This window comes from Choloepus didactylus, chromosome 16 (assembly GCF_015220235.1).
Source record: "Choloepus didactylus isolate mChoDid1 chromosome 16, mChoDid1.pri, whole genome shotgun sequence".
In the NCBI taxonomy this organism is placed as follows: domain Eukaryota; kingdom Metazoa; phylum Chordata; class Mammalia; order Pilosa; family Megalonychidae; genus Choloepus; species Choloepus didactylus.
The window spans coordinates 7,709,230-7,853,408 of record NC_051322.1 but is presented as its reverse complement, the minus strand read 5'-3'; the positions used below and the strand labels follow the sequence as shown (position 1 = coordinate 7,853,408).

Here is a 144,179-nt window from a genome sequence, read left to right as displayed (position 1 = left end):
TTCTCTAGGACTTTAATAATCAAAACCCCTTTGATTAATCATTCACAACATCCCTCTGTATTCTACCTAAGTATTCTAATTTTCATTTTCCATATTGAGAACCTAGGTCTGTAATAAAGCTAAAGTCTATTGAGGAAGTTGTTTTCAAGCCTTGTTTAAACTTTAGGCTTACAAATTTCATGATAGTTTACTAGACTGGGAAATCCCAAATCATCAGTTGAAATAGATGGGAATCCTACATGACTTGTTACAAACAGGGACACTTAAAATGTTATAAGTCAAAGGGGCATAATTTCAACCACAGATACCCCTCTCAAGATTTTCTGATCACTCGGTTACATGTGGATTTAAGATAGAAAGGTCAGCCTCGACACAGGGAGAATTCCGTGGCAATGTCCCTACAAGCATGTGACTTTTGAACACAAAGTCAAGGTTGTAATCTCTGTTAGAATAACAATATTCAAATCAAGGGGAAGTACTTTAAAATGTCATACTTTTATCATATAAATTCCAGAAATCATTTTAAAAAGCATAAAGAACACCAGAAACACAATGACAAAAGTCTTGCATTAAAAAGAAGAAGAAAAGGAAATAGAACATTGGCGGGATATTATAGGAACACACCCATGATGTTAAAAATGTGAGCTTTAGAGTTGAACAACAGTGGTCGAATCACAGCTGTGTAATCTTTGACAAGATTCTAGAGCTTTCCATGCCTCAGATCATTTATTTTTAAAGTGGGCAGAATTATACTTACTTCATGGAGTTGTTGTGGATGTTAAATAAGATAATACCTATAATTTGTGGAGCCCAGTCCCAGGTATATCATAAGCCTTTAATGAAGAGTAGCTATTAGGCAAAAATTTCAATGATTCCCTATTCAGGACACTCAGGTAATAAAATTTATTGAACTAAATTGTAACCCTCTTTAAAATATGGTTATTTTTGAGAACTGTGATTAAAAGTCTACACCAAATTCTTTAAAGAGATCAATGAAATGAAATCTTTCAATGGAATTTCCTTTCATTTAGCATATCATATGGTATAAGTTTCTTATATTGTAAAATTTTTTTTTGGTAAAACTTTTTCCATGAGGATCCCTGGTAGAAAAGAGGTAGATTTCTTGATGCTGAAATATGTTTCCACCTAGCATTTTACCACAAAGTATACCTATTAAGAAATAAGGCATGAACTAATAAATGGTTAGGCTCTAAAAAGTTGTTTATTTTCTAGACATCATTTCAGCATATGTTACTGGGATGCAAAGAGATGTTCTATATGGTGAGAAGAATACTGATGCAACCACAGAGATATTTGTTATCAAGGACATTTTTAATCCAAAATTGTTCCCTAAACCAATATACTCCCCACAAATGTAGATCAACTCTGTATCTCATGCCAAAATCATTAGGCAGGAAAAGAAAGAAAACATTCACTTACCTAATCAGAAGAATGTATAAGAATTCAAGATGAAACTGGAGTTTTCTTTCTTGCTGAAGATAATAAGCATGAGAAACATTCATCTGTCTTTATTTTTTAATCTATTGATTTCCTTGTCCATTATTTCTGAGAAATGAACAGAATAAAGCAAACATATTTCTCTGTTTATAATTAAAAACAGAATCCTGACACTGATTCTGAAATACAAAAACTCAACTCTTCCAAAGGGATTAATGGATAGATATTCATACCGCATGGCTGCATGTACCCTGAATTCCAAATAAGAACCGCTCCCCTTTTATCCTGCTTGGTGCCTCTTAGGTTACAGTCGGGCAGCTGTATTCCTATCACTAACCACCTCCTTCTACTTCTTTCTCACTTTAACTCTCTACAGCTGATCCCACTTGCAGAGAAAGGGAATATTGAAACATGAGTCATCCTCGAGCCACTGCAGAGTGCGATGGTGGTGGTGGAGACAGTGCCTGATTTGGCCTTTAACACAACAGCAAACTCTCTTTCGGATGTGTGTTTGAGAGTATTCATTGCTTTTTGTGTTACATTCTTGCAGGAATGGCCAGGTAGTAACAGGCTACAGAAAAGGTGTAACTAACATTACCTGAGCTAGCAAATTTATTTTCTGAATACTCAGTAGAGTTTATGTTGAAATTGACATTTAAGGCAAACTACAAATGTATTATCAAAATTAAAACCCATTTAGGTTAAAAAATTAGAGTCCACAAATCTAAAACCTGAGATGTGTCATCTTTCTCAATAGAAAATCAGCGTCAACAACTCTCATTTACGGAATGTCTTGGCTGTGTCAGGCAGTCTGTATTTGTACTCATTAATCTTTGAGGACATGTAATGATCACAGTGTTATTATTTCCGTCTAATAGCAAGACACAGGTATATCTAGTGGCTATGCAACAAAAAAGTGGCATGACAGGTCTGTTTGAATTTTCTCACCACATAGAACTTTGCTACTTCTTCAAAATCTTCCAAGATTCTATTAATATTTTTAAGAGCCATTTCTAAAGAATGTAGCAGTCCTTTGACATAGAAATTTAATTACAAAGGCACATATAGATAGCTGCTGTTAGAAATACAAAATAAAATTGGGCATAAATCTCTATTTGTAATATGTATACATCAATTGCTCTTAACAAAGTGGAAACAATTCTTACGTGTTAATAACTAACATCAGCATTCCTTGTAGTAAAACAACAATAAAAAGATTTTTTTTTTTAAAATAATAAACAAATAATAACTTGACACACATTTGGGGTAGAAAAACTTCCTGTTAGTATCAGGACTTCACAACGAATGATGAAACTTCTTTTTATGGGACAAAGAGAGAGATTTGCTTTTAAGATCTTAAGGAGAAGTTAAAAAAGAAAATAAAAGTGAACCTTGAGAGAATGAAGAGCAGATCCAGGGGATCACATAATAATGTGGAAAATTGTCAAGAAAATCTCCAGTTTGTGGGGTCCATGAAGACATACACAGCATTAGAATCTCTAGTATGTGATTTTGAATGTGTGCTGGAGATTTGCCAGCATGAAGCATTTCCTGTGACCCTTCGCTGTCCAATATATAGTCTACTTTATGCACAAACGTTTTGTCTGAGTAGATTGGGGAAAGGATGAAGGGAAAGTGAGGGGCTGGATTTTTTTCACCTGTTTCTTCGTGACAAAGGTCAAACTCACCATCATGTGCCACCTAGGGTGACCAATGGGAATATAAGCCTTTCCGAAACTCAACAAAATATCCCAGGGAGGGCCTTTGTCACGCGCAGGATTCGGGGTATCGGTGAGGAGCTGCTCAGTCAAAGAGGGATTTGGGTTCTCAGTCCTGGTGAGCAGCCCAGTGTGGTGCCAAGGATAAGAGGCCGTCCTGCCCCGGGCCCCTCCATTTTTCTGCTCTGCCATCTAATTTTGTCATGGGATTCTCTTTGTGAAGTTAAAATGACTGCTCCAACTTCAGGCCTGATGTCTATAGTCCAAGTAGAAAGAAGAGAAGACAAAAGTTATGGACTAACCAAGTCCTATTTGTTTTGGTCAAATACAAAAAACAATTTAAAAACCTGACATTATCAAAATCACTATTCAGCAAAATGTCACTTATATATCATTCACTAGAACTGTTTTGCCCAGCCATGGCTACCTGAGGAGGTGAACATTTTTAAGGGGCACATTTATACTCTGAACAAAATCGGGATTCTGTGACAAAAGGAAAAAGGGTGACATTGTGGCACCACTCTTTAGGGGCTGGGGAACACCAAATGGTAACTGGAATCTCACTCTTCGCTGAGAAAACAATTATTAAATCCAAAGAGTACAACTGAAGAGATTTGAGAGCTCCTCATTCTCTCCTAAATTTTAACAATGCTTTAATGCTCCCCCTAGTCATAACACAGAGTTAATGTAAATGGTAGTTTCCGTGAAGAGACTCATTAGGTAAATCCCAAATGTATCTCAGGCTGCCAGTTAGGAATAAAAAGAAGTAGTCTTGTGTACAGCTCCTACATTAATTAGAGCCCATCTGGTTTCACGAAAGAACTCCAAAATCTTTACAAGCCAAAAGGACGTGTTTGATCTGCTCCTAACAATTGCAACACCCTAAGGCTCTGTGTCAACTGATTTGATAATTAGCATGCCAAAGTGACGGCAGCAAACATTTCTTCTGGGCATCCAAGGTTTTCCACCTCCACGATGTGTCAAGAAATCATTAAATTCCAAAACACTGTGGCTGAGGAGACACGAAATTATTTTTTCTTTTTTGAAGAGACAATGTTTTCACCTTTTAGATTTGTTAGTGTTGTATAAAATAGGGTCTCGGAGCTGAAAGCTGCTTTCCAATTGCCCTGGGATTGGTCTCATTTCTTCCCAACATGGGTAGCTTTATAGACTGTGCAGGGCGTTAGGAAAAGAGCATCAAACTAGCAATTAGAAGAATGACATTGTATTCTCTGATCTGTTGAAAGAAGGTAGGGAAGCAGCTTGGCGTCTCTGGTCCTCAATTTCTCATCTATAAATCCCATAGTTTGAGAAGCAGCAGATTACTCTCAGCTGACACAGTCTCTCCTCCATGTGGGAAGATCTGGACCATCCACTCTTCAGTGCAGAACAAGAAATGCCAATACTTACACTGTGTAAATCATCTGACTTAGTTTTCCTTTATTAGAAGGTAAAAATTGCTTCCCCTTTGATTCCAGCCAGTCCCAAAGAAGACAGAGAAGGCAGTAAGATTTCAGCAATGGCCTGAAGCAAAAGTAATGTAGAAATGTTAACTTACATATGAACTTGATCCTGAGTGACACCTTGGGGTAATTAGGACATTTATAAGCAGTTTTGTTAATCCCAATTGTGTATATAATTATGTAAGTAATTAAATATTTATTCCCAGTGAGGGATAAAAATACTTTCTATACAAAAAAATGCATTATCTACAAAATTTCTTTATACGTAAGATTCATAACGATCAATTTGGTAACCCTGATGAGCCACTGTGGTGTCTAGAGAGGGCAATGGGGAAGCAGTGATGGGGTAGAAATTAAAAGGTATGAAAATACAAGTGCACTGTGCTTAGCAATGGAAAATTAATTAAGACAGCAACTGTCTTTCTTTTTGAGAGACTTATGCTTTGAAATCTCTGATCCATATGCTTGATAAATAAATTATGAAAAAATAAAACTCAAAATGAATCATGTAAATAACCTAAGGTGTTGAAAAAATAGATGTTAATAAGGAAATAAGACATAAATAAATTAACCTCCAGACTAAAGTTTTTCCTATTTTGCTTCATCCTGTCCCTTTCAACCAGCATTCTCTAAACACCACTTATTTTTCATTACCACTGTTGAGATACTAATCTCCTTCACATAAAGGAATAATATAATTGACATTCCTTAACAATCTGTTTTTTGGGGGAAGCATGTTTAATTTCAATTCACTATGCTATTCCTGCCGAAGGGTTCTGCGTCAGCCCCTCGGTTCTGAAAGGGGAAGCAGACCCTCGTGACATCTTACTCCTGGAGAATTTCCAAGACAAGAAGACAAATAGAGCCAACCACCCTATCCCTCACAGTAAAGCAGTTTGGATGGGTTAATTGATTTAAAAGAAAAAGTGCCTAGTCATACACAGCTAATGTTAATCATCAATAAATGATGAGTCGTTTTTGAAGGAAAACTCAGGCAATCGTGACTAGGATGCTCACTAAAATTTTGATTTAAGGAAAGGGTGGAGGAAGTTTACTCTCTCCTGATGTATAATTGTTCCCTCGTAAATTCATCTCTTACCTGGCATACTCTACGTCTGGAAGTTGAAAAGTACTAGTGACAATATATGAATGGGGCAGCCCCTCCTCCTAAGGATTCGAACATAATGGGGAGAAACAGTTCAGGAAACCTGTGCTGTCTCTGAGCTGTGAAGCGAGTGGCAGGCATGTTCCTCAAGGACAGGGGAGCAGAAAACAGGGCAACTGGGCAAGACTGGCCAAGCCAGGGATGTTCCAGAAGGAAAGATGCTGACTCCCAAGGGGTCACCGTCTTAGCTGCCTGGGGCTGCTGTAAAATAACACCACACACCAGGGGACTCAAGCTACAGAAATTTTGTCTCACTGTTCTGGAGGACAGAAGTCTGAATCGAGGCGTCGGCTGGGCTGTGCCCCTTCTGAAGTCTGCGGGGTCTGGGCAGCAGTGTGCCAGCAAGCCACGGTGCCCTTCAGCTTGTGGAGAAGCTCATTCTCTGCCTCTGTCAATGGCTGTCTTTTCTCTCTGCCTTTCTGTGTCCAAACTTCCTCTCCTTTTAAGGACGCCAGTCATCTTACCCAGTAACATCTTCAAAGATCCTATTTCTTAACAGGATCTCATTCATGAGACACAGGGTTAGGCCCTGAATGTATCTTTGGGGGCATAATTCAGTTCATAACAGGATTACCAACAGTCAGTCCGGCAGAAGAAGGTAAGATGATACTGGGGAACTTAAGTTAAAATAGAAGCGATTGTGATGCAGACTGGATATCCAACATGCCAATTTGGCAGCAAGGAGACACTCTGACCAAAACATTCTTCATCTAAAGGAGGGTGAATAGATCCAGGATGTCAGGTTAGAAAACATGGATGTCTGGCTGTCAGAAATGGAGATTTATGAATAACAACGTACATGGTACCTCAGAAAGGAGTTGCTAGAGAAACTTCAAAGGTACTTAGAAAAAAGTGGAATTTATTATGTAGAAAGTTGATGAGCTTTCAGTGATGAACAATCAGTCTGGGCCAACTGAAGCAAAAGAAGCATTAGAAAACTTTGGATGGTGAGGAACAAGAGATGGGGAGAAGAATTCCTATTGATGGCAGATGGGTGATTTGAAAAGGGACACAGAAATCTGGGCCCAGCAAAATGGGCGAAATTGATATTTCCATATTCGGAGCCCAAGAGCAGAACTGACATTCAGCTGGTTCAGACTAATTAGAATTCTGCCTTCCGCTGTAACAGAGTAGTTTATTTTATACCAAATTCCCAAGAATAACTATACAAGCTGAATAAAAATATAAAGCTCCTCTGTTTTGAAAACATCAGAAAATCTATCCAACCAACAGTAGAGGACCCAAGACCCTGGAGAAAAGAGGGAAGTCAGATGTTGGCCACCCTCCCCTGATGGGAAGACAGGGCAGGCTTAGCGGCGAAGCAGAAAGTGATGATTTGAGGCTCTTAGAAATCCCCAGGTGCTGAGTGTAGAAACACTTGGGGTCCAGCCAAAGCTGATCCAGGGTCCTGGAGAAAGAGGAAGCACAGAGAAGAGTGCCCCACCTCAGCACAGCTTTCTCCTTTGAGTGAGGGATCATGCCTCCTTCCTAAATTATTGGGGGAAAGAGAGCAAAACACCAAACAGAAAGCAAAGGATGTGATGTTAAAATACTAATCTGACTTTAAGTCAGCCTCACAGTGCAGGAGGTGAGAGTCTCCCAGTAAAACCCTGGAATTTCAGCTGAGCCACACGAGGGCTTCATCCTAAGGGCAGACGGAAGTAGACCTTTAAGAAATCTGAAACTGATCCTAATTCCTCATCATATCAGGATGAACTGCCCAAACTCTACCTTCATGCTTAAGAAAAGTAAAGACAAAATCATCCATGAGTTTACACTTTTTGGTAAAAGAAAAAATAGGGTAATGTAATAAAAAAGCACCAGTCATCTGAGAATATAGAATGAAATAAATAACAAAAGAAAATTAAAAGGTGCGATAGGAACACAAACTCAAGTGATTCAAGTATTTTAGATATGAGGCATGGACAACCAAATCACTCTGATTAATATTTTTAGAAAAATACATGAAAATGGAGAATTAAACTTAAGAATAACATTAAGGAACCAAATGATATTCTAAAAAGAAAATTTTAATAACTGAAGTTAATAATTCAATATCTAACCTTCACTGCAGATTAAAACCTGCAAAAGAAGAAATTAGTACCTTAGAATACAGGTTAGAAAAAAAAACAAACAAGATGGAACACAGAAAACCAACAACAGGGAAACACAAAATATGGAGGAGAGAAAAATGGAAGTAATATAAAGAGACAATGGCCCAAATCATTCCAAACCTGACAAAAGAAATCAGACCACAGTATCAAGAAGTACTGTGAACACACAGTGGGATAAATGCAAAGAAAATCACACCGAGCACACTTTTTTAAGTACTGAAAACTAAATACAAAGTTCAAATCATAAAAACAAAGAAATGGGCAAGAAAGTGGTGCTTGAAAACAAGTTGGCATGAAAATAACACACAAGAATCATAAGCAAGATTGGCTTAGGGATTTGACAGAGATAAAGGGTGTTAAAATTCTTGTCCTGTTATAAAGGAGATAAAAGTTTTTAAATGAATTGAGATTACCTTATATAAATTCTGCATATGAAAAAAATTACGGGTAAAGATGAAGGGATGAAAGTAGAATATATAATGTCACAATATAAGAAAAAAATAGGGAATGAGTGAAACAATGAATTGAATGGATGGCTGAGAGAATACAAAGCAAAATTCTTGGACTCCATGTTCCTATGATGATATACCATAACATTTATCTGAGATTTCCATTCTTGGATTAATAGAGAGAAAATGGAATTTCAAATGTTTTTATGTGCCTAAGGCCCTGGGCCGTGCTGCATCAGCTTGACCTTGGGGAGGGTAGCTAAGGTCAGTCTCATGGGCTCTGCATGCCTACCTGACCTACCCCCAGCAAAACCCTGGACACCAGGTTTTCCTGGCTGGCTACAACCTGGTCAGCAATGCTTCGCGTATGTTGTCACACATTGAGGAGTCAGTGCTGTCTGGAAGTTTGCTCCCTGGTTTTCCTGAACTTCACCTTCTGTGCTTTTTCCCTTGCTCTCTCTAATCTGTATCCTCTTGCCGTAATGAACCACTGCCATGAATATAGCTCCTCTTTTCAAGTCCTGCAAGTCCTTCAAGTGAATCAGTGAAACTGAGGCTAGTCTTGGGGAGCCCCAACAGTTTGTGTATGAACTGAGATTTGCCCCACTGGTCCTGACTCCCAGAAACATGGCAAAAGCATTGTTTGGGAAAAGGAAGGATGAAGAGATGGGATATGACAAACCTTTGATGCTTGGATGTCTATGGAGTGACCCATGACAAGAGACAGCAGTGGGACTGGGTTCAGTTACTGCAGTTAGAAATTGCCAATGAAATTTGGAAATGATGGACTAACTCACTCCAGGGAACATACAGAGGAATGCAAAATCATGAGAAACTACCTAAATATGCCATCCCTTTGTCCTTGTCATCTATGACAACAAAAAGGAAAGAAGAATGTTTGGGTGGATCCTGACATTGCACCAAGCTCAAGCTGGTTCAACCCATGGCTGCTAGCCTCCAAGCCACCACCAAAGGGAAAATTGCTGCTGGAACAACATGGCTCTGGTCAGGAAGAAAGTAGTGTGGGGGTTGGGGAGGGGACAAAACCAATGAACTACCAAAAGCATGGGTGTGGTGTGAACAGGTTTTCTCATTTTTGTGGATAAATATTATCAGCTTCCTGGAGAGCATTTACTAACACAGGCTGTGAGAGTGAGTAACTAGCCTTGGTTTGAACATTGCAGGGTGGAGGAACATCTCACTGTTAAGCAATCGCCAATGGCTGTGCATTGTCTGGACCCAGTAGGGGGGCAGCTAGCCTGGTGGACTGGAGAAAAGCCACTGTAAAGTCCCTTTACTCTAAGAAGTGCAATTGTCCTTCCTTCAAATGTCAGTTGGAACTTTCCAGATGAAGCAGGTGATGTGCTGAGAGTACGAACCATGCTGGATTGGCTTTCTAATTATTGGGATATTCATCCACTCAATTTATCCTTTACCTGGGGTAAATGCTATGACTTAGGGGAGCCTTTTGAATGTGTACCCTACGTAACCTTAATCCTGAAAAACTGAGCAATGGTGTGAGTAGCTGTATTGGATTTGCTGTCTTGGCTTCCCCATGTGGGTCTTTCAGATGCTAAGAAAATTACAGTGATTCATTAGAGAATGGGGAAAGAAGAAAGGATAGTCAAGGGTCTGGTTCCCATGGGGAGGAAATCGTTAAACGGTGATTCAGACACAGGGTGAATAAAACAGACATTGATGGGATAGAAACAAGGGTGTTAGTGCAACAGGTCTGAAGGTTGGGTGGTCCAAAGGGAGGCCCTGCTAGCCCTGTGGCACTGAAGGGCCCCACCCAAAGCCTGCTCGACTTTAGCTTGGAGTCATTTTAAAACTGGAAGGCAATGATGACAATGAGAAACCTGAGCTGACAGTCCAGCAAATTAATCAGGACAAGGATTTGCGAAGCGGTCAAGTTCTTCTGGCTCGACTCCTGTCTGGTTACTCAAAGTTATATGCAAATATGTGGGTCAAATGGCCAGAGGATGGACAAGAAAAGTCTTTGGGACTCCTTGACATGGAAGTCCAATACACCGGTTTTCCAAAACCTGTTGGGAAAGGTTTATAGGGGATTATAGAGTGAGAGGATATGGGGATGGGATGGTTGATGGGATTAAGATGAAAGCTGGGATGAACAATTGGAAGGACTGAATAGACTTTATGTGAAGTGGTTGCATCTCCTGAACCTGAATGTATTCTTGTGGTGGATAATGTGTGTGACTGAGGAACATTTCCCTACCTAGTAGTGTAAAAGTGAAGGCATGCACATTGGCCAGTATTAATTAGACAGAATAATTAGAAAAGATAACCCTGTAGAATTGCCCAAGCCCACACAGGCTGTTAATTTGAAAGAGTGTAGAAAACCAGATGGATCAAAAGGTATTACCACTTTAATTAATGACATGTTAGAAGCTAGAGTGCAGGTAAAGACAAATTCTCTGTGTAATCACCTTTTGTGGCTCATAAATAAGGCAGATGGTCCATGGAAACTGACAGTAAACTATGAAGGCTTGCTTAAATAAAGTACTGCAACCCATAGACACACACTGATGCTTTTGGCCAAAGCCAGAGTGTCACCTGGCAGGACCACTGGGGTTTTGTAACAGAAAATTCTCAGATGGGAGGCATGATATAAATCATTTGAGAGACAATTACCAACTTATTGTCAGGCATGTTTTGAAACTGCCACTTTGACTAAAGAATATAAAATAATCTTAAATACCAAAATTGTCTTGGGTAATGTCAGAGAAACATTCCAATGAGGAAGGCAGTGGCCAGAAGAGTTCCACAATAAAATGGAAATGGTTTATAGAGGAACATGCTCCCAAAAGAACAAGGAGGTTTTCATCCTATGGAAGAACAGGTAGGCTCTTTCCCTCTTTGGTCGACTCTGGAGCCGCCTAAATCGCCTGAGAACTGCTGGACCCCACAGCCATGTGAGCAGGGCCTAAGAACAGCCCTCAGTTGACCAGCAAAATGTTGCTTCGTTTACAGATGGCAGTTCCAAAGCAGACAGAAGGCATCCTGTTTGGAAAACTGCTGCACTGTACTGACTGATGGAAAAACTTTGAAGGAGGGAAGGAAAAATCAGCTCAGGGTGTGAACCACACAGTGATGGAAGAATTGAGCCCTCGTGTTTGGGTGTTGATCAAATCATGAGCGGTAGCCATGGCCTGGCCCGTTAGCAGGCAGCTGAGCAGTGGAACAGTGGACTGTTACAGGAATGCCCCTGTGAGGCATGGCCCCGTGGAATCCCTTTGGGAATCTCAGGGGTGCATTGGAATACACAGGTTGATGCCTGGGGGGAGAACCCCTTCCAGGATGAGCAGGTGATGGGAACTGGCAGGTGGCTATCCTGCTGTGCTCGCTTCAGGTGGCCACTTGGTCCATGAAACGAGTGGGTACAGGGGAGCTGCAGCAATGCAGAAACATCCATCCGGCACCCTCAGGGGCACAAAAGGCCAACAGGAACCATCCTGTCTGCCAGCAAGAAAGAGCCTGCGGGTGGCTGCAATGCTTTGGCCCTGGATGAAGGCTCTGCACACAGCTGCCAAGTAGACTAGATAAGACCACTGTTGGTGGCCCCGGGAGCCTATAAAAGGGTCCTGGCAGGAGAAGACACTTACTCTGGACTGGGCTTCGCATATCCAAATGCTCAAAATACTGTCAGAGGACCGGAACAGATGATATACCAATTTGGACTGTGGAGTTACATAACTTCAGACCAGTTCAGTTCTTCAAACTTTACAGCCTCTAGTGTCCAACAATAGGCTAAGAAATAGCACAGCAAATGGACATGCCACGTTGCACAGCATCCTCAGAGTCATGGTGCAGTAGCAAATTGGAACAATTTAAACACTTGTTATCTAAGAACGGGGCAGACTTGGAGGCACACCTATGGGAATGATATGGCCCTCCAAGTCTGTGGAAGTTGTCTGGGGGCATCTGTAACTCACGTCGATGCACTCCGGCTGCCGTTGCCCCAAGAGCACATCAGAGTAGGACACATCCTGTTGTGCACTTAGAAGGGATACCGGCACCTATTCTGATTGACACCCCAGTTTTCCCAATGGGAGGGAGGTGAACCCTGTTATATCACAGCTCACATGGGACACCAATCTCAGTAAAAGCCTGAGAACTGACCAGGCCTGTGGGTTCACTCTCCTTCCTCAAGATTATTCAACTGAGTATAGAGTTTGGGGTTGATATCCATTTTCTCTGAGCTCTCTGAACATTTTATTTCAGTCTGCTGCTTTAATTGTGGCTGATAATCATCTAATGAGCATCATAGCAAAAACAACAGTGACAGCAAGAAAGAGTCTAAGCCTTTTATGCTTATTAACTCATTTAATATTCTCAACACTGTGAGGAATAAACAACGGCTACACGATTTTAATAGAAATTAGAGGGAAAATTGTCTCAGAAGTGACTGAGATGGGATGCCTGGCTCCAGGGTCCCTGGTTGTAGAAACTTCACTAGTGTCAATTTACTTGCTTATCTTTTGGAAATATTACGTATCTTCTCTCTGGCTCTTTTAAAGCTTCCCTTTGTGTTGATAATGGGGAGTTTTCCTAAAAGCATTTACTTTTATTTATCTTTTTCAGAATGTTGTTTCTTCAATTTAATCGTTCTTCAATTTCTTTTTCCCCATTATTTATTCTACCTTCACTTAAACGTATATGCATGTATGTATATTTGTATTTGGCAGTCTCATATGTCCTTTATTTCTTTTTACTTTTAAAATATTTTCTCTTATCTGTTTCCTTGACAGTGAATTCTGGCTAATTTCCTCAGATCTGTTTTTCAGCTTATACATTCACTTTTCAGAGGTACCTAATCTGTTATTTCACTCATCCAGCACACACACACACACACACACACACACACGCACACACCATTTATGCACACACATCCGTATTTCTTCAAGTTCTATTTAGGCTATAAAACTATTTGCCTTATCCTTATGCTTTCTGTTAATGATTTATACACACTCATTTTCTAGTTTTGTTCAAATTCCTTTCATCCCATGTCTTTTGAATACTTAGCCTCTTGTTTGTTGTGTTTCTTTATCAGACCTTATGTAATAGATATTTCACTGATTTTAATTTATAATTTCTTCTTTGGCTATTTTGCTGCAACTTGCAGTCCCACATCTTGTTTACCTTGAGTAACAGAAATCTTGGGGTTTCAAACTATGGAGCCAACGTAAATTTGTTTCTCCTATCGAAGAAGAGGCTAAGTTTGGCGTTTAGATTCTTCAAAGTGAATACTTTTTTGGGGTAAGTGGATTTTTTTTTTTTAACTGAACCCTGAAAATAGTGTGATAGTTAATTTTATGTGTCAACTCAGCTAGGCTGTGGTGTCTAGTTATTTGGTCAAAGATCATCTAACTGTTGCTGTGAAGGCGTTTTGTAAATGTGATTAGTTGACGTTAAGTAAAGGAGACTGCACCGGGTAAGGAGCGTGAGTCTCATCCTATCAGCTGATGGCATTGAAAAAAACACAGAGATTTTCTGGAGAAGAGGAGGTTCTGCCTCAGCCAACAGCATCAACTCTTGTTTGAGTTTCCAGCCTACCAGCCTGTCCTGTAAATTTCAGACTTGCCAGCCCCAACAAAGATGTGATCCAATTCCTTAAATCTCTTTTTACATGTATCTGGAGATGACAAATAGAAATGGTGTTATTCTGTCCATCCACAGTCTTAGTTTTACATAGGAACTTCAATTCCAGCTTCCCACCTTCTGCAGGTTTATGGCAACACATTTTGCTCCTGTGAAGACATTAAAATCAACAATTGGGGCCCAGTTTTGGGTGCAATATTCCCCTGGTCCTGAGCTCACACAGCATACCTCCCCATGTCAGGGTTTGCCCTTTATTTCTAGCACATATGAATTTGTTTCTTCTTTCATTAAGTGCTGCCTAAGACAATTTAAAATAATTTTTGGTTAAAGTTTATTGAATCTTTCATGTGTTTGTTTTAAAAGTGAGGACAATTTAACTCAGTCAGCTTAACACAGATCTCCCTGTAATTTTCCAAATTCATAAACAATTCTTTATAGAATCATCTTATGAATCATTATGGGACATTTAATTGGAGCCCATCGACACAGTATCCTTCATTTCAATTTTAACTTGAACCTCACCTGTACATGTCAGGTGTGTTCACATCCTCATACTGTTTGGGGCCAGAAGAAACGTGTTTATATATATTTGGGATGGGGGGAGCGTTATTTTGTTGTTTTTTGTCATTTGTTTATTTTTGCCTCCATGGTGAAACAAAAATCATACCATTATTAAATTTGGACTGTAGTACTAAGATCCTGCTACAACATCCCCACACAACCATTCCATTGCCTCAAGCCTACTGACTCGATGACCCCTGGACCTGCCCAATAGGACACTAAAATACAGCCAGAGGATAAACCCTAAGGAAATCCCCCTCCCTGGCTTAGGCTAAAGAATGGCTCCTAACCTTTGGCCTCCTTCTCTTCACTCCACGGTCTGTACCAAGCGAGGTCATTCACACCCTTCGATTCTGTGTTCACTTATGACTCACAAATTGCTATCTCCAGCTCAACTTTCTCCTAAGATCCAGAGATGTTCTAAGATCCATCTACCTCTTTTCATCTTTTCTTGAGTTTTTCAAAGACATCTCAAAACCACCCAGATCACACCCAAATATACCCCCAAACATGAAAATCTAAACTTGTTCTCCCCACAATCTTGCATTAGCTTGTGTGAATGCTAGATGACTTTCTTCTCCTTCAAAGTGACTAGACTATAAGGTTCTTGAAGTCAGAGAGCCATCTGCTTCTCTTTCTGACCTAGCAAGGGACTTAGGCATTTGAATTGAAGGTATGAATGGTGAGTTAATGTATTAATTTCTTTTATAGGAAGGTAAGCTGAGCAAGATCATCAAGATGGAAATGAAGATAGCCTGACTCCAGTTACTCTCTGCTTTCACCAATCAGTCACAGCATCTGGACCAGAGGGTCCCTTTTACAACCATTAGCAGCAGTGTCCTCCCTCCTCTCGGAAGGCCCTGGGCAGGTTTCTTCCCCTGAAAGCTCATGGCTTTTCCTTTGACCACCAGTTTTAAGGTCACTTAAGTGATACCAGCTTTGCAGCCAGACAAACAGCAATTGATACTTGGTGGTGCCACCTCTCCCACCCATACCATTTCCTTCCTGATGTTTCAGCTCTAAATGGAGAAGACAGTTGTCTTGGTGAGGCCAGAAGGAGAAAATGTATATAAAACATTTTATATATAAAACAAGCCCAATATCAGGCATGTAGCCACCTATCTTTGATTTTCTGCGGGAGAAGTAACAGCTTCCACAACACTCAATTTACACTTAGGTAATGTAAGTATAAATATAATTATATTTATGATTTTATGCAACTTGAATCTATGGTATTGCATTTATCTATTTACTGGTCTTCCTCATTAAACTTTGCATTTGCATTCCTATATCACAGTAGAGATATCTGTCATAGAGTGAACACATCATAAATATTTATTGAAGGAATAAGTGAAAACATTGTAAATCCTTTTTGAAATATCAAAACGAGAAAGCTTTCACATGAACACAGTCAATTCACTTTATTGCAAAACTTTGTATTATAAAACTTGAAATTTTACCATAAATATGGTTTTTTTTATTGTTTTTGCTGCTCACAAGTCAGAGTAACAAACATTCTTGAGTTTAACAAGAGCCAGAGAAGTAGTGAAGGAAAGTGTCCAGTTGTCATGAAGCGAAGTAAAATCTATGTATACGGTGTCACTTACATTTGTTAACTAAAGTTACTATTTTGATTTATGTTTAGATACACTTCAAAAGCAATCTCTCAGATTATTTCAGGTTGGGGAGGGGTAGGATAGTCACTTTAGGCTGAGATGCATTGAAAGGATGTGGGCAAGATGAGGAAAGTTTCTTCTTTAAGAATGAAGTTGAAATTTTGAGTTTTCTAGCTGCCAGTGACTATTTTTATAAGTTTCTCAAGACTTTTCTTACTGAGAAGGCCACAGGAAGAGCTGAAGGAATGACAGTGACCAGTAGACCTCTAGAATTAAAGTGGAAAAGCAAACCCATTCCTTTATTTATATCCAGGCTGGGGGACAATCTAGAAAGCAGCCTGAAGCCCTGGGGGCTGGTGGTGGAGAGCAAATCCTCAGCTTCCAACATCAAAGCAAGTTGGTGATGTCAGCTAAGGCGACAGGTTTCAGAAAGCCAAACCATCGCTGAGTAAAGCCCTGAAAGTAAGTGCTTCTTTTAGCAGAAATGTACTTTGGAGAAAGGAAGAGAGAGAGAGACTAAGACAGATAGGGAGAACTACTCTAAGCGGGGACTTCTCCTTAGAACTTTCTGCATGTTATTGTAATTGCACAAAAACTCTATAAAGCCAGTTAACCATAAAACTTACAAAGGTCACGAATATTTTAGTTGCAAAGCTCAAATTCAGTGTGTTGGATGCCAAAGACCCTTCTAATCTTTATAGTTTTAATTAAGCAATTTGCATAACAAATTCTGGTCCTTGAATTTCCTACTTAAAAGGGGATGCTTTCCAGTAATGAACAATTCCTGCCTTTCAGGTTGAATTCTATAGGGAGGAGAGGTGAATTGTATGCTTGTCTCCAACTATTTGCCCTCTCCCCTTCTTTGTAAGATGACTTCTCATCACTCCCCACTGATTCTAGGTTTGGTCACACCATATATTTGGCAAATGCAATGTGAGAAAATGTGGCAAATGAGCCAATACCAAGCAGAAGCTTCAGCTCTATCCCATTTCCTCCAACTTCCCTGCATTTTCCTCTCCCATCACAGAGGTGTGCTCCTAAGAAGGGCTCCCCTTTCAGACTAGATTCCAGAAGAGGTGACATGGGGGCAGAGTTGCAGAAGGCCCCGGTGTGTGAGGACAGTGAGACGTAAGTGTGAGCTGGTGTGAGCCCTGGGAACGAGGTGCATATCCTACAGCCTTGGAGAAAAATGCCCTGACTCTCAAAACCACCAGGCCAATGTTAACTGCTTCAGTGTCATTCTATGATATTTAAAATGCCCACTGGTCCCTTGAAATTAACAAAAGAAAAGCTAACCTTCAATTATGAAGTTTTCATCTATTATCTATATCATTCATATGGTTGATTGCCATATATATTCATCACCTTCTAGGTACCTGTGTATAGAGAGGTAATGAAGACATAAATCCTTAGCACATGCTTTATATGGAGTCTGGAGTAGAGGGATAATTGCTTTCTACAGTAATTGTTGGTATATTCAAGTAATGTGTATCTCAATAGAGAGGAGGCACCCAGGAGCGAGCACCCCAGCAGGAACCTGGGGGTGCAGCCGTTGTTACCCAGCATGACTGAGAGGTGACTGAAGAACAGAAACGGACAGTGATGGGGCCAAAATATAGGTAAGGAGCAAGGATGAACAGGACAGTGGGCATTCTAGAAACTACAAAACACTAACCAAGATGGAAGTCTTCCCAGAGTGTACAATGGCATTTTTTTTTTCCTGAGGCAAGTGTTTTATTTTTTTGATGAATAGATTAAAACTTCCCATTACCATGGGATGTACATATGTGAGGGCAAAGACCACTGGCAACTCCCCTTGGGAATTTGCAGAATTCATCCTCATTCATTGAGCTGATTACATGAGATTCAGTGTTTAAAGGGAAGAGGCAGAAACTGGATGCTCTGGTTGACCCTGCAGGTGATGTGGGGTCGGCTCTGGGCTCCTTCCTGATGACACCAGACAGGAAAGGTCACTAACCAGTTAGCATGTTGGAGAACTTGCTCCTTTTCATCCTATTCTTGGAACTATTATACTCAGAAAATCATATTTAAATTCACACATCAGTATCCACTCGTGTCTAAGAAAGTGTTTTTTATAACCTGTTTTTCACCTTGGTGACATGGTATATAACTGTTTTAATCAGAATGCTATGAGTTAAATAATAGATTTGTGTATACATTGATAGCCTTTCCATTCAATAAGTCCCCATCTGTGTTGTGGATAAAGATTCTCTTATCCTCTAGAGACCTGGGTGGAACGGCAATGAGGGCCACCAGTAAGAGGGAGAGAGCAGTTAATCTCTATTTAGTGGAAGCTGATGGATGGGACTGAATCTCATCATGGTAATTGTGTCGAGCACTTAATAGCAGGTTTTCTTTTCCAATGACTTCTGCATTAATCTTTATGATGGCATCAGTGACAGTACTATCATTTTATATGTTTAGGTTTGTAGACTCTGCACACAAGAAGCTGTTTGATTCTCCTTTTATAATGTAACATACAGCCACTTGGTCTATAGTAATACCTTATCTTTATGATCCACACCCAGGAAATCTGGGCATTTTAAATGCATCCTCACCTGAATGTGACATTTCCATAATTCTGCACGAAATTACCTATTATAAAAATATAATTTCTTATAAACTCAGGAGGCTCAGACTTTGTATGTACTCAAAAATGGCAGCCATGTTAACAGTAATACATGAAGAGGTTTCTCCAGGGTACACACTTTAAAAAATAATTTAGTCAATATTATCATCAACATATTTAAATCCTTAGTCTTTGTCCTGTATCTTCGTGAGAAAATTGTTTCTATTTCTGTTTCTATGATGGCAAGACTCTTGTGCACATGTGTAAAATCCTCTTCAATCAATGCCATGCAAGTAATTAGTCTTCTCCCCAAAGCGCTACTTGACCAGTGAACGCAATTAGAGTACTGCAACCACCTTATCATTTCCTCAGGGTTTTGTGCAATTAATTCTACCCAGTCAGTCGTGGAAAGAAAGAAAGAAGGCATCAAAGAAATAAGTGAACTTATTGCCATGAATTGTTTTCAATGACCATTTTCTTTCAGAAAGGAATCGATACATGATATTGGCAATTACACAATTTGGATTAGGCCACAGGATAAATATCCCATCTGTAATTGTCTGGATTCAGTCAGGAAGCATCTGCACCATTAGAACAATGAGGAATTTGATCCGGGAATCGGGGCTTCCACAGATGTGGGAGGGAGTGTGGGGAAGGCAGCAGCTGAAGGGTCGGACAAACAGCCACTGAAGACTCAGGAGGGGGAGACGGAGCTCAAGAGATGCTGGAGCACCCACTCTGGCCACCACAAGTGGGGACTGGGAATTTCTAGATGCTGCTGAGAATCTGCCGCACAAGATCTCCTAAAAGAACGCCTTCCATTCCTTTCCTCCTTCCAAATAACGTGAGTTCCTCCCTTTGGCAAGTTCTCACCCAGACAGAGAAGAAGGGGATTCTGTGAAACCCGCTTTCCAGTCCTAATGGAGGGTGTTTCGTTAAAAAACAGTCAATCTGGGAAACCAAAAACTTTAACTCACTGTTGACAGGAAAATAAATTTTTGTAGAGAAATGACTGAGGATGCGTGGAACATTATTATTTGTTCCCTCCAAATAGCTTAAATCCTTTACTTGAACATCAGTTCCCTTGGGAAAAGCATGGGGTCTCTTATACCCACCTTAGCATGTGGTTGTGAGTATTAAATTAGATAATGTATAAAAGCAATGGCACACATCAGACACTCAATACATGAACTTATCTTGGCATAAAATGGGTTCGTCCTTAGGAAACCTAGATTCAAGTCCAGATCCCTCCATTTGCTGGCTCTGTGAATCTGGGTAAATCAGGAAACTTCACTAAGCCTCAGTTTACTGAGCTGTACAATGAAGTGTAAAACTATTCTCTTTAGAATTATAGTCAGGTTACAATTAAATCAAATAATGTGTGCTCAAGAATCACCTTTACAGTCAACCTTGTCTTATTTTTGGAGCAACTTGTCAGTTTCACTTGTCTTGAATGGCTCCTCTAAGACATTAGAAAATTTGGGCAGCCATTGTGGAAAAACTGGAAGCTCCTATCAATTGCTTTCATCATGGCCGAGCCCCAGCCCCTGCTTGCTCCGTCCTACCTGGGACGGCCAGGTAAGCTGAAGGAGCTCCATGGAAATCAATAGCATCCACTCCGGTTCCGAAAGGGATTTGCTGTGATTGCATTATGGCATTTTAATAAGCACAATTCCCAAAATAATTTCTTGGAGAGTCTTTATCCTTTTAGAACTTGACAAGAAGATTGATCTGTCAATTTACAAAGTATTGTACTAGGAAATGTAAAGATAACTGAAAAAATACAAGCATAATGATTCATTTATACTTGGTAAACATTGAGAATATAAATCCTTAACCTTTTTTGCTTTCAGTCCATGATGGATAGTTGAACGAGTCCCCTGATAAAAAAAACTAATAGAAAAATAAAATATGTTCAACATTTTTTGCAGCTGTATTAAGGTGACTGTTCTCTGCACACAGTTTAATTTTTTTAATATTCCTGTTTCTTTGAAATATTTTTCTCTTCTTCCCCTCTGCCTTTTATGTCTAATTCTCCTTTACAAACTCACTCAAGTTCCAAACATCATGTAAGTTTCACGTGGCTAATTTCTGTCATTGTCAATCACTTTTGTGTACACCTCTTCCACTTGCTCGCCTTGATGATTCTCTTGGCACCTTAGCATTCAGTTTGTCCCATGATGATCTCCCCTATTGTGAAAAGTCTTTTAACCACCGTGAAATAGTTATTGTACATCTCATATATCCTGGCAATGGTACTAGATGCTGGGGCTACAAAAATGAAAAGGATATTCCTCCTTCCCCTCAAAGAGCTCATACTCCAGAGGGGAAGACAGGTGCAAAAACAAGTATGTGAGTAGGTCGGTAGGTCGATGGATGATAGAAGGATAGATAGGTAGAAAGATAGATGGAAAGATATTTATAGATAGATAGATAGATATAGATAGATAGATATAGACAGATGATAGATGGGTAGAGATATAACACCCTGGAATAGATTACTACTTCCAGAGGACAGAGTAAGTCCATAAATTTGTCTTGCCTCCTCACCAAATAATTAAATGATGAATGACAAACAAAAAGAAGATTGTATTAAAAGCAGGATTGGAAAACAGGTAGTGATGCTTTCAGTTTATCAGAATATTTGAGGAATTTTAGCAGGTCTGAAGTAATGGTATCCTAACGACTGAAAATCATCAAATCTGAGAAAGTCACAATGAAAGCGAGAGCATACGTGAGAAGCAGGTGACTGTTCTTCCCAGCAGTGCCGGGAAGACTGTAGGGTCAGACTCAGGAGAGGTGAGTGGGAGTGGCCAATGGGGCGCTTATGGGGGCTAATTAAATGAAATTAATCACGCACACTGCCAGATACACACGGAGCAAGGGCTCCAGGTGGGTGGGACAGGTGCCTGGGAAAAGTGGGTGCTTCTCACTACAGACTCATGTGGACATTAGGGATGAAGGGACAAGCACTGTGTTGGGCCAGCACAGCACCGATGGGGAAAAATGTCACAGCACTGCAGCGAGACCCTCCACAGGCCCCGCCTTCATTAGGGTTCCTTCCTTCAGGACCGACCGCAGCCAACCAGTCCATCCGACCCGTGCTCCAAGACGTGGCGTCCAGCCCTGGACCACACATTGCTGTGACCCTTGCAAAAGCAGCCATGGAGCCCACAGCCAGAATTTTAACTGAAAGGGTGAGATTGGAGAAATAGTGGCAACAACCACAACAAAGTTAATGAGGGTTCTCCCAAATCCTGAGGAAACTTCCAGGGGATTCACATTCTGATCAAACCACAAGTTGGGTATAGAATAACCTCCTGAAGGATGTCCAGGAACAGGGGCAACAGAGGCCTGAGAAGTGTTTGGTTCTTTCTGCACAATTTTTCTGTAAACCTAAAACAGCTCTAAAAATAAAGTCTATAAAAAAAAGTATTGGGGTGTCCCACTGAGAAACTGATGCAGGCCCAGAGTAATGTTTTCCCTTTAACTGTCACACCCACATCATTCTATATGGAGATGAGTAGACCATATAGGGATTTCGAATAATGCAATTAAGCATATAAAAATACAGTCTCTCTATCTATAAACATATATGTGCATACATGTGAATATCAGCAGAGCAGCTGTAATGCATAAAATATATATTATTTTTCAATCGTCTATCAAATATTTTGGAAATTGATCTTATCCTTGTGTAATAGATTATAAAACTTGAAATGAAACAAACCACAATTTCTGATCAGAAGCAGCAGGAGAAACAAATGCCACAGCACTGAACAGAATCCTTCAAACAGGTCCTTTTGGTGGGTAAAAGACCCACTAGGAAGTAGTAAAGTGATGTCTATGTAATTTATTGGGAATAAAAAGCTCCAACTTTATTAATTGGGTTAAAGAAAATCAACGGTGGAACTGAGAGCAGCTGTATGTCCCCTAAACTAGTGGGTCTTCACCCGGAGAACACAGGGCTCTACAGCCTGATTTAGTGCTGCCCCCAGGGACCGCGAGACCTTTGGAGCCAGCTTTCACCATCTCAGAAAATGAGAATGAGAGGGATTGGGGAAGTGGGGTCCCTGGGATCCTGTGGGTACTGAAGATTTCCAGGTTCTTCTCACCTGGTCAGGAGAGGGAGAAAATTCCATCAGGAGAGGGAGGGGTTGGAAACTTCTGTCTGCAAAGGACCAGAGAGGATATATTTTCAGTTTTGCAGGCCCTGCAGCTTCTGTCACAACTACCTACTCAACTCTGCTCTTGTGGCCTTAATGCCACCAAAGACAAAATATCGTGAATGACCGTGGCTCTGCTCCAATAAAACTTTATTTATAAAACAGGCAAATGGTGGGCTTTGGTCTGTGGACCATAGTTTGCAAACTCTCGCACTAGAACATTCTAGCATTCCCTGGGCAGAGAGTCATGGGTATTTCTTTAATAGGAGCAAACTGCGTATAATAATGGTTTGACATAATGCAATAGACCATTAGTCTTTTCATATTATTCTCTCGAGTAAGACATTCGGTGTTCAAACATGGCTTTCTACTTGTTAACTGTATAAACTTGAGCAAATGACTAACGTTCTTAAGTCTTGGTTCGTACATCTGTAAAATGAGAAAAAAAATGTTAATGGCTTGATATATAAATACTCAGAAGAGACACTGATATAAATTATATTCATTGAATCTTACTGTTATTACTTTGCTAAAAGTCAAACATATCCTTACATTTTTAGAATAGCACACAGTTTAATTGCTAATTACTGTAATACTATGAGGTTTCATCAGCCTGCTTTTAATCTATAGCTTATAGGTGTAAAGTAATTTCAGGATGACTCTGGTAACTAAAGAAGAGAGTTGATCATGAAGTGACATCTTGGAGGATCCTGATACTAACATAAGGATTGTCCTACAAACACACACACACAAACCCACACACTCATTCACTCTTATTCCTGGATATCTCTTCAGTTAAAGAGAAAAAAAAATATCAAAATTGGTATTACTGGCTTTAAAAATATTGCATATTAAACTTATGGAAGTCCAAAATGATATTCTAAAAATTAACCGCCTTAAATTTATTTTGGGGAAAGATGGGTATAAAAATAAATTGAGTGGTATCCAGAACACATAGAGAACTCTTACAACACAACAATAAGAAACACACAAATGGCCCAATTAAAAACTGGGCAAAGGATTTGAATAGATATGTCTCCAAATAAGATGTTCAATGATACTACTCATTAGAGAAATGCAAGTCATAATCACAATGAGATACCATTTCATACTCACTAAGATGGCTATAAGCAAAAATATGGACAATAACAAATGTTGCTGAAGAGAGAGAAACTGGAATCCCCAAATGTTGCTGATGGTATTGTAAAACGGTGCGGCTCCTTTAAAAAATCAGTTTGAAATTCTTAAAAAAAATAACAATAGATTTACCATATGACCCAGCAATTCCAATCCAGGTATATACCCAAGAGAAATGAAAAGTCCACTCAAAAACTTGTACACAAATGTTCATAGCAGCTTTATTCATAATAGTCAAAAAGTGGAAACCATCCAAAGAATCATTAATTCATAATGGATAAACAAAATGTGGTATATCCATACAACAGACTATTATTCTGTCATAAGAAAGAATGAAGTAATGACATGTACTGTAACATGTGTGAACCTGGAAAACACTATGCTATGTAAAATAAGCTAGACACAAAAGCCCATGTATCATATGATTCCCTTTATATGAAATGTCTAGTATAGGTAAACCCACAGAAACAGAGAATAGATTAGTGGTTGCCAGAGGCTGGGGGAAGGGAGAATGGGACGTGATTGCTAATGCATACAGGGTTTCCTTTGGGGGCTGATGAAAATGTTCTGGAATTAGATCATGGTGATGGTTGCGCAACTTTGTTATTCATTAGTGATCATGGTGTGGACTGACAGAGTGGCAAGATGTGAAAGACACTGAGGAGACAACCCCTCATGTTGAATGGTTACTTGTGCAGTGTGTGGAAGAAGGTCTGCAAATAAATCCAGGGTCATTCCACTATTGACATTAGAACACTAGAGAAGGAATGAATTTGAAGAGAAAGGGGATGCACCGAGCTCTGAGCTCTGGAATTTCAAGTCACCTGGGACATCCATGTAAGAGGCTATTGTATCGAGTTACATTTAGGTACCTGAAGTTCAGAAGAGAGTTATCGTCTGGATATGTAAATTGGCATAAAAATCAATGTTTTCCTAACTTAATATTATGATGTAGTCTAGAATTAGAAATACATTTTACAACACCATCCAGTAACAGAAACATAAGTTTTACCAGATAGGACTCATCCTCCCTCTATTGACTGCACTGTGATATTTTCCTTTGTGTATTTGATTTACATTCATATCCACAGGCAGAAGGAAACAATTTAATTGATTTAATTGAGAAACACTGACATAAATGATCACTGAAACTCACTTGTAGAGAGAATGCACAAGAAAGAAGAGGGGCCTTATATACAATCCAAGAAATCGCCTTGCAGAGCCTAATGATTAAATAAACAAACAGAAGTTTCAAAGGTGGAAAGAGAAGGTAAGTGTGGTAGAAGGAAAAACAAGAGAACATCGTATTTTGAAAGCCAAATATGTTAATTCTTACTTATTTAGTTAGTATCCATTTGGATGGAATAGTGATATGAAGTTGACAACATCTGATGTGCCCAATCATTATTTGGGATATATTTGAAATAAGTTAGACTAATATTTTAAAAATGTTATATTGATTAGTTGAGAATTAAGTATAGTTTCAAAACTAATTAAGGAAATTTTATTGTGCAATTTTTTTCTGAATAATTTAGAAGGCTGGCTTTCCATGGCTAAATAAATACATTTTTTCCTTCTATGTATCTTTCTATATTTATCTATCATCTATCTATCTATCTATCTATCTATCTATCTATCTATCTAATCTTTCTCTTAGTCTAATCAGGCTTTCAAATAAGGCACATGTTGAGATTGATTTGTAGACAGTGAACATCTGCTTTACAGAAACTGCTAGAGCAACAGAAAAACTTCAAAATTGATCAAAGCTTTGATCAATTATGATTATAAATTGAGATTAATTTAGTGATCAAATATTACTCAGACATTGTGATAAGTAATAACTATATAAATGTCAATCATCATAACATTTCACTAGTCCTTTCATTTAGTAGAAATCATGGGATTTTTATCAGCTTTGAGATCTGAGAATTATCACTTTCACAAACAACTTTATAATTTAAAGAAGTAAGAATGTCTTAGTGACCCATCATTTTATTCAATTTCAGCATCATCATGTTCTACATTTTATACATTATCATTTATAAATTATCATCAAAAGATGTCAAGTTCAATTAAAATACTTAAATTGTGAATATGAATGTAATAGTAAGAGAAATGTTGATAAAAATGTCACTTTGTATCCTCTAAGGCTTTTGATTTACCTTGTTCCCTTTTGAATATCATCTAAATAGGCGCATCTATTGAGAGAGATTTTTTCCATCACTGGGGAGGGCCCTGGGTTTAGAATCAGGTTTGTCTTTTCACTAATCTCATTGTTTTACAGTAGCAGAATGAGAGACACAGTTTCATTTACTCTTATATCACAGGAATTTGGTCAGGACAACTTGAACATTTTAATCAAAAGTTTCACAGTAAAAATGGCTTATCTAGAAATACTTGCAAGCTTGTATTTAGAAATAGCTTTGCTTTTCCCTTGAATACTTGCAAGTAGGTTCAAGCTTGTTTTTGGTGACTAAGAGCCAATGACCAAGAAGTGTCTTGAGACACCAGAGACCAGTCTGCTGACAATTCTAAGGACCTATGGCCTACATTTAAGGAATCCAGAGGCACTATTTCTCCTTTATTTGTCTCTTTTGAGAAATCTATAGGTCATTTTTCCCCTTACATTTAGTAAGAAAACAAATTGAATATCTCACCATCATTGATTGCTTTTTACTGCTTATTGAACACATTTATTTGGCTTTCTATGTAAATAATAACTAATATTCATTACAAGTGTTATTTCAAACAAGCATAAAAATAAAACACCGGTTACGAAAAAATATTTTTGGCAACGAATACAAAATTGACTAATCCTATCTGAATGAATAAGCTAGACACAATTAAAATTTTGATTTTTAGGACATTTAAAAATGATCGCTAGAGGAAGAAGTTAAAGGAAGAAAGGAAGTCCTTAATAGACAAAAGGATGAAACGAAGATGCTTACATTTTAGTCTCTCTGTCTTTCCCAATTTCCCTGTCATCCTACTCTGTTGGGGAGAAGAGATCAACATAAAACTCAAACTGGTACAATGTTTTATACAGAGACACTGGTGTAGGCAGAGAGAAAGTGAGCTTCTCCAGGTAAGGGGACAAGCCTTTTGGATATTTTTATCCACACTGACATCAGAATGACACCTCAGACAGGCACTCAAAGGGATTCCACACTTGGTTGAGTCATATGGCGACAACACCATGGTGTAAGCTGTGCCAGGAAAATGCACCAATATACTCTTTGGGGAAGATGCTAACCTTCACCCCCTACTCCTAACGGAATCAGCCATACAAGCTGTTACTGCCAGGGATTATTACATACAGTCAGGAATATGAGAAGTCATCAACATTTCTTAATATGAAAGGATGACATAACCACTCAAACTGAAGCCAAAAATGGGCAAATTTTATTTTAAAGGACTGAAAAAATAAGTGAAGAGGGAGAGGAAGGAAGGGAAGGAGGAGAAAGAGACAAAGAGATAGAGACAGAGGCAAGAGAGAGCAAGTGAGAAAGAGTTTGAGATTGATATTTTTATCTTAACTTTGAATATGATTATTGTAATCCAAATGCAACAAAGCCATTTACTGTCAGTTTAGTAGAATGCACCATCCAGTTGAAAATACAGATAAACAATAATCATTATTTTCCTCTTTATAAAATTAAAAATTGGTCTTGAAGACATAAATAATTTATATATCTAATGCTTATTTTTTCCCCACTGTGAAACACAACACACCTGCAAAAAGGCAACATCCCTCAAACCACGATAAAACAAGTAGCTACACAGAAAACTCCCAAAAATGCCATGAGTCACAGCACCACAGCTCCAGCCACTTCCCCACTGTGAAACTCAACATATAAACAAAAAGGCGATAACCTTCAAATCACAATCCAACTAGTAGTCCCAGAACAAACCTCAAAGGATGGCATGGGACACAGTTCCATACCCCAACTCTGCCCCTCCGGCCACTCCACAATATCTAGGTTGAAGATCTAGGTTGTTTTCAGTAGTATTTAAAATGAATAATAGGTTCATACAGGTAGTAGAATACAGAGCAACAGGGGTCTAGGTTAAATAAATCCAAAATATTTTTAGGCATGGTTTCTTAAAAATATCATCTATTTATTTTTAGGATAGAAATTAATTGAAGCCAGATTATTAGCCTGATAAGGAACGTAATGCATATAAATATTCTGTCATTCATTTTGAGTGAAAATGCAAAAGATAGGTTTGAAAATAGTAAATTCAAATTTTCTGTTGCATTTTCCTGGGATACCAGAATTTGCATATCACCAAGCAGAATTAGGTGCCTTAGTAATACAAGAAAGAGCTACTCAGTAGGGTTCTCAGATGCTTTCAAGCTATAATGATTTTCTTAGTCTATGGTTTGAAAACCTAGTGACTGAGAAAGCATCAGCTACACCATAAATAGAAATAATTACTTTATCTCTATATTAATTTGGAATATGGGAATAGGATTCTAGCTTAAGAAAGTTCAAATTGCAGATATTTTAAAGGAAATGTAACTATACAATTATTAAATGCATAGAGTAACCATATGGATAAAAAGAGAAACAACAATAACTGGTGAAAGCACCTTTTTAAGTAGTTAAACGAAGAGATAAAATTATAAATAGAACATCAATTGGTGATGAGTTAATAGTACAGATTTTGTTGAATTGATAGTTTGATGGATATCAAGCTGTTATCTATCATTGCTTAAGGGTCTTCTTTTCCATGCCCTTAATCATATAAAGAAAATGCAAAAATAAGCCTAGCTAGTCTACATTTTCAGACATTCTCCAGAAAGCAGAATTTAATTTATTGTGCCTTATTACCAATAATAATAATGACTTAATTTTTGTGTCACTAATAATGTCACAAAAAATTATTTTGTGTCGATAATAATGAGTTGTGTAAATCCATTGGTATCAGAGAGATGGAGAGCTCAATTTTGATCAGGAATGCTTGGTTCACAGTTACATACAAGAAATGACATATAAGAGACACTTGTCCCACTCTGGCAAACGGGCAAAACACAAATGGAACAACCATAGCTGCCATGTACATGTCACGTAGTTCATATTGTTTGTTTACACACACCACCTCCAATTCCCACAGCAAACCACTTTGTTGGCTACAGAAGCTCAGAGGATTTGAATAACTTCCCTAGGGGCACATATGTAGTAAGAAGTGAAACAAGAATGTGAACTCATACTTGTTCTAGTGAAAAGCTGTTCTCACTGTCTCATATCACATTTTGATAACAGAATTATGGCTACCAGACTGCATTTATCCAGACACAACCTACTCGTTTGCTAATAGCGTGCAAGCATGTGAATTCACATCAAATGACCGCCTGGGATTGAAAACACAGGATTTACTTTCAAGTGTTGCCATTTCTGTGTATAACTGCTAATCAAGCTTTTGAGGTCATATAAGCTCTGACATCCAACATTGTTCATAAGGCGATGCAGGTGATGGAGAAAATGTCATTCAGACGAAATGAGTCCACAGGTACTGGAAATCATACATTTCACTGTGTTTGCAGAAGAGCAGGCTGGAAGTTATTCCTTGTTGCTGATTTTTGTAGATGATGTGTTTGCTCTATGTTGATTATATGATAAAGTTTATGTGATTTAGGAAAAAATTATTTATATTTATCATGCTCGATAGGTTATTAAAGAATCTTCCAAAGCGTTGTCATTTGATCCTAACACTGTGTAAGGTGGAGAGAAGTTACTAAAATACACATTGTTAAAGATGAGTAAACACAAATTTACGGGGATAAGGTGGGGGATTATCATCTTCTTTCAGTGAAACTTAACAAATTGAACACTAAAAGAGATGGATCGCACAGCTGTCAAGATTCCAAGTAGACTCAAGGGTTAGTCAACAGGGTTTGAAGTTGGATTCACCACTTCCTATTGTGCAAACTTAGAAAGGTTACTAAAACTCTCTTTAACTTCCTCATCTGTAAAACGGAATAACACCGACAACTAAAATTGTAATTATTATTTTTATTTTTGTTTTTATTCATAGAATTGCCAAAATGACCAAGGAAATGCTTACATGTGAAACACCAAGAATAGTGTTCAGCATACAGCACTCAATAAATGTTTCCTAGTTACCCAACCACAACCCTGAAATGATAAAATTAGATTGGAAATAAATAGAAAAGCAACAGCGATATTTCTGAATATGTAATGATCCATCAGTTACTTTTCAAATTTCCTATTCCTGTCCTGTTTTGATTTTCCCTATTATATATAAGTCCCATTCAATTCTAGCATGCACATTGCTGTCAGAGAATGTGACTTAAACCACAGCTCTTAAGTCACGCTTTGCTAAGAAATACTAAAATATTCTCCTTTAAATAAAATATACACTCCTTTCAGAGGCATTGCATGAGCTCAGAAATCACAATGTGAACTCCAACCTACTCATCCAACTATATCTACTATGACTCCTCCTCTATGTACTTCTGCTCCAGCCAACTCATAAATGGTCTTTCGAGACTATTCTCTGCTGGAATCTCTATGTGGATTTTTCTCCCCTAACCTCTGTTTGAGTTCCATCCATCAAGACTTGCTTCAAAGGTTAAGTATTCATAAAGCTTCCCTTGATCCCTTTAAAATATTTTTTATCTCCAGCTTTATTCTACTAACTTCTCAGTTATAAAACACATACTTTATCTTTCATACGAGATTATTAAGGAGGTAATCAGTGTTGTGTCATTAATTACTTTTAATGGGGAGTCAGCTTAGCAAATAATTTTCAGCCTTATTTTCCTTATCTAGCTCCCCCAAGAATCCTTTCTTCTACAAGGCTTTATGATGATGCTCACCATTAGATTCCCTTTTTCTTTTTCATCCCCCAAGTTCTTAGGAGAGAGCCTGGCATACATTATGTAGACTCAAAATAGGCCGGCTATGTTGATGTTGACCTTAACTCATGAGAAAACGGATACGGAGTATATATTTTACAATGTGATATAAAAGGAAAATTTTATTTTAAAAATATGTATCTTTATATATTAGGTTTTCTGGTCACTTTTAAATTTTGCATCTGTCTCTGTGACTGTAAAGAGGACAGCACATGGAACAATTTTATTTTTCAAAGAATCAACCACTATACAATGGCATGACTTGGAGGTTCAGGAGGTGGTAGAAATTGAGGACAAACAAGGATATGTCGACTGCATAGTCATCAGGGCTATAAAGGCATATTTAACTACACCATCATGCCAGCACAGGAATGAGAACCTTACGGAAACCAAAAGCTAGAAGTCTGAGGCTGGTTTAGTTTACTATTCTTACTCTGAGAAACAAAAGGCATTTACGAGGGCTCTTGCTTCTTTAAAAACACACAAGACAGTACAGAACCAGAGGCTCCAAGTAAAAATAATGAGATATGAGCATCTGCCATTAGTCACCTATATTTGTTGTTGTTGTTTTTATTAACTTTATCAAAAAAAAAAAAATTCCAGACAAAGCAAAGAGAGACATTGTATGTTACCACTAATGTGAACTCTATGAAAAATGCAAAATTAGTGTCTTATATTGTAGACTACAGGGGACCTAGAGATAGAGAGCAGCAAGTGAAGGGGGAATGATAATCTAATAAGAACAGATGAGGTATTGAGGGTAATCTTAGTAATATGGGAATGCTCAGGAATGACTATGGTTAGCTAATTTTCTTGTGGTATGGTAGGAGCATATTGGAAGCAATGAAGTTATTCAGGATATTTGTTTTTCCTATTCCTTTGCTTCGTTTTGTTTGGAATTTTTTTTTATTGGTTGTTTTTATGAATCCTATTTGAGTTACTCAAATGATATAATTCACTTAAAGAAAGTAACAAATTAATTAATTAAAAATAATCAAGAAATTATGGAACAAGGTTATTTATAGACCACATCTCTATTTTAACAATATATTTCAGTTTGAAAGTTTATTCAACCTTTCAAAGGGACATGGAAAATAGTAATTAAATGTATGAGATTAAACATTATCTCACACCCTGTTTCTTTGATTCCTTTATTGATTTAACAAATATTTATTTGCTGGATCCCTTGTGCCATCACTGCGATAGATAAAAATGAGCAAAGGAAAAGATGTTCAGATTAACACAACACGGGAATTAAGTTGCTTCAGTGAAGTAAGACACAGTTTAAACTCACTTTTCCAATCATAAACATTTAGGAGACAGAGAATTGAAAAGATTTTACTTATTTAACCTTCCTCCAGAGTTGGAATCTGACAGGACTCATTTTCATCACCAAAATTTATAAACTTCCTATACAAGATAAAAGCTATTAATTGTTTCATCTCCAAAACATCAGTAGGTTACTTTCCACTATTTAATAAAAATAACAGGAAATCAGTATCATATTTTTAGAATTTGTTATGATATTCTGAGGTCAAGGAAAATCCATTCATGAAAATTTTTTAAATGTATCAATTTTGAGGAAAACTCAAATTCCTAGGGGAAAAGTATAGAAAAAGTGGATGCAATAGCTTAAGTGTATATTGAAGTCATGTTAACAACCTAACCTTATTTAGCACATGATTATAGTTTATGGTGTCAGTGAGACCACTGAAATATTTTTAACAGAAAAAAAGTGTATGTGAGACAGAAAAGCCAGCATCTCCACAATATCTCGTTTAAATTCTCCTTTAAATGCTCCTTCAAAAGCCCAAAGACAGTAATCTCCAATTATATTTATAGTTACATTGTAATTATCTAATCAAACAGAAGTTAATTATGGCAAATTAAATATCACATATGTCTATTTTGCAATTTGAGGCATGAAAATGGCATGTGTGTGAAAGCAGGTACAAAACGATCTCCTTTGCACATCAGCACACCAACCTGGAGCTGGAAAGCTAAAGGTGCACTTGGAGAGAAGGAAACAACTTAACTCAGGGCTTAAAAGGTGTTGCACATATTATGATAGGCCTCCAAGATTTTGAAAAGTGAATTCAAACATAATTATTAACATGAAAATAAATAGCTGTTATCAAATTAACATACTGAGTTAACTTATCACATGACTCAAAGACACTTCATTGAATTTACAAAGCACTTCCATTAATAATATTTGAATTCACTTTTTCAAATCAGAATTATTTATTAAAATAAATGGATTTAAAAGTCTTGAAACAGCTCATCCCTTACCTATATGTGTTCCCCCCCTTGAATGTAGGCCCAAGATTGATATTAAGATGACAGGGACTGTTGGAGTCAGTAAATGTGAGTTTTTAATATTCTGTTAGATTTCAATACTGACTTTTAAATAGCCACCTCCAGGGTCCTTCAAAGAATGTCTCCCAAGTCCCCTGGAGCCCCTCACTTCTAAGATCCAGCATTTAGACCTATTACTGGGGACAATAAAGGAGCCCCAGCATCCTGCCCAAGAACTAACAATATCTTCCTTCCTGATGAGTCAGTGCCTAGTGCCATATGCTAAATATTTTCAGTATTACTGCTGAGGAGGCCAAGCATTTGAACATCATATGTGTGTGTGTGTGTGTGTGTGTGTGTGTATACACACACACACACACAACCTCTGGAGCCATGTGTATTGAATATATCGTTAGATACCCAATTTTATCATTACATCATTTAGTTTGATGTTAAAAAAAAGAAAAAAGAAAGAAAAAGTTTTCATTGATAGATTTTGGTGCAAATACCTTCTAAGCAAAGAGCCAGCAGCTCAGAGGTATTCTGAATATTTACGAAGAACTGTAGGGGACAAAGTCCTGTGGACAGCTACAAGACAAGTGAATTGTAAATGCCTCACAACTCATTGATTGTCTTATCTTTTGTGCTGTTATAAATAAGAATTCTTGACCTGTATATGATATTTTCTGAGATTATTCATTCAAAGTCTAAAGGGCCTTGTGCAGATTTCCAAAGAGAGAAAACGATATCAAATACGGCTCACTTATAAAATAATCTCTGGCAGGACACATTTTGAAATAGAGGGCATAAAAGTAAGCACGGTAATAAACCAGTCAAGTCAAACAAAAAGGGTGAATTTTAACACAAGTAACATATATAAAAATATATAGCAGAATATTGAAAAAAATAGCTTTCTTTATCAAGTTCAAATTACAAGTGCAGGAAAAAAGAACACATTTTTTTTTTCCTATTTACCAATTTATCAAATCCATGGAAATGATTATTTCTGCAGATTGACATTTTTGAAAACACAGAATACTCAGAATTCATACGGTAATACTTTAATTTTTCAGTTAAATAATTTTACTTTCCCATTAATTTGTTTAGTAATGTCTATGAAACTGATTTTCTAACAGGGATGTGTTCCAATAATTGACCTATTTGGTTTGTAAAGCCTGCTTGAGTTACATCTACTGTGGTAGCTAAGACTGCTTTGTTATTTGAAGGAAAGAATTCGTTTAACCTTCAGAATTCAGCAGTTTTGAAAATGCTGGTAAGCACACTTATAGAAGTTCTGTTTTTTAAAATTTCTTTTCTGCAAATACACATCCAATGTTTTAAAAAGTAACCACTCATTAAACTAAATGTCATAGATTGAGTATATAATTCAACAGCAGTTAAGGAGTTTACTTTATTTGTATGAAACACAATCATAATCAGTAAGCTTTGGGGTGTCATGTGTGCCTTAGTATACAAATAATTCAGAATGGTGTAATTTAGGTTATAAAGGGCCTGTGATTTTAAAGCATAAAAAAGACTTTCTTATTTCAAAAGGAGAACATATTCCACAAAATTTTAGAAATCAAATATTTAGGGAAGTAAACTTCAGTACTTAAAGGACCTTCTGTAGCCTAACAGTTGGGAAAGAGTTTATATAAAGTGTGTATTTATGTAAATCTGTTTTTTTATCTCTCTAATAGAAGAAAACATTTCTCTTAACTCAAGTTAGGAAATTATTACACATTTTTATGTATCTTCATATAAAAAGTTACAAGTAGCAAGCATATGTCACAAAGAAATGGAAGAGTAACATCAGTATTTGAGAATGCATGCTTTTTTACAATGTGTCCAATAAAAAGGATATTTCTCCAACTCAAAAAATCCAGTACTGACATGCAGGTTATTTTCTCACACTGTCAATTCAGTCATATTGCTTAGTGCTTAAAAAAAATTCTATCATAGGGTCCACATGGTAAAATACCTGATTTCAAAAACTATTTCTGAAACTCGGTATCTTTCTTTTATATAAAACAAAAAGGAAATTGAGGGTATATAGGAAAGACCAAAAAAGAAAAAAAATATATAAAAAAGAGAGAGAAAATTTTTCTTATTGCAATCTAGTAATTTTACTCATCACTTTTCGCTTCATTTCCTCATAATATGACAATAGATGTTTATAGTCCATAAAACCTCTAGCTGGTGTTTCCATCGTCCATATTTTCACTTTTCACTGTAGCATGTTCAAAATCACCCATCAACGCACTATTCTCAAGCAGTCTATATAATGAAAACAATGTACAGGTAACAGAAAGTTCATCCAAAATCGTTTTCTCACATATCACGCATGTACAAGTATATAACAAAGACATAAAACAACATAGAAACAAAAGAGAAATTGACAGTAAAAATAAACTTGGGGATAGTCTTAATCAGGAACTAATTTCTTCTTCAAGTTTCCGGTAAATCTCAAAATGTATTTATAGACTAAGGAGCACTTGGTGACCAGCAACCAAATTACGAAATGAACGTATCATTGTGCAGCGGGGATGTCTTGCCGAAGGAATGACAAATGTCTGCAATTCTTAAGTTTGGATAAAGGCAGTGGAATGAATTTAGAAATATGTCCACTTTTCACAACTCATTACAGAATTTTCTTTTCACAGTCCCCATGTTTGTACAAATAGTTCTTCTCTGAAAATAAAACACAGTTAAAACATTTTCTCCCAATGAAAAATGCACGCAAATACATCAATTTATCAAGGTAATATAGAGCATGGAAATGTGTTCACCTAATACAAGAATAGTTGATAGGCTTGAAGAGTTTTGAAGATATTAGCTGTCAAGCAAATTTAATTGGAAACAAATTAGTCTACTATAAATATAGACTATCAAGTGCAAAAAGTAAAGCCATTATGATATCTGATGACAAAATAGATGTACACATGGACAACTGGTATTTATGAAATATTTTCATTCCCAAGCATTCAAATTTTATATATAAAATTTGACATAACACGTTGCATTTAATTTTGATGAGATAAGCTACATATTCATGCAAAAATAAGAGTGGAACAATTGTATAACTGTTACCAAGTACTCAGTGTTTGGGTTTTGGGTCCACTATTATCCAGTTAAATGAATAAAGTGATCACCAGTTTCATATATTAACTTCAATTATACTGAAACTGAATATTCAAAGTTTCGATTCTCAAAACCCTGGATTTCTTCAGGTATTTCTTTGACGAGCTCATTAATTTTAATATCTTTACTTTAAGAAATGTAAAATTTAGCTTATAAATTCAATGGTCCTTTTTAATAACCTTTAGTACAATGCTTGATGACAAGAATATAAAAATTCATTTCAAAGATGAGTAACCGAAAATCATGTCTATTAGCACTGAATTCATTATATTTCTAATGATGAAATGTCACAAAACACACATCTCCAAGAGAAATGAATAAATAGCACATCCCTAAAAACTACTGGACACTGGCAACAAAACAAAACAAAACAGAATACAACAAAGTGGAAGGAGTAACCAAGGGTTTTGCTTACCTTGAATTTTCTTTTTAGACCCTAGTTGTGTTGTATTCAGATTCATGTTTGCTTAGAGACCCAATGAGGCAGAACCTGGAATGTTATGGCTATTTCATTCAACAAAGTAATATTTGCGCAAAAATAAATATATATACACAAATATTTACTTAAAAGCATTCCTAAAAATTCACAAAACTGTGGAAATAGATTTTTTTTCCTTCAGCATGCAAAAATAATTAAACTAACTAAAATATTTTAGGTTTGAGGATGTTTACTAAATGCTAGTAAACATGCAGAACAAAACATAAGTACTTGATCTTTGAAACTTAAAATCTTTTTGTTTCTAGATTTAGGTATTACTTCGTCAAAATTTTTACCTTTTTTTAGGGCTAATTATACAACACAGATGATACTGTCCTTATAGTCAAAGGAAAATAAATCAAACTTATCTACTAGATCTTTAAATAGGTGTTTAGTATTTCAGCATGCCACGCTATCATGCCATTTGCAATGGAAGTAGCAAGTGATACGTGGGAGAAATGTATTTTCAATTTAATACCAAAAATATAATACATTCTATTGCAAAATACATTATTTTTATGTTAAAATTATTCAACAAGATGGGTTAACCATCTTGGTAAGGCAACTGTTTCCAGATATCTCCTGTCTTAAAATATATCCAGATTCAAGAGAGCAGAATTCCTGATCTCCTTTTACCTATGCAGAAGCAACACAGCGATATAAATTAGTTAAATTAGTATTACAGTGGAAACCCATGATTTGGGCAGAAGTGAAATTAGCATATGTGCAGAACTAAATAGAACATCCTTGGTCTGTGTGTGCCTAGCAGGGTTTAGCAAGCGCATGGGTGGCACTGAGAAGGAAACAGAAGAGAAGAGTTGAGATGCTAGGGTTTAAACCCTCAATGAAAAGAGAGCCTCAAGCAGGAAGACAAACTAGAACTCAATCTACTGGAGGTCCTGCAGTCCTCAGGTTATAGTGGTCATCAAAAAACCAAGTGATACTGACCGCTGGACGGCCTTCTCGTGCCGGGACAGCCGGTGGCTGGTGGTGGGCACCTCCTCGATCTCATCGATGTCACAGGCGTCCGCCGCGTCCTGCGGGTAGCTGTGTTTCATCACCAGGATGTTCCTCCTGCTCACGGGCGGGATAAGGGGCTTGACGGGCTGGGGGGGGCGCGTCCGCCAGGAGGGGAGCATCCCTTGTGCTGAGGTTACTGCGGCTGCCTTTCGCGCTGGACAGCTGGGACCCACAGTGATGGTCGTGCATGCACTTGGAGGAGGACCTGCGCAGTTTGTGGTACCCGTCCAGGTCGTCTCCCACCTCCGCAAAGTCCACCGCGGCTGCCGACCCTCGCAGCGTGCACAGCTCGTAGTGCGGAGGCTCAAACACCTCCTGGAAGACGGTGTGGTCCAAGTCGGCCTTCCGCTGGACGTATTTCTTCCGCGGCTGTTTTATCTGCACGATGACGGAGATGATGATGAGGATGATGACGACGCAGGAGGTGACGCCGATGACGGTGCCACTGGTGTTGGTCAGCTGGTCCAGCAGGTGGGCTTTCCTCTTCTCTGCGGGGAGGACGGACACACAGGGCACAAGAAACAGACCAGGCTCATCAATATGTGGGTCAAAATGCGCACCCAGGACCTTAAAGTGAAATAGGCCAAAACGTGGAAGTTTCGTGCCAGTTAAAGCAGCATGAGCAGGCTTTAAAACAAAAAGTCTCACGTTTCACAGGCCTTGAAAGTAGCCAGTTGCCCAGTACCCTCCTGGATGTGTGTTTGTGCGTGCGTGCATGTGCGTGCATGTGTGTGTGTGTGTGCGTGCATGTGTGTGTTGGTTTGGGGAAGGTCTTACAAGACCTTTAGCATGGTCTAAATCAGTCAATAAATCATGGGAATGAACTTGTAATTTTAAAAACAGTACATTTTTTCAAAATTTTGCAAATATTCAGTTGAAAAGCAGTACAATTTTAAAAATCCTACATTCATTTCTTTTCATAGGTGTAAAAAACCTCCCGACTCCGCTTCTGGGAACATGAATATCTCCATGCTGTTCTGTATTTACGCCTGACGTGTAAAACTGCAGTAAAAGTAACAACAATATTCTGAAAGCAAAAGGTTATTGCACTTCAAGGGAGATACCGACAGAAAGGTGACCTCAGAGCCTCCGTGGACCATTTCCCAGTGAGACAACCCTAACTGCTGGAAAGTATTTTTCAAAAGGCAGCCATTTAATGTCTTCGGAAATTGTCCCAGTGGTACACAGCACGATGGTCTCTAGTCAACGGAGAAACATCTATTCAAGAACATCTAGGAACCTTCTTTAAGAAGAGTGGCTCCCCCCACCCCAGCTCCCACTCTAGAGCTCCACCAGCATTCTTGGGGGGAGGGGTGATGAAAATGTTCCAAAAATTATTTGGGTGAAGATCACACAACTCCAAAAATACTGAAAACTATGGAATTATACATGCTAAATGTGTGAATTATATATGACATGTGAATGAAATCTCAATAAACCTGTCATATAAAAATAATTAAATAAATGAATGATTTAGGAATAGCTCTTACCTTAATGTTTACCATGATCATGATAAAATTATGGTTATGAATCTTGCTGTTTTTGTTATTTATCAGTTCTCACCTACCTCTTCTGCGCTTTCTGAAGCACCAAAGCTAATGTCTTTCCTAAACCTCATGCAGCGGGATGTTAAAATAAAATGAAACAGAACTAAAAACAATAATTAAACAATGAGTCTAATCATAGTTTAAGGGTGGAGTGACTAAAAATATAGTGTATTCAGTTGTCTTTTTATTTCCCTGCAATGGAAAGTTAGGTTGTTTACTCCTTTTTGAGTTTTGTTAAATTGTTTTAACAGAAAACAACACACATGGGGAGATGTTTACAGTGTGAGTTTGACTTGAATGTGGATTTGCTTCCTTTTTTGAGGTTGTTCTCCGTGTGCTGTGTCCAGTGCCCAGTGTAACTTGAGGTCTGCCCTGGGTTCCCAGTGGTTTAGCCCTCCAGAGTTTCATCGGGTGCCTCGATTCACATTGTTGTGACCACTGGCTCATGTCAAATATTCTCTATATGTCAGAGCAAATCCACATCAGGTGAACAAAGTGGATTGTGACTACTGATCTTTACCAGTGCGGCATTGAGGTTCTTCACAAAATATTCAATTTCCCATCTATTCCGAAATGGCTCCTTGGACACAAAACTGGTTGTTGCCAACACCCCACCCTCCAAGTAGCTGACCCTGGACCTGCCTTTCACACAGCCTGCCTGAAACCAGAGCTGCTGTGAGAACTCTTCTCTGCTTCCATGCACAGAGGTGTGCAATAGATAACACTGGACTTGAAGCAGGAAAGAAGTATTTGCCTGTGCCATTACCTTTGCAAATTAATAGTGGATCTCAGTTAAAGAGTGTACCTGGCACTTCCAACTGAAAGAATACAGGCAACATTCCTAACCCAGCCATGATCTCTTTCTAGAAAAACAAACTTTTGTGTATAGACCAGGCAATGGGGGGTTCAGAAGTGGTTTCATTGGAGAAGAAGAAAAGCATTTTGGTAGAAAAACTCAAGTTAAGTGGCTAGAAGTCCTTGAAAGCACAAATGTTCCTTCACTATAGTTTATCTTTAGATATGTGCACAATGTCCAATGGAGTCAAACTGGAGTAAACGAGAAGCAGTGCTGTAGACTAAGTGGCATCAGCTCTGACAGCTGAAAGCTCCGATTTTCCTTTCTGTGGCTCTGCAGGGTCTTATAAAGGAAAATGTCTTTAGTGAGTATTCAAGGGTTCAGGATGGTCCCTTGTGTATTAATGAATGAAGAAAACTCTGGAAACAGCACGGGTAAAGACAAAGAAAAATAGTTACTAATCAATTATAAAACATATACAGAGCCCAAGAAAGCTAAAATATGCTCTATTCCTAAAACTTTCAGGTGCATATAAATATTGGAATAAACTTCCCTCCCAGGCCATGAGCGGGAAGATTTTGTAAATTTCAAGGGCTAATCCTTACCTTTACAATGGTTTTCATCCCAAGGATATACACAGTTCTGGAGCCCATTGCAGACCAATGTGTTATTAATACACATATTACTATGGCAGAAGAAGGTGTTGCCTTCACAGGGAGCTAGACAAGAGGAAGAAAGAAAAAGAAAAAATATTATAACTGATGTTCAGTAGTAAATCACTCACATTTCAAATCTTAAAAAAAAAAAAAGATTAGAATGATAATTTGCCATTAAATTGAGATAAACGATCTGACGTGAGATTCTTTGAGGTATTCAGCAGTGGTAATTATTTCTTGAGTTAGTAGCAATGTTGAAATTCTTCTGCAGATGCTCAGTTAAAAAAACTGGCACAGGGTGTTTTTCATCATTAAAATGAAGTACATTATCCATGCAGGGTTTTTCCTTTTATTGATGCATTCATTTAGCAAATCCTTGTTAAGTTCTTACTACGTGTAGAACATTATGCTGTATTGAAATTCTGAATGTATAAATTTAGCATTACTGTGCATAAATACTTAGTTGAAATATTGAAATAATTTTTAATATGCTTACTAAGTACAAACAAAGAAAAGTATATATTAAACCAATCCCTTTGACATCATTTAAGCAGAGGAAAAAATAATGTCATAGAAATTCACAACCAGGGTAAAATTCATCCTGAACACCATAAGAAAGAAAATGAATATTATACTCATCAACATTTAGCATATATACGGTGATGAAATTATCCTACTTTATATGCATTTCACATATTCTAGTCATTTTAGGTACAAATGATCCATGTTTCCAAATTACAAGGCACATTTAAAGTACATTTTGGTAAAATACAGACCCAAGAAAGTGATAAAAGATAATTAGGAGAGAAAGTGAGACATTAAACTTAGCAAGGTAAAATGTTAGATGATTTCAATATTAGGAAAAACACATATCTTTCATTATTAGAGGAACAGGATATTTAAAATAATAAGTCTCTAAGGTAATATTGCATTATGAATTATAGCTTACAGAGAGTGTTTTAAAATTACCTTTTGTTTTTACCTTTGCAGTTATCCCATATATCTCATAAAATACAATGTTAGTGTTTTTTCTTTCAATAATAGTTCTACCACCCTTTTAAGAATAGGCATTCTAGAAAAAGTTACATACAAAACACATAATTTACAGTGGTCAGTTTATCATTCAGTAAGGTTTTATTAGTGATCAATATTATCTAAACAAGACAATCATATTACAATGGATTCTTCACTTCCAAACTATGTACTTCAGATGTTCTAGAAAGTTACCGTATTTAATGTATTTGTTATATTAATAAAAATTGCCTGGAAATACATTGTATAAGGCAGCTTAGTATATTGACAACACTCTTTGAGGGATACTTAAAAAAATCACCCAAATACAAATCCTGAAAATAAAAAGAAAGACAAATTTATAGCTTACCCAAGCAAAAGTGGTCCCTTTCAACTCTTAATGCCTGGCTACCCACTTCCCTCAGTATCACTGAGTATCTCCTAAAGTTTGACTTTAGATTCCCGGTTCACAAATAAAAAAACATGTGCTCACTATTTTTGAAAAAAAAAAAAAAAAAGTAATGAAGAGTACAAAATATGTGCTAGTCATTTCGAAAATGAAAATATCATTCTTAATACTTTATTGAGCTAGTGATTTGTTAAATACCCCATACAATTTTATAATGCTAAATTTAATGATCTGAAGTATTATTGCAAAAATCTGCTTTACAGTGAGGAACTAAATTTGAATTTCTAGTCAACCCTAATGGTTTTTGCAGAACTGACATGGTCTGTTAAGCAAATTATGAATGTTGTCAAAATGTGTACACAGAGCAAAAAGTTTTCAGCTAATAAATTAGAATGGATGGATGCACAGTGCTTTAGTAAAAATGTAAAATCCCTTAATTGCCTGACAAATTGCACTTGTTTTGAAAGTACAGTTATAGATCAAGTAAAGAACATTTTTAAAAGAACATAAATATTTATTGACCTTCCATAATGAGTCAGAAAAACTATTCTGATTACCATTAAAGAGAATGGAATAAATTAAGATTTTAACATGCAAATATGTAAACTAAAAAGGCATTACATTCTGGAAATGAGTGTGCTGGTAAAAGCACTGAGATTTGGATTCCAAGCACTCAAAATGTGATTTTATTTCTGCTGCTTAGTAGTTGTGAAAATGTCTTCTGAACTATAAATCAGTGTGCCACTATCAGTTATTAAATATTGGTTTGACTGAGAATGCAATGGGTAACCCAAGGATGCCAATTAATCATATTCAATAAATTACAATTAAAACAAAAACAAACATGCAAACCTAAAATGGCCAAGAAACAAGTGTGTATCCTCTTGTACTCCTTGGACAAAGGAAGTTTTGTTTTATAGATCCTGGAAATATATTATATTGGGCTCTGAATTTTCTTGATATTACATGTCTGAATATTTCTCTTACATAAATGCAAACATGCAAAGGTTCATGAAAGATTCTCATTTCTCTCCCCAGCTTAAGAACTAAAATGGTAACTTTCTGCCTACGATTCTCATTGCAGTCTTGCAAGGATTCCAAGAATCTTTTCCTACTAACACTTATTTTCCACTGTTCCAACCCATTGCTGACATCTTTGGCTGAGCACCCACTTATCATTCCCTCCATGTCCTAGTCTTGGAATGCCCATTCTCCGCTCTCCCAATCTGAATCTTATCAGCACTGTGTTATCTACACAATTTAAAAATTTTATTCCAGTGATTTTTAAAGGTATTTAGCACTCTATATGTTTACTGTCTTTCCCCACCAGTTCTCTGAGGCTAAGGGGCACGTCTTTGCAAAATTGTAATCTCTGACCTGGCTTAGCATTTCTAGGCTTGTAGAACGTATTCAGCAGATATTTTAATTGATCAGTATTCTTAGCAAAAGGTTAACTCCAAACCAGACTGCATACCTAAGTTTCCCAAAGAGCAGAACATTTTAACAGGTATATTTTTGCTGGAGGAGAATTAGCCTTCAATGCCAAGGTCTTCGAATACAATATGCATTGTGATAGCCTCAGAACTAAACTTCAGCATCATTTCTTTAGTTTTTACTATTTCTGAGAAAGCACATACTCTGCCAATTGATGAGGATTTATTGTACTTAGAAAACTAAATATACATTATTTTAATATGCAAATACATAAATTAAAAAGGCATTACATTCTGTAAATGAATGAAGTAAATAGTAAATATACATTCTATAAATAGCAAAGAGCTATTGCCTTTTAAAAACCAGCCCTGTTGTTTCCCAAAGTTATTTAGAAGAAACTCAAGATTTACGTATATAAAGTAACAGCTAAGGAAGCAATACACAGGCAGAGATGCTGTGATCAGAAAAATACTCTATTTGTAGAATTAGGTTTTCTATTTCTATTGGAGTAGTAAATTCCGTTTCCTATTAATGCTTTAAAATTAAGTAACTGGAGAAAGCCATTTGCCACTACTTTTTGGCAGGGTGTTTGGACACAATGACCCGGACTATTGCAAACTCACATCACTGGAAGGGTTTATAGACCATTGCCATTTTATTACCTAGATCTAATGCCAAGTGTTTCTTAAACAAACAAACAACAACAACAACAAAAAAAAACAGATGGAAAATGATTAAAAGACAAAAAGGCAGTGGAATATTCTAGTCAGCCAATGATGTTATGCATGTAAGCATATGGTAGCTCTAGGTTTAAACCATTGACGTAATATAGAAAATGGATATTATAACAGCCAAAACAATCAAAATGAGCCCATACTCACTGTTCCCTCCTCCCTCAGGCACTAACACATGCAGATCTGTGCGACGTGTTCTTGAGTGGCAATGCCATACACTGCATATGAAAAGGACAATAAGAGGGGCTTCTCCCAGACCCTTTGGCCAGGACTCCACAGTCATGAAGATGCTACAGAGGGAGAGCTAATTCCTACGGCAGATTGCTTCTTCCATGTGCAAAAGCTGGTTTATAAGAGGGAGGCAGGGACTTGACTAAGAACAAGGTCCAACTGCTCTCGAAATCCTGGAAGCTTTTTGCCCTGAGCTGTTTAACCTGTTAGTTACTCAGTTACCACATCTGTGGAATGGGGATAAAAATAACACTTACAAAAAGGTTGTACATTGTCAGCCATAGGAATGCGACCATTATAGGCTTAATTATAAACTGTTGTTTGGAAAGAGTATTGCACAGCAGATGTGGAGTCAAAATGCCTGGTTTTGAAACCTGGGTTCCACACCATCTAACTGTGTCACCTTGAGAAATTTTACATAAACTTTCTCAGTTTTAGTTCACACCTATAAAGTGGGGATTGCCTTATCTACTACCTAAAGTTATTTTGAGAAATAAATGTGATAAAGCTTTAAACACCATAACACAGATATTTTCATATGCTACATGTCCAATAAATGTTAGCTGTTTTTGAACTACCATGATGTTATGAAAAAACAAAATATCCTTGCAATAGGATTCAAAAAGTGGCTTGAAATTATTTCTCCTATTACATGAAGTAGCACAGTAACAGGTAATACAACTAATCAACTTTACAACCTGCAGAAATTAAGGTTTATATCCACGTGCTCTCCTGAAACTTATTACAGGAATCTAGGAAAATATCTGAATGTTAAAAAGAAGTCAATAATACACCAAAGACCTCCAGCTCCAAGCTCTTTGCTTCTATATTCCCACACTGATTGTATGTGCAAAAAGACAAAAATAAGTTTATACCTAGTAAAGTTGTTAATAGCCACGTGCGTAACCAATTATTCTTGTTCAGGATGGAAACCAGCCCTAACCCTTGGTCCTGTGTGGACCCATTTGTAAGTGGGATCCTTGAAGGTGCTATTAGTTAAGGTGAAGCCAAACGGAATGCAGGTGGATCTTAATCCATTATGCCTGGCGTCTTATATGGAGATGGCTGAGCAGAGTAGAAGCCAGAGGAGGAGACAAAGGGAGAGAGACCCATGGCCAAGTGACAGAGGCCGAGACTGAGCCGGATGGGGACAAGCCACCACCAGAACGCTGCAGACTTGGAGAAAGCATGACCGGTTACTGCCTTAATGTTGGACTTGGAGCCTCCGAAACTGTGAGACAGAAATTCCTATTGCTTAAGCCCCTTGGGCAGTATTTGTCACAGCAGCCCTGACAAACTAAGATGACACCATTCTAAGATATGTCTAGGACTTTCTGATACTAAGCTTCTCTGGCCAAGTCATTTTTATATTTAGGGGAGCATATGCTGTTGCTACTATCATAGCCAGTGTAAAGTACCATCCAAAGTTCCGTTCCAAAATAGAAGCAGAAAATAGAATTAATTCATTAAATACATTGAGAAATGCAGATTTTAAGATGTGTTTGTACTGTTTACTAGGAGGAAGGTCTAGCTGTATAAGATAGTTATGATATTCCTTTTTTAACAGACTAACCAGACCATCAAGATATAGGTTCCTTGTGACACCCAACTGTGATGAGAGAGATTTAAGTCCATTTCTGGAAAGCCAAGAAAAGCTGTCTGTGGATCTTGGACCTTTGGCTCCAATGTCAAGTCCAAGAGTGTTTATCCGAAGTTCTCACTGATGCTGTAGACTCAAGGCTAGGATGAAAGCGACAACATTGCCCCACAATTGTCATAACGCAATTTTCAGGACAGAGGAATAGAACACATAGAAACAGATTTCAAGATTGTTCACAGGTGGTTTAACTCCAATTTAAAAAATGCATTTAAAATGTCTTCAATGAATATTTTTACAAATATTTCATCACAAATACTCTGGAAACACAAAATTTAATGCAGCATTTGCTGTGGAGAAGAAAATTGTTTTGTGGGCCACAAAGACTGAGAAATAAGGTACACTACCATATTTTGCTCTTTTAGGGTTCAGAGAAGTGGAGAGGTAAAGAAACCTGCTTAAATTTGTTTAATCCAAATAATTCCAATTTTATTTGTGTATTACTTAAGAGACAAAATCAAAACCAAACTTTTGGGAGTGTTCTTAAGGAAATATAGACAAGTTTGGGAAATTATTATAATATAAAGTTAAGTTAAAAAGAAGAAATAATATTTTTAATTTATCAAAACTCACATACTAGAAATACATAAGCCAAAATGTAAGCAATGGTTATTTCTAGGATTTCAAGTTATATGTAGATTTTATGGAGAAATTTTCCATATACATATACATATATATACACATATATAAATACATACACATACTTTTATAATTGGGGAAAAACTAATAACTTTTAATTGGAAAAATTAATCCAAAAGTCATTTCTCTATTTAAATTTTTTGAATCAGTAAAATAATGGTTTTAAAATAACAGCTATAATCTACTATATTTAAAGATTGTTAATGAACTTAAAAAGTATATTTCCCCTAGTACTGGTTCATTGCTTTCTTTGGGGTTTTATTTTTAAACCTTCAAATAATCCAATACAGACCACAAGGTGGGAGGCTTACACAAGGCTTCAGTGAAACTGAGTTTCAATCAAGAAAAACCAGGAATGCATCTGGGACAAACAATTTTCAAGCACATTAATGAGTTTTTAAAGAAATAAATTCTTTAGTAGGAAGGGACCCATAGTATTTGGAGCATATGTGAAATAACAAAGGGAGGATAAAAGAAAGAACAGCATCTCTAACACTCAAAACAAAGTTTTTTGTTTTTGTTTTTTCTTAATGAAGAATCTTAAAGCATATAATTTAAAATGTTAAAGATTTAATCATGGACGTTCCTTTATTTTTCAGTGTTTGTCTCACCTTGACAAATATCATTTCGATTCTATAATTTAAAAGTTTTTACATTTTTAATTGCTCTCAATGCTTTAGCCACTAAAATTTTTTTTTTCATTCTAGATATTAGGCATATTCCTTTACTTAGGAAATCAAGAAATCCACTGAAGACTATTCAAAAATATTAAAACAAAATCAAAGTGAAAACATTGACATTTCAAACACCAGTGCTTTATGGTTAATAAAACTATCATTGGTAGTCTAGTTCAAAGTCAAAGAAATCTGGAAATAGAGGTGATATTTGATAACATTTCCTTAGAAAAACATTATACTGTCTAACTAAGTGCTTGGGCTTAGGGTCAGATGCTTTCTCCCAGTCCCATTCCCACTCATTTGCTCTCTCCACACACTTTCGCTCTGTTTCTGGTTTCTCTCAAATTCTTTCCTTTCAGCTTGAGTTTTCTCCAACTCACCCCTCCCCGCTGTCCTGGGTGTACACAGCAACTTGCACACACACACACACACACACACACACACAGTCACACACATTCTGTCATATGCTCACACACAGACTCACACTCACATATAGTGACACACACACATACACACTCTCACACGCGCTCATACAATCTCACACACACTCACAAACACATCCTTCACACTCATATCTTTGGGTCTTCCTTATTATTTCCCCAACCTTTAACTCGAATGGAAACGCTTACAGAAATGTGTGGAAAACAGTGAGAAAGGAAAGAGCTTGAAGTACATTTACATCTCCTTGCTTCATTTCTTGAATTCAACTTCTATCAGTCTTGAAGATATTGATCTATTAAAATTTTATGCTTGTACCAAGACACTCTAGAGTCTACTATGTGCTTTCACTGAGAGATGGAAACAAACCTTAAAATTATTTAAAATATGCAAATGTGATCCATAACATATATTTAGGCAATGGATTCACACTGAATAGCAAAATCTAATATATCTGAAAACTTAGTTACTTTTATTCAATAATGATTTTGATAAATTCAGCTGATGCAGATTTTTTTGTCTCCTGCCTTCCCAGGTCATTTGCCATTGTCTCCTGTGAGGTCAGAACCCTGGGGCTGTCGACTCCTTCTTGTCTCTATCCATCGTCTTTCCTGGGCGAGTGCAGCTGGCCACAGAGCCTCTGCTTTTCTGTTGACCCGATGTAGTTTTACTCTTCCTACTCTGACTGAGATCCAAACTTAACCCTGTATATTGAACTTGCTTTCTATCTAATGTCTCCCCTTGGAAGTCTGAGTAACATTTCAAATGGAAAATGGTGGAATGGGCTTAGAGACAAGGACAGATTTTCACCCTGCTCCCTACCCTGCACTTCAATTCTGCGTTCTCCACACCTTCCTGAAACCAAGGAGGGGCACGACCGTCCCACAGCTGTTCAGGCTAACGGCTCAGATCATTCTAGATTCCTTTCTCTCCCAGACACCCACAGGCCACGTCACCTCACCTCAGCTCCCTGCTCCTCCCACCATCCTCAGGGCTGCAGCTGGGCCCCCTTCACCCTTCACAGACTATTCTCCTGTCCACCTCCCAAGACACAGCAACCATAGAGCTCTCAATGGTTTTAAAGTGTGATCTGGCCACATGTCACCCCTGGTTAAAATACTCCAAAATGTTTCCAATAAAGTGAGTTTAAATGCTGAACTCCTAGTGTTTCTCACCCATAGTTAGGGACCTCAAAGCCTTCTGCATACCCCAAGTCTTCTCCCACTGTAGCCCCAGCACACCCCAACCTCGTCCTTCCCCACCACATCACTCCTTTTATTTTTGAGCTCATCTTCTTTACTATGTTCCCAGTACTTAAGCACACTGTTTTCCTCCTTTCACTGGAATGTAAGGACAGATTTTTTTTGCTCACTACTTTTTTGATGGGCTTAGAACACTTGCCACTTTGCAGGTGCTTAATAAATATTTGCTGACAAATGAAGTACCATAATAAAAATTCTTTAAGCAATATGACACATATTAAATGCCATCTTCTTGCTAAATTCTTAGGATTTTAATTTCTAAGGAATCACAAGGATGTTCTTAACGAGCTTGAAGGAATAAAACAACAATGAAAATATCAAAAATATCAATTCTGAGCAGGCATCTGAGTATGGATTCACAACGGCTTTAAAAACTGGATTTGAAAGAGTATAGCTTGGTGCTAAGTCTTATTTTTAATCATGGTATTCTAATTACATGAACAGGAAGTGTGAAAAATTATAAAATATATTTGGCCATCAGAATCGACCCCCAAACATTTTTTTTCCAAAATGAGAGGAAAAAGTTGCCCCTGCCACATACCTTAAACTTAAAATGGCCTTCAGGCTACTCAATTAGAGGAAATGACATTTTATTTGAAAAAATGCTCACCAGATTTGAGGCCACAAATAGATTCACACGTCTTTTCTTCATCTCCTTTATCATCTTCATATATTTTTTTGGAAAATCATTATCTGCTTTCAAAACTCTCCGTTCCAAGGTGCTTACATTACTATCAAAATATCCAGTATTACTGAGTAAGATATATCGTAATCTCTTTTTTTAATACAAGAAATTCTGTTTACAAATTTCAGTTTGATCCAACTCACACTTATTAGATTTCCTTCCAATCTTCATGCTAAAATGCCATATTCTTACTGTTCCAAAAGATATCAGTTTAAGAAAAGAATCATCTTCACATGAAATATATTCCATAGCTAGAGACTATTTTTTCTTTCACATAGGGTGTGACCCATATCATGGTTTATCCATTCTTTTCTGATTGATTCCAATATTTTTTTGTGCATTTTATACTTTGGGCATTCTGCACAATGATTTATTCATTGTGTGCAATTAGTCAGGTCAGTTACAATAAAAAGGATATTAAAATTCTTTGGGGCTTGCTCTCTGATTATTATTAGGCTTTGGGTATGTGGCCCAGAATTTGTTTCATGGCTGAAGCAAATGCGCCTGTAATAGACAGTTACAGGCAGACAGCTCTTGTAAAGGGACTCGATTTGATTTCATCGTAAAACGTGCCAAGTCCCAAAAGAAGATCTTGCAGTAAACAAAGACTAAAGCCAAGCATAAATGGATCACCAGAACAACACTTTTGTGATTCTGCTAGCTCAAATGCTACCAATTCAGAATAATAATTTAAAATCTAAGTGTAATAAACATGACCTATTTTTGGTGACATACGTAAACTAGGATAGCTGTAAAATCAGAACCAGTGAGATAATAGCCATTATCCCCAAGAACCTACCAAGAATTGCAAGTAATTTGCTGTTCTTATCATTGTCCACCTTAACACTTACAGACCCACAGTTTAATAAAGACAACACCGACCCAAAAATTTCAGTAAATATTCTGCAACATTTTATATGCAATTCAATGAGAAAACATAGAGACAAAAATTATTTAACTAAGTCAATTGGTTTAGTCTAAAAAACACTTGAGGAATTTGAGTATTTAAGCTCAATATGCAATATTAAATATTCAATGTTTAATACTCAAAATTTAAATTGCCTTTAAATTCCAATCATTCGATTAAAGAGTATATCTATATGCATAACATTTTTTCAATGATTTGAGTTGAGTGACCAAGTCGGTAACAAAAGTCCATCAGAAATCCTCTTCATATAATAAAATAATATTTTGACAACTGTTTTCTTTATGGTACAATTGGATTCAACCAAATTTTAAAATGAGAGGGAAGGAAAGAGAGATTAGGAAGGAAGGAAAGAAAGAAGGGAGGGAGGAAGGCAGGGAGAGGGAAGACATAGTCTTTGACAGATTGTACAACTTTATATCATTTCCTTTGCTCAGTGGCCTCATTGTATTTAAAAGTAAGAAACCACTGACTACCAAAATTTCCTAAGTTGTTACCCCGCTCATTGACACAGACTTAGCAGCCATCCTCATTTGGCTGCTTGCTCTGTTCCAGACACAGGTGTTTAAAACTTACAGCTGCCCTGTAATGCAGCTCCATTTTCTGGAAAGGGAATTGAGTCTTACAGGTAAGAACTGACTGACACCAAGCACATGCTCGTACATTTTTTAACAGCAAAATATATTTTTTCCAGATAGCTGATTTCTGGTTTTGTTAAGTAAATGAGTTCAACTTTTTTTTTATAAATTCCAAACATACTTAACATACATACACTTGCCAGTTTTTATATATATATACACAGATATATATACGTATATATGTATGTGTATATATATATATATATAAGTGTTTGCAAATGTTTACTGTATTAAGAAAGTGGGCTTAATCTTTTCAAAACCCACCAACTCATAATGGCAAGCCACAGGGATCTATATCAGTAAGACGTCAATTTTCATTCTAGTCTATGTCGTAAGTGGTAACACTGCTCCCTCTAGCACTAAAATTTTCTTTCCTTGGTGAAATACAAAGTGAGAATTCTACCTTTTGATCTTTGCATTTTTTAAACGCTTAAATGCTTTGGGGCCTGCTTGTTCTAAATGGAAAATAAAATATTATTGTTTGAAAAATTAAATAGGATTATTTCTATCTTCTGCCTCCTTCCTTTCTTTGATTCTTTAAAATAAAGAAGTCTAAAATTTAAAATTGCGTTATTTTATTTTTCTGTTCCTAACAAAGTATATAAGGTCATCTCTCTTTTAAGTCTGAAAGGAGTTAGAAAGGATCAAAGTGAGTTGATTTGGGGTATATGCTTGGAGTGTTACTGAACCTAGTGCCTTTCTACATTAATAATAAAATTACAATCTACAGAGTGCTGTTTTTTTCTCCTTTTAAGATCCATCAAAGGTAAATGTATTGAGATAATATGAGTATTTTTTGTATGTATTATGAAATTAGGAATTTTCATTAATCAGACAGATGCTAATTCTGTATACAAGAGGCAGATGGTAGGTCATAGCGTGTTCCAGAACATGAATAGATGATAAAATTAAAGAGTAAAATGATGATCAATCACTGTGGCAGAAAAGCAAAAACCCAACCAATATAAAAAAGAATGCTGGAGAAGAAAACACTATAAGAAGAACATTAGGCTTCTTAGATGAAATGTTTCAGCAAGTAATTTACTAAAGTAGATGAGGAAGTGTGTGGTGGGAGTGTGGGCCAAAGTACTAGATATAAATGAACATTTTCTGAAAGTGAGTCACACACTTGAATTTAAATGTGTGTGGTAGCACCTCAGGAAGAGCAAATATTTTATTCATCTTGTGCCATCAGTGCTGGGGTGCTAAACTGTTTACTGAAGGGACAAAAGAATGAATGAAGGATCAAAATGAGAAGTTATTAATGATTAGGTTAATAAACACTAGCAGCTACTCATCTTTTAGGGTCAAGCTGTGTTGGAGAGATTTTTAAAATTTTGCTTACATTAATATTTTGTTGCATCTCCTGAACTACCAAATTTAGGAATAAAATAGTAATTTATTACTGGGATTATCCATTGCATTAAAAATCACATCTCATTGCAAGAAGAACATGTACTTGTCTTATATTGCTGAGTAAAATTACCAAAATGTTAGTCACTTAAAACAACACATATTTGTTATCTCACAGTTCTGGAGGCCAGAAGTCAGGGTAGGACTCAGGTGATTGAAATCCTTAGGGTCTCAAAAGGCTAAAATCAAGGAGTAAGCTGGGGCTGGGGTCTTATCTGGAGCATGGAGTCCTCCTGCAAACTCATGCAGATGATTGGAGGAGTTCAGCCCCTCTGGGTTGTAACAATGGTCCCCACTTTATTGCTGGCTGCCACCTGGGGGATGATCTCACGTTCCCAAGGCCACCTGCCACTCTTTGCCACATGGCCCTCTTCCTAACATGGCATTTGCTCCTTTAAGACCAGCAGGAGCAGTTGTTGCAATGTAGTATCTCTCTGCCTTCTTCCATTAGACTCTCTTCTAGAACGTTCATCTGATGAGGTCAAACCCATCCAGGCTAACCTCTCTTTTGATTACCTCAAAGCCAACTTATTAGGGACCTCAATTACATCTGCAAAATCCCTTTTCCACATGGGGTAACATAATCATCAAGGGATAGGCCATCATGTTCACAGGTTCTCCCTGCATTCAAGGGGAGGGGTTTATACAAGGGTGTACACCAGGGGGAAGTAATACTGAGGTCATCTCAGAATTCTGTGAATCACAGCCCACCTGCTGGCTGCCAATGCTTCATTTCCCTCTCAAATGCAAAAGCATAATCAAGGTTCCCAAGAGTATCATCTTGTTACAATATCAACTCAAAGTCAAATCTCACCATCTAAATCATCTAAATCCGGCACAGATGAGGCTGCTGGGTGAAACACGTCAGAAGTCTGAAGTACGGTCCCTGAGGTACAATTCCTTTCCATATGGACCCAAGAACCTGAGGAGACAAGTTGTCTTTCCTCAACAATCCCAACATACAATGGTGGGAAAGGCGTAGGATAATAGTTACAGACATTCAGGTTCCAGAAAGGGGAGAATGGAAAATAAAAAAGGAGTCAATGTCCTTAACCCAGCATGGTACGTATTGGACTTTTCTTGATTAAATTTCAAGTCTGTGGCTCTTGACTCTGCCCTCGGGGTTCCTGGTTCTGCTTTCAGCACTGACCTTCCTTTTTTATAAAGGAAATGTTTGCACAGGAGTAGTTCTATCAGATTGCTTGCTGCCTTTAAAATTTGGGGGCTCTGACAGCTTCTTTCCAACTGGTACTTCCTCTGTCCATTTCAGTGCAAGCTGGTAGTGTTTCTGCTGAAATAATTTTCTCAAGAACCTTATGGACTTTGCTTGGATTCCACTGGATTTTGCTGCGTAGACAAAGACCACATTCATAAATCTTTTGAGAGAATCCCTTCTCTCTCCTTGGCTTCTGTGAGACAGTTAAGGGTCAGTGCCCCTAAACCTCCTCCAGGCGTTCTAATTTGATTTAGAAGATCTGTGAAGCACAATCTGTTAGTCTTTTTGTCACTGAGTATTCTGCCCTTTTGATGTTTCTGAGACTTGTGAAAAAGGGTGCACAGTCACACACTGGGCCTCTTTATTCTGCCATGCATTCAGCAGTCTTTTCTGATTTAACATCTTTTGCCATCTGGAGAGGCTGAGGATTTTCAAAATCATCCAGTTCTAATTCCTTCCTACTCAACAGTTCTTCCCTCTTTTGATCTCTGTCATCTTGCAGTTAACTATAAGCAGCAAGGAGAAACCAGGCCAGACCTTCAACACTTTCCTCCATATTCTACTTAAATATGTGCTTGTCACTTACAAGTCCTGTTTGTCACACATCTGCGTGATGCAATTTCACAAAGGTTTCCACCACTACAAAAGAAGAATATCCCTCCTTCTAGTTTCTAATAACATGCTCTACTTCCTTCTGAGCCCTCCCTGGACAAGCCCTCCAAATCCACATTTCTACTGAAAACTTCTCAAATTTAACAAAAGGCATGAATATACACATCCAAGATGTTCAATGAACGAACTCCAAACAGGATAAACCCAAATAGAACCACACCATGGCATATTATAACCAAACTGTTGAATGCCAAAGACAAAGAGAGAATTCTAAAAGCTATAAGAGAAGTACTGTACCACATACAAGAGAGCCTCAACAAGATTAAGTGCTCATTTCTTATCAGAACCCATGGATGCAAGAAGGAAGTAGGATGATATGTGTTAAATGAGTGCAAAAAAATTGCCAGCCAAGAATTCTATATCCAGCAAAACTGTCTTTCAAAACTGAGGGAGAGTTTAAGACGTTCTCAGGTAATGAAAAGATAAGGGAGCTCATCATCACTAAACTGGCCATACAAGAGATGCTAATAAGAGTTCTGCAGGTTGAAAGGGAAGGGACAATAGACAATAGATCAAAGCCACATTAAGAAATAAAGATTTTTCATGAGGGTAATGACAAGGGTAAATATAAATGCCACTACTATTGTAGTTTTGGTTTGTCAGTCCACTTTTTACTTCCTATATGATCTAAAAGGAAAATGAATAAAATGTCATGTGAGAGCACTGGTTTTGTACCCATGTATAAACATTTAATTTGTGACAAGAACTATACGAAAGTCAGGGGATGGAGTGGTACAGGAATATAGCTTGCGTATGCTATTGAAGTTAAGTTGGTATCAAAGAAAATGAGATCGTTATTGATTTAGGATGTTAAATTTAAGCCCCGTGGTAATTACAAGAAAAATACTGGAGAATATGCACATTCATAGAGATAGATATTAGAGTACAGGTTGCCAGGGGCAAGGGGTAGGGGAAATGAGGCATTAATGCCTAATAGGTGTAAGGTTTCTGTTTGGGGAGATGGGAAAGTTTTGTAAGGGCAGGTGGTGAGGGTTCTGCTGTATTGTGAATGTGATCAATCCCATTGAGCAATATACTTGGGAGTGTTTGGGATGGGAAAGTTTATATTGTACACGTGTTCCCACAATTTGAAAAAAAGAAAGAGCAACTAAAGAGACAATGACCATTAAATGCAACACATGATCCTGGAAGGGATTTAGCAAGGGAGAAGAAAAGGCTCAAAGGGAAATCATTGGGGCATATGAAAAAAATTGAAATACAGACTAAGTTTTAAACCAAAAAATTTCTTGAACTTGTTATTCTTAGGAAATACACAGAAGTATTGAGGGTTCAAGGAGCATGATGTATACTATTTACATCCAAGTGTTCAGAAAACAGATTGAGATAGATAGATGGAAAAATGAAAGAATGATAAGGCAAATGTGGCAAAATGTTAAAATTGGAGGATCTGGGTATCTGGGGGCAGGATGGAGGGGTATGCTGGAGTTCTCTGTATGGAGTTTGGATTATTCTTGTAACTGTCCTATAAGTTTGAAAGTATTTCAAATTAAAAAGCTAAAAAATCACACTAACTTTAGACACTTTTTAAAACATTTGGGTGATTCCTTAGAGAATATCAGAGTCATCATAATCAACAGCATTTCTTTTTGTTGTAACTGTAGAATTGCTGGCTAATTACTGAAGGGTTCACAGAATGCCATTTAACACAGTGTGTAATATTATTCAGAGATACAATTTTTTCTCATGCATTGGTATTTCCAAATTTTGTATTTCCAAAACTGCTTAACATCTTAGTATAGGAAAATGTATTCTCTTAGTTCCTCATATTGCACTGTAAACCACTGATCCAGATAATCAATAGCCTTGTAGAACATGATGCCCATGGGCAACATGGTATGATCCAACGCAACTGTCAATAGATCCATGAAAAGAAAACCACATACTTTCAATAATCCAGGTAAGAATTAGCCAATATACAGCCTATTTATCTCAAACTGGATCCCTTTTTCTTTTTCCACTAATATATTTCCAAGCTGGTTCTCCTTGATAATTGTTGCCTTGTGGTCCAAAAAAGCAAATGAGTTGCAATGGCAAATAAATTTTACTGTCAGTCTTAGAATATATTTAAATAAATCATCTTTCTTAGAGAATACAAGCCAAAATTAGTACTTAAAATGATTTTTTTTTTCTCTTTTGGATTACTCATGCATATGCCCTTCTCCTTTGGGTAAATTTTTTAAGAGCAGACTGAGCACTTTAAGTAATTCAAATGCAAAGTACCATGGTGAGTATTAAAACTGCTAAAACCTAATAAAGTAAGAGAGTGGCCCTTTGGTGATAATACTGATTTTTTGTGCTGTCCCTAGGTTTCAAAATTGCTCCCTAGGATAATGTCTGAACACTATTCTTCTGCAGGGAACTTTTTTAGCAGAAGCTAGCAGCAGGATGATGATGTTAAGCAGGGCACCAACCTCTGGCAGAGCTGAGGAAAGTGAAAGAGGAAGGGTTAGGAAGCCAGGAGAGGAAGGAATGTGACACTTAGGCGAGCAGTTGAGGGGGGAGGCAGTTCTCAAGCCGCAGTTCAATGATCATATGATCTTCCTATTACTAATATCAGAGATGTTTTCACTGCAAATGTTGGCATTTAATGTAGGGTTTATAAAATGCTTCTCATGTGCAATGTGGAACCTAAAACTCTGGTGAATTTATAATAAGAACCTCTACACCTCCATTCTACCCTCATTCTTTTCCTTTTCCATAATTTACTCAGAAAAAAATAAAATGATGTGCAAGTATATTCATCTTTGCATCCATTAATCCCAAGAATTTAGAATGTTCCAGAATAGAAGTGAATAAAAGCTCCTTGCTATAATTTTACTTTAGTCTTATACTTGTAGTCATGTGAAAACAGCATACTATATGATTACAGAATGCAAGCAAAATATGTAGGCATAAGAGCAGTCAATGGGAATAGAAGAATCAAAGTTCAGTTTGTTAGGCACTTTACACTGGCATAGATGAGCAAAGCAAAACTGACAGCTATTTTTATTATCATAATCACCATCATCATCACCACAATCACCTTAATCATCTCCAACATAAATATCACCATCACTTCACCACCATCATTATCAGAAAATGGGCGCTTTTGTCTTCTCCCTCGAAAGAGACAAAATTCTAAATAAGAGAACTCATATGATTAAGAGTCAGGCCTTAAATTCTTGCCTCAGTTCTGCCAAACAAATTATTATGGGGTTGGGTATGTGCAAGAAAAGTCAATTCACTTCTTTAGGCTTTTGTTTTTTTAAAATTTGAATTCACAAAATGTGAAGGGTTTAAATAGATGGTCTCTAAACTGTTCTCCTAAAAATATCCTATGGATATAAGACAACATTCCAACAGATACTAGAATATTAATAAATATATTCCAAGCACTTCCCAACACTGTACTGAGATACTACTTTATAAAAACATAGGAGCCAAGAAAATGTAAAGATAGTTTCTTAATATTTGAGTAAGATGATACTGATTCTGATTTAGTCTCTTAATCTTTAATCAATATTAACATGCCATTCTTGTCATGTACCTGTCAACAACAATGGAAATAAAACAATGCAAAATTCTCTCCAAGTCGCTAATATTGAATAAGATGTCACCATCTGAGAAACTTGAAATTCCCTCTAATCATTCAGGTAAATAGAACTTCCTCACTTTCTCATTAAAGACCCTGAACATAAGTGCAAACTACACATTTCCAATAGCAACACTGGTTAAAGTCCACTTCTTGATGCTTCGAAAGTTTCTTCCCTTGCCTGGAATACCTAGATTTCAATGCATCAATACTCAGTTGATACCCATACACTTCACCATAGGATGTCTTTGCTCTTAGGTGGTAGAATTCTGCACACTTCTAAGCCTATGCAGAAAAGCATCAAGACAACATTGCAGAAGTGACATGACAGAGAGGATAATTAGGTTTAAGCCGAGACTTACTATAAATTTATGATCTTAGATCATCACTGAGAAGCCACGTTGATACTCTTCCCAAGAATCAGAATACTTCTTCCACTGGGCAGGAACATGAAGGGGAGCTTGTTCTTTCTTCCCATGTAGGAAAACTACCCTGTTGTTTCCAGATTAAAGAGCCCACCCACTTGAATGATTTCAGAGATCATCAGTTACATGCATTTGGGTGCTATGTTTTAGCTCTAACATACAGACCTATTTCGAATGACATATGCATGGCATGCTAAATTCACCACGTCTTGTATCAGCATATTTCAAAGATTCACAAAAGTTAAACAATCTTAAAGTTGAATGGGACCTTAGAGGTTAGCCATCTTCCCCTTATCCAACATACATGTTTCCCCTACACCCTTCATACCAGAGGATAAACCATTTTCAAACGAGATCACCTTTCTATCCATGTCCTCCGTAGGTATCCATTCCATTTTTGGATTCTGCAATACCTAAAAGCTAGACTTTTTTCCCCCTCAATTGCATTAAATTGCTTCCTTATGATTTTCAAACATTAGTCTTATCTTTCAGATATTGATCCCATATCACCAGCATAAATTCAAGTAAGTATCACATTTTGGACAAAAACTCATCTCTAAAGTGAATATCTCTTCTCCTTTGGCCTTTCCTCATGATTCCAGATGCTTCTGCATCCTCGTCAGTCTCTTCCGACTGATTATGCTCCTCCTTATTAATAATACCCAGAAAAGAACAGACTATGCCATTTGCATTTTGACCAGCACAAGCTTCCCAAGAGCTGTTTAGTGCCCTTTCTTTAATGCAGGCTAACACTGCATGAGACACTTTTGTTGGTTATAAAAAGACAGTACTGGCTCATACTGATTCTGAATGAAACAAAAGCTTAGTGATTCCTAGGAGTCAGGGTCCTCCAGTCTATGGTTGCTTGGTTAATTTTTGAAATTTTTTTCATTTATTCCCTATTACATTTTATGGTTTGGTTTTGGTAAAAACAGCAGATTTTTATGATATTTAAAAATCTTGATTATACCATCTAATGGTCAGCGTTTTAATCAACTACTGAAATGAAGGTGTCGACAGTAGCATGCCATTTATATCTGACACAAACCTAGTAAAGATAGTAAAGACATTGGATGGTGGTATCAAGATTTAGAAAGACTGAGTAGTATTCAGTAATTTTGGTGCCATAGAATTCTTCGACTGGGTAATTAGAGAGGAATCTAAAGTCCCAAATATTTATTTATTATATAAAATAATTGAGCTAATACATGTAAAGTTTACTGATTTAAAAAAATATTGGCAACTTTGCTCCTGACAATAAGATAAATCCTTGAAATTTCAAAAATATTTTATTATCTTTTCTATTCAAACAAAAAGTACACAGTTTCAAAATACAAGGTAAAGCTGAATTTCTCAGGTTTTTTCTCCGGTGCATACGTTTGTAAAACATGAAATACTCAAGGTTTCTAAAGAACACTCCAAATATATCTCTCTTTATATATATGAGATTATTTATTAGAGCATACATCACTAAAATTGCTTTGCTTTGCACCTTAACTCTGGGTGTCATCCAATGTGTCGTCGTAAGAATTCTCTGCAACTTTCTCTATTTACTGTCTTTCCATGCAACTCTCCCTCTTTACCTACTTTACTTGAAACTCTGTAGTTGTAATCCTATTTGAAATAAAGGGAACTGCAAAAGAAGCTTACTAAAGAGAACCTACCAAATATTTTTATGCAGGTTTTTAAGATTTAAACTCAAACTTCATCAGAAGCTGCTACATCAGTTCCAGATGCTTCCTAAGAGCTAAACCAAAGACAAACAAAAGCCATCATTTCCCAATTGAATAATGGAAACCATCTTAAGCAAGATGGTGAGGCACAGGCCGAAATAAGTAATCAAAACACAATACGTAACCACTTTGTGTCACCAGATCAAAAATGAAGGAAAGGGAAATAAGCGATTTTAACAACTTATAAAAGAACACCTGTTGTGCTCAAACACCATCAGCAGTTTATGCAGACTTGCGTCATATCACAGATTTGAAGGACAATCAAGAGCAGAGAGTCTTACGTTCTTGAAAGGATGTGAAGAGCATCTGAAACCGGCTGTTCCGACTGCCCTCGTCTGCCCACATGCGGATCACCCCAAGCCCCGTCCTCAACATCACATCGTTGGCCACCGTGCTACAGAATTTTGCTTTCAAATCCTCCACGGAGCTGCTCCCATCGTACACAGCCACAAAATTCCTTTTGCATTCATTCGAATTCTGCATCTCGTAGTCCAAGAATCGTAAGTAGATCTGCAAAACAACAAAGGTAAAATAATATCTCCAAATCAAAATGCAAAAGTGGCTCATGAAGCACCAGAACTTCCTTTCTCTTGTTGAGCTCACAAGAGACCCTTGATTGCAATCAATTTTATTATTTTTGCCCATGTGGATGGCAGGATATAATGACATGCGAGTAAGGACAAACTTACTTTTATCATTCTTTCCCTCAATTTACCATTTCCTTATGTCTTCTCATAACTTATCTAGAATCACTTATTAGTTTTTGCACACTTATGCACTGTTTTTTGCTCAGCACAAACAGGGTTTCACATATTTCTGATACATTTCTGTTACATTTCCATGGCTTTCATTTACTTTCAAAAGTTATGGAAATAATTTGCATTAATACCAAAAGAAAACAAAAATGATCTAAAGGACAGTTTCTGATTTCATTTTGGTCATTTGTTTCATGTTATTACAGTTTCATTTTGAAGGTAGAGTATAGTAAAAGAAAAACACAGCGAGTTGAAGAGCATTCTTGCAGTAACATAAGATCAAGCCATTTAGATAAGTCCATGTAAAGTAAAATTAAATTAGGTTACATGTAAGGAGTACAAAGTAGTGGGTATTTACCACGTACGTTATTTTTTAATACTCCCAACAACTCTATAAAGCAGCTCATTTCATTGTCATATTCAGATGAGGAAACAGACTCAGATGGTATAAACTGGAAATTAGCCATCAGATCCTGCTGACTCCCTAGATGACAATGCTTCCAAAATATTACACTCCATCAGGGATAGTGTTTATAGTCAATAGGAATTTTTTGGCTATGTACCAGTGTGCATTCAAAAATCACACATAATTACTTCAACCAGAGATAATTCTGCAAAGAAGCTGTGTGTCCATTCAGCATCCATCCACAGCTTCTTACTTTATCCCTGGCAACATGCATGGAACTGATGATATAATGGTGAACAAAATGCAATTGAGAACCAATGCTGGAAAAAAGTGGGTAGCACACAGCATAAATGTCCAACTGTGAGAAGCTATATGAAGTGAAAACCAAATATTACTACAAAAGGGGTATCTAGAATGGATCTCAAATAAAGAAGCCATTCCTCTTACAGCTATCTTCTAAGTGCCTACATTTTTGTTTTAAAGCCTGATACCTATAGGCCATGTTCTCTTAAACCCACTTCTCTTCATATAACACAGATAAAAATTAGAGACATGTATTCAATTTAAAATTCATCTATCATCACTCCATATGCATTTTCTTACATATTTCATAATGTGAATCTCATAAGAAACAATTTCCCCAGATCCAGTACTTCTACCCTAAAATTTAAGTTTCACTATTTCACTTTAGAAAAATTTTCTCTTTTGCTTTCTATTTTCTTATCAAATTTGGCACCAATTCCTGTCAATTTTACCCCACTGGCACTTCTGTGATATTTCAAGGGTCTCCCAACTGCCCTGGATATTTCTAAGCTACTAATTCTCCATGGATCCCCACAGCCCAGTCCAGCCAAAGTTATATTTCTAAGAAACAAATCTAATAGTCATACTTCTTTATCTAAAACCTTTAATTGGCTTCCAAGAATTATAATTAAAATTTTAAAAACCATAAGTTAGAAAATTTCCCTTCTTATATCCCAACATTACACACTTATTTTCATGAAAACAATACATTCTGCACATGCATTCATTCTGCATGAAATAATCACCCTACATTTCCTGTCTAGCGACTTCTTCCTGGTTTTTCAAGGTGTAATTCAATTGTTAAGTACTGACTGCAGAATTTTCACTGTTCCCATTCCCCGACTGTTGTATCCTCTATACCCTTTGTGATAAATCATGATTTTGAACATCTTTTAAGCTTAGTTACAGGTTATCTGTCCCTTCTGCTAAACTATCTGTTCCTGAAAAGCTAGGGCACTAGCAAGCATTTTCATATTCTAAGCATTTAGCAGTGTTTTTCACAGTGTAAGCACTCCATAGAAGTTGGCAAATGGATATGCTTGTGAATAACTGATTAGAACAATTTTTGTGACTTCATTTGTTCAGCATTCATCAAATATTGGACACCTATAGGTCAGACTTTTTTTTAAATGCTATAAATAATAATAATTACACATGATAACTGACATTTTATTATTTGCAGTTGGAAATTACATGCACTAATTCTCAAAACGAGGTATTTGTAACAGAGACCTAAACTGTGGCACAAAAGCAGACAACAGTGTGTTGCAGAGCTAAGTGAAAATAAAATGTGAAGAGTCCAAAGTAAGGAACTCCTCATATAGTTTTGAGGAGGAAGAATAAAAACAGAGAAATAATAGGCAAATAACCAAGTTGAGAAACACTGGAAAGTACCTGAGTTTTAGTATGCTTTTCGCAGTAAGGTTTTTGTTCATAGGCAATCTGTAATATGTCAGTTGGAAGCTATCCTAAAATTTCCAAATACTTTGATGCTGATTTTAAATTCACCACCACAACTACAGGCTTATGAAACAAACGTAAGTCCTAAGAAAGCCTGCATTTTCTTCACATCCAGGTTATTGTTTTATTCAGTACATCAAAAGATCAAATATTACTTTCATAGCCCATCTGTGATCTACTCTACCCCCAAAAATCTTATATTCCTAAAAATATCCAGATAATTCTAGAAACACCCACTTTAAAAAGACATCTGAAAATGTAAAACTTTCCAAGGTTTTATTAACCAGTGTATTTGTTAATTCAGATTCTAAAATGCTGTGCAATAAATTCAACATAGCTTATTACCTCTCAAAAGAATATGGTATTACAGTTGTAAGTACATAAACTTACCAACTGAGAAAACACTGATTAAGAGTAAATGAAAAAGTTCCTTTTGAGTGTAATGCAAAATGATCCCTCCCATGCACACAGAAGGAAAAATAAAGACAGTTTGACTAATTCAAGAAGGAAAAATATTTCATCATCTTATGTTTTAAGGTTGATTCGTTTCAGTGGTTTAATCCAAACATGATTTCAAGTTTCCTTTGTACCCTGTATGCATAAATAGCCAATAAAATACAAATTTATTATTAATTAGAAAAAGAAATTTTGCATCATATATTGGCAATTGCTTAAGAAATTGTGCTAATGAATTACTTCATTCCAGTCTCTCAACAACAATAGGCAGGGTTATAACCATTTTGATGTAAGAAAACAAGGTTTGAAAATTTTTAAGTAATTTTCTCAAGATGACACAGACCCTTCAGTAGGCGGCTGGTACTGAACTCAGAGCAGCCTGACACCTTGCTCCTTCCTGCCATACTATACAGCCTCATAGATTTCTTCTAAATTTTAACAGATTTTTGTGTCAGAAAGAAAATTATAATCTTAAAAAATTAAACTACAACCAAATATATAAATAGCTAAGTAAATAAATAGACAAGGCAAAATTGTTTCCCTTTTCTTAAAAGTGCTAGGAAACATATTGACTCTCAAGATACACGAAATTCATAGAAAATAAATGTGTCCCTCTGAAATAAATGGCTTTTCTAAAATTCTTTAGGAGTAAGATTGTCTCTTAGAAGAAGAGGATTGCTATAGTAGAATGGCAATTTGCATATTCTAGTCCATATATTTCATTTGACAGTTCTAGAGAGTGAGTATAATTTTCATCTATGATGATTTACTTGCATTCTTACAGAAATACAATGACTGAAGTCTAAGTGCCTTCTAAATTTAAAGGTCACTCATATTAAAGAGAATACTATTTACAGAGGAAGTGAACAATTACAGCCACTGGATTTTGTATAATCTTTTCTGAAGGATTCAATGATTTTTAATGTCATTTTCTTTATTGCTTAAAAAAAGAAATAAAATAAACCAGTGGGGTTTTGGCTTTATTGGGCCCAGAGCTGTCGGTGCAAATGTCAAATGCCTTTAGCCAGCAAAGTGACCAAGCTTTCCCACATCAGCCCTAGAATATATATAATATTAAAGCTCTTCCTATATTATGATTTAAATGAATATCTTGTCAGCTGAAAATGTGTGCCATAAAAATACAAAAGGAAAGGATTGCCATATGACAATGTTTTTACTAAATTAGAATACTACAGAAAGCTCTGTAGTCCATCTGCTGAAGAATAGAGAAAATGATAATCAGAATAATATATAACTCCAGTAAAATAGTCAGATTATAATCTCTTCTCCGTGAATCATTTTGATGCATTCTCCTTTTTAATCAATCACAGAGAGTTTGAGATGACAAAGCGATTTATTAAACAGGACATGGAAAGCTTCAGAACATACAAGCAATTTCTGGTGATATCTGTCCTCCAAATCATACTAGTTAGAACAGAATCCCTTTTTTAAACTCAAAGCAAGTGTATCTCTTGGTAACTTTACTAAACAACATACTTACAAATAAGAATCTAATACTAACCTCTGAAGTTGGTTCCTCCTCTCATGTCATAATGAAATGTAGAAAACAGCATTATTTGGGACAATTATTCAGGACTTGCCTGAATAGTTTTTTCCATGATACACAAAATTAAATACAAAACCATCCAAAAAATACTGTCTTTACTTTAAATACTATTAGACTATTTTGTAAATGAAATAGCATTCTAAAAACTTGTGTAGCCCAGAACCTCTGCTTTTGCTGTTTAATTTGTAAAAACATGGGCTTTGTTATCAAAATACTTGTTTTAGTTCGCTAATGCTGCAGAATGCAAAACACCAGAGATGGATTGGCTTTTATAAAAAGGGGGTTTATTTGGCTATACAGTTACAGTCTTAAGGCCATAAAGTGTCCAAGGTAACACATCAGTAATCAGGTACCTTCACTGGAGGATGGCAAATGGCGTCCGGAAAACCTCTGTTAGCTGGGAAGGCACGTGGCTGGCGTCTGCTCCAAAGTTCTGGTTTCAAAATGGCTTCTCCCAGGACATTCCTCTCTAGCAAGCTTGCTCCTCTTCAAATAACATCACTCACAGCTGCACTCTGTTTCCTCTCCTTGAGCCAGCTCATTTATATGGCTCCACTGATCAAGGCCCACCCCGAATGGGTGGGACCACACTTCCATGGGAGTATCCCACCAGAGTCACCTCCCACAGCTGGGTGGGGCACATCTCCATGCAAACAACCTAATCCAAACATTCCAACTTAATCCCCACTATTCTGTCTGCCCCACAAGATTGCACCAAAGAATATGGCTTTTTCTGGGGGACATAATACATTCAAACCGGCACAATACTTAAAGGCCATCTGAGTAGCCTTCCAAAATCTGACAGTACAAGAATGAGATTTCATTAATAAATAATGTTGGTAGTTACGGAGTCAGTTAAAATTTTCATTTTGTCTATCCAATTTTATTATTGTCATTTTTGGAGATAATGAGGGAAAATTCCATATTTAGAACCTTTGTTGCTTATCATTGTAGTCAATAATATATCCTATCCTTGGCTTATTGCATTAGTTTTCTATTGCTCCACAACAAAATGCCATAAACTTTGCAGCTTTAAACAATGCCCAGGTATCATCTCAGAGTTCTATAGGTTAGAAGCACATGTGGGCTTAACTGCATCTCTGCTCAGGACATACAGGGCTAATGTCAGTGTTTCAACCAAGGAGCACTGTTGTCCGCAATCTGGGGAAGATGCTTTCAAGCCCATTCAATCCAGTTCCTTCTGGTCAAGGAGTGAGGTCCCCGTTTCCTTGATGGCTGTCAGCCAGGGGTAGCTCTCAGCTCCCAGAAGTCATTCTTAGGTTCTCTGACTCTCTGACTTCTCCTTCTGCTACCTGTCAGAGAAAACTCCCCATTTTTAAAGTGCGTGTGTGATTAGATTAGGCTCACCCAGATAACCTCCCCTTCGATTAACAACAAGTCCACTTACTGGTAACCTAATTGCACCAGCAAAATCCCTTTTGCCGTGCAACAAAATCAGTGTTGCAATATCATATTCACAGTCCCAGGGATTAGGGCTGGAAGTCTTGGTGCTGTCTTAAGATTCTGTCTACCACAGCTGTGTGCGTCATAAAGTTAACTTTAACACAACTTCACTGTAAAAGATTATCAACTTGTAAAAAAAAAAAAAAAAAAAAAAAAAGATTATCAACTTGTTATAATTGTCAAATTTTTATGCTTATTTTATTCTGATTTGATTCAAACTATTTTTGAGTAGGTAAATAACAATTAGAAAGTAATCTGAAGTATTAAAGGGTGGGCAAATATTAAAAGCTAGAGTGTTATTCTTCCAAGACCTTAGTCATTACACAAATCACTTTCATCTGTACATTCTCAAAACTCCTTTCAATCTATTTCTTTTCCTATCTCAGTAAATTATCACCCCCTAACAGTGTGGTTTTGTGACATCATTCTGGGCTGGGAGTCAGGAGAAAACAATTTGGTTCCAGCTGAGTTGCTGGTTGCTAATGAGCCAAACGTTTGTGTAAACCCCTTACCATACATTCATGGAGTTTTGGTTTTGAAAGGACTCTAAAATATCTATGCCAAGAAATTACTTGATTTTTAAATTATTATACAAAATCCCTGCCACACTCCACTCGGATTCTTCCTGAAGGATGTCACTTGATCTTTGGACAGCTCCATTATTTAAAAACACACAAACAACAACAGAAAACTTTCTTATACTTAATCCAAAACTATATCCCTCTAGTTTCAAAGATTCAAATTTTTGCAGCAGTTAAAACCATGCAGAGTAAGTGTTAAGGTGTCATTTCTCTTTCATCTGACAGTTCTTCAAAGGTTTGAAGATTGCTACCATGTCCTTTCTTCTAGATACAAACCGTTAATGTTTTCCCACAAGTTTTAATAGAAGGACAGACATTCAGCTTGGCACTGAGTCTCTAAAGATAAAGAAGGTCCCAGCCTTCCCAGAATCAACATTCAATAGTTACCATGATTTATTCCCTCAATATTCTATTCTGGTGGCTATTTTCTGGAGCAGACTCAGAATTGGACACCACACCCTTCCATATCTTACTCTAGAACCCACATGCACACCGTAATTATGCTTACAGAGGCACATTTTGCACCCCACTGTTAACCTTGTAGGATCTCACTTTCCTAGCTCGGCTTATTCATCTGTTAAATGAGCTAATCAGTACCAGAATTTTACCAAAGATTTCTAACGTCCTTTTTGGAGCCAGTATTCCAAATACTGAGAATTCATTACATTCTAATTAAAAATCTATATTACATTCTAATTAAAAATTCAAGTACAATTTATATTCTGTTCTCAAAGTATCAGTATTATATTTTCTATTTGTCAAAAGGCTGATAAACTATGTATAACTTACATGAATTTTAACAGAACCCAAGAAAACTACTTAGAACTTTCATTGTGTGATATGACTCAGTGATCAGTTATCATTGAGACATTCACCATGAGCCATTTTAGTTTGAGCTATGCTTTGATAGTTTGTTCTCATAAGCTGCTAGGAACTCTATAAAATTACTAGGCCCACATATGCTGTCATCTCCAGTTCTTGCTTTTCTCCACAGTTATTCAAAGCTACTTCCTAACCTATAACCTTTCATTGAACAGAGAAAGCCTGTTCAGCTCTGCAGGCAGCTTCCCCTTTGGGTCACAGAATGCCAAATTCTGTAACAGACAGGTACACTTGGCATCGTTGTCCCGGGATTGTACAAAGACGGCCTGTTTACCAGCTGGAAGGAAAGGGTGTGCATTTACACGCTCTAGAAACCCTCTCTTTAAAGCTGCAGTGACAATCATCCTTGTTACGGCAGTCAGGTGGGGCTCACAAGTTTCCTGTGGATAAAAGGTGTTTAAAAAGTCTTTTGTTCATAGAGTTCAATAAAAACGGATGACTCTCACATGTAAATCCATAAATCACGTAAGAGAGCATAATAAACTGCAATTCAGCACTGTTCTAATCAAGTAAATGGGTATTTGCAGTTTGATGTCACCGATAGCCTTTGATGAGGAAACGAACTTTTCCAAAAATTTGCTCAGATGCAAAGACACCTAAAAGCCCTCAAAGCTGGAACCTAGACAAGGGCCTCTGAAACTGGGGAACTGGAGGCTGTACGCAAACACCAGAGAGACGTTCAAGGGAAAATCAAATGAAGAAAGACAAAAATACATCCTGAAATGCCAACTCCTGCAAAGGTGGTGCTTCCTTCCCCTCACCGGGAATATTCGGTCACCACATTCCACTGAATCTACCTTTAATATTTCTTTCATCTTTCTACCATCATAACGTAGTACAAGTCACATGGATTGTGGCCACACTTCCTATTTAGTCTTCTGCTTGCAGTGTTAACTCCTTTTTTCCTTTCTTCACAGGAAAAGTCATTTTCCTACAACGCAAATCTGATCACATCCCTTTCCTGCTTCCAGCCCTCCCATATACAGGTCGATCCCCTCAGGGAGGCTGCTCCCCACCCCTCCCCACCCATGCTCTCTTTATTTGGCTTTTATTTGGTCACGTGTGATGGCTTTAATTCATGAAAAAGCAGACTCTGGTGTGATTCCATGACTGCATGGGGAATGCCGCCCCCCCCTGGAAACCCACCCACCTTGTCCACCTGCCGATATTCCTCACTGAGATGAAACTGAGCCCTCGCTGCTACCTGATGCTTTCTTTGACTGACCTTGCCAATGCACATACTCTTTTCCATCACTCTTATTGCACCTTATAAATACCTCAATGATCTTGCCTTACTGAATTGAATTATTTGTCCAAGAGCTAAACTGTACACCTGCAGACAGGGGCAGCATGCTTTTTCACTGCTCCAGCTCTAGCTTACAGCATGGTGCATGGCACTTTATAGGGTCCCTAAATTAATTAATTAAAGAATAAGAAGTTTCAACCTCAATAAAATGCCAACTGCAAATCTAATAAGTCAGTAACATATGGTCATAACTGTACTCTATGACTGAGAAATGAGAATAAAAGGAGGAGAATAGGAAAATAATCAACACTTACACCAGTAATAAATACTGGCACAAAATTACTCATCCCCACATTTCTTAGGATATATCCATAATAGGATGAGTTATCATTGTTCTAAAGAAGTATTTCCAGAATGGTGACCCAAGTTTGAATCTGGCCTGCGGTACATTTAATGCAGTCCATATGACACTTCTGATTTTCTTGCATTGCCAATATTTAAAAATCAAGAGCATTCACATAAACTATAGACTTCTAGTTTACTAGGAAAAAAAAGGGGAGATGTGGTAATTCTGAACACACAATTCTCATAACAAGCCCCCAAAGGAGCTTAGTAGGCAATTAAGCCGTGTCTGTCTCCTTTGGATGGCCTAGTTCTCGTCCACCACTGTCCCCAGTTTCATCATACATTCATTTTATTTGCCAGAGATACCTGAGTCTGTAAGGCCTGGGTGACTTCTTCCATACATATAATTTTAAGAAAATGCAGATATTGACAAAAAGGGCATAAAGGTCATGAAACTTAGAACCATGGCTTAAATATAACATTTCAACTCACTTTTCAAACCTATGGGCTCACTTCAGAGGCTCTTGTCCTGGTTATCAAATAATCTCTTCAGCACACTCTTCGGGGAAAGTTTCCTCGAAGAGGGGAGGACAAGTTGCATTTCAAAACCCAAATACCAGCTTGGGTTTGCCCTCTGAAATGGATTAAGCAGGTCCAACTGGTTGAAAGGAACACATGCCACAGGCACTTTTCCTGATCGTTCTCAAATCTGGGTTTCACCTTGAGACTGACCTTGGATTGCGGAGGTGCGCGGATGTACCACTTGCAGTCCACGGCCTCGCTCGCAGAAGCTTTGCCTTCCTTCATGATTTGTACAGACTCCACAATTCCTTCAGGGCCGCTCATCTCAAACTCACAGGCTAGATAACAGAAGGCCAAACAAACACACAGAGATGCAGCTTGAATAATAAACCCAAAGTATATTTCACAGCAGAAAGCACAGGCCACCGAACGTGATTAAATATCTATTTTACCAACCTGGTAATGGTTTCAAAACTCCAAGGTCCTTAAAGTCAGGATCTTAAAAATTGAGAAAAAGACAATTAGTCCTATCCTGCATTTGTGACTTAAAATGATATTGAGTAATTTCCCATTAAATTTATTCAGGATCCCACCTAAGAAAACACATTAGGGGAAATTAAACAGTTAAAGAAATAGTGATAGGACCGAAACATCGATTTATGTAACATAGTATTCCCACAGGATTGTTCTCAATAGGTAAGAAGCCATTTTCAAAAACCTTCCAATGTCGTTCCTTCATCTTATCATCAAATAAAATTTTTGGTCATTAATCCATGGCTGCATAATACATGTTTTTGTAAAATGTATCCATGGGTAAATCAACATTTGGATAAACTTCTGTCTGTTCTAGATATGATTATTTTGTTTGATTCAAAAGATTCTGTAAATGGTTGAAATACAATTTTCAACTGAGATACTGGAAGCACAAAGTGAAGATGTAAAATCTAGGGCTAGTTACATTCCTCCAACTGACTTCATTGTTTCCCTCACCTCTTCTTTCTTAACGTTTCATACCATACCAGCTTTCAAAGCATTCCTCAGGATATTGCTTTGCCAACTCAAACCTACTCCCTCCCCTGTTTTTCTCTCAACCTCACCCCGGGTTCAGGAATCTGTGCTCTGCTCAGCTGTGCCCTTCAGGGAGGCTTGCTGCACCGGGAGCCTCACAGGCGTCCCAATTTGTCATAAACCACAAATGGTAGTCTTGTCCCCATTTCCTGGAACTGATTTTGGCACAGGTATACGTATGCAGCCAAAGAAATATAAAGGTAAGCCTGTTGGAGGGCTCTGGAAAAGTTTTCTCCGTCTGAAACAGAGACACAAGACCATCCTAGGTTTTCTGGCTTGCATGGCAGTCCCGTTTGCAGTAGACCCCTTGGAGTCATGCGCAGTGGCCGTCTTGTCCCGCGAGGGGTGTACTGTAAGGCAATGCTCGCTGGGATGTTGGTGGAACCTGTGCTGGAGTGGTCCTTCTCTGGGCTTCCTGCTCTTTGAAACATTACATGTCCATATGGACTCAGTGACTTTGAATTGGATGTTCCTCCACCTGAGGGTGGAGGCACCGATGACAAGGACTCTTATCCTGGAGACGGTATCCAATTTAACAGATGACCACGACACTCAGTTTGTTCTTACAACTAGCTATAAATTAAAAGTCAGATCGTTAGAAATAGTTTGTGAGACACCATTCCACCATGGTCTAGGACTGAAATGTGAATGGGAAGCCCTATTTCTGGAAGGAATTTCTGGATAGTGAGACTGTGCTGCTTGCTTGAATTGCTTAGAGTGTGTTTCTAAGTGTGCCACTTAGCGTGTTTGTGCATGGATGCACCGAATCTATGGGCTGTCGTATTAGTTTAGTTACACATTTATTTGTTTATTTTTTTTGCCAGCGATATAACTGATCTGTTGAAAATGAAAGGCCTGTCTCCCTGTGCTACAAGCCAGCTACATCAGCTACTATGAGTTATTTTAGCACAGGCCACAATTCGAATGTGTCACTACATTTTGAATTAAGACACAAAATTCCTTTGCATAACTATTTTGAAAAACAATTCTTCTACCTTTTTGGAAAAAAAGAAAAAAATATCTGTGTGCAATTCCCATGAAAGAAGCAGAAATGAGGATGTTCATGGTCAAATTGGATGAGGATATCTCCTAATAGGGATTCTTTTTCTTCATCTAAATCTATGAATATTTGGCTATTTTTTCCATAATTATGTTCTTAACTGCTGTGTGCAAGAATAGAATTATGTTTTGTGTAGGACTAATCAGATTACTTGTTAGCATTTAGCAGTCTTTTTGATATTGAAGAGATCCACCCATATTTTGCTTATTTTACAGCAAGCTTCCTCACCAGTTATCTAGATACTTTATTGTTCATTATATCCGTTTTACTATTTTGCATAATGTTTAATTACATTCATTATTATCACTCATTATCTCCTTGTTCATTAGACTGTCTCAGCCTTCCATGGCTGTACTTATGATGGCTGTGGAAGTGTAGTTGGTATTCTATTTTCTAGTTTGAAGGCTAACGTTTGTCATTTTTATAACTCGTGCCAGACAACTTTGAGAGAAATGGCAGTTCTGGGAATTGAAAATTCATTTTTGTCTTTGTATTAATGGTGAGAGCACTGGTGGTTAAAAACAAAACAAAACAAAAAGAACTTCTTTAAGGAAAAAATAGAGTGTTTCTGCAATTCTTTTTGAATTAGTCACCAGTAATATTATAGTAACATAGACCCACAGAACCTGCAAAAACAAACAACAAAATCATAAAAAAAAAGAAAAGGCAGCATATATTGAATTTTAAGAATATCAAGATTGATTTATTGCCCAAGCATCTATAGGGGCACTGGCATATTATGCAGAAGCACGATAAGGTTGGATTTATTAACTAGACTTCCACTCTGGATCTTCCCAAATCTATGCTCCACTGAGCAAGCTAAATCAACTTTTAAAAAATACAAATCAAATCATGATACTCACTTGGCTTTCCAATGCCCTTGGAATGAAACCACAACTCTGTCCTGGATGCTAACTCCTGATCACCCACCCAAGGAGACCCCAAGCTGCCCCCCCTCCCCTCCCCTCTCCAGCCAAGCAATCCTCTTCCTTCCCAGCCCTTCAATACTTTTTGCTCAGTCTGCAATGCCCTTTCCCCAGGTCTTTGCATAGCTGCATCTTTTTCATTCTTCTGTTGTCAGCCTAAATACTTTCTTTTCCAAAAGCCTCACTTTCCGCCCTCACTAAAGTAGCATTGCCTCACATTTTCGTCTCTCCTTTAGTGGTTCTGATCACAATTTATAATCATTTTGCTATGCTGTTTGTTTACTTTGATATCAACATCTACTCTGACTACACCTGCAAAGTAAGCTCTAGGAGGGCCTTTATCTCTCTCCTTTCTCTCCCAAGGATCCAGAACAGCATAAGGGCATAGGAGGTGCACAATCAATGCTACTGAATGAAATGTAACATAGTCCTATGTTAATACAAAGATACAGCTACTTTGCCACAAGTTGCTTTCACATATTATTGATGGATTTGCATCACTTTACATTTACTTCTTTCCGATCCAGTTCTCACAGTAAATACATAAAATTAGACAGTTCATTGGAGACTGGCCGCCTGTTTGCCAAACCCATTTCTCTTTCTTCCAAGGCACAGGGCTAGCCTGTGTTTGCCAGTGTATCTTGCAATTCCCAGTAGCCATGTAACCAAGCTCTGGCCAGTGAAACGTGGACAAACAGGTTGAACTTTCCTTGAAGGCTGGAATCGTAAAAGCTCCTTGAAAAATCTCTCTCTCTTCCATGGTCAACCTCACAAGTCATATATTGAAAAGGTTGAACTCCACCAACCTGAATTCCTAAATGAATAGGTGGAGCACAGCCTCTTCCTTGCCTCTGCTTAATGCTTTACATAAGCAAGAAATAAATTCCAATTATGTGCAATTACTGAGATTTGGGGATTTTTATGTTATTGCATCTGTTATTCCCTTAACTCAGAAGTCCCAAACTATGGTCAGATCAGGGAACCCCCTGGAATCCCTGAGGCCCTTTCATGGGGTTGAAAGGTCAAACTATCTTCATCCTAATACTAAAATGTTATTTGTCCTCTTCACTCTCATTGTCTCCAGAACATATGGCAGAGTTTTCCAGATCCCATATGGCATCCTTCCTCTTAGGGCTAATGAAGGATTTGCTTGTGTACTGTTGAATTTTCATGAATACTCTAAAGTAGTGTGTTTAGGGTATAATGAGGTGTTCTTTGAAAGAACACCTCAACTTGTTCTGTGATTTTACTGAGCATTTACAAGCTATCTTCAGTTTTCCCTGCTATAATCCCTATAACCCCAGTTTTGTACAGCGCATTATTTTGAAATTGCAAATTTCCCTTAAGCCTTCATGGAAACACAAAAAGAATTAAGTACATTTTCTGTCTCATTTTGTAATTACTTATATATTTTTCTAATTTAAAAACTTCTAAAATTTAAAATTTCATATAAAACTGTTATTATGGAATTTAATAAAGTTTCCCCTTAAATAAAAGAAAATATGCTCATAATATATTTTTCTTAGATTGAAGGGTGGACATTTGTCTTAGGAAAGGGAGGCTAAAAGAATCACTTTCGCAACCACAGCTACAAGTCTATGTCTAAAGTTGAGAAAAAATATAAAAATGATGTTATCACAGAGGTGTCTCACTTATGGAAGGGAGGAATCTGCTCCAAATATAAGTTGGAAAAAACATACCTAAAAATGAAAACATGACAAATGTAGTATATTGAAAAATGTGGCTGGTCTTTGTCCCCAATTCCTGGGGCAGCAACCTCTTAAACTTTTAAATTTCCTGGGATAGGAGTGTCTTTTGTTATTTGCGGTGGACCCAGGACCATACCTGATGGCTCATATGCTAATGAGATGCCACACCTGCAGCCACACCAGGGAGATCAACCATAGGACTGGGTTGGGCTTTGAGCCGAGTCACATGAGCCCACCTCCCCAACTCTGGAGGGAATGTAGGGGCAGGGCTGTAGATTGGGTTCAACCATGTGGACATGGATTCTATCAATCATGACTACCTAATGCACCTCAAATAAAGTCGTGACACTGGAAGCTCCCATGAGCCTCCACGAATGGTATGATACATCTCTGTGCCCAAAAGGTGACACATTCTGACTCCACGGGGAGAGGACCCAGAAGCTTGCATTTCAGACCCTCCCAGATTTCGCCCTGTGCTTCTCTTCTTTTGGTTTCTTCTTATTTGCTTCCTTTTACTATAATAAAATAATAATTTTAAGTATAGATAGCACTGTCAGTGAATTCCATGAGTCATTCTAACAAATTAACAAGCCCAAGGGGGTGGTGGGAACCCCGAATTTGCAGCCAGTTGGTCAGAGGGTAAGTGGCCTGGGCCCCTGAACTTGTGACTGGTGCCCGATCCTCTGTCCGGGTCTGGTCTAACTGTGGATAGTCAGAGTCAGAACTGAATTGGATTTGCAGTTGTTGTCAGAAGGTGCTGCAAGCTGTGGTAGAAGTGATAGTCTTGGAAAATCATACCAAAACTCTCTTCCCTTCAGCTTTAAACATGTTAATGAGTTACCTTCTTGTGCTTTAGGCAGCAAAACATTTTCTAATTTTATTTTGACAGTTGGCAGCATTATTTGGAGATAAATAATCGAGGTTTATTTTTTAAGTATTGAACATTTTAAATGTAAACATGATTAGCTCTTTAAAATCCCAAAATCATCTGTTACACTTTTCAAACTAGAAATGAAAAAGTCACCGAAGCATCTTGCAGAGTGAGCTGGCGTGTTGCACTGGCTGGGGAAGCACACGCGGTGACAGTGGCTGATCCAGCCACGCAGTGTCGCTGCTGCTGAATGCCTACCAGGTGGAAAGTCAGTAACGTAAATCAGGACACTGCCACTTTCCAGTCATCTGATTGATTTAACTTTAAAGAAGAAGACAAAATTAATATCTTGGGTGCTGAATTTTACTTTCGCCTCACAAACATGAATTTTCAGACATGACTGGTCTTAATTACTTTATTTGTATGTGTTTGATAATTAATCCATGATGACTCTGGTCCCATTTGAATAAACAAAGACTCTATTTTTATATGAATGCTTGGCAACAAATGCAAATAGCACTGAAATATTCAAAGTGTTGAGTGACTTTTGGATCATATGGCTTATCTTATACCAGATCACCTGTGTCGACACGTGCAGCGATGGCACAAAAACAACGGTGATAAAACTGATGATGCCTTAGCAGGAATCCAAGCAGAGGCCCCAAATCGGACCAGTTAGTATTCATTGTTTAATTAGTTATCATGCATTTGCAAGGGGAAAAAAATGGCTTTCCTTAACTATCTCCTATATAAAACACTACAAATTATTATTATGTTTTTAAATCTCAACTCTTGAGTACATGTCTCTTTAATATTCAATAGGATGAAGCGTTAAGTATCCATAAGGCATTTCTGTTGCAGGTTGAATTGTGTGAAGGTTTCCTTGAGACAAAGCACCTTAGTAATGCTAAGTTGCAAGCTGAACTATCCGTTTTTTTATGGAACATCATTTTTGTTTGAAAGACATTATCATTAATCATATTTGGTTATTTGGCAGACATTTTCTCAAAAATAAACAAAATAAATCTGTTCACTTTAAGGACAACAACTGACAATATTTGTTGCCAAATGACAAAATTCAAGCTTCAAGCAAAGGACAATGTATCTGCAATGATGCCCTTGACAGCTTCCCAATACTTAGCGACTTTTTAAATGAGCTTGTTGGTGATGTGAACAAATAAGATTTTTCTATTGAATAACAAAATGTGTCAACAATAGGAAGATCTTTGTTATTCAGCGATCCCATATCTGCCAAATGAACAATGCAGGATGTTATACAATCATGCAGGGGTAAAAGGACCATTTGAAGAGCAAAAGAGAATGACGGATGATAATGGACCAGAATATGAAAAATTCTAGGAAATAGGTTTGCATTCTCCATTGCAACTAACCTTTAGGAAACTATCACCTGACTATCACTTATTGAGGTTTGGTGTGATATCAAAGAACAGCGGCCATTACTTGAGAAGACTTAAAGTTCTCGTCCCTTTTCCAACTACCTATCTCTGGATTTTTCTGCAAATACCTCAATGAAATGTGCAGCAGATTTAATGCAGAAGCAGATATGAGAATCCAATTGTCCTCTAATAAACCAGACATTAGTTAGATTTGCAAAAAATGTGAAATAATGCCATAGTTCTCATTAATATTTAATGTATATTAATATTTTAATATTAAGCAGATGTTTCATAAAATATGGTTAACATGTAATTGGTTTGCGTTAACATGTAATTGGTTTATTATTTGTATTTTACATAAATGAACATATAGGTATTTAAATTTTTGTCAGTTTAAAGGTCTAATATGATAAATATCAAATGAATATACAAGCCAGAGCACTTTGAGATCTTCAATAATTTTTGAGAGGACAAAGATTTTGAGACCAAAAGGTGTCAAATTAGAAGCACCTTCATTTGATAAATGAACAAAATGTGGGTTAAGCAACTTTTGAAAGACGCAATTTGTTTTGAACTGAGACCTAACTAGATCCACAGCTAGCTCTCTGGCTATGAGAAAAATCTTTCTGAGACATACTTTCCTTACCTAAAATAGGGATATTTTGGTGTAGGCTTTTACAGTTCAAATATGCCATTATATTGCAAAATACACTCATATTCCTAGAATGCAACAGTTAATGGATAAATGTAATTGCCTGGCCAAGCCATATAACTATTTCTACAAAACCTTCTGATTACAGAAATTCACTTTGATATGTTTGCAATGTACAGGTCAACTACTTGAAGGCTATTCTTACAGAAATTTAATCAATATTTCCCCAAGTTTCCATACTCCTAGAATTACCAAGTTATACCATTCATCAACATAACTCTTCTTACTCACAAGTAGATATTGAAAGCAACATTAGACAATACATTTGGTATTTCTAGACTTACCTAATAATCGCTACGCTTTGGCTTTGGGTAACTGGTCAGAATTTTTTAATATCCCTGATATCGTTACATCAAATAAATCACATATAAAATGTGGGGGAACAAAGGTCATGTTACAGTGTTGTTTATATGTCTTCAAAAGCTTATGAAATAATCCAGCAGCAGTATTTCATGGCAAAACATTCATTAACTTGCCATGAAAAAAAAAGGCAAATATTTTGTCAGAAATTAGTATTTTTACTACAAAACAGAAAGCATGCTTTAGAATTAATCTTTTTAAGCATTCCACAATTTGCTTTGTTTATAACTACAATCCTCTAGATCTTTTCCAAAATACAAATGCATCAAATTTTTAGGAGGCACAAGGTTTCTCAAATAGTCTGAAAGAAAAAACAAGAATAAAAGTTTGACATTTGTTTATATAACCAAAACTGAAACAAAGATTGTTTTTCTCATTTTAATGTACAATTTACTCTTATTTGGGTAGACAACACGGTAACAGCTAATGCTTCTGTAAAAACGAACATGCACTTTAAGTACAGTAACTTTATTCCTTACAATTTATGAGACAGATAATACCATGATGCTCATTTTACAGATGAGGGAACCTGAGGCATGGAGAGATTAAATCACTAGCCTAAAATTGCACAGTTATTAACTGTTAGAGCGTGAATTCCAGCTCAGGTAGTCTAACCCCAGAATGCAATGTTGTCATTTTCTAGGTATATCCATAAATATAATTGATGAACTTATATAAAACATTCCAAAAGCAGTAAACAGAAAATGATTTGCATATACCGAGAATACCTTTCAATCTACTGGGCAAGTCAGGACTTTCACTTGGTAATTATTCTCATTTCTCCCTTGAGTAGGGAGTGAGGGTGACTTTCAGACAACGATGAAACAAGTTTGGGGGCAGTGAGGGGCATGGGGAAAAATATGTTTGGGCATGATGTTAGACATATGATGAAAAAAATACAAATCTGTTTAAATATTTCAAAGATCAAGATGCATATAAGGAAGTAGGCATCTTTCATTTGCAGTAAGAAGGAATAATTAGAAAGTTAATGGTGAGATGTGCTACATGTTGCCAAGAGAAATGAGCATTTGTGGTGTGTGTTGGGGTAGAGGGCTTAGAATAAATTACCTATGAAGTGTCTTCCAACCTGGGTCCACTTATAAACTGTGTAGTAAAAATTCAAATTAGCAATTCTGTCCATGTGTGAACAATCACATGAAAATAAATCACTTATAGAAATGCATCGTATATAAAGATCTGGCTTCATTATTGGTTTTTTATTTGCCTGTGTGGAATCTGGATTGCAAATTATACTTCCCATGGATTCCTCATTCTGATCTTGGATATTCATTTAAACACTATATAAAGTAAAGCAGGTTTAAGACATTTAAACTAAATTACAAATACATGAAAAATATGGTGCTTTTCTAAATTAGGCATTGCAGCATCCTAACGGTGGGGCAGAGTATGCAAGATGATACATGGGGACAAGAGGGGTGGGGAAACCCCGGCTGCAGGCAGACATCCTCCGGGACGGATACTAGCAGGCAGAAGCCCCTAACCACCGGTTTTAGGAGATCCACTTGTCCCCTGAGATGATTTTTTTAAAATATTACTAATAAATAAAAAAGGATTCGGTTAGCAAAACAGGTGAACAAAGAGGGCTTTGATTTCAGGATTAAAGCAGAGGTCCAATTCCTCAAAAATGGGGTTAAGGTCGGAGCTTTAGGAAAGGTCAAAGCTGCAGAACAGTAGCTGCTTTTTGATGCTCAGTCGATGAGCATTACACTAGATTTCTATAATTCTGCCCATAACGAGGCAGCAGTGATTTCAGGGTCTGATATTGTGGGGCTGAGTTCTGCAGTGGAAATGATTTTACAGTAGGGGGACAGAAAAGAAGAATCTGAACTCTCCTTTTGTTTTTAAGTATTAAACTGTGATTACAGGACTAAGATTATGATGCGATGCAAACACGTTTCACGGAAAATCATATCACATCAGCCATTAACATCAGAGAGAAACTAGGTATATATGGTATTAAAAATGCCCATGGTATAAACTAAGTAACCACTACTGAGTTTTGAAATTTCTGTTAGCTTTTAAAATCAAGTTAATAGCAACAGATAAGTAAAATATTATTCAGACACTAAAAAATGAGCTTGAAGAGAGCTTTGCTGTTGTCAAGTGAAGCAATCATATTTTAGATAACAATAAACTGGAGGTCAGAAAATCTCTCACTCAGCTGAAGTCACAACTGTATTTGTGGTTTTTCCTGATTCCCAAATGGGAGAGAGAGAGGTGGGGAAAGCCTGTAATAAGCAAATCCAGTTTATAAAAAGATGGGCAATTTTATTAAAATTACTTATTGTTTGAATCTTGTCTTATTCCTTTATTCAACCAATATTTTTAGACACTTGCTTTGTTTTAGGTTTGCTGATGGATTCGGCATGGGAAGTAAGTGAAAGAGAAAAGAAAAAACAGGGAAGAGTATTAATTCTCTTATTTCAAAGAACAAATAGAATCCACGAGTTAGGAAGTTATTCAACTTCCAGTTCCCCAATCTTTAAACTCATCTAGTCTTACCTGTTTACCATCAGTCTCTGAAAAATCTCTCCTCTCTAGAGCTAAAGCTCCATTTGTTCTCTGGATTCCCTATCTTTGTAGGTGTTACCACATCAGTTATCTTACTCACCAGCATTTCCAACCTATTAACATTCTACTTTCTACCTCCTTACAGATGATAACTATGCTAAGGCCTCTTCTCACCTAAAAACAAACTAAAGACTCTTTCTTTACTCTATTCTCTGTGTCTCTATCATCTTAATTTTCTTCATTCATTTTCCAGGTAAAATTTCTTGCAGGAGAGGTCCATAATGGGTGTCCACTTCCTTGTCTCACCTTCGAAAGGCCTCGAATGCCTTGTGAAAAAGTCTTTATTGAAACAGCTCTTGCACTAATCTAACTTCCCACCTCAAGGGCCACTTTCCCATTTCCATCTTTCTTTGCCTCCGCAGTGTCTACAAATGTTGACCCCTTTCTTCCCACTTGTAATTGAAAGCCATGGTGTTTGTAGGTCTTGAAATCAGTTGACTGAAATTGAAATGTTTAAATAAAACTTCAAAATCAATGGCAAAAAAAAAAAATAATAATCTTGAGAGCTGCTGTACTAAAGTGTCTTGCATTATTACATTATTTTAAGAATCAAATTTATTTCATTCTTGTCTATAGGCTACATCACTCCAGTATAAAGTTTGTAATATTTTGAACCTCTCTTAAGGGTTTACTGTTTTCTCTAAGTACTGAGTTGGAAATTATTGCTTCCCGTTTTGAGTGCGTCTTCCTAAAGGCCTCAATGTGGGTATGTTACATGCTAGAACCACTTCTTTCTATTTTAGCATAATGTTTACTCATGTGTGAATGTAAGAAATAAAAACTCACAAGAACTACAGGAAAGAAGTTTGCAGGTCTTTTCAAATATTATTGATGCTTGCATGGCTTGAATGACATTTTTGCTTCCTTATATTTATTTAGTTTTAACATATGATGTTTCCTTATGATACCTGTATTCATATTTTAAATAAATTGAGGAAATATAACTAGTGTTTAATCAAATGATTTGCACAGAAGCTGGATTTTGCTAGTGTTCACACTAAATAGGTTTTGCAATGTGTATTTTTGACATATAGTCACAAGGCAGTAATACTGTAATATTGGGAAATGTGCATTTAGTATACAGAAGAGAGAAAAAAAATTGGGGGGTGGGGAGAAGAAATCGTAAGCAGACCAAAAAGAGACTGAAACAGAATGATAACAAGAAAAGAACTAGATTGTCCAAAAACCAGTGTTTGCTGCCTGCATATCATGATTTTTCCTGTAAGGGCAACCAGGGAAGTTCTTGATCAATTATTAGTAACACCTCTCCCCTGAATTCTCTTACATCACCCTCATGGACTCACCCTGGAAATACATCCTACATTACATGAAACCCCAAATAAATGAGTCCCTCTTCTGAACCATCTTCTCTGCTAGAATAGAAAAGCATTCTTCAGCATGCTACTAGAGGGCATTTCTTGCTGGCACTGTTAGTGGACAGATCGCCTCCACTGCCCTCCTCTTTCTCTTATATCCACTCACGTTTACTGATAGGCACAAAAAGGAATTAGTGATTGGGGAGAAGGAAGGAATTGAAGTGTTGAGAGCAGAAGTCTGGCCGGTAGTACGGGACTGCAACTGAGGTTTTATGCCCAGAAGGAGAGCAAGAAATGGCTTTTTGTGAGAAAGGTGTGAGGGTCAACCACACAGCTGTGGCCCGGTTTCACTGCAGGGGAGAACATCCCCGGCTCTGACACACCAAGACCTGATAGGGGTGGTGGCACCACCAGGTTGAGTGTGAGTGTGAGTGTGCATGGTTGGTGGGTGATTATCCTTTTTTCCATATTATCCTTTTCATCTCATTTATATTGCTGAAAAGTAAAAGAACAAAACATTTTACAAGAAAAAGGTATGTTTTCTCAACTTCATTTAAAAATATGAATGAGGAAAATTCCTATGTTGACAGCTACATACATACATTAAGGAAGCCCAAAAGCTGCCCCAGCTCTGCCAACGTGGCATCAAGGTGGGCTCTTCTGTCCTTCCAGTGAATTTGATGACCATGTACAAATCAGAATTTGAGCTTCCTGGGTAATAAATGGACTAAAACAACCTTAGTTCAAAAAATACCTGAAATATTACTGCTTCCGTCTACTCATTCACAAGCCCCACAGACACAGCTCCCCAGTCTAGTCTGCGCTTATTTTTATTAGCTGGGATTTAGCTTTGCAGTTAATGAGGAGTTTTTCTCACTTCTTCAAATGCCTGAGTTCAGCAAGAGAACTTCTGCGGAAGCCTCATTACATAGTTCTTACTGCATGTTTAAAACATGTAAATATTTCTAGAACCTGGTAAATGCCCAAAAAGCCATGTTTATCTTAATAAACAGTAACATAATGGGTACACAAAGCCCTTTTTGTGTAAATTTGTCTCAAAAATTTTGCCCAAACTGTGGATAATGGTTAAACTGAGCTAATCTAAGTAAGAATGAAGTTATTAAAAAAGCATCATGTCTCATGTCACAACCTGCATTCTAAGTTCTCCCCTTAGAAGGATGCAGCTCTCAGAGGCCTGAGGACCGAAAGAATCCTCTCTGATTGGCATCGTCCACCACCAAGTGGCCATGCCCCATGTGAAGTACACGGGAAGTAAACGATCACGTTTCACAATCCTGCCAACTCCATTTCTTGCTTTGTCTTTCTTCCTCTTGGTTCTCATTTTCACAAGTACTGGATGATTCAGAAGGTTGGCACAGGTGCCTGAAAGTATTTTTGTGAGCATTCCACTTGAACATATGCATGATCTAAGTCAGGTAGGTAGTTTTGGACCACACTTGGAGAAAGTTAGTCTAGAATTCCTTAAACCCCTCCAACATCTAAGAACGAAATATTTCTAGAACATGTAGCCTCCGTCTTGGGGAAGTGGGGAGAATCATAGACACTGGAGCCCCGACAGAATCTCGCAGGGTCCCTTTCATACCCAGATCTACCATCTCCTCAAGGGTGCTGAGGATCAATACCACCCCCAGCTTCTACTGAATATCATCGTAAATGTGCACTGAAATATGTCTTAGAATTTTTAACACTGCCATACCTATGTTTCTTTGCACTGGCATTCAAAAACTCTTCGAGTAATTGTCAAATGATGTTGCAGTGTAAAAGGACTTTGAAATGGCTTGTTTGCCCTTTTAGTGCAATTGAAGGGCTAGCTGTTTATTGAGACACCTGCTAAACCCACAGTCTGTTTGCTCATTTTTCCACTATTCAAATACCAGAGTACCTAAGGTTATTTCATTAAGAGGTGTGAAAATAATCCAGGGCTTCCCCAGAGTAATGGTGTAAAGCAATATAGGTCAATATCATAATTTTTAGATTCCGTTATGTTTGAAGGAAAGACTAGGTCTCTCTTGACTAGTCAGGGAATAAAATTGATGAGCTCCCTCCAGCCTTCTTCCCTTAGACTTTCCATTTTTCTCAGTCATTAGCCTTCTCCTTATTACCTGGGCTGAAAACTTCAAAAACAAAGTTAACTTGACTCCTTCCTCCCATTTGCTTTTCATCAGAAACATACAAAAAACTTGCAATTATTTCTCTGTAAAGCCTCTCACTTCTAGCCCCTCTTTCCATCTATCTCCTTGGTCCCAGCCTTCATCACCTCTGGAAGCAGAATCCCAACTTGTTGCTCTGCCCCAGACCCTGCATCCTCCAAGGCAGGCTGCCCACTCTCCCCACCCACACCTGAGTAGCTCACTCTTCCTCCTGCCCACGCTGCATGGCTCCACCTGTTTCCTTGATCCAAAGCCCTCGAATAATCTCTGGGACCTCATTCCATCAACAACCCCCTTTCTTTTATTCACTGCCCCCTTGTCTAAGGACAGCTTCCCCATCAACTCAGAAACTCTCTCACTTCCTGAGTCAAAAGAAATGTTCCCCCTCATGCTTCTAGTTGGAATAATTTAACTTCTTTCATTCTTGAAACTCTTTCTTTTGGATGCTTTGCATTGAAACTACCTTTCCTTTACTTCCTTAAATTCCTTAAATTTATCTTGGTACAAGATAAATGATTTAAAAAGTTTTTTATGGATTGAATGGCAAAGTAATTTGTTAAGGAATCCATGTATTTGGATTGAGATTTTTTTGACTCTTGGTACCCTCTCTCGGCTCTCATGTACTCCCATGCTTTCAGCATGGGTAGATGACTCCATGTCGACACTGTGGGGGAACTCAGCAGGAAGCCCTAAACACGCAAACACCAGTTAAGAAGATGTCAGTGCCTGTGAGGAGATGGCAGCAACACGACTGTAATCATAATTGTCATCCTGACCATCATCTTGATGAGGAACCCCTGTTTGCAGAACTCGGCTGGATGATCCACACGATACTTAAGTGGTGAAATAATTATATGAAAAGTGCATGATTATTCCCATTCAATGCACAAGAAAACTGAAGTTTAAGAAAGGTTAAACAGCTCACCCAAAGTCACAAAATTAGTCTTTGGGGAGGCAGCGTTTGAACCACAGCTGCGCTCTTTCCCAGGATTCCCCAGGGCTCCATAGATTTCCAAAACTGGCAGGAGCCTCACGCATGTCCAATCAGACATCTCTGCCCAGATATTTATTTCCCACCTCAGAATCCACAGGTCTGAAACCTCATTATCTATCCTCCAAAAGCTTCTCCAATTTTGATCAATGTCACCAGAGAATTTGAAGTTATCCAGGCTTTATGTTTCAGAAACTTTTGACTTCTCCCTCACTCTCTCACCACTGCATGTTGTACCTACCTCTTAATCACCAAGGCATGCAAATTTCTCTGTTAAATGTTCTTAAATATTTACTATTTTTATCTCAGTTCCCACTACTATTCCTTTAGTAATGCTGAGGAAAATAGTATGTTCTACCTGGTCTTCCCAATTTCAGACTCTCTCCTTTCCAACCCTTTCTCTCTGATGGATATTTTTAATGCTGTCAAATTCTTCAAAAACATGCAATTGTTGCAATAAATATAGAATAAAGTTCAAAGTTCTTAGGTACATTTTGCTATCGATCATTCAAGCCCCACATCCTGAAATTCTCTTGGAGTCAACAGTCCATTGAAAGCTCACAAGCCCAACATCACAGTCTATCCTCTATTATTCAAGGTAAAACCATCACCGTGGATGGCATGCTCTCCCTCAGGTAAGTACAGATGCAAATTCCCAATATCTCTAGGCACAATGATTTCTGTGTCCTCACGGATCCCAAGAGCCAGGGCCCCAGCATTTCAGCCCTTCCCTCACGACTGGCCTCCAACGATCATTGTTTACACGTCAGCTTTGGGGCCCTCCTTACATGGTTGAGTTCACTGGGAGTAAAACCAAGACTTTTACCAATGAGAAACTCAATTTAATTCTTCAAAAGTCTACTAGCTTTATTCCTCTCAACTGATATCTATACTTTAATACTGTACCTTAATAGGTGGCATATTAGGGATTATTAAATGGTGAGCATTCCAGGATCCCTTGGCAGATGAGAAAGATATTTGGGGCAATAATAAAGTTCCTAATAAATTACATTCGTAAACCAGTGGTACTCCAACTGTAGTGTGCATAGACATTTCTTGATGAGCACGTTCAAGATTCAGCTACCAGGACCAAATCTAAAATATTCTGTATCACTAGGACTAGATTTAGGTATGGTATATTAAGTACCCCAGGTTATAGGACCACAGTCTAATAGATTTAAATAAAACAAATTTTCTTCCATTAGCACTTTTACTCAAATAGTTCAAATAGTGACTTTAAATATTAGAATTAGTGTCACCGGCTACTTGGTCCTCCTTTTCTGTTGTCCGCGAGTGCCTCGGTCTGTTTCCATCCACAGCTGGGGAGACGTTAGGGCTAATGAAAAGGCCTGGCCAGACCTGAAACTGGGAAACCAGCAAAAAGCTGCTCCAGCTGCTTACTGGGGCAGGAACTCTCAGTGGCAGCGCCCCCCCTGCTTCCCAGGGTGGATAAATAATCCTCAGACAGGACAGAGCTGCCTCTCCTCTCCAACGAGAAGTGGGGCACAGGGAGGCCACCCCAGCACGAGCAGTCAGCCTCCCCAGGGGACTGGCCATGATGGGCTCTCTTCCCCTGCTCTTTCGGACCCTGTGTGCTGTGTAAGTAATAGAAGGGCCATTTGCTGACAGTCTCTGTGTGGCTGGACCTGGGCTGCAGCAGGCAGTGTGCAGTAACTCACTCCATAATAATCAATTCAGTGTGTGTTTGTCATGAAGGAGTTTTCGATGTGCTAAACCATCCAATTTCTCTCCCTGCTCCACCTGGAGACAGTAGGAGGTCGTGGTTAAGGGGACACTCCTGAGCCAGGCTGCCAAGGGGGTTAATCCCAGCGCTTCTACCTGTGATGACTTGGGCAAATTATCTAGCCCTTCTGTGCCACTGTTACTTCACGTCACAAAGGGAGTAATGAACGGGTCTAGGGAACCACCTGATGCAGGACGGTCACCCAAGGGACCTAAAACAGTGGGGATGGAATTAAATGGAGGCTTATCATGCTGACACCCTGCTTCTCCCACAGAGCACTAGGATTCTCACTCTACACTGCGGTGTGTTCCCTGGAACGCTACAGAACAAAACATCCTCCCTCCGGTATTCCAGTCCATAGCTCAACCACTGCTGGCTGTTGGTTACCACACTGAGAACAAGTTACAAGAACTGGAAAAATCAAAGCATGAAGAAAAGAAATAGGCATGGGAAGGTTTCTTTAGGAAGGTAGACAGAGACGCATAATTGAATTGGAGAACAATATGATGACCACGTTCTTCCTTAACAACTATCAGGATATGAGAACGCAAGCATGTCCCTGGGAAACGGGGCAGAGCTCCTTAGTGAACTTACCAACATTTTGATAACAAGAAACGTCAAATACAAATTCAAGAAATGTGTACATAAAACTATAACTGTGGTTCATATTTGATTAATGGGAGAATTGATTTCATTAATTTACAACCCACCTATTCTCCAATCCACCATAAAAGGGTTTGAGGCTTCTATCTAAAGAAACAAAAACTAGACTGCATATATTATAGGAGCTAACTAAATACAAATGTCTACTGATTCGAATCTTCTACCCCAAGAAAACACTACACACACACACACACACACACACATATTAAAATTTGAATATGTTGAATTCAAAGCCCAGACTAACCACCCTATTACACTTCTCCACACCTGCCATTGCATGCTCTTTTGCTGTTGAAAACGTGATGTTTATTTTTTGCCGACAACTTGGATCACAGTTATGTTCAGCATGGGTGTGGTGTGTTTGTGTGTGTGTGTGTGTGTGTGTGTGTCTGGGGGTGGGGAGAACATATTAAGAATTCCAGCTTCAAAGCACTTACCGGAAGTGAAACTTCCAAAAACAATAACATCTAATCAGGTGACATAAGACAAGGAGAGAAAAAAGTTGTCTTCTCTCCTAATTAAGACATTTGGAAGCAAAACCAGCTCTCTGAATGGAAAATCAACACAGAAATAAAAGTATTTAAAATGTCTACCTCACATTAAGAAGCCCACAAAATAGGAAAACATATATGGAAAGTAAATTGATGGTTTTTCTAATACAAAAAGTACTATATTTATTTTCAATAGATGAACACTTCAATAGACTACGCCAGTGGTGTAAAAGATATTATATAAACTGCCAAAACATAGAATACTGCATATCCTAATGTAGAACCTATACAATGAAAATAAAAAACCAATTCAATACTGTTTTTTTGTATCTCACATTACCAATAGCAAAAATAAGTATTAAGAGTTAGAATTAGAAAAATGGGCACTAATATAAAAAATTGGTGGAGTAAGTTTTTAATTTTCTGCAAGGCAGCTGGCAACAAAAACATAAAAATGTGTATAACCTTGTTCTACCAATTCCATTTCTGAGGATTTATATTAAAGTAATAAAATAAAAGATATACAATCTTACCTTGAAATATCATGAAGTATGTGCTTCAGTAAAAAAAAAAAAGTTCATCAATATCCATTAAACCCCATACTTTTAGCCACTATATATGGCTTAATTGCTGCTTAATAAAGTGTCCAAGGATTTTCATTTCTGGTAACATAGCATGATGGCCCCACTGAAAACAACTAAAATTTTAGATTAATTATTTTAAAAATATTATTAAATATGCCAGCAATCTGAGAATTAGGAAGAAAATATCAAATCACTATCTAAGTAAAGGTAAGAACTTAGTTATTTAAAAGAAACATCTAAGCTGCCATTGCCCTAAAGGAATTTGGCATCTTTCATGAATCTGAGCTTCTGTTATTTAGGGCCTCAAGTGTTATGGGGCAGAAAACAGAGCCTAGGGTCTCTCCAAGGCTGGGAATCCAATGAGTGTTATCCTCCTTGAAGCTGGAACCCAAAAATGTGCCCCTGTTTATGTCAGTCGACCAGAAGGATGTCTAGCCCTGTCAACACCCTCAGAGTAAATCAATTAATTTATAAGGAATATGCCTTGCTGCTGAGCAGAGTGAGGGAGAAAAATCTGCATAAGAATTTTTAAACAAAGATTGCCATTCCAGTAGAGCTGCAGCCTCAGTAAATATTTCACCTGGATTATTCACATATTGTAAACCTGGTTACAGAGAGGTCGAGTCCTTAGGCAGAAGAAAATACAGCTACTTTCTGGAGGAATGCAGCTTTATTCTAGGCCCTAAATAAGTCCCACGAATAATTTTCCAAGGAAAATAAGCTGTTTATAGTAAAATGTTAACCACAAGACTATAAGACATTAGCAAGAAATAGAGAAATAAATCTCAAAGCCTCAAGGTCACGGAACTGCCTGCATAGACTATGAAATAATTATGCTTACTATTTTTAAAGAAATTCCAAGATTAAAAATATCTGCAGAGATCAGGAAACTACCAAAATTCACCCAATATATTTGAAAAATAATCAAACAGAGATTCAGAAATGAAAATTTCAATAATTGAAATGAAAAACTTGATAGGCAGATTTACCATCAGATTAGAATTAATGCACCAAAAGATAGAAGAAATTCTCCAGGATTTATCTTTATCACAGAAAGACAGAGTGAGAATACATGAAGGAGAATTTGAAAAAACTAAAGAGTGAGAGATGCTAATCTTATCAGATTTCTAGAAAGAGAGAAGAAAATGGAGGTCAAGCAATATTAAAAAAAAAAAAAACAGCCGAGAATTTTCAAGACTATTGAGAGATGGAAAGCCTTTAAAATAGCCAGAGAAAAAGAAAAGCAATTTCCTCAAAGGAGCAGTAATTTAACTGATGCTTGAGTTCAATGGACTCCAGAAGACAATGGAATGATGAATTCAGGATGAGAGAAAATAAGTACGAACCGAGACTTCAGTAATTCAGTCAAACCTTTTCAACAGTGAGAGTGAATCAAAGACAGTTTCAGACAAGTAAAAACTAACACGATTAATCAAACACCTGTTTTCACTAGAGAAACTTCTAAAGTATTTATTTCAGCCAGAAAGAAAGTGACACTAGTGCCCAATTTTAGATGCAAGGAGGAAGGGAAAATTAAGAAATATGGGGTAAACATAAATGAACACTGAATAAAACAGTAAAACAAGAATCACATGTGAATCAAGAAATAGTTACTTGGGCTCTAAAAGTTCAAAGTTTCTGGTATATTCCAAGGAGAGGATAGAAGTATTTGTTTTTGGAAAACCGCTAACAGGATAAGAAAAAAAGAGTGATTTAATTCTAAAAATAATAGAGGTAGGAAAATGGCCTGAGAAAAAAAATAAAAAAGAAAGCAGGAAATGAAAGAAACAAAAGACTGAAGGAACAAATGGAAAGCACAAAATACCTGGACTGGTAGAAACTCAGGCACCTGAATACAAACACACGAAATGCACCAGTTAAACAGAGATCAAAGGACTGGTAAGAACAGCAGAAACAAAAAACTGTTCTGTTCTCAAAAGATAACTGTAATTTAAGGATACAGAAATGTTGAAAGTAAAATATTAGAAAAAAGTATTACATACATCCAAACCAAAAGAAACCTCTGTATTAATTATCATAAGGATAAAAATTGAATTTAATCCTTATGATTATTAGGTATAAACTGAGTTATTTCTAAACTGCAAAAGGTTCAATTCATTAAGAAGATGCAAGAATTTTAAATTTATTTGTACCTATATATAGCTCAAAAATATGTCGATGTAAAATTCCCAGAACCCAAAGAGAAATAAAAATCCAGAATTACAGTGACAGATTATAACAGAGGCAAAAACTTAAAAATTACCTAGAAAATTTGAACAATGTAATTAGAAAACAATTGACCTCTCTATATAAAACCACTCATAACAACAACACAGTAGACAATCTTACCAACCTCACGTGGATTATATTTGGGCAGTCTTCTCAAATTCCAAACAACTGAAATAATTTAAACCATATTTAGACCACAGTATGATCAAACTGGAAAGCAGTAAATTAAAACACTAAAAATAAAGCAATAAATTTGGAAATTAAAAAAACACACTTGCAACTAACTCACATGTTAAAAGAAACCATAATACAAACTAGAAAATACTTTGAAAGTAAGTATTACATAAATGCTACATAAACAACTCGTTTAATATTGCTAAAGCAGAACTTACAGGGAAATTTACGGTCTCAAATGCATGCATAAAAAAAGATGCTAAAATTTATTGAGCAGCTTCTGTTTCAGTGATCTACTTTTTAATTACTCATCACTGTTGTAACTTGGTTTCTATTTGTAGGGAAACAAACTAACAAACTGAATACCAACTTCTCACCACACATCAAAAATCAAGATATGAAAGGTAAACATATAAAGTCTTCAGAAGACAATAAAAATATCGTCATGAATTTGATAGTGAAAGTTTTCTTAACTCACAAAATGAAAGATAAAATTGATCAATTCCACAAAATTAAAATTAGAAACTTTTAATACTAAAGTGCCACCACAATGAGAGTGCAAAGGTTAGCCAGACATTACAAGAAATCTGCAACACATAAAACCTTCAAAGCACTAGTATCTAGAATTTATAAAGACTTAGTAGAAGTAGGAATGCAAAAGAGACGCAGCACAACATAAGATGGCCAAAAGACTTGAATAGGTATGTCACACAAAAAGAAATCCAAGTGTCCGGCAAACAAAATACAAACTATTTAATCTGATTAATAATCAACAAAATGAAAATTAAAACCACAATGTGATCCTGTAATGCAGCAAAAAAGACTGGGAAGAAAAAAAAAAAAAGGCTGATAATGCCAAGTTTCCTAAAGACATGGTACACGGATTCTCATCCATGGCTGATGGTCGTGGCTTGGGTATAGCTATTTTAAAAAAGAATTTCGGCATCAGCACTGGGATGGGACAGGCTGGAGGGTGGAGTAACATATCCTTGGCGACTGTGAGAATGGTTAGGGACACCTAATCGGATATGACACAGGTAGCTGTGATATTTCATGGTGGAAGTTTTGACAGCACTATTACCTGGATAACACGGAAGATAGAAAATACACTCGGTGACCTTGTGGATTTTACTAAGGAGATTCCCAGGCAGAATGCTGAAAGTGCCAAACTTTCTCCTAGCTGCCTGTGTAAGCAACAAATAGTAATGAACTGGAAAAGAAACCATTTGATTTTTAAGTAGACTCAAGGGAAACTTTTCGAACATAGGACTATTTTATTTCCTACCTCTCCAACCTGCAAATGATTCTAAAAGTAAAATAAACTCTGGTGTGAAGACCAAATCCAGGATGCGGACAGTGAACGGTGGCCTTCAGGACGGGATCAGAGCACGGTGCAGCTGTAAGACTCTTGTTGCGATGGCAGAAAGATGTAACGGAGTGCCTCAACAAGCTTCTCAGCTGGGCAATGGGGCTTCTAAGAATCTGGAATGCTAGAATATTCCTAATGGAGCGGACTGTATTTTGTTGCACAGTAAAAACACAATGTTTTGAATCCTCTCATACCAGCTTTGGTTCAGTCTCTCCAGAGACCCACCGCCCTCTAGATGGATAGAAGGCTGAGAAAGCTATTCACATGCAGAAATGGGCCATTTTGGGGTGAAAGGAAGGATGACTCGGAGGGTGGAGCCAACATTGATGGGGAATTACTTGAGGCAGCAGAACAGGGCCCTAAACAAGGAAAATTCCTTGCAGCTGGGGTTAAGAGGATGGCAACACACGTCTGGCTGGATTTCTGAATTGCCTTGGATGCTCACAACTCTGAGCCTTCCATCTGTGCTCTTCCTGAATGGGAGCGTTGGGTTCTCCTATATTGGCCGACTGGGGGCAGATAACTTGCCTCTTTTAGTTCACAGGTGTCTGCATCCAAGCAACCACACTTGAAGAACTGCACCAACGGACTGCTCCAGAAGTCCCATCTGCACTTGGACCTGATATTGATGACAGCTGATGCTATAACGTGGTGAGACTTTTGAGGGTCTTGGAAGGATACGAGCACATGTAGCATGCAGGACGTATAGGAATTGTCACAGCTAGAGGACAAACCATGGTAGATAACTTTCAAAGATGCATTTCAGCAAGTCCTCCTCTCTATAGGATGACAGTCCCTCATCAAAGGGTGAAGTTTACTTTCCCTCCCTTTGAATCTCAGCTGGCCCTGGAATTGCTTTGGCCAATAAAATGGAGTGACATCCTAGACTCTAGGGGCAAACACTAAGAGAAGTGGCACTTTCTGCTTCCTTCATTTTGGAGCATGTGCTCTTGGCATGCTCCCTCGCACAGCCCAGCAAACACACTGGAGGAAATTCAATCAGTTACATGGAGAAATCCATACAGAAGAGAACCACAGCCCCCCAGCCAACAGCCCAAGTGGACTTCCCAGCCTGGAGCCGGTTCCAGTTGCTTGCCATGGGAAGGACAGCATGCAGGACCTTTTAACCATTCCAATTGTGATGGGTAATTTCACAGGTCAGCTTGGCTAGATAATGGTGTCCAGTTGTTTGGTCAAGCACTGGTGGGCTTACTACTGTGAGGGTATTTGGTAGATGGGATCTGCATCTACAATCAACAAAGGCGATTTCCCTTAGCAATGTGGGAGGGCTCATCATTCAATCAGTTGGGCTTCTTAAAAGCCAGAACTGAGGGTTTCAGAGGTCAAAAAAGAATTTCTGCCTTGACTTCAGCATTGGCTCTTACAAGAATTTCCATCCTGCTGCACCCCATGGGAAACTCCAGAAAGGGCTTCAGCAGCACCCTTATCAGAGTTTCTAGCTTGCAGCTTGCTTTACAGAGTTTGGACTCAGATTTGCCAGTCCACATGGATATATGGATATATGGATAAATAGATGATTGATAGATAGGTATAGATATACATTCTGTTGGTTCTGTTTCTCTGGAAAACCCTGAATTATACTGTATAGCAGTGTTCATGCTATCATCACAAGAAACAGAAGAACCAACCAATCAGCCAACAAAATTGTGAGAAATAATGCATTGTTATTGCTTTAATCCACTAAATTTGAGATGGCTTTTTTATCCAACAAAAAGTTGATACGAATGCCAAGAGATTTCCTTATTCTACATTTAGAGATTGAAATCACTATGTAAGTAGCCTCCAAGACAGCATCAAAGTTCCCTGCCTCCTAGTATTCACACCCTCTAATAATCTCCTCCCTAGAACACGGGATGGACCTGGTGACTCACTTCTAACAAATAGTGACTCACTTCCAGTAAAAGTGATGGGGTGTCATTTCCAAGATTTGGCTAGAGAAACTGTAGCTTCTCTCTTATGCTATCTCTCATTCTCTCCCTCTCCCTCTGGATTCTTCTGAGAGAGGTTATTTGCCATGCTGCGAACTCTCTAACAGAATGCCCCAAGTAAGTGGAGCTGTTGTCTCTGACCACTGGCCAGTGGGGACTGTGGGCTCAAGTAACCCAACTGCCCTTGGTGGTGCCTGCAGCCCAGGCCAATCTCACTTGCTGAGCTATCAATCTATTTTGGAGGGGTCTTGAATAACATTAGCCACCTTAATGTAGCCTCTGATGGGTGTGCAGTAAGAATTCAACTTGTACACTACTTCACTTTCATTAGTTCCTATTAATCAAAGATAGCAGCCAATGAACAAAAACAAAAGAAAAGGAAACCTCCACATTTGACAGGAATTGTTGGAAATTAGCAGGAGTACTAACTAAAATGAATCTGCACATGCAATTTCTTTAAGAATCCAAAAGGCAGTACAATTTGCAAGTTCTCTCATGTGCTTGCCTCTTGTGAATTCAGGACATTAAGGAAAATTATTGACAATATCACCTCTGATAGATTCTGCTTCTGGCACTGAGCTTCCCCACATTTAAAGGAACATTATTAAAGCAGCAGCAAGCAACTTGGAGACACTCCACCATGGGGTATTCGAACCCTCGCATTGGAAAAGGGGAAAAATGTTGTTGCTCCTCATTTATCTCTTCCTCAAAAAGAATGTGGCTTCAATTTCAGAGTGAAATATTCTCTTTACCATTTTCAAGATCATTCTTTAGACAAGATTTTATCCAACCTTGTCTCTTCAGATTTTAAATGAAACGAGGCACTGTTTATCATAGAGGATTTTTTATTCACAGTTTGGGACATTGTGATTGACTTATTGGGAAAAATATTTTAAATAAAGTATCCCTTTAGGAAAACATTTTATACCATTTAAGACTATCCTTACTATAACTTTATAAGATTCATTTTCTGGTTTATCAGCAAACAAGCAATACCTGATTTTATAACTTCCAAGATAGTCATTGCAATTTTATTATATGAAATATTTTCCAATATTAGCAGACAGAAAATAAAGATAGAAATTAGAAATAGAAACATGGAAGATGGAAGTGTATATATAATATATAGGAATATATATGCATGTGTATCTATGTGTGTAATAACTATTCTTAAAAAAAAAACTATTATAAATCCAGTTTTTCCACTGATCCAATGAGATGTTTTTCTAAAACAAACTCTGTAGCATTGTCCTTTCTTTCTTTTTTTTAAATTTATGATGGACTTAGAGGACGTGGGGAATCCAAATCATCACTCTCTTTTCCCTCTCTTCCTCCCATATTTCTTCCATCTTTTTTTCATTCTCTCCTTCTATCTCTCTCACCATTCTTGCCAACTTTGGCTGAGAATTGTTCTGGATAGATTTGAATGTAAGGCCATATTCTCCAGGTGTTCTGTGCAATCCTATTCTGTGCGACAGGGATAAGACATGTCTACCATGCAATTACTTATTCTGGAAAATTTTAACACATTTCATTCCAATGATGTGTGTGTATATGTCTACAGCAAACCTTGGATCATTTATGCATTTGCTATCCCTTGCTTTAAAGAAAATGATGAATTTCTAAAAGCTAATGTGATTACTGAAATTTTGAGAATTGATGAATAATTCACCATTAGGCAATGTTAGGATTGCAAAAATCTGTGACCTCAATATTTGATTTATTTCCAAATGAGTTATATTCATAACATTCTTAATTTTGCTTCTCAGTCCTGAAACAGCTTCCCCTGACTGACACACCACATCCTGTCATTTCCTCATTTCCTCAGCTTCTCATTTTCTGTCTCCTGGAGCTGAGCCTCTGACATGCCTCTTTCTTTGCCCTGAATGTCCTTCTCTTTATATAGATGAATAAAAGTGTGGGAATCATCCCCAGAAAAATCATACAGTATTTAGTAAAGCTCTTACTCTATACCAGACACTGTGCTAGAAAATTTAACATTGATGATCTCATTTACCCTCAAAATCATCCTTATTTCATAGGGTTGTCACCACCTCAGTTTTTAAAGTTGCAGCAAGTGTGATGTCAGGTGATTGAGAAAATTGGTGAAGGTCACACAGCTGATGAGTGGCTAAGGTGGAATTTGAATGCAGGTAATCTTTGTAGAGCCTGTACTCTTAACTGTGACACTATTAAAGCATCCCTCAAAAACTTACTATGGGGACTTGTCATAGGAAAGGCACAGTCCCTAGACTCACCTAGGTTACCTGCTAGCTTCCTAATCGCCTTTAAATTTTCCTCCATGAGAAGGGGGTGCTAAGGAATGGGGTAGATGACCCCCGGACACCCCAGTTGCCATGGTTGCCTGGAACTAGAACCATTGAGAGGTGGTTCAACGAGGCAGAAAAAGACTTGGTGGGTTCTTGGCTTTTCCTCACAGCTGGAGGGGAATCTGGGTGTGACCCTCAGACCCAGAGGGGACAGCAGGAAAGAGTGGGGGGCTTGTCCAGGGCTCAAGTCTTGAGAGGTGGCAGGGGAGGGAACAGATGGGCAGGAAAGGAAAGGGACAGTGAAGCGGCAGGTGGACAGAGTAGAGACTCACTGCCCATGAGCTCACCACACCCCGGGAAGCTCCAGGTGGACGATGGTGCAGCTAAGGGCCAGCATTGGGCAGGACCAACGACAAGGAGCTGCCTGCAGGGGGCATAGCCACAGGACGATGGGGAGGTGATGGCCAGAACCACCTTCCTCCTGTGTCCCGGGGGGCCTGGGGGAGACAAGCAGAGCAGGCATCCCTGGCAGAGGGGACCTTAAAAAGAACTGAGCTGCCGGCATCTTGAACCTGACCAAAAAAAAATAAAGTCACAAAGTAAAACTCACTGGATAAGCTCACACTCTCTACTGCCAAGCAAAACCTTGAGCTCAGGGTCAAGAAAATTACTTTCAGTTATGAAAGAAAGTGCTATTTTTCTCTTTGTGAGTTTAGTGGATCCTGAAACTGTGAAATATAGAATAATTGTCCTACTATAATCAAAACAACATGGGTTGTCAGGGAAATAAAAGTTGAGGACTTAACTTGTGGCAGCACCATTCTATGAGCTTTTTAGAAATTATTACATTTGTAGAGTATAACCACATTTTGGTGCAAATAAAAACAGCAGCAACTGTAGCAATAAATCTTGAAAAAAAAGAAAGTGGGGAAAGTAAGCATAAAGACATGTGTATTTGTATTGCCTGTATATATACTGAGCATAAAGAATGGGCTGGATATTTCGATCACAAACTGTTACAAATGCCTCAAAGTAGGAATGCCGGAAGTTTGGGGGAAACTTTTAATCTTCCTACATATATCTCTGTATTATGTGGCTTCCTGAAAACACATAATACTTTCACAAAGTACACATGTGCACCAATGTCTTCTCAGGCAGAACTTCAATTTTTTCTTCAAGACTTAAATCGGGCTCTAAACATCTGCAAAATCTCCCCGAATAACTCCGTTTGGTTAGACACCCATTCTTTTGAATTCCTTATTGCCCTTCCCATTCTTCTATAATTACTCAATAAATATTTATTGAGGACTTTCTATGGACCAGACATTATCCCAGGTGCTGGGGATGCCAATAAAATAATAATTGCTAACCTCACTGCATTAGTATTCTGGAAGGAAGAAAGAGGTTAAAAATATCTAACATGCTATGTGGCGATGATTAATGAATGCTACGGAGATGAAAAATTAACTGGGATTAAGGAACTAGATAGCAGGTGGACAGAAGTTTGCTCTTTTACACGAGAGAAGGCCTCTGGAATAAAGTAAGGTTTGAGGAGTGACCCAGAGGGAGCGGGAGCAAGCCCGAGGCTGTCTGGGGGAAAATCCGCCAGGCAGGGAAAGAACCTGAGAGAGGGTCCAAGACGGGGTCAGTGAAGGGGCATCAGAGAGAGCAGAGGCTGAAGCAGTGCGGGAAGAGGGGGTCGGAGAGATGGGGTGCAGAGCCCATTAGGTCAGGTACGCTAGGGCTCTGCAAATTCCACCACTGCCTGCTTTTGTACAAAACTAAAAATGGTTTTTACTTTTTTAAATGGTAAAAAAAAAATCAAAAGAGAAAATTACAGGTAATTCAAATTTCAGGTGTCCATCAATGAGGTTTTATTGGCGCACATCGCACCCATTCGTTTACACATTGTCTGTGGCTGCTCTCCTGCTTCACAGGCAGGGCTGAGGGGTTGCCAGAGGCCAGTGTGGCAAAGGTGCAAATGGATCTTTACGGAAGCCGAGGTTCCCAACCGCTGATGCACAACCTTGTTAGACAGTGGAAAGATTCCCACAGAAATGAAGAACCATCAGAAGGCTGAGCAGAAGCAACTTTATCTGACTTGTATTTTATAAAGATATTGCTCTGGCTGCAATGTGGAAAATATTCTCTAGTGGAACAAGGCCTTGACTTTATTATAGAATTTTATGTCTCTTTTATAGCAGTTTTCACAGTAGAATGATATGTTTACTCATCCAAAACTCCTAGTGGATTATATATGCACTTTGAGAGTAGGTAAAGGTTTTATCTGTTTTAATCTCAATAAATATAGCTCTCAGAATTCCTAGCTTTTACTGGGTACCCACTAAGTAATTATTAAAGAGCTAACGCATTAGAATCATTTGCTGGGACTTGGCTGCAGGTAACTTCATTTCTAATTACCTTTTCACAGCATTCTTCTATTAACATGTTTTCCTTCTCAGACAATTTTTTTGTGAGCCTCAGTCTTGGAATTAGGATCTCAAACTGAATTTATAATTATCTGGCTCTGTACACTTGGTACAGATGAATTAGATACCCCTTTCGAAAAACAGAAAACATTCTGGAAAATACACATTAACCGCCGAGGATTTCAGCACATGAGAAGACTTCCCAAACATTTCTTTTCTCTCTTGAGACTAGAAAAGAAACTTAAATTGCAATAAAAGAGATTTGGAGTTGAATACAAAACTACCTCTTGATTTTAGAATGACAGAACGAGAGACCTGTGGAATATTCTTGTGTAATTAAACTAATTACTAATTACTAATATAGTAAGTAACCACGGACATGGTCAGAGATCACAAACGGGAGGCAATCAGATAAACTACAACTAGGACATAGTAGCTACAATGAGATTGGAAAGAGCTGGTTGTGGACAAGGCAGGAGAGAAGGTTCAGAGGGAAACAGGCAGCCCTGAGTGGCACAGCCCTCACCAGGCTTTCTGCATCGCCTGAAGCGTTACTGAATTCTGGTTTCTGAAATCACAGGCTTTGCTGGCTTTCTACTTTTTCTGGAGTGATTTTTGATATTTTACTATTTGTCCTGGACTCGACCTATTCTACTTACCTATTAAAATATATATTGGCCCAAAGTAATATCCAATTTTCCCTTTACTTCTAATCTAGCTGTAATTATAGACTCCAATATATTTATATTATTTTTTGCCTTCTTTATTTCTTGGTTAACTTTCATGGAGATTTTTTTCAAAGAATCATCTTTTGATTTAATTCTCTAATTTCTTTGTTTCATTTGTGCTCTTATTTTTAGATTTTCCCTACTTCTACTTTTAAAAAGTCTTTTATTATTCTTACTTCTTGAGATAATGCTTAAATCTTAAATAATTTTGCGTATTTTTTAATAAACGTGTTCAATTCAAGGGCTACATTTAGTGTGAGTCAAAAGATTTGTTACATAGCATTCTCATTAGCATAAAATTCTGAATATTTTGTCATTTTCATTGTGGTTTCTTCTTTTAACCAAATGAGCGTTAAAGTGTATTTTTAAGTTTTCAAACACTCAGGATTTTTAACAATTTTTATGTTGATCCTGTTTAATAAAATAAAATGAGATCAAAGAACTATATTCCTTAGTAAGTGCTGAGATATTCTTTACAACATGTATAAAACAAATTTTTGCAAATGTTTTGCATACTCTTGACGATAATATATATCCTCTATTTGTTGAATGCAGGGTTCTAAACACATTTATTAGGTCAAACACATTAGATGTCCTTTTCAAGTCTTATGCTTACTAACTTTTGTTCCCTTAAACCATCAACTACACTTAGAGAAGTGACACATCTATTGTTATGGTTTTGTCAATTTCTTGTCTTGATTCTCCAGTTTTAATTAATACATTTAAAGGCTATATTTTTTGGCACCTAACAGTTTGTTATTTTATTTGACCATTGTTCTTATCATCATGATGCAGTTACTTCCTTCAACACTATTAATACCTGCTTAAATTCTAACTGGTTTGATAATAAATTTACTTTTAACAGCATTTTTTTAAGTTAATGCCTCTCTATCTTGTTTGTATTTAATTTTCAACCTTTCTGTGTGTGTGTGTATATATATGCATTTTAATTTCTTATTAATATAAGGTATGTTTCTTGTAAGTACTATGTTGATGGATATTTTCTCTTAATAAAACCCACTACTCTCAGCTCTTCAATTTGTGAATTTACTGTTATATTCATATTAATTATTAATATATTTGGTTTTATTTTTGTTTTCACATTTTGGGTTTTCCTTATACTATCCTTTCTTATTTTTCTCTTTTGTTGCTTTCCATTTGATTTATAAATTTCTGAATCCCCTTTTAATTCTTTGATGATTTGGAAACCACAGACTGCCCATCTATACATGTAGTAGCTGTTCTCAAATTTGTAAGTTCCCTATTTTCTGGTGATATTTTAATATTTAAAAAAGGCTTGGTAGTGGGTTCAGAGAATTTTACCTTTATTCCTTTTATTTTTCTGCATGTTTAATATATTTAGAGCAAAATAATTATTTAAAGCTCCAAGACCACCCCCGGCACGCGCTCCCACCCGGACAGCCCCTCCTGAGCTCACCAGGGGCGGGAAGACCCCCAGGCCAAACACTCACATCCCCAGGAGCTGGGCCCCTGCCTCCCTGCTGGGCCTCACCGGAGTGACCCGCGGGGACCTGGAGAGAGACACCGGCACCCAGGGCCAAGACCTGGGGGAGCAAGAGTGGCCGGAGACTGGCCTGGCTGTGTGGGCTGAAAGAGAGGGCTGCTTGGAGGCAGGATGATTTTAGCAATATTTTGTTGGGATTCTGAACTTTGGAAAAGTACACAGTAGGGAAGGAGGTCCCGGTCCTGCTCTGCTCCAAAACTTCTGAGGGGCGTTGAAGTGGTTTCAGTCAGATGTCATCCCTTGCAACTGGTAGAAAGAGAAGCAGAGGCAGAGCAAGTCCTCTTTGGGGGAAAGTTTCCCAAAATTAATCCACAGAACAGCAACAGATTAAGAGCATATAAAGTGCTTACACAAAAGAGAAAGGAAAATCATTATGTGTGAGCGAGCAGAAACAACATAGGATAGATTCTAAAGTTTGTAGTTATCAAATATAGAATATACTTGCTGTAGATATATATGCAATGCTTTAAAAGGAGGAATTTCAAAAGTAAACATACAATAAGAAGCTAACAAAAACAGATTGAAAATGGAATTTACATATACTTGTTAAGGAGTAAAATTGGAAACTGGCAATATCTAATGAAATAATAGCTGCAAAGTTTTCAGAATGGATGAAAAGATTCCAAGAAAAAAATCAGAAAGAAAGAAAACCATCCCCAAACACATGGTAATGGAATAACTAAACCCAAAGACAAAGATAAAATCTTGAAAGGACAGAAAGAAAGGGCATGTCAATTAAAAGAATTGACAGGTTGAATGATTGCAGACATTTTGATAACAAAAAGGCCAGCCGAGAAACAGTCAAATAATATCTACTAAGAGCTGCAAGAAAATACCTGTCAACCTAGAATTGTCAGTCAGCAAAACTACCTTTCAAGAAGAATGAAGGGGAAATGAAGACATTTAGAGAATAAGTAAACACTGAGGGATTTTATCTGTTCTAAAGGAAATTCTAACAGATGCAGTTCAAGAAGAAAGAAATGATCTGAGAAGAAAGGTCTCAAATGCAAGAAAGATCAGTAAACAAACGAAATGGTAACAAAGAACATGCCACATTCTCTGATCACAACACAAAGTCAAGTTAGAATTCAATAACAAAAATAAATTAATTTCATTTAGTAATTAAAAACCACAATCATTGTAAAGGAATCACGAGTCAAAGACAAAATCTTAAAGACTTAAATCTGAATGGTAGCAAAAGACATTAAATACAACCTTGGTAAATGGGGAATTGTGCCATGTTCTAGGTTTACAGAATATAAAACTCAACACATTGAAAATGCTGGCTCTCCTCAAGTTGATACATAGACCAACCAAAATCCCAACAGTGATTTTTGTTAATGAAACTAGAAAGGCTGATTCTTTAATTTTATAGAAGAATAAAGGACCCAAATTATCCAGGACACACCCACCTATTATTCAGTCTTACTAGGAAGTGCTAATGGCCTCTTCACAAGCCTAGCCCCTCCACCCGACAACTGACATGATTCCAACGCTGTGCAATTTAAATGGGTATTTCAAAATCCCAGTTCTACTTTAGTTGCTAAAATAGTCTGACGTCTGTTTTACCCTAGCATATGTTTACCTTTTCCAATATAAGCAGCTTATCAGTTCCTTTGCCTAAAAAAATACTGACAAAAATGGAATAGTAAGGGCATTCTAGAAGGCGACCCCTCAGGCCAGAGCAGGGGTTGGCCAGCCCCTCTCCCCGGGGCGGAGCCGTGAGCTCACTCGGGCCCCTGGGTTGGGGGAGTTTGACAACACTGGGTCCACTGGGTCCAGCTCTCCAGGCCTGTCCACGCAGGTAGCTGCGAGTATGTCCTCGTTCTCATTTGAGGCTCAACTATATCACCCTAGGAGCCAGCACACTTCTGCATAAAAACCTCACCCCAAGGAAGAGAAACTCTTGGTTTCATAAATAAGGGTTCAAGAGGGTGGTTTGGGAGATATTGTAATGCACGCCACTGAGATTGCTTCAACCAGTCTCCAGAATCTATAAAATCAGCTGTAATCACAGAGTAGGTGCTGACTATGACAAATACCACACAATGCGTTTCATTTAAACAATAGAAATTTGTTGGCTCACGGTTTGGAGGCCAGAAGAAGTGAAAATCAAGGCATCAGCAAGGCAATGATTTTCCCCCAAAGCCTGTAACATCCTGGGGCCGGCTGCCAGCGGTCCGTGGGGTCCTTGGCTTATGCCCCTGCCCCACATCACATGGCCGTGTCCTCTCCTTTCTCTTCCAGGTTCTCCTAACTTCCGGCTTCCCGCTCTTCCTTGTGGCTTCCTCTCTCTGTGCCTGAATTTCTTCTGCTTATAAAGGGCCCCAGTAATCCAGATTAAGGTCCAGCCTTTCAGTCGGGCCACACCGTAATTTAAAATAACATCTTCAAGAGGTTCTATTTACAATGGGTTCACATCCACAGGAATGTGAATTAAGATTAAGAACATGGTTAAACTGGGTTCATGATTCAATTCACCACAAGTTAACATGGCACCACAGTTCATCATCCCACAGAATTGTGTCTCCAAGGCACTGACAGAATTGGAGAAGAGGATGGCCGTGCTGGGTTGAGGGAAAGCCTCGAAAGAGTGGGAGTGGGGTTGGAACCCTCAAGAGCTGTAACATCTACACACATGCTTCGGGCCCTGGACAGTGTCTAAACAACAGCACCTGCGGTGGGCAGCTTGGTGTGAACTTCAGCAACATCGGCAGAACCACGTGTTTTCAGAAAACGACCGTGGTGCCATGTTTACTGAGCACTGAAAGTGACTGGAGTCCCCAAACTGGTAGCCGAAGCAAGAAGCTGCAAATGGCAAAAGCAACAAAGGAGTGAGGTGCAGTGTGGAATTCCGCAGTGAGCAGGTTCCACACAGGAGACCCCCAGAGGTGTCCAGGAGCAGGTTGCAGGTGAGTGGTAGGAAAGGGGTGAGGGTGGGGTCCACCAGGAAGAGACAGAGTGTAATAAGGTCTGTTTGAAGTCTGGTTCTAGTGGAACCAAGTCTGCTTAAAGAAATAACAAAGATGAACTTTCAAAATCCACTCCCCCTTGTACACTCTGGATGATTATATGGTATGTGAATATATCTCAATAAAAATGCATTTAAAAAATCCCCCCTTGCCTCTGAATTTTCCCTCAAATGTACCACTTTCTCTCTCTTCATCTCCCTTAACATTGTCTGTTTCTCAGACAAGCCTCCTGAGAGATTTTCAACATGTACAGTCTCCACTAGATCGATTTTCATTCTGCTTAGTTCTCTGCCATCTGACACCTACCTTTATCACCACTGAAAGTTGTACTTGGTAGAGTCATTAATTATTCTAACTGCAAACTCTGATTGACAATTGTCTTCCATTTCACACATCAAAACTAATTTGACTTAAATTTGTCTGCTTTCCTTGGTTTCCAGGATCCTCATTCTACCTCTTTCATCTCCCTTTGCCTTGACTATCTTTGGCTCTTCCAGTATTTTCCTGGGGCTTTTCACACAGCAGCCTGTCTGCTGGCTTGCCAGCACACCTACTCAAACCTTCTGTCTTTATCTTTTTTGATATTTATTTGCTGAGCAGTGTCATCCACACCCACGATGTCTACTAAGACCTCCATGCCAATGACTAACCCATTTAATTCCACAGACCAGAGTTCTCTCATAATTGAAAATTTTGTTCAACAAATGAAGCTACAGCAATAAATTTAAAATGATCTACTTCCTCATGAAATTACAGTCTGATGTGTCAAATAATAGAAGATACAGGGTATTTCACTCCATTTCAAAGGAACCTCAAACCAAAGATACACAAAACTAACTCACTAGCTCTGCCCCTCACATTGAACCAGACAGCACATGCTATAAATTTTCACATCTACATAACTCTTGAAGTCCTATCTTCCCACCAGTCTCCTGTACCACCAATTTGTGTTAATTCACCTGAACATCATGTAAAACTTCCCAACTTGTCAACAATTCCACACCTTCCCAAGTTACGCTCCAGCTTGTGGTGCAAAGAGGTTTCTAAGTCTCAAATCTGATCATTTTATACAGAAAATCTTGTGGAGGTTTCCATTGTATCAAGACAAACTGAAATATGTTAGCAGAGCAAACCATGGATAACTTTTCCAAATGCATCATCCACCACGTCTGTGCATCACCTTTGTTTCAGCCAAACCAGATCACCTGCAATCCCTCTGAAAGAACAGCAATAGAAATACTGATGTCGTTGGATGTTCTGGTCTGGATCCCAGAAGCCTTTTTCCCCTCGCTCCTAGCTGGCTTTTCCAAGTGCTTCCAGACACTCTTGAAGATATTGCTGTCTAGCTTGGCACCGTCTGAGTTAAGGGCCCCTTACTTCCTTAAAACTATATGCTTGCCTTTATTATGACATATAGCCCATCAAAACCCCTGTCTCCTCAAACGGGTTACGAGCAGGATCAGAGTCTTATTTATTTGTTACCTCCAGTGCCAGGCACATGAATAAAACAGTACCTACCACTGGAAGACGATGCTTTTAAAATTCTTGCTAGCTCTACAATTTCCTTGTTCTTAACTTTTGATGCAAGATAAATATCTTGTGATCCTCAGAAAGTAAAATGAAAATTTAATCCCCAAAATTTACAAATGATTCCTTAACATTCTAGAAATTTCAGTGTGACTTTTATAATAGTTTCAGGACAAACTTTATCATTTGCTACAGTTTATAAGTATCAAGTCTGAAATGATAGTAATTTGCATCGTTTTCATAAAGATCAAAAATTTTTTTCTAGGCAATATAACTACTTACATTTATTCTTCAGGAAGAGTCAGTTCTAAATTATACTGTGAAAGAATTAAGGAACAGCCCAGTTGTCTTCTTTAGGCTTTTATTAACCCACACACTACAATAAGCAGGTCTTATAACTCTGTCTCTTGAGCTCCTGGGTAACATCTGGCAACTGATGTTTATAAAGCCACAATAGCTTCTGGCTTCTCTCTGTCATCCATTGGATTGACGTGTGACTAGACTAACTTAATATATTTTGCTGGCTGCTCTCATTTATACAGGTTGTTAGTACGGCTAGACCTAAGGAAGGTTTCTTATACTGCCATTTTTCTTTTTAAAACTATATTTTCACATATATAGTACTCTAATTTTTTAGAAAAACTTTCTTAATAGGCTCTAAATTTACTAACAAGTCATATTGTTTTAATGTGTCTTTTAAAGTGTGATTTATAATACAACTTGAAACTTGAACAAAATGTTTAAGCATAAGCTCTTGGATAATTTGAACTTTGTTTAATGGGAAACATGCCTATTAGTTAAACATTTAAAATTTATTTATTCTACTTTATTGTCTCTGGTCACCAATCTACAGTAAAATATATTGATTCCAAAAGGGCCATGGTAGGCTCTGTATAAGATACAGTCTTAGATCCAGGAAAGTCAAGTCTACTGGGTAATATTTAAGACATCAGCATGAAACTGTACAGAGTAATATGCAACTATATGTAATAAATACTGCCTGATCTGGTATAGCTGGAGTGCGATAGGGATTGAGGTCACCTCAGGAAGGAAGACTTTGGGAAGAAAAGCTTTACAAAGAAGAAGAACATTTTCTCTCAGCAGAGTAAAATGCAGGAAGTGCTGTACTTTTCATGATAAATGGTAAGGAATCCGACAAAAATATGGCAAAGGTGAGAAGAGCTTTTCAGAGAAAATAAAAAGCTACTTCCCTATCACTTCCCAGTGCCTAGTTTAGTCTCTCTGATGTCCAGGACAACCACAGAGGTAAATTTTAATATATAAAATCAAAAGGGGGGAAAAGAAGACAAGCCATTCATTTCACTGAATAATCAATTCAACCAAAACAGGACATTTTCGGGTTGCATTTAGCTTATGCCCAAAAATGACCCCTAGAAATACTTATTACTGCCCTGAAGACAGAACTAACCATGCTTCTTGCTTACATGTTCACTAAAAAATCAGATGTTTACCTCAAATCTAGAGAAGAATAGTAACCACAATGAATACTTACTAAGCAATACGTACCATGCAATGTGCCAAAAACTTTGCATGCATCATATATCGTAAATCATCGCTCTGACCCGAATCATCTGATAGTGTTGTTCCCACTGTGGGTACATAATCTGAAGGTCACCAAAGGTCATGTAAGGCCATCAAATGATGGAGCAGGATTTTGACTGAACGCTCTGAGATGAGACACTTCCCTCTGAACCACCATTTATATTTTGGTGGAGCAAAATCATTAGAAAACCAGTTAAGAGGGTCTGGATATGTTTAACTGTGTGACAGATTTATAGCACTTAATACAACCCATTTTCACCTAAGTATAGTCAAATATATATGTCAATTGACCATAAACACTTTCTAAATAGATATTAAACTTTCAAAAAAATGTGTCATATATCTTATGTGGCCATGAATTGAAGTTATTATTTCCAAAATTGATGACGTTTTTAGAATGCTATGGAATTTTTCCATCAATGCTTTTCCTACAGCAAGCACTCACCTGAACAAAAAAAATGAGCACACATTTAATAGTCGAATTCTAAGATTCCATGCAGATTTACCTAATAATTTTGTGAACTAGACTTAACGGCAGTTTATACAAACTATCCAGTTTCTTTGTAATCAACAGTGGGACAGAAACTCAACTCCTGTATAGGATATTTTGATACCTCTCTTTTGAAACAGCTATATCAAAACAGCTTTACAAAAATATAAATTCAATGTTTTCCATTGCCAAGTTTTTTGAGCAATAAATATCCCTGGCGCTTATATTCTTCACCTGCTAAATCCATCTCCTCCTTCGGCACCAAGCCTGAATGTTAATATTTCAAGGAGGTTTTCTCTAACCTCCGGATTGTTAGGTTCTTGTGCTACATTCTCTACATCTCCCTAATTCCTCTATGGGACACACAAATACTGTATTCTAATGCCCTGCTTAGTGTTTTACTGGCTACTAAGCTATAAGCGCTAACTTCTTCATACTGATTTGCTCCTTTCTAGGGCAATTCTTGGAATGTAATAGTGCTCAAGGAAAATCGGTTTAATAAATAAATTCTTGCTCCATTGTTGGCCCTCCCTCGATCCCTGATCTCCAGTTCATTTCTGACTCCACATCATCCTTGACCCCAACACTGACTTTCATTCCAACCTGCCATTTGCGGGCACACCCTGCACCCAAGCCAACCCCCATCAGCTCATCCTGCACCCCAGATGGCCCCCACAAGCCTTCACTCTGCTCCTTGCTCTCACCTCCTCTCTCATTCTCTTTAATTCCATCATCCCAGGTCCTTAGACCTGGAGGAAGAGCCAGGGAGAGGGAAAAGCCAGTGGATACACATATCTTCTACTTTTTAAAAATGGAAAGATTAATGGCTTGTGCGGGGACTTACTCAAAGGGTCTCCATTTCAAAAGAGTTGTATAAAACTGGGGACTCAAATGCTCCTGCACTTAAATAGCTGCTTTAACATCTCCATACCAAATCACAGATCTCACCAAACAATTCTATTTCTTTCTTCTTTTTTTGAACATATTTTGACACTCATTACTTCTACTTTCATAATATCATTATGCTAAATTTAACAAGCCTGTATGGAATATAATATTCTAACACCCAATTTTCCAAGGGACAGGCTTTTTTCAGTTACATGTTGGCTTTATTAACTATCGACTTAATTATATTACCGGCATTTTTGTTTTAGCAAAATGTCTGCTTAAAATTAATAATACGTTATTTAGAACGTCTAAAAATCTTTTTATTTTAGAACATTTTAATATTTTAATGAAATACAACAGGTGTACATAACGTATTAGTATACTCTAACATATGTATTATTGAGTTGCAAAATTAATTTTAAACCTACACTATCCCTAAAATGATAAAAATATTGACTATCTTTACAGCAATAATAATACTGAGGAAAGAATTTCATACATCACAAAGCTGTATTTTAATTAACCCCTCTTTAGAAAGCAAGGAAGAGAGAGAGTAAATAGGAAGATGCTTAGGAGCCAGATAACCTGAGTCTAGTAAAGGGAGTAAATAATATCACATTAAAATTGTTAGAGAAAAACAAAACCACTAAAGAAAAATTGGGCCCAAACCCCAACTCCATTTTTAACTTATGTGATATTTTGAAAAATTAATCAACTACTCTAAGAGTTAATTTCTTTACAAATAAAATAGAAATAAGAAAAATAATTCAGTTGTCTATTTCACAATATTGTTGTTCAGATCAGAATGAGGTTGGAACTGTAGAAATGAATGTTCTACTTGTTATTTGTTTCATTTTAGTTCTAAATCATCTAAAATTTTCTCAATGACTGGAGAAATTAAAAAAAAAAAAACTCTCTTGAGTCTTTACTGTTACACTGCTTAGACAAAAAATACGTTAAATATATAGCAATTCCCTGGCACTGGGGATAAGAAAATGCATTGACACAATTCATTGGCCAAAGAACTCACAATACTCTGGAGGTGGAGGGTTGGAGGAGTTATCCACTAACTCGTAGACGCTACAGTCAGGATGAAGTACAAGAAGTTTATGGAGAGGGGATTTACCAAGTGGAAGAGCAGGAAGAACTTTCAAGAAGGAGCAAATGGCATTTTCAGTGGCACAAATCATGGAACTTTGGGTGCCCTGCCTGTGGCTCAAGGGGGCTTCAGATCAAAGTACTTGGAACCAGAGCATCAGAGCCGAAGTTGGAGGCAGAGGCAGATCAAAAACACTCGGTATGTACTGCTCAGTTTAGATTTTATTCTGGAGGCAAAGAGGGGCCAATGAAGAAGTCTAATTAGAACCGTATGATGATCTGTTTGAATTTTAGGAAGCTCACTCAGGCAGATGTTTGGGTAATTGAAGAGGGCCACACACTATCCTGTTTCTGCAGCAGCCCAGGTAAGAAACTAGGAGAGCGTGAAATTAGCGCCAAGGTATAAAGGTAAGGCAGAGACTCAAGAAATAATTAGACAGCATTTCTGAAGGGCGTGGGGTTAGGCGAGAGGGAAGAAGGAAGGATATTGCCACAGAGAGTTGCTGTGATATAGGGGTTGGTGGGATCACTGTCTCAAATACGAAACATGGAAGGAAAACAATTCTATGTCAAGGGAATACCGATTTTCTTGAATTTGAGGAGGCAATGGGGCATGCAAGTAAAAATATCAGTGGCTTGATAAAGAAATGGATGTGAAGGAAATAAAGACCTGGAGTATATCCTTCCATATGTTGACACTCTGGTTGATGTTTGGGATACAAATATGACTCACACTTACTTCCCAGAGCATCTCACAGTTTAGTAGGAGAAAACCTAGGTAAACAAATAATTACAACACAATGTGAGAGAGCAACAGCAGTATACATATATATATATACCCCTATGTTTATATATATGACAGCACTTACAAGGCAGAGTTCTCTGCCTTGAGACAGGAGGGAGAAAGTATAAAAGGAAAGGATTGACCAAGGAGGCAGTAGTTGAAATGATTCCCCTAGGATAAATAAGAACATATCTGACAGATCAGGGAGCTAGAGCGATCTTGGTAAGTCAAATAAAATCATGGCACTACCCTATTTCTAATGTTTCAACACTTGCCCGTTTTCTTAAGGCTTCGATTAAAACTGTGTTTATGGTTAACAATCCTATGCATGGTTTGCTTTGTTTCTCTCACCTGCCTACCTCCTGCTCCTTCTGTTTGAGTTCTACTCTTGCTCTAGGCACATAGGCCTTCTTTTAGTTCCTAAATGCTCCACACTCCTTTTCACTTTGGACCTCTCTAGAACACTCATCCTTTCTCTGCCAGCCTGCTCTCACTCATTTCTTTGCAAAGCTGACTCCCACTGATCCATCAACCTCAAGTCAAAGCCTCTTTTAAGCAAAGTCTTACCCTTATCTCATGAACTAAGTCAGTTCCCCTTGTTATAGTCTCTTTATAACATCTTCTTTATCCTACTTTCCTACTGTAATTGTAAGTAATTCACTTAAACTATGTTATGTAATATCTGTAACTGGACACAGAAAGCCCTTCAGAATAAAGTCCATATTTATCTAGATCATCAGTGGATTCCTGGTTCCCAGGACAGTAGCCTGTGCGCAATACTTATTTGATTAATCAATTCATAAATAAATGACTACTTATTTGATTAATCAATTCATAAATAAATGAATGTGTTGAGGAAGCCATTCCAGGCAGGAGAAGCATATTCAAAAGGTTTTTATTTGCAAATAGCTACATATGAATGGAAGACTTGCAGGAGGGCAAGTGGTGGAGGAAGGCTGGATGTGTAGACAGGGATTGGATGAGAAAGCCCTACTTTGCCATGGCGAGAAATGGCACTTTAAGCTGGTGTATGGCTGCGAGGAGATGGATGCAGTCAGACTTCTGGTTCAGTAACACCAACACGGGCAGTGAGGGTTTAGGTAAATGGGGGAAATAAATCTGAAAGAAAGGAGACAGGCTCTCACACTTGTCCAGGTGAGACATAATGAGGGCCAGAGCACAGCAACATCAGTAGGAACAGAGAAGACAAAAAGCACAGAGAAGTTTTAGGGGTAGATTTGCCAGGTCTTCATGATTTTTGGAGCACAGTAGGAAAGGGAAAAGTAAAAAATATTTCATATGATTTGGACTTGAATTCCAGGGTGACCCATGGTGCTGTTCATCAATAACAAACAGAACACAAGAGAACACGGGCCTGGGATATTTGTCAGGATGTGATGCTCAGTTGGGGACATGGAGTTAGTGAGTATGAGTTTGGATACCATAAATAAAATATGCAAAGGACATCTGGGGGATTCTTAGGAAGTAGCTCTGAGTACAGCATTGGATTTCCAGAGAAAGTGCAGTAAGATAAATGAGGGAACACCAAGTGCCCTTGGAGCAGGTGTAAACAATCACTGCATTGGTCAGCAAATGAGAAATTGAACCCCTATGTTTAAATTTAATTCATTCCTTTAATTTTCATAGGAAGTACCATATAGGAGCTAATAGCAAGCACTGAGGTTCAAACTGCATGGAACTTGAATTTTTCTGCTATAATTTGCAAGCTGGGTGAAACTGTGTGATTCTTAACTTTTCTAAGCATCCATTTTCTTCTTTCTAATATAGGGATATAATTATATACCAAACTGATAAACTGGAATTATCTCAATGGGGTTCAAAGAGGAACAATTTTAAAAAAAAAATTTTTCCAACCTCTACCTTAAACTGCTGTACCATTTCCTTTCCCTGTCCTTGAATGACAGCTTGCAGTTCTAAAACTGTTTAATTTCTAACTTTCTTGTAATGATTGCTAAGGTTCACGTCAGATATTTTGGATATTTAAAAGCGAATAGCTGGACATCTGATTGAGAACTTCTCCTTCCTCCATTCCTACCCATCCAGAAAGGAGAGACAGGTCTTTCTTTCCTCTTTCCAGTTCAATTACCCCTCCCTTTCTGCAACTCCCTGGTTGGAGTATAAGCTAAAGGAAATGGGGAAAAAGTCTTTTATATTTAGCTGATGGTATTTGTAGTTATGTCTTGAGATGAATCACTATGAGAAACAGGCATTTAAATCATGCTTTCCACTCAGATGACACAATTATGTGGGCACTTTGGACTCCTCTGCTGATCCATGCTCAAAAATGAGTGATGCACTCTTTAACCTCTCGAGATAACTCTTGTGGCACCACTAGGCTTTGCTGCGCAAAGGGTCAACCTGGCTGGGAGGGTTCTCTCAAGATGAGGTGAGCAACAACCACTTGGCTCAGAGGAAAATTACACGTCCCTGACCCACCAAGATCTGGAGAGCAGGCTTGCTCTACTGCTTTCTGCACTGTTCTAAAGCCACCACTGCCTGCTCCATCCAAACTCTAGCCTATGAAAGTCTTTTAGTGAGAAGTAGGCACCCCACATTTTGTGTATGTATGCGTACAAACTCCAGGGCACAGATTCCCCAAAACTCTCTTGTTGAATTGTTCCAGGGCAGCTCTGTGTCTATAAGTTTCCACCTTCCCTTTTTGCAGAGTCCACAGTCTCAAGAACTGGTTCTCTTGGAGAATCCCTCATTCAGATGAAAATTCTCCTATTTTAAGACTTGAAGAATTTTTAGTTTTCTATTTAATAAAAACTATTGAGAAGTTGGGAGTGAAATCTGAAGCCCCAGCTTGGTCATATAAATTTTGTGTGGATGTATCTAACAGCCACCTTTGGAATTTGGGGATTATTTTTTCACCTATTTTTCTCAACTGTGTCATCTTGACTAACATTTTGAGGCAAGAGGATAAATTGCACCCTGGTACCTTCATAATTATGCTTAAGCTTTTAGGGTTGTGAAGGTTAAACAAGATAATTCATTTAAAGGGTCTAAATAGATTGTGCCTGTTGTTATTATTTTTTTTTTCTATTGTTACCATTGCCTTGACAATCCCATGACGTTTAACAAATGTTACTATAAAGACAAAAGAAAGTAAATAAGATAAATGGTCAATATTTACTTAATGCAGAGCAATTGTTGAAAACAGAATACCAAGGAGAAATTCCTCTGAATATACAAAACAGAGAATCTGGTGCTTTCTTTTTATTCTGATTGGAATAAAAAGAAAGCGTAGAATTTAGAGTAGAAGGAGTGGGTTTGAATATGAGCTGCACCAGTTATTATCATGAGTGGGTACAAGGCACTTAACTGCTCCAGAGTTCAAAAATGAGGAACTAGAGAAAACAGGACAATTTTGTCTTGAAAATCAACTGATTGATGTTTCTCCAAGCAGTTTCTGGGGAACAGTTGGTAGTTCTACAGTTTTATCAAGTTAAAGCTCTAGTAGCTTGAACGACATCAAGTTGCTCCCAGTCCTGAGAGCAAACCTCAGCGGGTGAAGGTCCTGTCCAAGGTCACGCGGCCAGATCCTAAACCAGGGCTCAGCGGACCACGACGTTACATGAGGGCCCTGAAGGTGAGACAACGTTCTCTTAATTCAGTAAAGCACCTCAAATGCCCTTAAAATGTCTAATTCTTTTAGTTCTTGTCACAAGCAAGGCACAGACTCTCCCTAAGGTACAGAGAGAGTGTAAATAGAGAGATTTTATCCACATGTAAGGAATAAAAAATGGGAGGTGGGGGGACACTAAGTCTTTCTGTGGCTCGAATGTTCAAGCATACAGAAAAAAGTGCTATTATTCAGTATTTTCATTTATAATTTAGCCATATTCCTTTGTATTTACCACGAGTATACTCGTCTCTTCACCTGTTCCTGGAAAACAACAGTCTTTGAACTGCTGTTATTTCCAGTGCCTAACACACAGCAGGTGTGCAATGAATGCCCAGTTAATAAATGTCTGGCCTAGGACTCAGAGGGTCACAAGTTGTTTCTGCATCTCCTTAGTTTATCCCATGAAATTATAGCCTCTGATTTCATTCCTTTGAGACCAACAGGTTTTTCAGTCATTCATTTAAATGCAGATTGCCCTAGCTGTGGCAAATAGCATTCCTCACCAGGTAAAATTTCTCATTAGTTGGGATCCATTTATAGGGTGATTCTCCAGCCAGGACACTAGTTCAGAAGAAACATCTGGATGGCTAGGACGCACAAGGTAAGACTCCGAGGTGGGTGAGTACTGAAATGTGGGAGGGGATGGTAGAAGGAGGTGGAGAAGTACAAAAATGGGCGATATTAATTTGTTATAAACACTTCTTCATTTTTGCTGGGACTTCATTTGCCATTTATTCTCAATGAAAGCCAGACTATCTCTGAATTACTCGCTCTTGGTCTAGCAGCATTCCATTGCTATATTTTGGCAATAATTTGACCTAGTCTTGGAAGCCATCAGAAATATTATCAGCGTGATAATTAAAAGCAAGTAAACCAATCAACAAGTCTTTCTGTTCCAGTCAAGCATGTCATATCTCAAGGATCATTCTTCCACTGATACCAAGGGTGATTTATAAAGAGCTCAGAAGACTGATAGCAGCCTATGGAAATTTTCCACAAATATGCATTATATAACCCAATGGAAAATTTGAATTTGCTCCAACAGCAAATTCAAAGGAAAAGAAAAGAAAACAAGTAAGAGCTTCTTGGAAATTATGCTTTGGGATTTAACCAATAATACAGACACAAGACTGTAGCCAACTGAAGTTTAAAGGGAAGTAAGTTTCCTGGTAAGATCAGTGTTTGTTTGGGGGACTAAAAGGTCAAACGATTGACACTAGAGAAGATGGCAATATTATAGTAAGGAAAGCTTGTGAGGCACCAAGTTGAACAGGTGAATGATGACTAGCTACCTTTGTAGACCACCCACTAACACTAGTTCTAGGCCTGCACTAGGTTCTTTCCAAAGGAGGACTCAGTTCCCCTCCTCACCTCTCTCAGCCGGATAAACCTGGGAAACAATAGTTGTTTGTTAATCAACCTTTGCCAGGCTTCTGTTTTGGCGACAACTGTTCTTAGAGCCGTGGTTTCAGTTACTGGGAGGATGAAGAGGAGGCTGAAGTACGGTTTATGGAGGGACTGAGAATTCGAGGGCAGAAAAGTGAAGACAATCTTTTATTTTCTTTGGGGAGAAGGGGGCAGATATTTAAAGGAAATATTTAGGGAATTTACTATGAGATACTTGAAACTATCTCTTAACCAACTCCCCAAGATATCTTTAGCAAAACCTCCATTGTGGATCAAAGGCTTTGCTATTATATTTGCATTTTTGGCATGGAGAGATGAAGCAGTTTCGGAAGGACCAGTTGGTAAACAAGTCCGAGGTGAGCACAAATGCTGCATAAAGATCCTATCAACCAGGTTACACGCCTATCACCTTACATAAGCCTCACAATAACTGGATAAAATAGTTATTAATTTGGCAGATGAGGAAACCTGCGCTGCTCTAATCAATAGCTGGAGACTGTGCTAAGCACAGCTGGAATATGGGACCCCTGACTCCCCAGGTCTGTGTTTATTAACCGCCACGTTGCCAGGCTCCCCAAATCAAAAGACTGAGCTTCAGCCTTTGGTCCCAGCTCCAAAGTTGTGCCCTATTTTACCGGCCCTCCCACCTGCCACCACCAAGTAAAGGGAGGGCCTGTCCACACCGACATTCATGGCCAAGAGAAGAGACATACAGCTGTTGCTGAAATTTTATGAAAAGTTAAAGCTGACTGGCACTATGTTTCCTGCTCAGTAAAATGATTAAATAAAAACTAGACACAAAAGGTTCAGGAAAAAAGAAAGTTATTTGTACTGTATCCACCACTTTTTTCTAAATTCAAGATGGTTTCAAAAATGACTTTTTAACAACAGCACACAGAAAAAATAAATCAGTGCCAGAGGTGGGAGAATATTTAAAATGAAGAAAGCCATTCTTTCAGCAATGGAAACTGTTATTTATTTTTTCACTAGTTGTCAACATAAAGACTGAGTAAACTAATCATTTAACTTTGGGAAATACATATTATTATATACTTGATAAATAGGAATGTAATTTGTATGGATTTGAAATTGATTTACAAGATATAAATTATAAGCAATGATATTATTACTAACATTGACAACGAGATGATGCTGATGAGAGTGATGTCAATGACAAAACTGCTAATATGGAAATTGAGATTTAAAAAATTCAAGGGAGACCAATTTTGTTTAATCATGAAATAGGGACAAATGTTGCTGTAATATGAAAGAAGTTAACATATAAAAAAGGACAAATTCTCGGATCACTGGAAACATCTGAAAAGTTCCCCATAAAAATCACAAAAGGTGAGAAAAATCAGAATCTTTGAGCTGTGAGGCTCTGAAGAATTTAGGTATTTATTTGGTGGCCGTGGACACAGCACCTAAAACTGTAGATGGCTTGTGTTCAGATCTCAGCTCCGCCAAGGAAATGACCTTGGGCACATCATTTAAACAGCTGAAGTCTTATTTGTTTTAACCCCAAACAAGGATGACAATAGCATTATACCTCATAGGTTTGGTAAAAAAGCCAAATGAGATAATGCATACAAAGTGCTTAGAAGAAAGCCTGGCATATAATAAAGGCTCGATAATTCATTGTTTTTAATTAAGATTAATTTCCTAGATTAATTTTTAGAAACCAGGAATCACTACCTAATGATATCATTATTTCATTTAAATTGATTTGGAATGTCTACATTCATCTTATATTATTCAGATGGGAAATTTTATGGGGAAATTTTGGAGGGGATAGTGTTTTTTTATCTAATAAACAAATCCAAATGCATTTGGTAAAGAAAAAGTTAGTTTTTGTAAATGTTTAGGATAAATGGCTCAGAAGCTTTTCCAAAAGCTTTCCCTTTTCTTAACCCAATTATCTACATTGTACCCAATATGAAAATTATTGCTATTTTACAATGTTATTACTTGCAATTACAAATTAGTATAAATCTTAAAACAGAGAATCAAGCAACAGACAAAGTAATAGACTAAATATTTTCCAAATGACAAAGAAATAATGAATAGAGCAGAGTGGCTCTCATCTTTTCTCTCCCGTATTCTTAAGTTAGACCAAATGTATTTCTTGAAATCTTGTAGTGAAACCTAAAATTATTTTGATAATAGAGATACTATGATATTTTCAAAAGTAGGTATTATAAACAAGTGAGGTCATCCCTAAAATGAAGTATGGAAAGGGAAAAATATTATTAAACAGAAGTTTTAAAATGTTCTTGTCATTTAATATGCAGTACAGCTCACTTCTACCCTTGTGCCTTTCAGAAGCAAACCAAGGAAACTTCTTTTTGTAACCAATCTCATGAGAGTCCTTCTCTCTATCATTCAGGAAAAAAAAAAAATCCTTATTCACGGGAAGATGCCAAGCATGGGACAGAAGGATTACTTTCCACTGACCCTGAAAAACAACATGCTTTGCTAGGGTCTGCCTATCCGCCAAGAAACACTGATGCCACCGAGTACCTGCTAAGGTTGGTCTGGAAGGAAGGAACCTAGACTGAATGAAATGTACAATTTCAAATTGCTTTCTAATTTTCTAAGACAAAAATATTGGCCCGAACCCATTAATGTTCTATTTTAACATATGGGTTTCACAATTAGTTGGGGTTTGGGTTTAGGTCTCTCACAAACTCACCTCCTCACCTTCCCTGCATGCTCTTCTTTGTTCCGGCTCTAAATTGCTAACAGCCTATTCAACACATCCACAGGGATAGCTCTTTGGTACTTCTCTTTCCACATCTTTAAAAGCAAACATAAATTTCTATTCCAAATGTGTTTCCTTTCTTTAATTCTCCAACCTAAATTGTGCCATAACACCCCTCTCTCTTCAGAGCCACACACCTACTTTCCAAATTGTCCTGACTACTAGATACACCTCAACATGTTACCAAATTTTCCATACCTGGCGTCTCACTCATTCAACCCTTTTTGATTATTTAACCCCACTGGTTAAGTTATCCATTCACTAATTCATTTATGCATTCTTTCAAATAAATTTCATCAAACCTCTGCTTATGCTAGACACTGATGAGGGACTGGCAACTCAAAGATATAAATCAAATGTCCTTTCTTTTAAGAAGCTCAGTGTCAATGGGGAGAAAAAAAATATTTTATTGCACTGTCTAAGGGCAAAGATGGAGCTAAGGGTGAGGGTGTACAGGGGGGTGCTTGCAGCCCGAGGGCTCAGCGAGGGCCGCGGGGGCTCACAGGTCAGGTCAGCTGACACCCCCACTTCTCCTCTGGGGGCACAGGCCATTGAGCAAAGGCCACACACTCATTACTGGGTTAAGTTCTTTGTATAAATTTTTATCACCTGCTCCTCGAGAGCACGTGCTGTGTCGCAATCATTTTCATGTCTCAACAATTAGTGTAGTGGCTGGGCCAATTATCAGGCAATAATCTTTTGTTCTTGAAAGAATCTATGAAATGCGTCAGAGGTTTAGATGTGATCCCTGGGAATAGCACATCACATGTGAAATAATGTCAGTGATTTGTGCAATTTGGTAGCAAACTCCATAATGATATGTGCCGAGTGCTGACCGGATCATGTCTCCATGAAGCTGGACTATTATCAGCCCCACTCTGGAGATCAGGAACTGAAGCAGGGAGAGAATAAGTAAATTGCTGTTGCCAAAAAGTCACACAGCAAGAAACTATCCATAGCCAGTGTCTGAACCCAGGCAATTTGGCACTGTAGCTTATGTTCACCCATGTTTCATGAAAATCAGAATCGCTACGACATATAACAAGTGGTTTATAGAGACCAACAACTAAAGACTATACAAATAAATTACAGCAATAACATGGAGTACTGTCAACATCATCTGAAAGGAACTGAACATCACTGAAAGAAAAGACCTAAAAAAAAACTCTATTCATCAAATGTATGTTGTAAATTATGGCCTCAAATGATTAGTAAGTTTTTTTCTGATAAGGAAATATAAGTAATAGTGAAAACAGCCCAAAAGAGTAGAAGAACTTTATTAGCACAGGCTTCCTGATTACCATATAGGAATATAATTATCCACAGATAATGAGAAAACGATGACAAGCTACATTCTTAGAGCCACTGTACCTTACGTTAACAGAAAGTTGGGCTTTTTTCTAGAACATGTAAGTTGTTGTTAGAAGAAAAAACTAATTTCACTTCAAGCCAGACCCTGAAAAGTCTAGCACAATGGATATAAAGCCAGTATTAGCATTTTGAACAGGAAACTAAACAGCATGCTCAGTCACAGAATAATTATGTTTTCTATATCAAGGGCTCCTATGTAGTACGTATGGAAATATCTGGGTTTTTTTTTTAACGTGGGAGAAGAACCCCCCCACCCCCCACCCCACCCCCCAAAAAAGTGTCTGGCAGAGACAGGAGACAACCTGTGGATTCAGTGCCTGGTGAAGCAGTGAGTAGGAGCTGTGGGGAGAAAGAAGCCCTGGAGAGACTGCCAAGGAAGGATGTGTGCAGCCACTTCTGCCCAGGTAAGTGAAAGGAGCTGAAAAGGAATGAGGAGTCGGTAGAGAGTGCAGCAAGAATCCAAGAGGATAAAGCATGAAATGGACAGAATGGAAATGATATAAAAGGCAAACAGCTGGAAACAGAGAATAAGCATAACTGTATTGATTTCTTAAATAATCATTTCCTTTTTTAATTGAAAAACTGAGATGCAAATATTATTTGATGATGATTATTCAAAATGATGTGCACATGCAAGAAAGCTAGGATGATTTTCTTCCCAGATGACCAGTTATCTGACAGCAGATCTCAGGAAGGCCGGTTCACGTGATGCCCATGGGAAGATTACCTCTCACTGCCGAGGCAAACCTCATCTATGCTTCCCTGGTTCATCAGCACAGCCGCTGACCATGCTACAAATTTGCCCTTGTTGGCTGCCAGATCTGCTAAGGGAAATATGCATTCCCTTCAGAAGCACTGGGCAACAAAGTAGCAATGTGGGCATGTTTTAAGCCAGAAGTGACTTCTGCATCAGGCCTGTTAAACCGTGTTTCTCTCTGAATCAGATGAACTCCTTGGGGCTTTGAAGTGCAAATTTCAGACGTTCCCAGGGAATAGAAAATCATTTTTTTTTTTTATTTTGGCTATGATTGCCAAGAGAACAGAACAGAAGTGACATATTTATGACTAATATGTCTTTCTGCCTAAAAAGGTATAGTTTTGTGTGTGTGTGCCTTGCTGATGGTGAATAGTCCTCCTATATTCTAATCACTCTGTAATTTCTGTGGTAGTCTAGTTGAACGGAGGTGTCTGAAAATACTCAGGAAGGGAAAATGCCATAAGGAAATACTGAACCAGAATTTCAAGCAAGTCAGCATAGCGGTGGAATGGCGAGAAGCAGGCCAACTGAGCGTGCAGAAACAGAGCGCATAGCTCTTTTGAAGCAATGCTGTGAAGAGGCAGAGGCTTAAACGGTGCCAGCTTCTACAAATAGCTATTATTGCTACAAACAAAAATACCACTCTCCCATCTTTGGAAAGGATCATAAGTTATTTTGTTGGGGCTTCAGCCATATTTGTGTATGACAACGGCATCCACACAAAATCAAATTCTGTAACTAACATATACAGACATCCACATAGACAGATAGTGTGAATTGATGTGTAAGGAAGCTCAATTGAGGACTGAGAATCCTGTATTGGGAACACAGATATTTTAAAAGCTATTTGAACTGATAGACTTCAATTATTCTTTTCTCTGTCCTCCAGTGAAATCTTACATCTTTTGTTTACTTTTTACATCATTTCTCAAATTCCAGCACATCTGTAAAAAACTTAGTTACAAGCTACATTAGTGTCCTATTGCTGCCGGGACAAATTATCGCAAACATATCAGCTGAAGACAACACAAGTTCATCACCTCACAGTTCTGGAGGTCACAAGACTGAAATGGGTCTCCCTGGGTTCAAATCAAGGTGTCGGGCAGGGCTGCGTTCCTTTGTGGAGGCTCTAGGAGAGAATCTGTTCCTTGCCTTTTCCAGCTTCTAGAGGTTTTCCACATTCCTTGGCTTGTGGCCCCTTCCAGCTTCAAAGCCAGCGATGGCCATTTGAGTTTTCCTCACATCCCCTGCTCTGACACTAGCTCTTCTGACTCCTTCTTCCACATTCAACAGCCTTTGTGATGACATTGATTCCACCCAGATAATCCAGGATAATCTCTATCTGAATTTCACCTGATCTGCCACCTTATTTCCATCTACAATCTCTACTTCTCTTTGTCTCCTAAAGAGAAGCCTAAAACATTTATATGTTCCCAAGTTTGGGATGTAGACATCTTTGGGAGTTATTATGAGGAGTCCATTAGTGGGGGCTGCCTGCTAGAGTCCAACTCTGGTCCCCAAAGATTCAGGTGCATCCCTCATGCAAAATGCATTCACCCCTCCCTGAGGCCCCGCAAAATCTCAGCCCATTACAGCATCAGCTCAAAGTCCCAAACCCCAGCAGTTAAAAAATCCCACTTCTAACCATTTATACCATCTAAATCAGGTATGGGGGAGGCACTGAGCATGGCCCATGTTGGAGCACAATTACCCTCCATCTGTGAACCCTAAACCCCAAGAAATACATCATCTGCTTCAAAAATAAAAAAGTGGGGTCAGGGGATAATATTTACAGATATTTCTGTGAAAAAGGGAGAAAATGGGAGGAAAAAAGAAATGCACCATTCCAAAGCAATTTTGAAATCCAGCCATGGAATAACACTTGGTCTCACGGCTTCAGAATAATCCTCTGTGGTTCTCAGCTCCAGGCTCCACCCTCTAAGTCAGTGGTCCTTTTCCACAATAGGTAGCACGTGTTTGCAGCTGAGAAATCCTATCAGCCTGTTTCTGGCCCATAGATATTTGGGAGTCCGACCCCCTCCTTTCATTTCACCCTCTCTCCCTGTGACCTCACGTCCACGCTGGCCGTGGTGCTGCTGACGGAACTTTCTCGAGAACCTTATGTGTCCCCTGTGAGGGTCGTGGGATCTGCTCCACTGGACAAGAAGCTCCTCCACTGGTCTTTCCTAGATAATCCCGACTCTATTTTTGGCTTCTGCTGAGATGGCTGAAGGGATTTATGAGTCACAGGTTGAATCTTTTCAAAAGTCTTCTGAGGGACTGACTATTCTGGCTTTTGGTCTTCCCTGAGGTATGAGCAAAAGGCTGGCCAGCTACACCCTCTGTTTTCAGTCTAGATAATGCTTTTCCCATCCTATCTCCAGGTCTCCAAACTTTTAACTGACAGTGGATCTCTTCATGTTAGAACTGTTTGCAATCTGAACAGGATGAGAATTGCCCAATTAATTAAGTCTTGGCTCCTATTTCTTTTCTATATAGTACTTGATACATCTAGTACTTTCCTCAATTCATCTCTATCCTTTCTCATTTTACTATAAGCCCCAAGAAGAAAACAGGCCAAACCTTCCACACTTTGCTTAGAAATCTCCTCAGTTAAACATCCAAGTTCATCACTTACAATTTTCCATAGGACACAATTCCGCTGAGCTTGCCGGCTTTATGTCAGGATGCCTTTTCCTTCAGTTGCCATGGGCTGCTCCTCACTTCCCTGTGAGTCCCCATCAGAGCTGCCTCCAGCATCCACAGTTCTGTGATAATGTCACTAGTCTCTGAGGCAACACCTTCTCCTATCCTGCTCTTTACTTCCTTCCTGATGAGTCCTCGGTGGCATCCTCACATACGTCCATACTTTCAACTAACACTCTAGGGCAACCTCGGTTTCTCCTACCAGGCTTCTCAAAACTCCTCCACCCTTTGTCCACTGCTCAATTCCAAAGCCATTTCCAAATGTGTTCATATTTTTAACAGCAGCACTTCACTCCAGGCATCAAAATCTGTAACAGTTTCCTTTGCTGCTGCAACAGATTACCACAAACTTAGTGGCTTAAGACAACACGAAGTCATCACCTCATGCTTCTGAAGGTCGCAGACTGAAATGGTTGTCCCTGGGTTCCAATCAAGGGGTAGGGCAGGGCTGCACTCCCTTGTGGAGGCTCTCGGGGAGACTCTGTTCCTTGTCTTTTCCACCTTCTACAGGCTTCCCACATTCCTTGGCTTGTGGCCCCTTTCAGCTCCCAAGTTAGCAATGGCCACTTGAGTCTTTCTCACTTCCTCTCGCTCTGACACTAGGCCTTGTGCCTCCCTCTTCCACTTTTTAGGACCCTCATGATTACATTATTCCAACCCAGGTAATCAAGATTAATCTCCATATTTTTGTGGTCAGTTACCAGACATATTTCCATCTATGACCTTTACTTCCAATTACTATGTGCCCTAATATATTCACAGGTTTCAGGGATTAGGGTGTTGACATCTTTGAAGGGAGAGCATTATTCTGCCTACCACACATGCCTTTTCTCTTCTGATATACCATAAACTCATTTTTGGAGAGTAGGATCTGATATATTTGCACAGTATTGGCAGAGTGGATCAATAAATATTTGTTGAATAAATGTAAGTGGTAAATTCAGCTAGCGAAAGTTATTTTGTATTTCACTTTAAAAGAAGTAATAAGAGTTATACTTTAATAGCTGTACTGGTGTGCAAATTCAAAAATAGTAAAACATTTTTGGTCAAGAAAAGTAACACTGTGGGTTGTTTTCCCAATAATTCCTGGATTTGTTTTGCACATAAATAAAATAACCATAAGCCTCAAACTATCTGCAAATTGTTATGAAAGGAAATGTTTAGAGAACAAAAGGCTTTGATAATAATGTTTTCTTAGGCATAATATATATTCTTTGAATATGCAATGCTAAGTTAAATGTTGGGCAAAGGTTTCCAGCAAAGATTCTACCAAGAAGCCTAGTAACTACAGGGTCCAAAACCTGAGAGTGCAAAATGGAGACAGAATATATGCAAGTTTTGTTAGTTTTTTCTGCTTTGCTTGGTCTTTGAGTATTCCTCTTGCTCACATGATACAATTTCTCCTTAGGACAACTTAAGAGAAGGGTGGACGCTGGTCCTGTGGCACTGGATCTGGGGCAGGGTGCAGAGGTGATCATACGACTACTAGAAGCAGTGCTTGTCCAAACACAGCACCCATTTCTGCTCCGGGGTGCACAGCTGGGGGGACGTGATTATGCACAGGACCACAGCCCTCGAACTCCCTTGACTAGGCATCTTTAATCTGCACAACTGTACACCGCAGCCCTCGATAGAGAGAGGGTGCAGCAGAGCCTGGAAGAACTGACATCACAGAGAAAAGCCAGAGAGACCCCTGTGTTAGAGAGGAAGAGCTGGGAGCAAGGACCAAAGGCTTTCCCCTGGAGTCTCCGGCATGTGAGCCACAGGTGACAAGCAACGAGGGATGCACAGCACAACTGATTGTCGATCAGAGCAGATATTTGAGAAGAACAATAAATCCTGCGCTTGAGGCTCAGATGGGCTGAAAATGCCACTTTATAGTAAAGGAGGAGGGAGGGTGACATGGAAATCCTGTTTCTCTGGTCATGGTGAAGTGAAAGACATTTCAGACAGCATGAGAAAGGTGGCTTTTTAAATTCATACACCAGTTAATGATGAAATGCAGGTGATACAGTATTACTTGTTAATTAAATTTCTTAATATAATTGTGTTAAAAGTACTTGCAATATGTGCTGCAATTAAACTCATCATCTCAACCCTCTGTGGCTGCCTCAGCACAATGGTTACATAACTGATTACCAAGCAGTAGCTTAACTTCCAAGAGTTCACGAACCCGGTGATGCATTTTCTCTAGACTCTGGTCTCCTTATCTCTAGAATGAAAAGGCTGAATGCGGTGAACTCAAAGGCCACTTCCGTATCTAAAGAAAATGCTTATAATGGGAATATGTCTGAGACCCCCAGGGTCCAGTCCTAGTAGTTCCATATTCAAAGAAAGGCGGCCCTGCAAGCAATCATTAATTAAAGGTAAGCAAACCTCAACACTTGGATCTCCCTCCCTGGCAAACAAGATTAGGATGCCACTCTTTCTGCACAGGAAACTTCTTAAAAACCTCCTTCTCCTTTGTTACTCCTTCCAATATTCTCTGCACAGATGGGAGCTAATCCTGGAAATTGTGTCTCCCACTCTCAGCTTCTCTCCCGCACACCCACCTGGACCAGGCAGCATTCCATCTCCCTGTCTCCTTCCCCCTCATCCCTAACCCCAGAGCCCTTCGTTACAGAGACCAGATCAACCACCACGGGCTCTGCCCTGGGTCCTTTCGGTCGCCTGGGAGGTCAGTCAGCGCTGAGTCTGAGAGGAGGCTGTGACTGGGCAGATTGTTCCTAAAATACTTGGAGCTCCTCAGATGGAAGGTGCTGTTAAAGTACAAAGTATCACAATGTAACTCCCACATGTGCAGCGGCGACTCTCTCTGCCATGTCAGTGCCCGCCCCGACTTTACTATAGTTGGTATTTTGAGGCATTGTCCTTAAAGTAAATGTCTCCACTAGGGGGTGAGTAACTTTGTTTCATAAAACCGGTTCAGAAAAACATCATCATTCAAGGAGGAAGATTCCACAAACACCTCACCCTCTGTTTGTAGAAAGGAGAAAAGCTCCCCATGGTAAGGGTGTTTGCAAGGCTCCCAAAAAGGACCTGTTACTGAAGAGATGGGAAGGGTTACCTTCCCCAAGAAGAGCAGAGCAGCCCCTGGTGCTTTTCTTTCTTAATACTGATTAAAGGTCCTGAGAAATGCCACTGCCATTGGCATGTATCAGACGCTGTTACTTCTTTTTCCCTTAGTTTATATTTTCAAGTGGCAAAAAAAAAAAAAAAAAAGAAAGAAAGAAAGAAAGAAGAAAAAAAGAAAAAGAAAGCAAGGCAGACAAGTAATACCAAAAACATTGCATTCTTCTAAAAAACTACAATATTACTGATAAAGATCAGTCAGGTTTCACTCTATCTCCACCTGGTTCCCTTGAAACACTCCACATTCGACACACACACCTGCCCCCCACCCCCACCCCCAACCCGGCTATGGCAACGGTTGTTGAGTTTGGTGCATAATATTCCAGTATTATTAAAATACTTTCATTATAAAATTACTTTCTAATCATTTGTTTTTTCCATAATAAATTTGGTTTAAATTTTTTTACAAAAAAGTTTTTCGTATTAAGATGAGAACACAGGTCTATTATAATGAGTACATTTACATGTTTTACATGCCTTCTTGTGGAATTGGCTGTGGATTATCAATTTTCCACCCCGTAGGTTTGAACATTATCAGTGACTCTGAGCTTACCTCTTTTCTCAGAGGTGGGCGAGTGGGTTGCTGAGGAAGCTCAGAGCACAGCTCTGCTCACACAGGAAAAGAAGGTTCTCTGCAGGCACCAGAGCCCCTGGGTCCGCCAGCCCTTCTCAGAGCCACACACTTGTCCTTGGTTTGGGCAGACCACAGGAGCTGATCCCGCTAGCTCCTCCCTGTCTACTGCTCCAGCGCACTATCCTTGCTACCCATGCAAGACTACGGTCTTAGGTGATTCATCCCTGTACTGGGGACGTGCATAATCACAAGTATCCGAAAATAACCACTATCAGGAAACTGAAAAATGAGGATTCATCAAAACATGTCAGGACACACAGAAGAACCTCCTCACACGGATTTTCGTGGCATCTTCTGTGGCCCTGTGACCCTCCTCTCCATCTCCTCACTCCCCCAGTTTGGCTATTTCATGTCTACCAGTTCGAAGCTTATCTACTAGAGACAGCAAGAGCCAGAAATCCAAAGGGTAGTTTTTAAAAAGTTGAACAGGAAAGAAAGCCAATGAAAATCAGATATCAAGAAATGGAAACCAGTTTGGAGATAAGAGCTGACACAAATTAGTGTGCCAGGAAGACAAGACGGCCTTGACTCGAGCAGCTGGGGACTGGCGAGAATTGGCCCATGTCAGTTTGAGACCAGGCTCGCTGGAAAAAGCTATCCATGAAATGGAGATGGATCATAAACTACCTTAGCTTGATGCAATTAAACATGCAAGTTATATAGTTGAGTTCCACTATATGGATTCCATATTCACTATACAATCTTCTGATTAAAATCTGGCTACCCAATTATGTTTGCCTTCAGGAAAAACTGGGGCTGTTTACTTCTACAAATTCTCACTGAAAGTGGATATTTACATGTCCATTTATGTATATGTAAGGTTGTGTGTGTGTGTGTGTAAACACAGTCATGTTAGCTTTTCCTCGGAGATGGGTACACTCTCAAAGTACTGACATTAAATTTCTGAGGCTGAAAGACTAAGACACAAATTTCAGATTGTGGTCAATTCATCAAATAATAAAAGCCAGCTGGCCTTTCCACTGATTCTTCTGCTTCAACATATTTTATGACTGCCATCAGAAACAACTATACCCCCACCAGATATCAAGTCAATTTAAACCAACCCAACAAAGAGAAATGATATTGCGTGGGTATTAGTTATGCATTCCACCCCAAAAGTCAGAAAATAGGGGTTGTAATTTAAAAATCTGGGACACTTATTGTTCTCCCAATAATCTCTACCAAGACTCCTTTGTTTTTAAAGAACACATTATCAAATTTTTTTTAAAATAGCAATCATTGGTTAAGATCTTACAAGCATTGAAAAAAAAAATCACAAATAAGCACTGGCTGATTTGTCTTCAAACAACGCTGTGAGGTGATTAATATCCTACTTAAAGAATAAAAATATTGAGGCCGAAAAAAGTAATTCCAAAGCTAGTGCTCCCAGCAACTGCACTGGGGCCCTCCCATTAGAGCGGACCTGGCCGAGCGGCCTTCAGCTCCTGTGTGTGGTCCTCTGGGGGCTGTGACTATTTAGGGAACTCTTTATTACTTAAATCACTCAGTTAACTGGAGGATTTCTTCCCCCCTCAATTTCCACAGATGCCCCCTCGAACAAGAATACCAAGTTAAAATAAGCCACGGTTACACTCCTGTGCGACCCCATTCCCTAAGTGCTGCCTCAAGTGTCACTAACGCCTGCACCTGCCTGGTCCCTCACCTGACGGCCTCCTCAGTGCCACCTCCTTCTGAAGTGGGTGGTGGGTGGTTATGCCACTCGGCAGCGGTCTCGAACTGTATAACCTCGAATTCTGCACCCCTGGCAGTTTTCCAAGTCTCCCTTGTGTGGCCTGGCTTTTCCCTCAGAAGTCAGTTGTGGGCTTCCCAGCACTCTCCACTCTAGCCCATCCTTAACTCAACACTGACTTCATGGAATCATCTCCCTCTAATTCGGCTGCTTCTAGCAGTAAAATGTCCCTTCTACAGATAAAAGCACAGTGGCACTAAGGAAACAGTGTGACAAGAGACGATCACGGAGCAAAGTGACTTTCTGCAACTAAGGAGAGGAGATTGAGTGGGATCACTTATGTTTTCTCAAGTAGAGCTAGAAATGAGACAGCAGTGCTTACACTGATGAAGTGTGTTGGTTGACCCCACGTTCTTTATGCAACCAAGATTTAAAATCAAAGGCATTATTCTACCATCACCAAAGCAAGGGTAGAAACATAACTTATAAAAGCCTAGATCAAGATATACAGCACAATCTTTAAGGCCTGGTTATACTCAAAAGCATCAGTTAAAAAAATTCCCGTTTCTAACTCTAGCACTAATAATCGGGAACGTAAAACTAAGTATTTGCACCCTTTTGGAACATATCGATTTAGTTTGACAGTAGTTTGACAGATATGTCAACTCTCCATGCTTTCTGTGAGTAATTCAAAAATAGCAAAGCATAATTAGAATCACAATCCCTTACTGACATTGCAAAGGTTTTCCTAATCTTAAGGCGAATACATATGACTCAGTTACTATCAGATTTATTTAACATAAACCATAATGTCATATCAAAATTTATCAAGTTTATGTTATTTTTTAAATTTTAGCTCTTTAACTGAGCATTATGGCCCTGCTCAGATATTACCTCTTTAATATGGAATAGCAAATTCAACAAATTTTACACATATTCCAAATTCTCTTATTACTTATGTATCCTAAGTGAAGCAACAGGTAGCAACTGAAAAAAGTAAATATATGCATATAATAGGGTTTATGTAATTGTAGTCAGGGTTTATATAATTGTAGTCATTTTCCCATTAAAAAAGGACGTTGATTCATCAAATCTCAAATTGCTATAGCACATTGCTCTTGCAGTTTAAGAACTGTGATAACCAATTTTTATTGTAAGAATGATAATTCATCACAAAGTGAGACAGCCAACATCACAGGCCCTTTTGAATATTAGCAGTTTAAAAAGAAAATTGACATGGAACCCATAATTTTATAATTTCAGATAATTGTACCAGACCTTGCAAATGAATATTCAGGTGCTACAGGTCTCAGTTTTCCTTTCAACAGAACTCTTAGGAGTTTGCATTTTTCAAAAGATATTAGACGCCTCATAGTGGGATCCAGTGGCTTAAAAATTATTATAATTTTCAGGACAAATGAACTTTTATTCAATTTCTCCAAAGATTATTTTCATGGATACATTTTACAATACCACAATTGCCTTTCAATTTGATTGGGATGTTATGTATAATTAGTTTCTTTGTTACACACTGTCTTTCAAATTACACACAAAAAAATGAAAGTCCGTTTAATTAACTGTGTTGCTCGTGACCATGTAGACCCAAGTCACTGCACTTGACCTCCAAGGCAGGCTAGATCTTAAGGAACTTTTCGCTTGCTCCCAAAATTTATGAAGGGAAAAAGGAGAGCACTGTATGTTTGGTTTTAAATAGAAACAAAAAATTCTTTGAAAAATTATAATGCTGTCTTACGAAAATGTTTGTACTATGAAGGTAGAAAACAGGAAGTCAAAGACATAGGTACCAAACAAGCCCCTACTTACCAGGTGTGAAATTGTATCGAGCTGAAAAGCCCATAGACTCCAGCTCTCCGTCCGCAAAAAATTTAATCCACAGAAATCTTCCACTGGATTTTATTACAGGTGGATTCTGCTGCCCACAGAAACGTCCAATTATTGGAGAAAAGCCAAAAGGTCCATCTCGAACTTCAATATGATCAAATTTGCACTCCCAAGACGGTTCAATAGAGTACTTTTCATCAAAGTAAAGTTCAATGCACTGTCTTGGGGCAGCTGGGGGTGAAAAAAAAGATTATGTCTAGAAGGTCATTTCTTAACTCTTGAGCTTGATTTTTCTGACTCTATTACAGGTTTTATCTGTAAACCTTCTATCAAAGTTTAAGCATGATATGCATAGACATGCAAAGCAAACAGATGATAGTTAGCATTCTAAGGAATAATATTTCCATTAAAATGTCTGGGATGATGTTGAATTGATGTTACCCAAAACGTTATTCTGAGATAAAATGACCATTTTCAGGTCTGACACAGCACAAACAAATCACATAGTTCCATGAAAGGCTGCTAACTCAGGTTTAGAAATTAGAAGAGCACCGCTCTGTCATTTTCCCTATATTTTCTAGAGTATGCAGACCAAGGTCAAAAACCACTTGGGAGCTATTCAGCACAGGGTTACAAACTTCAAACTGCCACAATTGGGTGTCTTTAGATCAAAGTGGCTTTATAAGGGTATTAAGAGGATTTTTCCCACAACATAAATCTCATCACATCATTCTCAGGTTTGAACTTCTTCATCAGCTCTCTATCAGCTGCAGGATAATGAGCAACATTATCACTGATAATGACAATGATCAACATCATATCATAATGACGAACTTACTTAACAGGTAAATTCCTTAAGGGTACCCTACGACCCACACTTCCAGTGTCTTCTTACACCCCACCTCCCATAGGGCACAAGCTCAGGCCACTCCAAACATGTCATGTTCTCCTAAAATAGCACATCTTTTTCAGGTGTTCATATCCCATCCCACTTTCTTGAATATCTATATACCTCTGACTTTTTAAATCCTATTTATCTAGGAAAATCTTGCTGAAAGACGTATTCATGAAAGTTGAGACCTGTATCTCATTCACCTTTTTTTTTTTTCAGCACTTAGCACAGGACCTGTCACTGAGACTTCCCCCCCAAAAAAATTTGTTGAGTGAATTGTACGTCACCTTATCTTCACAAATGTTTATCTAGCTCTCTAAGGAACAGTGGAAGAACAGTGGAAGGTTAGCAGCTGAATAGAGCACTGCAAGGGCGGATCTGCTAACGTGCTCCTCTTCCCCTGTCGTGTCCAAAAGGATTCAGGGTCCTGGCACTCCAGGCTGACATGCAGCCAGGGCACCAACAATGGTCATTACAGTTACTAAATTATCAACATACAGCTGTCCTGGTTAGGAAACAGCCATTGCCTTGAGCCCTCTGTGAGCTTCCCAGCCATGCGGCCCACCTCTGGGAGCAGCCCCCTGCAGAAATTCACGTCAAGACCTGTCACAGCAGTCCTTCCCACAGGGTCGGCCGCCACTCGGAGTGGCCATTGTCTGTGCCTCCCCAGTTTTTTAATATATATTGAATATTACCACCCTAGGTCACCTTAAAATTGAAGTCTCGCAGGCATGGATATCAAAAATTTTATGGAATTGCGATTCATGATGACCTGAATATTAGAAATATATAGAATAAAATGCACTCATGATTCTAAGAATAAAATTGAAGATCAATTGGTTAACAGTCAATGTTTGTTAAAAGGTTGTTTTAAGGGTTATTTTTAATCTTTAAAATTGCTTCTTGTTCCTGGCTATCTGGTTTTTGAAAAGAGATATTTATAACTCTTGCAAGAAAATAAGGAATGGTCTCATTTGCCATTAATGTATATCATAGTGTTCAACAAATATATTATCTACCATAATGTAATTATCCAATGAGTTTTTTAAAATCTGCAAATTAAAAAACATCCTAGGAAATTACTTGGAAACCATGCTTTTATTCTAGAGTATTAATCAAAAATTAAAAAGGTAAAGTGCTTAAGAAACTAAGCTTACTTGTTAACCCAAAGTACCTTATCTGCATATATTATTATCCAATAGAAAATATCTGCTTGCTTATCTCCTCTTTGATAAGCCAGGAGGAAAAGTCTTATGGAGAAACAAGCTATTTCAAAAGGTGGGGCAATTCTTTTAGGTGCAAATAATGTATGTCGAATTACTTTGGATGGGGAAAGGTAAAGCAATTGGAATGGTTCTATCTATCTTCCATCCATGAGTCTCCACCAATTTCCCTTATTAAGAAATGCAAGGCCATATAACATGAATTCACTTATTCATGTTAAATTCAGTCCAAAATGGATGTGCAAATGCCTCAAATTTCCTTGGGAAGCACACTACTTTTACAGCCTTTATTTAACCACCCTCTGTATGCATGATTCATTTTCATTTGATCCAACACGTTGAAGTGAATTAAACACACCACTCCCATGAAAATTCTACCAGCTGAAATTTAAGAGGTAGTAAAATAACTGGTGTAGACCAGAAATGAGTTATTATGGCACACATAAACCAATTGAAGCTACCGAGGTCCAACTCCCAAAACTTAGATTTTCTTTACCTCCAAATCTGTTAATCCACTGCTGCCTTTCACTTCAACATTTCTATGAGTCATCTCTGCTCTAAAATGGAAGCTCCTTTCTGAAGGGTCTCAAATCTATACCTATATACAGAATCTTGTCCAATTTGAGGGAGTTTTCAGACTATCAAAACCCCTAACAGGCACCCTTCTTTCCATGGTTGATCCTCTACTGGTACAACTTATCGCAGTGTGTCTTATCTCAAGACACTCGGTCACTTACTTATCCTTCTTTCTTTGCAATTTCAATCTATCTTTTCCAACCAGAACAGACCATGCTCTTCAGAAATAAACACACATTTTTCCCCATTAAAAGAAAAGAAAAAGAAAAAAAGAAAGCCTCTCCACCTTGGCTCCCACGCTCCACCAACACCTCCCACTCGCCCCTCCATCCACAGCGAGCCGGCTCCTACATCCATCGCTTCCACAGGAGGGCACATCCTGAAGCTACTAAGAGCCTCTTAATTACCTAATGGAACAGAATCACTTCTGTTTTTACCCTATTTTTCCTTGCTGTAGCAATTGGGACGTTGGCACCTCCCTGCCTCTTGAAACTTCCTCCACCCTAGCTTCTGGGGCATCTTTGGTCTGATTCTGCTTTCCAAGTCTCGGGCTCCTTCTCAGTCCTAGTTACTCCCCTCACTCAATCCCTTCCTGGCATCTTCTTCCCCAGAACTCAGTTCTATATGTTCTTCTCTCTTAAGCTAGACCAGTGCTCTGATGGCCCCTGGCATCCCTTGTAGGGCTGTGAGAATGAATGAAATGATGCCTGCAGCTCCATCCTAGGGGCAGGCCCAGGCACCCCTACTGTGGAGAAGAGTCAAAAAACAGTGCTCCAAATACTTTCTTTGGATAATATCATTCATACTCACAGCCTCAACAACAATCTTGACTTTTATGACCTGTAAATCTATATTTTCAGTCTAGATCACTCCACTGAGATAAAGGCCCATAGATTCAACCCCTTTATGAGACATTTCCAAAAACACCAAAATTGAGCACAATTTTTTTTTCCTTTAAACCATCTTTCTCAGCTGATATTCCTTATCTGGCATGGCAGTACTATCTAACATATCACCGAGCCAAAAATTTTGGAATGGTCCTAGAATTCCCTAGTCTAGCATCCCCATCCCTGGTCACTTATATTCATTCTCCTAACTATCTCTTAATTCTTCCTTTTGCTCCATCTCCAAAGTCACTTCTCTATTTCAGGCCGTTATTTGGCCCTTTGCAATAGTTTCATAACTTATGTTCCTTTCCTTCAGTTACTATCTCACCTCATCTTTTGTCTACTTTGATTATTTCAATGGCAAGCCACAGTCTAGAACACACAGCCCTAACTCTGGATGGGATGGGTTAGAATTCGAGGTTCTCCTTTATCTGAAAAAGACTATTGCTTCATATTTGTCTCCTGTTCCTCTCTCCACCACCTGCAGAAGCCCTATTTTACTACCTGTGGGTCCCGACCTTACCATACTGCTGCACTTTTGCAGGTGCTATTCTGTACAGAGAAGGGTGAACTCCTGAACGGTCTTCAAAGGTGAGGGTAAGAACCTCTTCTCCAAACACGTTGTGTTAATCTTGGGGTCCCCTCAGATTGGGGACAAGAGAACTTAGTTCTCACACCATATTTTAAGTTCCATAAAGCAAGTGCCATGTCTGTTTTGTTCAATTCTCTATAAACAGTACCTAGAAGACTGTTTGTTTCTTAGTAGTTGCTCAATAAATGTTTGTTAAATAAGTGTGTGAATGAAAAAAAAAATGGCTAGTGTGAAGTATCTCAAATAGTGCATCTGCTCAGCAGTGACAAGAGTAAACTTCAATTTCTCCCTTTAAGTATTGTCCTTGATATATCAAATAATGAATGAGAATAGGTACATAATATTAAAATCAAATACTAACAATGCTTTTTAATTCTAAAAAAACACTAAGCATGAAAACATAATTAACATGTAAATATTTGCCTCTGTGTTAAACCTTCCAAATTAGAGAAATAGTTGGCTTATTTTTTACAATAATTTGGAGTTTTAAAATACTGTTGCTTCAAACACCATTTTTAAAAAGTCTACTATATATTTTAAAACACTATGTTATTGTCACTTTAGAAAAATTAAAGTTTGTATTTTATTATAGCACAATCTATACATCCTTTCCTGAAGCTATAAACCCTTCTTCTGAAACTAGGATTGAGTTCATGAGAAAAATTTAGTCATACTGAATAAGACAGACAATAAAGATTTAATCATTTCAACTTTAAGTCTCATATGAATCATTTCTAAACAAATTGCTGAAATGAGTTAAACTGAAAGCCTTTTTCTTGGAAAGACATGGCTGATTTATAAAAAGATACCAGGCATACGTATCTTTTCCTTTAAAGTTGCTTTCTCTCTGTGTGTATCGGGGGGTGGGTAGAGAGAAGTTTGCAAGTTTTCAGCTATTAGGTACTAACATATTAAAATCATCTATCACTAGATGAAATTCTCATATGTTATTAAATGTCATACTTAACAAAGAGGTGCCTACAAAGGGGAAAGAGAATGGGTGAAAGAGAACTAAATCTCTTTTTCTGCACTGTTTATCCTTCAAGTTGGGAAAAAAAATGATGAAAGGAAGAGTCATAATTTATAATCCTGACTTAGACATTAAAGTATGATAATGTCACTTGTTAGCAAAAACTAAAGCAATGGTCATTCAGATTAATGCTTGAAAACCATTTATTATAGAGTGTTCTCTTGCATTAATATATTCTTTGTGCTTTATATTACTAAAGAAAAAATTCACAAATAAATGCTTTTTTAAAAATTGTCAAATTTCTCAAATACTAGTTTTCAAAACCATTTCTCATTAGGTAAATTATGCCCACTATGCCTCCATTCCATTACTTTAGAACTCTAAATCAATTAAATTAATTGCCCAATAAACTTTTAAAGTTGTTGATTTGTTTTGATTTCCCAGAATACACTTGTTCATAACCCATTACTAATAATTTCAATTATTAGCTTCATTCCAGATTTTACACTTATTTGATTCACTCAGAAATATTTATCCATGGTCTCCAAAAGCAATTTTCGTAATGTCTACAAGTATATTTTCCTTCCAAACCATAGCGATGGCCCAGGATTTGGCCTAGCGTTCTCTCAAGCTCTGGCACCCTTTCTCCTTACCTTCTATGATGTAGACACACTCCCGGTCAGGGGGGTACTTGCTGGGATAATTGGGGGAAGTAAAAACACCTCCCTCTGCATGTTTTGTCCACGTTCCACACTGCACTGACTTCTGTGTTTCTGAGGAGGTTTGCTTTTCTGTATATATTTAAAAAAAAAAGAGCCATCATTCAATTTTCTATAAAACTAAAAATAGAGAGGACATTCTTGCAATTTCCATTAGTGAATTAATTTCTAAATGTTTTCTTAGTCAAAATCAATCAATTATATGATCTAAAAACTATCCAGATATTCTGGAATATTAACAGTATGGGGAAATTAGGAAAATGTAAAATAATTAGAGGTCTTCCACTCCCATTTTGCCAAAAGGACATACCCGTTCCTTTCTTGGTTGCCCCAGATAAATGGAGGATGACTAAACTTGCTACAACTGAAACAGAAAAGAAAAAGTACAGAGAGAAAATATTAGTATACATCAAAATGATCAAATTCCCTAACAAACTGCATTTAAAGCACAAATGATATCAAAACAGAATACTTTTATTGTTGTTAACTGTCCCATGTCAAAGTAGGACTTGCAAAAACTGATCCAAAATGCACAAAACAGGAAAGCTTAAGAATCCCTTAGGGAGTCATGCAAGTGGAGAATAGATGAGACCCAAACTCTTCATGCAAATATGTACTTCAAGTCTCAGAGGCCACATTGTCACCCACCAATGCCACATTGTAGCAAGGTTTCAGGACCCATTCTCTTTCTAAGGTGCCCTTTGGGAATGGCATCTGCTGACACCTCTAAAGGAAGTGGCAGGAATAGCAGGTAAGAGGAGGAAAGGGGAAAGCAGACAAGGAGAAAGGGCTCCAGGACTCATGGGAACACCCTGGCAATGTAGTTACAGCTGAGAAAATAAACGCTTAGGCAAGTCCTCTAGGAGGGGAGGGACAACAGGAGAAAATCAGATTATTTTGGATTGGAGGCATGAAGCACTGAACCACTGTCCTCCACACTTTCTAAGCTATGAAATTAATCTCTTCCAAGCCTTACCTTTGACCTAACATTTAATGTGAACCAGAAATAGATTATTCTGAGAAAGGTCACTTTTATAAGCATTTTATTATTAGTTTTTTTTTAGTATGAAAAGGAGACACTGAACTGTAACTTAGTAAAACTGCTAAGACCCTTATAACCTGAACTTGTATATTTCTTCTCTATTCTTGATTCAGTGAACATTTTTACAGGACCAAAAACTAGAAAAGGATTAAAGTAATCTAGTGTTCTTAATGTCAGACTTTTTCCTCTTCGGTTTTACTTTAATTACTTTGTTGCCCAATGACATGAAAGCTCTAAGTTCTATTTGGTCCACAATCATATTTACACTTAAAATGAATTCGGGAAAAGGAGGTTAAAATTCACATTTACGTCCTACACTAAAAGCAGCTTAAAAACTTATGCTTAAAGGTGTCGGGGTCTAGATATTAGGACTTAGGCAGATGGATCAATTACATTACATTGTACTCTAGCCTGGTCATCTGCTTTTCGATTTAACGTTGGTTGGCTGTTCTTGTCGTTGTTTGCGTGTGTATATTTAATAGAAAAAAAAATCAAATTCTAATTTGCCAAAATTCTATACACACAAACATGCAGGTATACAGCCATCAACATCAGGATATTCGTTTGGCGTCGCCTTTACTCGGCTTTCGCGTCTTGACGGCTCACGTTATGGAACGTGTACTACGATTAACACATCAGCAAAGGCGGCTGTCTCAACTGCGTGGCACCGGATCACCGCTAATCCTTGCTTTGTGGGGTCTAATTTCCACCACCCACTGTGGTTTTCCGACTTAGGTTCCCTTTTACTTGCTGAGTTTCGGTGCTATTTGTCTCCAATCCCTTCCGCGCCTCAGACTACACGCTCACAAAGCAACCTTGGTCTACTGGCCAGAACAGAGTTGGGGTTCGCAAAGCCCTTCGGCTTCAGGTGTTACCTTAAGAGTGACCCGCTGGGGCGGCCGGGGGGGGGGGGGGGGGTCGCCGGGATCCAGCACCCCCGGAAGCAGGGCTATTTCTCGTCCTCCCACCGGCCCGCGCCCCCGCTCTCTCGCTCCTGCCACCCGCGCCCGCCCGGGGCCCACGTCTCCGCCTTCTCCCGCACGTGCGCATCCCGGAACCCCAGGCTGCTGTCAGCTCCGGGAGGTTCCGGCGGGAGAGGAGCCCATCGCCCCGGGCCAACTCGGGGGCCAGCCCGGGGCTGACTGTGCGCCGTCCCCGGTCCATTACGCTGCGATCTAGAAAGTTTCCATCTGCCCCAGATACTCGCGGGCACTGCGGGGTCCGGCCGGGGCGGGTACTCACTGTGGAACAAACCGCGTCCATAGATCATGTCTGATGGTTACACCAGAGGCTCCGAGCTCCACTAATTCCATTTAGAGACGGGGCAACTTCCAGAGGTGGCGGAGAGGATGGAGTCGAGAGAATTCAAATACACAAACCCAGAGCAAAATCAAGGAGGGGGAGAGAGGGAGCGAGAGGAGAGAGAGGAGAGAGGAGGCGATCCGAGCCCACGCCGCAGCCAGAACCGAATTAGTCCGTCCCCGCGGCCTCGCCGGCTCTCAGCGCCGCGCAGCCAGCCGCCCCATGACGCTCGCCTCACACCCGGGCGCCGGGCGCCGCCAGCAGCCGCCCCGCGGGCAGCACCCTCCTCCTCTGCATCACCGCCGCCGCCGCAGCTGGCAGGGGGACGCGGCGCGCGGGCAGCGGGCGGGCGCCCCGAGCCGGGGCCGGGGCCGGGGCCGGATCCGGGGCCCCGCGGCGGGCGGACGCGCGGGCCGGAGGGCGGGGGCCAGTCCAGACCGACGGCAGCGCCGGCTCGCTCAGTCCCCAGTTTCATACACGACCAGCAGCAGGTCGGAGCAGCCCCGCGGGGAGGATGCCCAGCAGCAGCCCTCCTCTCTCCAGCCCTTGGGGATCTTCCGCTGAGGCATTGAAGACAGCAGGAAGGGGTCCGTCATCGGCTCGCCGGGCTCCGCGCCACCTCTGCGATCTTGCGGAGAGAGGAGCGGGTGGGTGGGCGTCTGGGAGGAGGGCTCGAGGGTGACGGAGGGGAGCGCGGGGGGCGGCGCAGGCAGGGAGGGGGAAGGAGCCGCAGGCTGGCGGGGCTACCGGGCGGGCGCCGCTGTCAGAGCCGGAGGCCGCGCGACCCTCCGGGTGGCCCCGAGCCGAGGTGCGCCTGAGCAGCTCCGCGTGGCCCGGCGCCCCCCGGGCTGGCGCGCGGCGGAATGGGGCGGCGGCGGCAAGGACATCACACCCGCCCGGATCCTGGGGGAGGAGGGGAGGGGGAAGGGGTGCAGATCAGGCTGGGAGCCTCACTCGGCCAGTCGGGGGCGAGGGGGCGAGCGGGCGGCAGGCGAATCCCGAGCGGGAGCTGCGGGCCCCCTCCAAGGCGTGCGCGGGGGAGGGGCCAGCAGGTGAAAAATCCTCCTTGGGGGGTGCGTTTTCACTTTGGAAGGGCTAGAGGTTGTGCTCGATCAGCCTCCCCGCTCGTTACATCCCATCTGTCTAAAGGAAGCGGGTCTCCTTCTGCCCTGGGGTGACGGCTTTGCCATGGACTCGCTTCTCGCCTGGGAACCGGGAGGGCCGCGCGCGCCCAGGACCCGGCGGCGATAAAAGTTTAGCGGCTCATCCCGCGGCCCGATGCAGAGGTAGCCCCTACCAAACCGCTCTTGCAAATCCGCCTGCTTCCTACAGTTTACCTTTCCCCTCCTCCAGATAATTAAAGCCCCCTGGGAAACGCAGAGCGCCCCCTAGCCCCCTTCCCGCCCCAGCACACGCGAGCGCGCGCGGCGCAGTAAACTCGGGGAGAAAAACCGAGCTGCGGGGGACACCGCACCGGAAAAGCCCCAGCTAGCCAAATGCGAAAAAACGCAGACGCCCTGGCAGTGACCACCAGACAGCGCGGAGGAGGGCCCGGGCGCGCGGGAGCCCGCAGCAGCAGCGCCTCCGCCCCGGCCAGCTCCTTCCCGCCCTCCAGACGCGCGGGCCCGACTCCGGGGACGCAGGGGCCGTCGCAACCCGGCCACCGCCTTAGGGGTGCCGGATCCCCGAGGCCCTCAGCCGCCAGGACCCGTCCCGCAGCCGAGACTGGGGCTCCGGGTGGGGATGATGGCGGCGAGGAAAGGGGGCTAGGAAGAACCAGGGGAGGCAGGGAGCTCTCCAAGCAGGGCTCCGGGGACCTGGGTCGCCTCACAGGGCCGAGGAGGCATCTAGGGCCGTGAGAGGAGACCGGAGACCCGGCTCCCGGCCCAGAGAGTGCTTCCCTGCACCTGCTGCGGCGGCGCTGGGGCGCCCACGTGGACGCGCGGGTGCTGGCCTCCGTCTCCTGACAAAAAGACGAGGTGAGGGATAAAACTCCGAGTCCAGAGGGGATCCCCGAGACTCCTTCCACCAGGCTTGTGGTTCCTTGGTCCTCCGGAGGCTGCAAGTCCTCGACGGCGGGGTAAAGTGGAACAGTAGAGGGGTGTGTGTGCGTGCGTGTTTGTGTGCGCCCGTGTCCATTTAACAGCAGATGGGTAGGTGGGGCGGGGTGCGTGGTGGGGGAAGACGAGGAGCGCCCGCAGAGCGCCAGTGCCGCCGGAGCAAGACGCCTGTGAGAGGAGCTAGAGGCCCGAAAAAAGAGAGAGAAAGGGACTTGCGGAGGGGGAGCCGGGAGGAACGTCTCGGAAAGCCACAGGCTGTATGCCCACGGGCGTACTTGGAAAAGGAAGGGACCGGGGTAGGCAGGAGGCCCCGCGGGAGTCGTGCGACCCGGGAGCAATTCCTGTGCCAGCGCGGAGTGGGGGTGGGGGGAAGAAGTGGGGTTGAAAAGCGGGTTTCCAGCTGCAAAGAAACAAAAATGTCCAGTGTTGGGGCCGGTTACTAAATGAGTGACCAGATTGCAAAGGATGACTGTACGTCGTTTTCTTGGATCCGAGTCACCTGGGGATGGTTCTTGAGAAAAGATCAGTGACGACAAGTCGGTAGCTGAATATTGAAGTCTTTCTTCAGATGAGAGGGTAATTATTTTTTATACCCCAAAATATGTCTTCTTAAGAGAACGACACGGTTCTTCCATGAGGGAGTGACAACGTTCAAGTTATGTTACGGAAAATTACTGCATCTCTCAATGGCAATGTAAAGATAGAGGAATGAAAAACTGGTCTTATGCCAAACCCATCCACTTAAGTATTTCTAACCTCCTCCCTCCTCTTTGCCCAGGGCGGTGTCCCAGGACACATATTTGTAGCCTGGACAAGAAGTGGCCCCTACAGAGCTTTGCGGGTCCTCCTGGCATCTGGAGGGGGTGGGGTTCAGGGAATCCCCGGGAGGGGACGGGTCTTATCCTTTTGTCCAGCTCTCATTCCTCCACCATTACCTAGCGCCCAGTATACCTGTGTTTGCCAGACGTATCTGCAACCCAGATTCTCCTAAAAGTGGCTTCTGTCAGCTTTGGTGCCAGCGTCCACCACGCGGCGCCTGGTGCTCAGAAGCCAGGGAGTGTGAACTGGCCTGAACCTGGAAGACTGAGGCGCTCCCACGCTTTCGCCATTATTTACTAAAAAAGAAACTGAGTCAGGGCAATGCCTGGGCTTCACTCTGCCCTCCTAATGCTCCCTGCGCGCCGGTCTCACTTTTTCCTTGGAGATTCCGCTCATTTTCTTGCACACACATGCACACACACTTGTCACCATCCACCAACCACATCCTGCTTCCTTGGCAAGCTGCCCTGTTATTTTTTTGGGTTCCAAAACATCACTTGCTGAGTAATGCTACCTCCCTAGTGGAGGCACGTGGAATTTTTCTTTCTGAGGATGTATGAGAAAAGCTCAGCTTCTCAGAGAGAAGGCTATGAACCCATATGGTCAAGTCTCGAGATGTGATTATTTTGAAGGGGTCAACTTATAAAGGCATAGCTTTCATAAGATAAAGGTGCTTGTCCTGGAGGAAGGTGCTTTGTCACAGTTCTCCAAGGTTAACATAGAACTGGGGTCCACTATAGAAGATAAGGCAGAATTAAAGCCACTTGAATCCATTCACTGTCACCAGTGTTCTTTTTGGCTCACACCTTAATAATGAAGGGTACAAAATATTTCCAAATCCCTAAAAAGAGTTGGTGTAGGATTTCTACATTTGCTCTTCTGATTTAAAAATGTAGTATTTGTCCACATGCAGATAATTTTCTACAGAATATAATAAAGCTCCTGGTCCGAGGAGGCATCATTAATCTGCTGTATTGACATCATCTTCAGTTGTTTCTCTGTAGTTAAAAGAGGCGCTGTTACAAAAGAATAGGAAGTAAATCAGCACTTCTGATACATTCCCTATTGCGTTAATGTTGTATTTCTAAATAATAATATTTTTATTTACGTAACTATGAAATGTAAAATTCTATACTTTATTATATTAGGAATATATGTCATATTCATTTATCATGATATTTATTAGTAATTAAATTACTGCCAAATACTGGACTATTTTTCAAAATGATCTGCAATTCTCTAATATGAAACTGGCTTTAAATAAGATTGATGAGGCCATTTTTCTTCAATAGTCTGTAGGTATATCCTGAGAGAGTAGAAAGTCTTCTTAAAATAAAATACATTAAAAGTTTTGAAATCTTACTTTAAAAACCAGGCAGTATATTTCATGATCTTGCCCAGGGGAAAATCAAATGCAGTTGTCTTGAAGTATGAATCTTTTAAATTGTTGGAAATCAAAAGAATGTTAGCCTTCAGTGGGCAAGAATTTTCATAGAACTAAATTATGCAAACAGTATGTTAGCAGTACTTACAGATATATAGTTATTGTTCATGTTGTTTTACAGTAAGTGGAATTGTGCTCTGGGAACTATGTATTATCATTTCTATTGGGGGGAAATGGTAAGGGGTTTAAAATAATTCCATGATCCACCAATTCATTGTAAAATTTTAGAGAAACATTATTTTCATTTGTTTAATATTTGACAGTGGCTTGTAAAAATTTAAGATATTTTGTAATTAACAGACCAATTAATAGCTAGCTGTCAATAAGTCAACATAAACTAAAGGAGCAATTATGAAAAGAAACCTTACGATTGAAAGGTGCATTGCTTTTAAAGTCTTTG

The 144,179-nt window shown here is 38.7% G+C and overlaps 1 protein-coding gene across 1 annotated transcript; it reads right to left on the bottom strand.

Annotated features, from left to right (window-relative positions):
- Window positions 1-32,076: 32,076 nt before the first annotated feature.
- On the bottom strand, window positions 32,077-141,606 carry NETO1 (neuropilin and tolloid like 1). Its single transcript, XM_037806185.1, is given in 12 exon segments — window positions 32,077-35,928; window positions 36,794-36,868; window positions 37,805-37,971; window positions 37,973-38,364; window positions 40,825-40,938; window positions 60,948-61,176; window positions 70,865-70,992; window positions 71,111-71,152; window positions 131,236-131,484; window positions 137,047-137,184; window positions 137,423-137,476; window positions 141,364-141,606. Coding segments are annotated over 11 exon segments (1,806 nt in total). The 5' UTR covers window positions 141,596-141,606; the 3' UTR covers window positions 32,077-35,928; window positions 36,794-36,807.
- Window positions 141,607-144,179: the final 2,573 nt, after the last annotated feature.